The sequence below is a fragment of the Leiobunum rupestre genome, chromosome 1, assembly GCF_980474605.1.
Source record: "Leiobunum rupestre chromosome 1, qqLeiRupe1.1.hap1, whole genome shotgun sequence".
Lineage (NCBI taxonomy): Eukaryota > Metazoa > Arthropoda > Arachnida > Opiliones > Sclerosomatidae > Leiobunum > Leiobunum rupestre.
In genome coordinates, this window is record NC_143384.1 from 20,363,602 (window position 1) to 20,507,780 (window position 144,179).

The 144,179-nt window shown below is 34.5% G+C and overlaps 10 protein-coding genes and 2 non-coding genes across 15 annotated transcripts in view; 7 read left to right on the plus strand and 5 right to left on the minus strand.

The window, feature by feature from the left end:
• Positions 1-8,920: 8,920 nt before the first annotated feature.
• LOC149961287 (tetratricopeptide repeat protein 27) lies at positions 8,921-11,799 on the minus strand. Its single transcript, XM_090155625.1, has 4 exons — positions 11,775-11,799; positions 11,566-11,710; positions 11,466-11,498; positions 8,921-11,270 (listed from the first exon to the last, which is right to left on the minus strand). Exons 1-4 carry the CDS (start codon positions 11,797-11,799, stop codon positions 8,951-8,953), a joined length of 2,523 nt encoding a protein of 840 aa, XP_090011751.1. The 3' UTR covers positions 8,921-8,950.
• On the plus strand, positions 11,747-14,902 carry LOC149961288 (DNA-(apurinic or apyrimidinic site) endonuclease 2-like). 3 transcript variants are annotated; one of them, XM_090176629.1, is made up of 7 exons: positions 11,747-11,959; positions 12,268-12,390; positions 12,620-12,770; positions 12,824-12,967; positions 13,599-13,638; positions 13,699-13,747; positions 13,868-14,902. In XM_090176629.1, the coding sequence occupies exons 1-7, from the start codon at positions 11,845-11,847 to the stop codon at positions 14,587-14,589; spliced, it is 1,344 nt and encodes a 447-aa protein (XP_090032755.1). In that variant the 5' UTR covers positions 11,747-11,844; the 3' UTR covers positions 14,590-14,902. The 3 variants fall into 3 exon arrangements, with proteins under 3 accessions (XP_090032755.1, XP_090032749.1, XP_090032747.1); XM_090176623.1 differs by having other exon boundaries at positions 11,748-11,959; positions 13,566-13,638; positions 13,874-14,902; XM_090176621.1 differs by having other exon boundaries at positions 11,750-11,959; positions 13,566-13,638; positions 13,868-14,901.
• Positions 14,903-15,252: 350 nt separating this feature from the next.
• On the minus strand, positions 15,253-17,454 carry LOC149961289 (phosphate carrier protein, mitochondrial-like). 2 transcript variants are annotated; one of them, XM_090176647.1, is made up of 7 exons: positions 17,311-17,454; positions 17,051-17,221; positions 16,845-16,963; positions 16,425-16,786; positions 16,139-16,311; positions 15,963-16,073; positions 15,253-15,712 (listed from the first exon to the last, which is right to left on the minus strand). In XM_090176647.1, the coding sequence occupies exons 2-7, from the start codon at positions 17,196-17,198 to the stop codon at positions 15,549-15,551; spliced, it is 1,077 nt and encodes a 358-aa protein (XP_090032773.1). In that variant the 5' UTR covers positions 17,199-17,221; positions 17,311-17,454; the 3' UTR covers positions 15,253-15,548. The 2 variants fall into 2 exon arrangements, with proteins under 2 accessions (XP_090032773.1, XP_090032768.1); XM_090176642.1 differs by lacking the exon at positions 17,311-17,454 and having other exon boundaries at positions 17,051-17,276.
• Positions 17,455-17,483: 29 nt separating this feature from the next.
• Pdhb (Pyruvate dehydrogenase E1 beta subunit) lies at positions 17,484-19,774 on the plus strand. The gene is made up of 8 exons (XM_090176635.1): positions 17,484-17,706; positions 17,784-17,840; positions 17,901-18,008; positions 18,070-18,168; positions 18,226-18,511; positions 18,573-18,775; positions 18,838-18,979; positions 19,567-19,774. The coding sequence occupies exons 1-8, from the start codon at positions 17,653-17,655 to the stop codon at positions 19,713-19,715; spliced, it is 1,098 nt and encodes a 365-aa protein (XP_090032761.1). The 5' UTR covers positions 17,484-17,652; the 3' UTR covers positions 19,716-19,774.
• A 234-nt stretch (positions 19,775-20,008) lies between these two features.
• Positions 20,009-82,746, minus strand: osp (myosin phosphatase Rho interacting protein outspread). Its single transcript, XM_090160500.1, has 19 exons — positions 82,085-82,746; positions 69,211-69,291; positions 45,932-45,997; positions 45,132-45,283; positions 33,044-33,200; positions 30,796-31,758; positions 30,657-30,731; positions 26,405-30,093; positions 26,180-26,312; positions 25,889-26,113; positions 25,647-25,815; positions 25,413-25,505; positions 25,205-25,260; positions 22,636-22,845; positions 22,433-22,576; positions 22,272-22,366; positions 21,970-22,052; positions 20,356-20,582; positions 20,009-20,279 (listed from the first exon to the last, which is right to left on the minus strand). Exons 1-19 carry the CDS (start codon positions 82,277-82,279, stop codon positions 20,145-20,147), a joined length of 6,948 nt encoding a protein of 2,315 aa, XP_090016626.1. The 5' UTR covers positions 82,280-82,746; the 3' UTR covers positions 20,009-20,144.
• LOC149961292 (uncharacterized) lies at positions 23,117-24,682 on the plus strand. The gene is made up of 6 exons (XM_090176655.1): positions 23,117-23,284; positions 23,350-23,448; positions 23,505-23,651; positions 23,899-24,074; positions 24,245-24,326; positions 24,541-24,682. The coding sequence occupies exons 1-6, from the start codon at positions 23,183-23,185 to the stop codon at positions 24,601-24,603; spliced, it is 669 nt and encodes a 222-aa protein (XP_090032781.1). The 5' UTR covers positions 23,117-23,182; the 3' UTR covers positions 24,604-24,682.
• Positions 82,747-96,666: 13,920 nt separating the features above from the next.
• LOC149961293 (uncharacterized) lies at positions 96,667-100,427 on the plus strand. Its single transcript, XM_090160588.1, has 2 exons — positions 96,667-96,906; positions 100,258-100,427. Exons 1-2 carry the CDS (start codon positions 96,699-96,701, stop codon positions 100,425-100,427), a joined length of 378 nt encoding a protein of 125 aa, XP_090016714.1. The 5' UTR covers positions 96,667-96,698.
• Positions 100,428-114,743: 14,316 nt separating this feature from the next.
• On the plus strand, positions 114,744-115,701 carry LOC149961294 (uncharacterized). Its single transcript, XM_090170441.1, has 2 exons — positions 114,744-114,822; positions 115,185-115,701. Exon 2 carries the CDS (start codon positions 115,295-115,297, stop codon positions 115,619-115,621), a length of 327 nt encoding a protein of 108 aa, XP_090026567.1. The 5' UTR covers positions 114,744-114,822; positions 115,185-115,294; the 3' UTR covers positions 115,622-115,701.
• A 9,484-nt stretch (positions 115,702-125,185) lies between these two features.
• TRNAG-UCC (transfer RNA glycine (anticodon UCC)) lies at positions 125,186-125,257 on the plus strand. The gene has a single exon. It is a non-coding gene; the product is annotated as a tRNA-Gly (tRNA).
• Positions 125,258-126,411: 1,154 nt separating this feature from the next.
• Positions 126,412-126,483, plus strand: TRNAG-UCC (transfer RNA glycine (anticodon UCC)). The gene has a single exon. It is a non-coding gene; the product is annotated as a tRNA-Gly (tRNA).
• Positions 126,484-129,143: 2,660 nt separating this feature from the next.
• Positions 129,144-129,794, minus strand: LOC149961297 (baculoviral IAP repeat-containing protein 3-like). The gene is made up of 2 exons (XM_090160690.1): positions 129,373-129,794; positions 129,144-129,302 (listed from the first exon to the last, which is right to left on the minus strand). The coding sequence occupies exons 1-2, from the start codon at positions 129,685-129,687 to the stop codon at positions 129,144-129,146; spliced, it is 474 nt and encodes a 157-aa protein (XP_090016816.1). The 5' UTR covers positions 129,688-129,794.
• Positions 129,795-137,046: 7,252 nt separating this feature from the next.
• Positions 137,047-144,179, minus strand: part of LOC149961298 (uncharacterized) — a 14,676-nt gene continuing 7,543 nt past the window's right edge. Inside the window, exons 3-8 of the mRNA XM_090160790.1 lie at positions 141,559-141,747; positions 140,691-141,492; positions 139,104-140,645; positions 138,671-139,042; positions 138,048-138,602; positions 137,047-137,957 (exon numbers count right to left, since the gene is read on the minus strand). Coding sequence (XP_090016916.1) covers positions 137,240-137,957; positions 138,048-138,602; positions 138,671-139,042; positions 139,104-140,645; positions 140,691-141,492; positions 141,559-141,747 — 4,178 coding nt within the window. The 3' untranslated portion in view covers positions 137,047-137,239. The remainder of the gene's footprint in view (positions 137,958-138,047; positions 138,603-138,670; positions 139,043-139,103; positions 140,646-140,690; positions 141,493-141,558; positions 141,748-144,179) is intronic.

The window sequence follows — 144,179 nt, forward strand, 5'->3', positions numbered from 1 at the left end:
ATTAGCATTAAAACAGTAATCGTCTTACTTGTGGGTATTATGTTATTTATGGTAAAAGGCAGAGTAAAATTCATATTAAACGAATTTTATACGCCTGCCAACAAGTGTAACATTAGCTGACGGAATCAGCGCTAATTATGTAAGCAGACGAAAGGGTTTGGTATATTTTTTAAAATTCAATGTGTTGAAATTCGCGACCGAAACAAGTCTAGATGGCGCTGCGGCGTTACGTTCTACCGAGGTAGTACCTACGATCAAAGACAATATATACCTCGTACCCTAGATTCTAATTTAGGAGGTCACTTGAGTAATTCCTTCGTTGCAAAACCGTTAATCTGAAAGCTCTCGTATCTTTGCTACAATCTAGCGTCTGCTCTTGATAAATTTCGCGTTTTAATTGCTCTGTGTGACTATGGAGGAAATTAGGAAATGTAAATTTAAAGCTTCTATTTCATCCACCCTAACTTTCTAATAGCGCCTGCTCAGTCTGCTGATACGCTCAGTGATGCCAGATCGCGGAAAAGAAAATTTGCCTTTCGCGGCGTTAAAATATATCATTTCTGTCCAATAATTCCCTAGTTTTCCAAAACCAGAGAAACATTTTATATTTATCTAAATAATTACAGAAGTAACCCTGGGAATAGTGGATTTCATTGTTTCCAAAATAATTATCCCTGTAGGCCCCTAGTATAGAAAATAAAGCGCCATCTATATTCACAATATTGAACAATATACCCATAATTCATCTCTAATATTGTTATAACACGCTACCCAAGAACTTTTCCACGGCAACCAAAAGAGGGCGTAGCGATAGTTTTCGGTCGCGAATAGAGTCGTAAAGACAGTGGAGCTCCTATTAACTTCAGTTTGTACAAATGCACGCCGACATGTTGTGAGATTTGTTATGGGCGTTTACTATATTATATGAGGGGAAGGGATGTAAAGCTTAGTTTCCACTTGCACGTGCAATGTATTTATTAAAGCGCATCAAAACCCGGTACGTGCCAAAGTTGAGAAACGTGACGTTGAACGCCCTTGCGAAAACCAATTATTAGTAAGGCGTTCAAACACTGACGTAGACCATACATCGGCGGCTCCGGCCTCCAGTCTGGATGGAGACTGGAGACCGGAGGCCTAGAACCGCTATGGAGATTGGAGACCTGGAGGCCGGAGTCCTATAGTCACAATCATAAATCGGCGGCTCCGGTCTCCAGCCTTCGAGACCAGAGACTTACGATTTCTATGGAGACTGGAGGCCTCTAGTCGGTATGGTAACTGGAGACCTGGAGATCGGATGCCTCTAGTCGCGATGGAGACTGGAGGACCGGGGACCGGAGGCCCAACATTCCAGTGGATATTGGAGACCTGGAGACCGGAGGCCTCTAGTCACGAATAAATTGGCGGCTCCGGCCTCCAGCCTTCGAGACCGGAGACCTGCAATTTCCATGGAGACTGGAGGCCCATCCTTCCAGTGGATATTGGAGACCTGGAGACCGGAGGCCTCTAGTCACGAATAAATTGGCGGCTCCGGCCTCCAGCCTTCGAGACCGGAGACCTGCAATTTCCATGGAGACTGGAGGACCGGAGGCCCAACATTCCAGTGGATATTGGAGACCTGGAGACCGGAGGCCTCTAGTCACGAATAAATCAGCGGCTCCGGCCTCCAGCCTTCGAGACCGGTGACCTACAACTTCTATGGAGACTGGAGGCCCATCCTTCCAGTGGATATTGGAAACCTGGAGACCTCTGGTCACGAATAAATCGGCGGCTCCGGCCTCCAGCCTTCGAGACCGGAGACCTACAACTTATATGGAGACTGGAGGCCCATACTTCCAGTGGATATTGGAGACCTGGAGACCGGAGGCCTCTAGTCACGAATAAATCAGCGGCTCCGGCCTCCAGCCTTCGAGACCGGAGACCTACAACTTCTATGGAGAGTGGAGGCCCATCCTTCCAGTGGATATTGGAGACCTGGAGACCAGAGGCCTCAAGTCACGAATAAATCGGTGGCTCCGGCCTCCAGCCTTCGAGACCGGAGACCTGCAATTTCCATGGAGACTGGAGGACCGGAGGCCCAACATTCCAGTGGATATTGGAGACCTGGAGGCCGGAGTCCTATAGTCACAATCATAAATCGGCGGCTCCGGTCTCCAGCCTTCGAGACCAGAGACTTACGATTTCTATGGAGACTGGAGGCCTCTAGTCGGTATGGTAACTGGAGACCTGGAGATCGGATGCCTCTAGTCGCGATGGAGACTGGAGGACCGGGGACCGGAGGCCCAACATTCCAGTGGATATTGGAGACCTGGAGACCGGAGGCCTCTAGTCACGAATAAATCGGCGGCTCCGGCCTCCAGCCTTCGAGACCGGAGACCTACAACTTCTATGGAGACTGGAGGCCCATACTTCCAGTGGATATTGGAGACCTGGAGACCGGAGGCCTCTAGTCACGAATAAATCAGCGGCTCCGGCCTCCAGCCTTCGAGACCGGTGACCTACAACTTCTATGGAGACTGGAGGCCCATCTTTCCAGTGGATATTGGAGACCTGGAGACCTCTGGTCACGAATAAATCGGCGGCTCCGGCCTCCAGCCTTCGAGACCGGAGACCTACAACTTCTATGGAGACTGGAGGCCCATCCTTCCAGTGGATATTGGAGACCTGGATGCCTCTAGTCACGAAAAAATTGACGGCTCCGGCCTCTAGCCCCCGGACTTCGAGACCGGATACCCAACCTTCCCGTGGAAACTGGAGGACCGGAGACTAGAGACCAAAAGGGTTGCCGACCTATGACGTAGACTGGATCTTTCCTGCTAAAATATCTTGTTAGTTATGAGTTAGTATCTGAGAAAACCTTCATAGCAATTTTAATATGTTAAAATCAAAATTTACAGCTAAATATATATCATCATAGTAACTCTTTAAAAATTTGTGTAAGGGTTTTGGTTTTCACTAGCGCAAAACCGTCGTGACGGCGGGCGTGAACGCAAAAATTTTCTATTAGGCCTAACGAGGATTTCAAAAGTTAGCGCCCGCCGTCACGGCGGTTTTGCCTTAGTGTAAACCAGCCTTTAGTATAATTTAGAAAACCTTCATTGCAATTTTAATATAATTTTATTCCTAAATAGGGACTTGGCAGTGCTACGTCACAGTTTTTTCCCAATAGTTTTTATCGTGGGGAGAAAAATATGACCACAATGGCGGCCACTGCCAAAGCTACGGAGTGCCAAGTCTATATTGAAAGCTAAAAATATTATTTCAGTTACCCTTTAAGAATTTTGAATGTTACGGATGAGCTTGGATTCAAGGTATGAGTATCAAAAGTAAACCACATAAAAACCTTAAGTAATACAATTACGCGAATCAAATGGCGTACTTGAGCCAAAATAAAGGAACCTAAATTTCCTAACCATAAACGTGTGGCAACTTAATTTCTCCGATATTAGGCCTAACCACCCGAAAAGACTTTTATCTTCTTGGAACAACGCTAAGCCTCGGCTATAAGACTAAATTATTATCCCGAAAGAAACGGCGTGCCGCTAACTTTGTTAGCTGGTTAACGGAACCGGAAACGGAAACGCGAAAAAAAGTCGTTACAGAATCTCAAAATCGAGCTTCGCTGATTCGATAGTTTATGGCAAATTTGGGGCGCTTAGACGCGCGAGGAAGGGGGGAAACGAACGGCGAATGCGCAGACAAATTCGTTCAGTAACTGCAAGCGTTCTTGGGTCTTTCTAGAGAAAATAGTGGCTTACCCAAGAACTGATTGAAGGAAGGGGGTTGGAGATGGGTGGGAAGAAACTCGCTAGAGAATGAGATAATGAAAGTCGTATGTTTGCCCTTTTTCTTAACATCACTTAATTGTTTCTGTGGTTTACTACGGTTCATCATAGTGTTGTTAATTTTCCGGAAAAATAAAATACGGAAAATTTTCCGCAAATCGGAAAATTAAAAAATTGAAACATAAATTACTTTTTAAGGGTTTTTATTTTTTTTAACTTATAAAATGTCTAATAACAGCAAAAGTAGCATAATTACATTGTTAATCAGTTTAAATATAGTCTAGAAGTTTGGGTTTTACTTTTAGATTCGAAAAAAAAATGAGACGAAAATACCGCTTTATTTAAATTTGTAAACAATATATTAGACTAATCATGGAATGAAAACTTTTTCTTAATTTTTTTCGGGAAAATATGGAAACTTTTCCGGAAAAAAGCCTCGTCATTTTCCGGAACTTACAACACTTGTTCATCATGAATTGTTTTACGCGCGCACTTAAATGCTGGTGATTTTGCAGGAATAAATTTCGCCATTTTATTCGTCATCAACCAATTATTTTTTTAACTAAATTTCAAAATTATTTCGTGATTTATTATACCACGGCCAACTTGGATCACGCGCTATAGCGGCCAACCCATTCGTCAAAATTCCTTGAGCAAGGATTTTCCCGCTATTTCGAGCGTGGCGCTGAACCCATAGAGTTTTTTATATTGGCTTCAAGGTAAAACGGGTGTTATTAACGCGTCTTATACGCTTAATTTAGAATATCACATATATATCGGCAACTTTTGCAATTAAATGGTAATAATACTTGTTACTTAATTAATATTTACAAGTTTTGTCCAGGGTAATTTTTAATTTGAAAGGTTTTACCTGCCATGGCATTAGAATTTAAAATAAAATAAAAAGACTGGATACTTCATTGCTAAAATTTATATATTTATTTACATAAATAAATATATAAATTTTAGCCATGAAGTATCCAGTGACATGTAAATAAATATATAAATTTTAGCCATGAAGTATCCAGTCTTTTTATTTTATTTTAAATTTTTGTCCAAGGTAATTGTGTAAAAATGACAATAATACAATTTTAATATGAATAAGTTTGAATTCCAACGCATTTGGTCTGTATAAAGAAAACTATTCTAAACAAAATATTCCGCTAGGGGCGCTCAACTCATACAGACATCTTTCGCTCGTAGGTTAACATAGAAACTTCAACGAATGGGTTGGCCGCTATAGCGCGTGATCAAAGTTGGCCGTGATTATTCCAAGTCAAATTAAATTTTTGAAGGAATATATTTATTACTATTTGAGACGATTTTTAGTGTTGGTCCCAATCCACCTCATTCACCTTCCACCAAAAATATCAAATCTCATTGGTTCCCTAAAAGTGACGTCTTCCTACGCGATTGAAGTGCACGCCGGTAACGTGTTTCCTTCCCCCATCTATAAACAAATAAATTTTTGGGAACAGTGGAACAGAAAATTGAAACAAAATATATTCAAAACGTTTGAGAAACACGAAAAAATAGGGTTATGCCAGAAAAATTATTATAATAATAATTATATTTTTCGAATATTATTAAAAATAACTATTAGGATGGATTAATCTTGTAGAATAAATGGTTTAAAAGTCATGGTATAATTAAAATATTTCATATATAAAGAAACAAGATACTACATGGCGGAAATTTATTTAAAATTGTTTACAACGGCGAGGTTTCAGACCCCACTACCCCAGTCACTTTTCAAGCCACGATTCAAATTTGATTTTATGACAAAATTTAAAGTAAAAAATTCATGTTAGTGACCCTTTAAGAATTTTGAATTTTACGTATGAGTTAGTATAAAAAGTAAACTACCTAAAAACCTGTGCCGATTGCCGAAGTACCACGTTTTCTCAAATTAAAACGGTCTAACTTAACCCGTGTCCATTCAATGTAGGTTTGCATTTCTTAAGTTTCACCTAAGCAACTAATAATAGCCACCAAGAACATAAGCGTAGCTAAGAACTATGAATATATTAAAGCCTTCGACAAACTACTACAAAAATATTTAGTATTAGTTAAACTATGGTTTAAATTTAAGTATTAATCTTTTAATAATTCAAGCTTACCGAATTTTTAACTTACAAAAAATACACTGGCTGGCACTGCGCGTTGCCATAAATTTTGCCGCGATTTTATTAGTTAGTTTCATGATAAAAACGATAAATATTATTAGGAAATTGATTTTAACGACATATATTTAACAATTAAGAAAAATTTACTTTTCACTATAAACATAGAGAAAAATAGGAGCCAAATTTGGGGCTGCTCCGAGCACTCCCGGTGTACACCGAGAGTAATTGAGTGTCACCTTTTACATTGGACATTACCAACGGAATAATTTGAATTTATTAATATAAAAATAGATTTATTTTATTGAAAATGAAGTTAATAAATTTTATACAGTACTTGGTAATAATCAGCTAGGCTAATAATACCCAAGGCACCACCACAGGCCTAAGTCATCAAGCGATTTTTAAAGTCATTAATTCAGGTGGCCAGGTTACAATGCGGATATATCTTGAAGGGTGACCAGGAAAATTAATCGGAAAAATTATACGAAAAAAAGGAAATTTGATCGCGAATTATAAGAAAATATAGGATACAAAACAGGTAAAATAAAGAAAAATTTAGGAAACACCATATTTTAAATAAAGGAAAATATAGGAAACACCATAGGCCAAATAAAGGAAAATATAAAAAATGGGCCAAATAAAGGAAAATATAAAAAATGGGCCAAATAAAGTCAAATATAAAAAATGGGCCAAATAAAGTAAAAAATAAAAAATGGGCCAAATAAAGGAAAATATAAAAAATAGGCCAAATAAAGGAAAATATGAAAAATTGGCCAAATAAAGTAAAATATAGAATACAAGTGGGTACACGACGACGAAATGTTTTAGGGTTATACCGAAAAACCAAAGTTATTATTCTTGGTGGAAATTCAAGATAAAATTGAAACCCAAATAAATGCAACCAGCAAAATGAATGAAAATAAGGTAAAATTAAAGTAATTTATAGGAAGGCATGCAAAATATAGGAAATATAGGAAGTCTGGTCCCCCTAATCTTGTTCAATCACCCGAGAAAGATTATAAAACATTTATTTAAATCTAGCCTAAAATGGTCCCCAAAAAACCATAGCTTTTCTCATTGAGAAATTGCTCTCGCATGACGTCACGCGTAACCTTTACTAGATCCCAGAGGGAGTTGAGAGCAGTTTCGGAGCTGGCCTTATGAAACACCGTCTTTAATTTTGAATTAATCTATTTTTCAGTCAGCTTATAGGGTTACAAAATTTTGCCTAACTATAAAAATTTGGTTAAGCATTGGTTTTATCAAAAGTAAATATTTACTTTTGGTTTTATTCATAACGTTTTCCTTCTCGAACAGTCCGGACAGCTATTTGCTACAAAATGCGTCTTCTAAAGCTAACCTTCAACTACTAGCGCCCCCTTTTGAAAAAACGCCAACGCAAAATTACGTCACTTTGGGTACAGCTTACGCCACATAATGTTAGGGAATTTTTAGATTAATGAAACTGAAGTTGAAGTTTTATGTGACAATTTTGGTACACGGAAAGATAGACTAGCGGTCCTGGATAATCTTTTATTTGTCTATGGTTTTTCTAAGCAAACTTTCTGTCGCATTTTTAGGGTAAATTTTTAATAATTGAATAGCGAGGTTTCGTAATCTTTATTTAGTGTTTCTTGAATTTAAACATAAAAACCTTTCTGCCGCGATTTTGTGTAAAATTGCTACTATTCGGTGGAGAGTCTGTCATCTATAGGTAGATTTTTGAACTACAAGTGTTCCACGTAATTTAAAAACTCAATTACAGATGGCAGCAGCTTTAGCATTATCTTTACTTCGTTCTCTCAACGCGGTATTTGTTCAAGATTCAACTTTTACATCATATATTTCAATTAAAAAAAAATAAACCAGGATATTATCATAAGTAACATAATAACACTAAGTATGACCCTTCCTATTGCTTTAATGCTAAATTTCTAACCGAACCTTTTTTCGGCACTGATAATCTCTTCAAGCTGTGACTTGGACTCGCGACTTACCGTTTTGGATGACTACTTTTTGTCAAAAAGTAGTCATCCAAAACGGTAAATTTAAGTCTAATATCGGAGAGCACGTTCTGGCTAGAACCTAGGAGCAACAAACACAACACCCCACACAAGGAGAACGCAACCCGTCAAAAGTCGTGGATTTTCTTGTGTACGTTTTTCATTGGCTAGACGCTTTAGCGCCTGCTGCCGTCGGAAGGGGAAAATTCGGAAATTGTCTCCCCCCCCCCCCGCCCGTAAAACGTTCATCGTATAAAGGCTCGTGACGCTCGTCCAATGAAATTCGTACACAACCCTTCGTTAGCGTGTTTAAAGGCTAGCTGCGTTCTCCTTCGGTTTGTTGCTCCATGGGCCAAATAATGATAAATCATGATTTATCATTATTTGGCCCATGGTTGCTCCTAGCTAGAACGATTATCGTTATGGGTTCTGGAGACGCGAGGGGCTTTGGCTTTGTTTTGAAGCCCGCGTGCGAATCATGCGTGATAAAAAAAAAACATGAGCTAGTGGCGCCGAGAAAAACTTTTTTAATTTTTATCATTTTAGCCTAATATTGATATCGGAAACCAGGGGTACGTTCAACAACTCTCACCGATGAAAACATCTATGAAAATAATTTTCGTTGTAAATATCGTTAATTGTCATAATTATTGTTATTATGTTACTTATGATATTATGTATGTATAAACTAGGAATGTTTCTGAAATCCATTTTCTCATAAGCATATTTTCCAAGTGATCGTCTTCTAATCAAATCAGACCGGTAACAAATTTAATCGCCAAACATTTTCGCCTTTAAACGCCATTAAAGTTCACGCCAATGACGTTTTTTCCGTCCCCCCCCCCCCCCACTCGTGCCATGATTTTACCATGAAGTCCCAGCTCATAAAAAAACACGCATAAAGCCCCGCCCATTTCTCGAGCAGCATTGGCAGCACAGTGCAACTGCATAATTTCCTGATTAAAATAAAAGTTCACATAAACATGATTTTCACTATGCATTTATTAAATAGGTGCGTGCAAAAATACAATTTAAAAAATTAGATATTTTCTAACAATTTTACAAGATTTTCTTTCTTAATTAGTACATCATTAGCATCATCTCCGTACATATAATCATCTAACTGTTTCGAAACAACCGCAATAACGCTTTTTAACATTAATTTAGCTGACTGTTTCAACTGAGAAATTTGATTTTCATCCGGAGTTTGAGTAATTCGTTTAGAAATGGCATCTGATACAGATTCAACGTAGGAAATGGTTTCAAAAACCGACTGTGGACATTTATCCCACCCTTCTCTCAAAACTGAGTTGCGATAAGCTTTCTGGTAGTATTGTAGTACTTTATCCATAACTTCAGGGTTGATAGAGGCTTCAGTGCTGTTATCTATCAATTTTCCATAAAGAAACCAAGTTTTTGCACTATTGGTAGCAGTTGCGGTAATATGACCTAGAAGCTCCAACGCTTTTTGCCTATATGAAGAAGCTGGTCGTTCATTTATATCAATAACATCATTAATTATGGCATTGACTAGTAATTCCAGTATTTCTTCATCTATATGCTTCCCTTTGAGCTCTATAAGTCTGTGCCACGCTTTAATCGTGTCTTCAAAAGCGCCAACATCCATGGACACCAACAAATAATTCTCCCAAATTCTCCACTCTTCAAAATTGCACTTAAGCGCTTCTTGTAGGGTCTTCCATGCTCTTGGTTTCTGTTTCATCTTAATATAGGCGTTGGACAGATTATTCCAGGATTCATAGCTATCTGGGTCCAAATTTATTAGCCAACGATAGCATTTTGTGGCAAGCTCATAGTCTTCAATTTGAGTAGCTGCGTGACCATATGAGAACCAAACTTTCTGATCCAAACTGCTGATTTCCACCGCTTTCGCAAAATAAGGAATGCATTCAGAGTATTTTTTCTGGTCAAAGTAGTAATATCCCAAGCTACGTTGTGATCGTGCGCTGCGATGTTTTGATAATTCCCAGGCTTTCTCGTAGCATACTGGATCATTCTTAACATCACCTAATAAGCACCATAATAAAGGAGTTTCTTTAATCGCCATCTGATCTTCGATAATTTTCAAAGCTTTTTCATTCTGTTGTAAACGCTTGTAACAAAATACCACATCTTCCCATAACTCTAAACGTAAAAATATCTCCAGGGCGCTTTTGATTGAGCCTAAAGACATAAAAAGTTCGGCGAGCTCTTTTTCCAAAGCCCAAAATGGAGGGATCATAGTGCAGTAGAAAAGCTGAAGTCTCGGCATCGAGTCTTCAGATTCTTCATTAACCAAATCGACCAAGGCTTGAACTTGCATCATGGCTCGTTCCACTTTCTTCATCCGATTTTTCTCGAGCAAACTTCTTAACAGTAGAGCGTTGAAATGAAATGACCACATGTTAGGTCGCGATAAAATGCATTCTATAAAGGCAATCAGTTCTTCCTTCAGCATATCATCATGGGCAGCGCATTTTCTTTTCTGAACGCAGGTAGCCAAGACAATTGCCAGTTCTTCGGGTTGAATCCGTTCAATTTCACCATCTTCAATATTTAAAAAGGCAATGTTGTGAAGTAGTGATTCGTCTTGAAGTTTAACATCAACAGGCATTACAGACTCATCATGAATGTCAAAAAGCTCCTTAGTATTTCGTTCTTGGTTTATTTTAACTACAAGCTGTGCATAGGGAGTTTGCTGGAATCTTGTTCTTTTAGCTAAAGCTCCCGTCATGCTTATGTCAACACCCAAAATGGATGTTGCTGCATCCAGGTGTTTTTTGGACCTTGAAATATCTCTGAATTTTGTGCAATAAAGCGATGCCTCTGTTAGTAATAAAGCTTTTTCCGTATCACCAATGTGTTCAGACAAATGTGCTAGACCTTTTTCGATGAGATCAATTGTGCTGTAATAAAGCGAAGAAATTCTTTCAGGCAGAAGGTACTGGAATATACGACTGTAACGGAATTGCCACCATATTTTAGTTGGACAATACTTTTCATCCACCAACGCAAGTAATGTTTTTGAAAACAGTAAGAGTTCTGGTCTTCTGGTTAAATTATATATCTGACCATTTGAAGATAGTGTCTCAATGACACTTGATGCATTTTCTTTGGCATAAAATGGGAGTTGAAAGGTTGTTGAGGTTACTGGTCCTGTCCAATTGTTCTGTACATAAAGTTGTAAAGCTGCTGCCCCATATAACAAAATGGTTGCGTGTCGTATTTCTAAATCATCTTCTATGGCATTGTTCAAGTACTTCGTCACCGATACAGTTAATTCTTTCTCCCATGACTCGACAGTTCCACTAGAAGCCTTGTTAAATATTCCCGATTCAGTATCAGCGATATTTGGGTGGCTAAACAAAACGTGAAAACTACCATCTAAGAACATTTGAGCCAGATTTGACAACTCATTTAGTGCAAGGCTTATATTATTTTCATCTTCCGGCGTTATCGGTTCTAGAATTACTTTACTGGATAGCAGTGTGGCTATTTCTATGGCTTTTGTGTTAGCGTTCATATTTGCGTTAATTTTAAATTACTTAAATTACCATTTAATTTTGAGAAAATCGATGTGATAGTTTCTATGCAGAAGCCGCAAACACGTGTTAGGCGTTTAAATTGAAAAATATGTCAAGGTCATGCGCTTACGCTGGAACGCAAGCGCCGGGGTCAGCACTAAAATCGCCAAATATCTTGTCCGTTAACTTGATAAATTTAAAAATTGATAAAGTGACTTCTATACAGTAATAGGGTTTGCAAAGCCTAATGCATTTAAAAATTTTATATTTCATGCCTAATTTTAAGATAAATCAATACGATCAATTAAACCCAAAAATCCTTTTACATTGGTCCCTTACTTTGAAGACTACCCCATGGGGGCATGTCATGTAATGTGATTATGTGAGAACTGAGAACACACGATTAAAAATGAAAATTACAACGTGGAATATTAACGGTCTAAAAGCACTTCCTAAACCATTAAGAGATGTTCTTACCGAGTTAAACAGCGATGTTATAGCGTTTCAGGAAATTAAATTGTCTCGTAAGTTGAAAATATCTTTCGTCTTTTGAGAGTTTGTTCCAAGGCTTAATACTTTCGTTCGAAATGAAAACGCGACTTTCCAATGATATTGCGACTTGCAAATTGGCGGTAAATTTGAATGATAAAATTGGCAAATAAGTAGATTAGTCCATTAAAAAAAGGGATAATAAAGCTAAACCCCAAACAAATTTGAAGAAATTTAATAAACTTACTAATAGCTAATTTGAATGATTTGCAATGTGGCCATAATCTTAGTATTACAATTCTTTGGTATTTAATTATGTAAATTCATTTTCAATTAATTGAAGGGGCAACTTTAATTCAAGCCAATCCGATAGTTGCTGGTTTCAATTCTTACTTCTTTTTAACGAAAAGAAGAGAAAATAAAGAAGGTGGCTATTCTGGCGTTGGTACATTTTGCACTAATAAAGGTAAATTTAATGGTAACTGATTTAACATTTTCCTTGTTCAATTTTTTAGTTTATCCAAAATGTTTTATTTATGCTTAAAAAGTTATTGTTTAATACTAAATATTTTGTATTTTTAAATGGAAATTTAGATAATTTTAAAGCTGATTTTTGGTAGACTGTTTTTAAGTAGTAAAAAAACAACTTTTACCAAATATAATACTATATTTCATTACTTTGAATTTACTTATAGCTACACCATACTATGCTGAAGAGGGTCTATCAGGGCAATTAAATGGTAATAGTGAAATTGGATGTTTAGTTAAGGATGACGACTTTTTGGCTTCTCAAATAATGGATCTGGAAAAAGAGGGACGTTCTGTGATAACATGCCACAATATTTGGTATAACTTTTAAACTTCATTTATTTGGGATTAATACATTAAAATCATTACAGTTTAGATGAAATTTCTAAAAAGTTAGTTGTAATTAACGTTTACTGCCCAAGAGTTGATTGTGAGAAACCAGATAGAGAGGATTATCAGATGATGTTTTATAAATTACTTGAAAAGAGAGCATCAAGCCTGGTTTTAAATGATTAGTGAGTAAACCAAAATTTCCTATCATTTTATTTGCCAATAGCTCCTAGCGAACGAATAATTCCTAAATTTTCCTATACTTCTGTTTTTTATACTATATATTTAGCAACTGATAAAACTTTAAGAATTACACCCTTGCAGACCGGAAAAGATTTTGAAATTTCTTTTCAGATCCGTCTTTAGTTGTAATTCGTGACCAAAACGAGTCTAGGTGGCGTAACGGCTCTAGCTAGCTTCTCTGAGGTAGCACCTATGATCTAGCGTCCGCTTCAGACAAATTAAATAGTCATAAGAACGTTTTTTCTTAAATAAAGCAAACAATGTAAAAATTATATTAAAATGCAAGAACCATTATATATTAGAGTCAAATTTATGGATAACGAGCAGGAAAAACTAATAGTGTCTGCTTAAGCATGGCATAATTCGCTACCTATCTAGGTTTCAATGGCGAACCAAAGGGGGCGTAGCGATAGTTTTTGGTCATGAATAACTTCTTTAAATTGGTAATTTAGTTAAATAATTATTCTATAATTTTGAAATTTCCTACATATTTTTGAATACTATTGCCTGGTTGCCCTGTAAATATTACTTTTCTTATAGCCACGTGATAATTCTTGGAGATTTCAATTGTAGTCACCAAAGAATCGATCATTGTGATCCAGATACAATTTTTGTAAGTTATAATTACTCTTAAATTGAAGTTAATTTTAAATTAAGAAAATTATTCGTACAGGATTTCGAATTAAGACGTAGCAGAGTATGGTTGACTGATTTTCTAGCAAGTAAAAATATATAGTTCAATTAAGTTCCTCGTAAAGGGAAAGCACCTGTGAAAGTTTCATTAGCAGATGGTTTCCGCTTTATGAATGGCGCAATTTAAATTCTAACGCTGTTTTCTCTAGAAACAGAAGGTGGCCCAAATTTTACCGATACATTTCGGTTTTTCTATCCAAATGAGAAAAATGCTTTCACTTGTTGGAATACAAAAATCCACGCCAGAGTCAATAATTATGGAACACGATTGGATTACATAGTGGTTGATGATAAATTACTCCCTTTTATCGAAGATTGTGAAATACTACGTGATGTAATGGGTTCCGATCACTGCCCAGTTCGACTTACGCTAAAAAATTGCAACCCTATACCCGCTTCAAAATGCCCCTCAATTTGCACTAAATATTGGCCAGAACTGGCTGGTACTCAAAAAAGCATATCCCAGTATTTAAACAAAGAAACTTCCGTTATTCCTACTAATACAGGCAAAAGAAAAATTGCTAAAGAGACTAAGATAACAAATTTCTTTCAAGCACCCAAAAAGTCTACGCCAAATTTAGAAATTGAAATTTTGGAATCAGAAAGTTCTCAATCTGAATCTAATTTTACCCAGAGTCAGCCTGAACAACAAAAGAAAACGAGCGAAAAGGCACAAGAACAGACTAAACGATGGAAAAACATTCTACCGGGGCCCCAAAAAGCTCCAAAATGTACTGTACACCAAAAACCATGTAAAAAACAACAATGCAAAAATGGAAAGAATAATCATGGTCGATATTTCTGGTCTTGTTCCCTACCAGCGGGAAAAGACAGTAAAACATCGCAGTGTAATTTTTTCTCATGGATGTAAAAAATATCAAAGTAATTAATATTATAGCCAAAATATTTTTCTACTGCAGTTTATATTAAACAGTTTTCTATGAAAATTTTATTAGAAAATGCATTTTGAAGTAACTAAGAATAGGCAGATGCAACTGTCAAGATTATCTGCCTACATTATACTCTAGCTTAAATTCCAGTTTGTCAATTTGAATGCCAGTTTTGACCAATGAAATTGAAAACCAGTTTTAAGAGTGTAAATGCAGCTTTAGCTACTGAATTAGTTGGAATCAATTTAATTCAGGGGTTGCAACAAAATCTTTACATATTCTGCGACTTTTTAAGGACAAAATTTTCATTTTATATTTTACTTTTATCAGAAATTAATAAATTTAAATGCACTTATATTTCAGTAAAAAGGTTATTGCAATGTTGAAAAAATTAGCCAAACTTTCAAGGAAATAAATGATAATCATAGAATTTGTCATAGGTCTAGAGTAAAATTACCTTCAAAAAGTATCCAGATAAAATTGAATTCCCCGACTTTTTACAAATTCTAAGTGATATTTTATGCCCATTTATAAATACCTTGAACCTCCCTGACATTTTAGGCCAATTTTTAAATTCCATAACGTGTGGCAACCCTGTAATTTTATCACATTCATAACGAAGGAAAAAATTAAACTTCAATGACTTATGGAGGAACAATATTTCTTTAATTGGATTTAACTTTATAAATCACATACAACAAAACCATTTTTTTTTAAATAAGTCTTGGAGATAGTTTGCATTATTTAATTTATACTCTAATATTATAGTCCACAGTCTGTATATTATAATTTCAATATATTTAAATAAACGCGATGAAGGATGAAGAAAATTGTGTCGAAGGGGAAAGTGCACTAAAAAATGATAGTTCCTCTTTACCTGCAATTATGTACAGCAACTATTACAAGGATTCTTTTCATAACACTACTCAACCAATTGCGGTTATTGCTGCTTCTCCGCCAACTTGCGTTTCAAGCTCTCTGGCATTTCTGGTGGGGGTGGACGTGGGAGTCGCAGCCAGACTTTCACAGCGTCGTAAATGAACCATTGAAGGGCAGTTAAAGTACCAATCATAATGATACGGGGAGTTAAACCCTTCCATAAACCTTTAAAGAGAAAACCAACAAGTTACACCCAGCTCTAGATGTAATTTAAATATTTTGTCCCCGTTTAGTTTGACTTTATATTACAATAAAGCACTAATAAACCAAACTGGAGGTATAATTATCTAGCACAGTATGACTCACTGAATACCATAATTGCTATTATGAAAATAACACGACCAAGGCTTAAAATAAACCAGTCTTCTGGATTCAGCTTAAAGAAAGTGCTTTAAGGAGTGAATAAAAAGCATACCAGCAAATCCTAATTTCTTAGCAATGTCCACGGCAGTGCTGCCTTTGTCTTGATTTAATTTAGAGACAATCGTGTCAGCAGGATGAGAAACAATAGCGCAGAAAACACCAGCTAAAGTTATGAGAAACCTAGTTTAATTATCATGGTTCTTGGGATAATTTGTAAGGTATATGTACCAATGTATCCAGCTGCAAATGTAACGACAAGTTGTTCGCTTTTATCACATTGCTCCCTTGGTTTTGGTACAACATGTTTGTATAATAATTCTACGGTTCTTTCAAAGCAAGCAAACTTCATCATTGTGTAAGGAATTTGTCTTCCCCAAAGCGGGGTGATGCCTTTGTATAAACTGGAATATTTAAAATTTTGGATTAAAAGAAATAACACCTAAATTGTACTTGAGCCTTGGTTAAATAAATCAAAAGTATTATGTCAGTAATGTTTTAAATGAATCCAACTCACCCACCATATCCTTCACTTTTAATAATCATAGGTAGAGTCCCCCTAAGAGTGGGCGGACAGCTGGGTTGGGTTTGAATTCTGACCTTGCAGGCTTCCATGGGACATAGAGCAATATCTGCGAAAAACTCTGCAGAAGCGCTAGCAGCTAAGTATAGAGACGTTCTCCACTGGTATGTTAATTCTTCGCCCAAAATTCCACTGTACACAGTTTTGAAGATTTCGTAGCAGCCAAATTTGCCTAATCCTTGTAAGGAATAGCCAATGCAAGTTGGTGCCCATCCTTTACCCAAACCCCTAATTCCTTCTTCTTTTAGAGTTACAGAAAAACCATTGAATACACCCTTATATTTAGTGGGGTTTGTCTAAATAAAGGATTACTATAAATATCAAAAAACATCATCATTGCGAATGCAGTATTACTTGTATCCGGCATTTCACTAAATCCAAAGGAGTTACTGCTGTATGGGTAATACCGCAACTGAGAATACCACCAAAGCCACAGAGGGCATAGTATTTCATTGTACCAAATTCAACTTCATCTAGATATATAAGAGTTCATAAATTTATTCATAATATATTGGTAAAACCTTAAATAGGTGTATTTGCAAAGGGTTAAGCACTATTACCCTTGACGGCAGAAGCTGCGGCAATTTCTCTACCGGGAACCGGCGAAAGGTCACCGGCTGTTTCGATGGAATTTGAGGCTTCGCATTTTGCACTAAAAGGGCTCGCGAAGGGGCTATTTTTGGCCTTTTCTATTAAGGTTGAAAACATTTTGGAAAATTAACCTCCAATTCCTGGATAATGAGGAAATAAAAGTTAAAATTGGTCAAAAATGATTACACTTTCACGAGTAACAGGGAGGAAAATGAACACGCGTACTCACCAAGATGGCGACCGTCGAGGAGAAAGAGGTCATAGATCACGTGATCAAGTATGGGATTCGAAAAATAAATAATTATCAATATCTTAAAAAATGATGTAACTATCACTAAAATAGATAGGTTACAAGGAGAAAAAATAAGAAGCTATATTCAAAATTTTACACATTCATTAGGAACTTGAGAAAATAACTTTTATCTAAATGACCTTGACTGACAGCGCCTCTAGGTGGGAAAAAGTGAACTACATTTTTTCGACCCCTTGGACACATCTCGCTTCCCTTGAAACGAAATTATTAAAATTATTTACACGTTATTTATTAAATTCAACCGATTAAATTAAAAATATGGATGTTATACGTAGAATCTGTTCTCAAACTCTCCATAAAAATATATTAAAGGTACGGAAAAATTTTAATTGGACTTTGTATAAAGTAAAGATATGGGAAAAATAATGATTTTCGTTAAAATATTTTAGAATATTTCAAATAATTCAAAACAACGTCTATCTACTGCCACACCTCTATGTGCCCAAGTAATTAAATCATAAAAATGGTTAATTTTTAAACCACTATGTCATGATTTGTTATCTTAGTTAACTGTTAGAGATGCTCTTAATTCAGCAATTGACGAAGAAATGGAAAGGGATGATAGGGTGTTTTTGATGGGAGAAGAAGTTGCGATGTATGATGGCGCCTATAAGGTATATAAAATTTATTGATATTAAAATGGTTAATAAATTTCTAAACCTGCTAAATATACAGATAAGTCGAGGACTATGGAAAAAATACGGTGACAAGAGAGTGATAGATACCCCTATCACAGAAATTGGCTTTGCGGGCATCAGTACCGGAGCTGGAATGGTAAATTAATAAACAAATATTTCAAATAATAATTCAACTTAATGTTTCCCTTTATAGGCTGGTCTACGACCAATTTGTGAATTCATGACATTCAATTTCTCTATGCAAGCAATAGACCACATAATCAATAGCGCGTCAAAAACCTTTTACATGTCAGCGGGACAGATTAGTTGTCCAATTGTGTTTAGAGGGCCCAACGGAGCAGCAATGGGTGTCGGGGCTCAACATTCTCAATGTTTCGGTGCTTGGTACGCTCACTGCCCTGGTTTAAAGGTTATTTCTCCATATTCTTCCGAAGATTGCAGAGGTTTATTGAAGGCTGCCATAAGGGATAATGATCCGGGTAATTTGGGATGAACTGCGCCAATATTAATTAATAATATTAATATTTTATTTTTGTTTAGTGGTATTTCTTGAAAATGAACTTTTGTATGGTGTGCCGTTTGAAACCCCGGATGAAGCTCTGAGCAAAGATTTCCTCATTCCAATTGGGAAAGCTAAGATTGAAAGGACTGGTAATCGCGTGACATTAGTTTCTCATTCCAAAAGCGTCGGTACGTGCTTGGATGCAGCTAAAGAATTGAGTAAGAGTGGCATTGATTGTGAAGTAAGTTCCGCTCAAGATGATATGAACTTTGAGCTTTTAAAAGTAAAATTTTTTAACTTTAGGTAATAAATCTACGATCATTGCGACCTTTAGATGATGAGGCGATAATCCAATCAGTTGTTAAAACTAATCATTTGGTCACAGTTGAAGGTGGCTGGCCTCAGCATGGTATAGGTGCTGAAATTTGTGCCAAAATCATTGAGAGTAAGCATCCAATCTAATTTATAGAAACTAAAATACTAATCGTTTGGCATCAGTGATGCCAGGTTGCGAAAATGGAATTTCCCTCTCCGAGCCTTGAAATTTCCCTTTTGCACTAAAATTTCCCTAGTTTTCTAAAACAGTATAAACAATGATATTCGCGTAAAAAAATTACAGGGGACATTGTAAAACAAAAGTCCTGAAGAAAATAATACTTTTATTTTATTTTCTTCTCGCAATGAATAAAAACTAGGAACAATTTTACCAGTGTACAGTTTGTGCTAGCTTGTGGGCCAGTTATTTAGCAGATGACTTTCCAAATTACAAAAAAAAATGCAGGGTGCCAGCTAAAGTGATTGTATTAATTGACTCTTTCATAAGTTAATTTAATGAAGGTGTGCCATTTTTTATGTTAGCTTTGAATATAAAATAATTTTTCCCCTTCAATTTCCCTAGATTTGGCTAATATTTGGTTGAATTTCCCTAGAAGTGGTAAAGTTTCATCAATCTGGCAACACTGGTTGGCATAGCCATAGTAATTAAACCCTAAGGCTCTGATCAAAGATAATCCCAAAATTTCCTATTTTCAGGTCCAGCTTTTGATTACTTAGACGCACCGGTTATTCGTGTAACTGGGGCTGACGTACCAATGCCATACACTCAATCACTAGAAGCTGTTGCTTTGCCACGCCCAGAAGATGTAATTATGGCAGTTAAGAAAGTACTGAATGTGCAATAATAGTTTCAGGTTAAAGAAATTTATCAGCTATAAATTAAAATAAATGTTGTGGTCGTCTATTCCTTGAACATTAATCAAATTGGGATTGTTTTCATTAAAACACGTGATAAATCAGAAATAAAGAGGCTCTTTAAAAGTAGAATTGCTAAATGGTACGCTAATTTTCAGAGAATGCTATTCATGACAAACTGTAAAGAATACTCAAATTGCAGAAGAATTGTAGTGAGAAAAATGATTAAAATGTTTTGTTTTCTAAATTATTAGCCTCTTTATGTTTGAAATTATCAACTTCGTAAAACGACAATCAATTTTAATGTAAATGTGGCAGATCTTTGAAACCAGTTCACAAAAATAGATAAAAATATATCAATGTTCCAAATTTAAAACATTAAAATTAAAGGAACTTTAACCAATCCCGTCGCATACTCCTTAATCCGATTCTTCTACTTCTTCCTCCTCATGTTCCGTTGGCATCGTAACCTCATCAGGATGTTCTATTTCGTCTTGCTCAATTTGCTTCAATTGAGTTGGCCAATCTTGAGGTTTCATTCCATTACCATAAACCTAAAATGAAATAAATCTTAGAACTCTAAGATCCCATCTTAAGCCTTGGTTAGCGAACGGGAGTAAAATAACTAACTTTGCAAACAAAATTGAGTATATCCCTCTTCTTTGTTTCCATATGCGCTCTTATTCCCCAACGAAACTCGTACACTTTAGCTTCTGCGGATTCATTAGCCACGCAATTATAGTCCAGATATAACTGTTTGACAAATTCTTGAACCAATAGCTTCTTAACATCTCCAAAAGTGTCATCGGGATATTCCACTTCAATTCCAAATTTTTTTAAGCCAGAAAATAAGACCTCTGTCAAATGCAAATTAACGTTAAGTAAAACATAAGTATAGTGGGAAGGAGGTTCTTGAAATGTATACATATAAAAGAGGGCGTTGCACAACATAAGGGGTCGGAATCTTCACATTGCCCGCCAATTTGTTTTACAGGGTTGCCACTATAATTTCAGATTCAAATTCCCTAATTAGCAAAACTTTAGAGGAGCTAAATAATAATCGTAGAATTTGTCAGATAACTAAAGTAAAATTAACTTCTAAAAGTGTCAAGAAAATTGAATTCCCTGATTTCTTAAAAAATATAAATTTCCCTGACTTTTTAGATCCATTTTTAAATTCCCAGACTTTTCCCTGACGTGTGGCAACCATGTTTTATTTATATTTATATCTGTTTTTAATGATACTCTTTCATGTATTTGTAAATTTGTTTTTGCTGTGCTCTTTGTGAGCCGCCCTGTTACAAAAGGGTGTCGAAGACGGCAACAATAAAACCTTAAGGTTTTCGACACCCTACTGTTACAAAAGGGTGTTGAAGACCACAACAATAAAACCTTAAAACCTTAGGTGGTTTTTTTTCGCCTGTTCTTGGTTTTTTGAGCAGGTTAATAAGTGTAGCCATATGACGTCATTTTACTTCAATAGAGAAGTGTTGACGAAAAAAACGAGTCGGAGTAAGAAGGGAGTAGTTAAAGGTTATTTATAAAAAGCTTGCCCACCCTTACCAAAAAATAAGTTGGATTTCAGTTTGTATTTAGTTTGTATACACATAATTAGTTGGTATTAAGTAAGCTCAAGTTGTCAGCATATTTCAAGTTACTAGTTGAAGGGGTAATAAGTTGTTATTCAGTTGGTAGGAAAATACTTCTTTTGCTAAGTTTGTAATTAGTTGGTTTTTAGTAGTCAGGAAGTTACATATTATTTTTAAGTTGGTTTTAAGTAGTTAAATGTAAATGTTGATTCTGGTTTAGTTGGAAATAAGTTGATTAATAAAGATGATTTAAGTTATTTTTTAGTAGGCATTTGTCTCAAATACAAACTGAAAACCAAGTTGAAATACAAGTTGTCGTAAGTGGTTTTTAGCCAACTTATTTTTTGGTAAGGGCATCATTTCCTGAAACAAAATTTAAGCAGACAACAAAGCTAGATTACTCCATCTACACCTCCTTTCGAGGAAGAGTAAAAAGTGTAACCTTAGAACTCTGGAACAAGCGAACAAAATTCGGGACAGGGTAAATCTTACCCCGAGAACAGGCGAATAAAACGTCTTAGGGTAAAAAGTTTATACTTTTTGTCCCAGGACAAGCGAAAAAAACCACCTATTTACACACTCTGATTTAGTCCCCTAATGTTGTGCAACGCCCCCTTTTATCTAGAAACATTTCAAGAACCTCAGTATATATTACTTTCTTCGATTGCATCCTCATTCATGAAAATAATTGAAAGAATTACAGTTAGGAGACCTTGCTTTGCTGCATCTAGTTTTGGCCTATAAAATAAGCAAATAATTAGTATTAATTACCAAAAGACAAAACACAAAATAGTAAAAGAATTGATAATTTCAAATTTAGTTTTGAATGCAACACTGCCACTACATTACGAGGTTCAGCAGGCTTTTTAACATGACAATGTATATTAACAAGCAAAAATAATTTTGAGATTGATCAATTCATTAATTTTAGGCGTTAAATATGAAATAGTTAATTACCAAATGGGTATTTCTTTCGAGTCTTTCAAGATGTATTTATTGATTAAAATATACCCTTTGGAATCTTCCAATTTTTTAAGTTTAATGCCATACACCTATTAAAGATTATTACAACTTAAAATTGTTTCACATGCATTATTAAAATGAAACCTTAAACGTACATTCAATAAAACTGTTTCAGCTTCTTCTATGATAACTGGAAATGCCTTTGGCTTATCTTTCATAACAGCTTTAATAAGATCTGCCTTTTTAATCGGAAGTTTTTTCTGATCAGCGATTAGAAGACAATATACCATATCATTTGTCTGTGGGGAAAAAAATATTTAAAATGGCATTTCTATTCCACAAAGCTCTGAGGCTGTACCAGCTTCTTCAGCAGTTCCGCTGGTAAATCTAGCAATGTAAAACGACTAGTTCTGTCAAGGAGTGATCTCTGGCTAGCCTGGGTTCTTCTTTGAGAATATTGGGATTGTGATTGACTCTGAGAAGGACCTGCTTGTTCGTCATCTTCGAAGGCTTCGGTCTGTCGGGCCCTTCGGGTTCTTTGACTTCGTTGACTCATTGGTCTGTTCCTTCATTCAATTGTTAACTAAATCAAATATTAACATTTTTTATAACATTAAATTAGAGAAATACCGAAAATTAACAGTAGAGATAATGGAGTTAAATTAATAACCTAAGTAAGGCTTCTTTGGCAGTGGACCATGCGGACTGACGCCGCGGTAAATTTCTGAAAAATCTGGCGCGTAAACCATAAAGATAGAAAACTGTATCTATGGATAGCGCCATCTCTGGAGTTTCAAAAATTGCACCGTCATCTATTGGCAATAGAAATAACTAACGACAACTGAGAAAGGAGTTGAAAACTTTAAATTGTGCGCTGTCATTAGGAACTCTGTATAGTTAAAAAGATGTCAGAGGTAGAATTTTCACGTTTAGCTTATGAAGGGAAATATGAAGATCTGAAGAATTTAACAGAAAATGACCGAAAGTTAATTTTAACGAGGGATAAAGTAAGTACTTTGCTGAAAATTACAATATATCTTAAGTATTTCCTAAATTTCCTTAAACTCTGCAGTCAGCACGGTATCCAATTCACTGGGCTTGCGTTGGAGCTCACACAGATGTTGTCAATTTCTTACTTCAACAAGGGTCTCCTATAGATGAACCGGACGATGTAATAATTTTGCTAATAATAATATAAACTGATACTTACAATTTCTTAATTTTAAGAGTCACTGGACACCACTAATGATTGCGTCATCTGTTGGAAAAGATGATATTGTATCAACTTTAATAGCCCGAAAAGCTGATGTTAAAATTGTCAATCAAACAGGACAAACCTCGCTGCATTACGCTGCTTCCAAAGAACATGTTCAAGTATTACTATTAAAGTACTACGTAGAAACATGAGCCTTCTATCTACTGAGACGAGATACTTTTATTCTCCTTAAGTAAAAAACCTTAGATTTTAAATGTCCACCGCATCTGCTCTAACCTATGAGAAAATCAGGGGGTACAATTTAAGGGCGATGTAAATTCATTAACCACTATCCACTTTCTTATCCTGGTAGTTAGATCGTTCATGGTTAAAAAACGTTCAAGTAATGTCATGGATTACTTTCAGGTTGCCAAAGTTTTATTGGAGCATCATGCTGATATAAATGCAGCTGACAATATAGGTTCTACACCCCTTCATCGTGCCGCATCCAAAGGAAACCTAAAAATCATAAATCTCTTCCTAAATTCGTATAAAAATAAACTAGATCTAGACGCCCAAGATTCAGTTGGAAATACTGCTTTGTAAGTATAGGGAACTAACACTCTGTAGCTTTGGCCGCCATGTTGGGTAGAATTTTTTTTCAATAGGAAAAAGCATGGGTGACGTCGTGAGACGTAGAACTGTTAGCTCCCTATTGGAATTTGCTTGCAAAATTATGAAAACTATGCTTAATTTCCTAATTTTTCTTTAGGCATTTAGCTTGCGAGGAAGACAGAGGAGAAGTTGCAAGGGTTTTGGTACAAAATGGTGCTAGGATAGACATTCTAAACAAAGTATTTAACTACTTAAGTATAGTAGTCCGTTTATTGTTCTAAATGGCATCAGGTGTTCACGCCAATCTATTTCAAATATTTGTCGCTAGATGGCGTAATTTTGCATGTGACGTAATGAGTTTGTTTTCAAAATTCCGTCTGCTTCAAGGAATAGAACGCGTCCATCTCGATTCTCCAAATACATTTTGCTAAAATTACCATTTTATTATTTTAGGAAGAAAAAACTGCTTTGGATCTTGCTGCAATGGGTCTCAAACGAACTTTACAACCACGATAATTAACAGAAACACACAAAAATGCGCGAAATTTTGTTTATTGCACATTTACATTATCTGTCCATTAAAGAATTTTTCATAAAAAAAGTGTTAATTTTATTTTAATTACGGAAATTGTTTATTTTCCTTCGTCAAAAATATCTATATAAAAGTTACACTAAAAACAAAGCTTAAAAATTTAAACCATTTATATAAATTCATTTTCTTAGCGACAAAAAGCTGGTAGAACGCGAAAAGAGGGATTGTACTAAATTAATATTTTCTGTACAACATATAACATAACTATACAATCCCTGGACGGGGAAAAATACCTTGCCTTCCTATTCCAACAATTTTTTTTATTTAATTTTAACTTTTTTATTCAAAACATATATTCTGTATAAAGTATTCATTTAAAAATATAATGTTCTCAAAACTTTCAACTCTTACGGGACAAAAACGACCCTTTTATCATTATTTTAATTTGGTGAAAATTATATATATTGTTTTTCTTTAATATTTATTGGGTGGGAAGACTTGACTTTTTTGTTCGGTTATTTTTTTGGTTTTTTGCTTCAAGAGGGAGGTTATATTTTCTTAGTGTTGGTTTTTGAATTAATTTTAAGTTAAACTACTGGACGGAGTAGCCAAACCAGGACAGCTTGGTGAGCGCAAAAGCTCTGTATGATTAAAGAAAAGGAATGTTAAATTAGATAGTTTTTTAATGTTTGTGCAGGAATCCATAATGCTATGGAACATAAGACACTCAAAGGTCATGGGAAGTAACGTTATGGATTCCTCATTCTGGTTGTAATGGAAACCAGTTACTTACCTCTTGGAACTAGTGAGGTAAAACTTGTGGTCCTTCTGGGTTTAAGTCTCATGCGGTCTTCCATAGGGCTAGATGTTAAGTATCCTTTGTATCCTGTTGAAGATTTAGGGTATGAATACTAAGGATCATATAAGAAGTCCCTAACCATTAACTACCCAGAACCCAAGATTGTGATACTCAAGGTTGAAAAGAATTACAACACGACAGCAGTATAAACAAAGATTATAAACTAACCTAAAAGGTGAGATTTGTAATCCTCAGCATCAATATTACTGCTACTAGCTGCCGTTGCGATGGCCTCTAGTCGATTCTTCAGAGCACCAGCTTGTCCCAACCACAACCTTCTCTGCATTCGCAAGCCTTGGTCAAGCTGACGGCAACGAATGTCTTGTTGTGTCAGCTCCTATGTTACAAATTGAAAAGAGGCAAACATTAGCTTCATGTGAATGGCCAGCAATGACTTATGTCCTCCTTACATTTCTGGCTTGGATTAGCTGCTGATTCACTCTGGCTTTCTCCTCCCTCTCGGCGACTAACTCTGTTTCCCTCAGAACTAGCAACTTCTTCAGCTGTTCCATTTTTTTGGACGCGTCCAGTTCTCCAGTTTCAGATGAAATCATTTGAAATTGATCCCTTTTTTCAACCAAATCAGAAGACAAGTGAGCTTGCAGCTGACGGTTGCGAGCTAATAAGTCAAGCATCTATCGATGAAAAAAAAAGTTATTAAGAAGGTGATAATTGGTTCAGTTAACTAAAAAACAACGTACTTGATGATTGGTCTGTTGCATTTGTTGACTTAGAATATTCAATTTCTCTTCTAAGGCGGAGTGCTCTAGGCATTTTCGAGAGTACTTCTCCGATAACTGCAGAATTTCTCGCTTGATTTCTTCCAAATTTGAACTAGAATTTTTCGATTTAAATTTGTTGTTACAACATAAAGCTTTCAGTGGCCTATAAAACTTAGGGTAATGGTTAGCATTAAAAGTACTCACTCTTTGGGTGTGCCCACATGCAGCAAAAGCTCTTCCCTCAACTTGTTCAGTTCTCTTTCCATCTCTTCTCTATGACTTCTTTTCAGCGCCGCAACAGCAGTCGCGGTGGCTTGCGACTCCTCGGCCAAAGCCCGTTCTTTCTCAGCTTTTAACTGTTCGATTTCTTTCCGCTGTTTTTGCGTCAAATCCGTCAGCTCTTTACGGTGACATTGATCCACGGCTAGCAGACCTTTCTCGCACAATCCCTTCAAGTCTTCCATCTCGGATTGGTACTTTTGCAGAACGGCTTCTCCAATGAATTCCACGCTTTTCTCGCTTCGATTAATCTTATCTTCGTAGACCTCTCGCAAACTGCGCAATTGTTCGTCGAATTGGTCCTTAAGTACCTGAGCCTGATTCTGAACAGTCTTCAGTTCCTGCTTTAACTTGGCCACTTCTTCGCGATCGGCGTTTTTCTCCATTTCCCTGATGACAGTCAGCTCCGCGATTCTGTTCCGTAGTTCTTCCCGATGTTCTTCGCGTTCCCGTTCGAGTGACGAAGATAGTTCCATCTGGTGGCGTTCGGACAAGATTTCCATTCTTCGATGCAGTTCTCTGCATCTCTCACACGGAACCCCGCCTTGACCCATGCGTCTTTGGCAAGCCCTCAAGTCCGTTTGTAACCTGCAAACTTGTTTTTGCAAATCCCGACAAGTGACGCACGGTTCCATCTTTCTTTGTTCGTCCTCTTCCTCTAAACATTGAATTTTGCGTTTCAATTGAGAAATTTCCTTGGATTTCTTCTTCAGATCTGTTGAAACGCAGACCAAACTCTTCGCTAACAACTGCAAAGACCATCGAGCGACCAAAGCCTCGATTAGAGTTAGCAAGGCATTGTTTAGAACGCATTCTTCTTCGCTTTCTTTGGGCTCCACGACGTTTTGCAAGACAAAACTAGCGAGACGATCCAGAACCCCGACTAAGGCCACGTTTTCAATATCTTCTTTGACGTCTTCGGAATCCAACTCCCCGATTTTCTTATCTAAGTCTTTTTTGAGCAAATTCAGTTCTGAATCTATCAGAACCAGTATCTTCTCTTTGGATTTGTTATTGGATTCCGCACCATCGCCATTGTTGAAAAAAAACCCGTTTAATATAGCTTCGGCGTTACTTCGTAGCCTGTCGATAGGAATGTCCGTGGCTAGTTTATTCGAATCCTCTTGCTGGCCGCTGAAATCTGAATCTTTAACTGGGACGTCGCAGTACGTTTTGGGTAGCAGCACTTCTTCGATCTTCCATTGCTTGAAGTTCTTCAAATTCTCGATGACGTTTTCGGAATACTCGAAGTAATTATCCGCATTGAGGTCATCACCCTTAACGAGAATCATTTCTTCCAGAAGATGGACTGAGTTTTCAAAGTCCGAGTCCAGTTTGAGATTCTGTTCGATGGCCTTCGAAAGCTTCTTCAACCTGATCTGAGCGAGTTCGTTGTTCTTAAGGCCTTGGTTGGAATTCAAAGTGCGCGTTTGAACAACGGAGTTAATCATGGTTACCGCTTTGCGCAAGAGGGTGAGGTACGACACGGAGTTGATCGTAGATTCGTCTCCTCCGAGTTGCGTCGCTAAGTATTCCTCCAGTATCTTCGCGACTTTCAAATGGTCGTCTGGAAGGTTGTTTACCAGAATGGAATCCTCCGTTGTTAAGTTTTGTACTGAACTTTGCAACCAGCTCAGTAAGATGTCCAATTTCTGAGACAATACGTTGAGGCATTCCTCCAAATTTCCCGGAGGTTCTTCGTCAGGCTCTATCGTATGTAAATCGGACATACTGGTCGTTACGGACAGACTACTCCAGTTTTCGATGGCGTCTTCGCCATTTCCGGCACCGGAACCGGATTCATCCAAGCCTCCACCTTTAACTTGAAGACATATTTTGGGCTTTTCCAAAGGTAACTGCGCCGGTGGTAGCGTCGGAGGTGGCGAAGCCGCTAAGTCTCCGGCCAGTTCATTCGGTGGACTACTGGTCGCGCTGGACAACTCCGAAGCCGTGACGGAAGCGACGCTGACTTTAGTATGCAAAGAATGCAACCTAAGTAGCATACCCGTCGCGGACGTATCGATTGTGGAAGAACTTTGAGTTTCCGTGTCTTTAATCTTATCCTGAGAGGCGTCGCAGACATCGGACTGATTTGATCGTAAAGACGTCTCGATGGAGCCAATCTTCTGTTCAAGCTCGCTGAGTTTACCTTCAAACTCCTTCGACAAACTGACGGCTTCTTTACCTTTCAAGGAACTGCGTCTTCGTTCCTGTCTGGCTTCCAACTTGGCGACTCTCTGCTTCGCTAATCGTAAAGACCTCTCTGACGCCGTTAGTTTGGAGGTTAGGTCGTCAACCCGAGCCGTCATCAGAGACATGTGACTTTTATGGAGGTCATCGGCGTTGTTCATGTCCTGTTTAAGCTTGTAACAATGCAATTCCAAATCGTCGAAGCTATCTTGAGAAGCCTTCAAGTCTTTCTTTAACCTCTTGATCTCGTCCCTGGCTTTGTCCACCATGACCGATAAGTCCGGATTGTCCGATTTGGTTGCTCCACTACCATCGTCCATACCGGATAGTTTGCACAATATGGAATCCAATTTGGTACAAACGGCCTTGATTTCCTTCCACTGAAGACTTAATTCCATGATGGGCAACCGTAATTCGCCTTCGTTCTTGGACCTCAACGTTTCTCGCAACCGAGACAGAAACGACTTACAATCCTTCATCAACTTGAAGATGTTTTCGACCAAGGCGTCATTCGCGTAGGCCATAGTTTTCTCGTCGACTTTATCAGAGTCACCGGGCCTTTGAAAGTCCAGTTCTTTCCTGAGAATGTTATATTTATCCAACAAATTTCGGTAATTTCCAGTCGGTTTGTCCCCCGATTTGCTATCATCGTTAATTTGAGCCACTAGCAAATTTGGACCGGAGGTTTTGACGATTGGTTTTTCTTTGGTTTCGTATTTCGCGTCACAATCTTCTTGTACAATCGTGGTGTCGGCTTCGTTGGAGTCGGCGCCAAGGTCGAAACTAGAAGTACTGCCCAGATCCGAAGAAGAGCGCAATTTCCTTTTGCTTCTGGACCGCGAAGAAGACCTGGAACGGGCTTTCTGTTTGACTCTGGAGATGGCCGTTCGGTTGACCGGAGGCGAAGGTGGCAACGCCGACCGCTCGGCCAAGTCATCTTCGTCCACGACGGAGAAATACTCCGAGTGGTCATCGCTCGACGTGGAAGAGGCGCAATCGGGAGCGGGGTCTTCTTTGCGGCTCAGATTGTCGACTTCCAATTGAGAAGAGAGCTTCAGATTCAGTTTCTCTATGTCTTGGATAATAGAGTCACGATCTTCGTCTCTAAAGAGCGACTTAGCCCTGAGGTTGGCGGCCGCCGCGATTGCCCGCACCCAATCGGAGCGGACCGACGACTTGGAAGCCGCCAGTATGTGCTTCTTGTCGTCCCACGTCGTGATGGTAAAAGCGTGGTTCGTATCGGAAGCCAGTTCTTGGGCGTCTTTGACTAAACCCAAGTCGAGTACACCGTCCATGATACCCGATACTTCGGCCGAAGGATCCCGGAAGTAGCACAGCATGGATTTTCTCAAAACAAACCAATGCTTGAACCATTCTTTGTGCATCCCGTACCTGAATAACCAACCATTTTTTTCCGATGACCCCTAGAAAACCAAACAAACAGAATTGCTTTAAAGGCGTCCTATAACTTAGGCCCGGAATTCATACCTCGAACTTGGAACGGTTAGCCGGCCGTATTCCCTATGGTAAGATCTCGGATAAAAAAATCGCCCCCTCGCAACCTCCCGTTTTTACAACTGTAGTTTTTGTCGTTCGACTCCCCGGCCATTTCGAAATTTATGGTTAGGTTTGTCCAGACGACTATACTAGATAACGGGGGGGGGGGGGGGGGGTCCAGGATATTTTTGGTAGGAGATTTTTAAGCCAATGAAAATCGTAAGAGAAAACACGTATGCTCCGACGTCAAAATGATGAAAAAAAAAACGGTCCCCTAGGTAGAGATAACCATCCCAAGTTCGATGTATGAATTCCTGCTTAGGCTTACAAAGAGAGAGACCCACTAAATATAAAACCGTACACCCGTTGATAATGTTAAATCAGTGAAAGCTACAAGTTTTTACACTGATTACAGGGAGTGATCAGACACAGACCCATGGCTTACAATAAACCCAAAACAATCCTTTTAAAAGCCTTAGTGGATACTTACATCCTTAATTTCCAGCTGTTCTTCCGGATTGGGTAACGAAGAACTAGGAAGACACCCATCGGGATCCCCTCGTACCTGGAATAAAAGAAACAATCTTAGCAGGTAATCTCTCGATAAGAAGAATGAAAAAGGCAAGTACCTGCGACAATAAATCCTTCTCCTTCCTCAAGCTGTTATTTCGCGACAAAGAGCCGCTTCTTTTGGGCGTACTCTCCACCACACCTTGAAAACTAACTTCGCCATCTTCGTCGTACGTCTTCACCTTCCGGTTGAAGGAATGTCTGCGGATGAGCAACGGCGAACCCTTGGAATGGTCCCCGAGCAGTAAATCCCTGGCCGACGGTACTTTCCTCGGTTCGCTCTTGGATTCCCTGACCAGTTCCTGCCCCGAACTGGCGTGTCGCCTGCGATGACCCGTCAGAGGAGATCCGTCCAGTTTGTCCTTCCCGATGATGTCCATACGCGAGAGATTGGGTCCGTCCGAGGACAGCAGATACAGGGGGTTCTGGACGCAGTTGGAAGACCAATCGTCGTCCACTATGTTCGGTTCCGGATGAATGTTGCGGGTCGTTCTGGACGTCACCGAAGTACCGGACACGCTCGTGGAAGATGGTATCATTTTGGCCACGCCGTCCGATCGGCTTCTTTGACTCCTTAAGCCTCGGCTTTCCCGCTTGACGTATCGTCTGCTACGGGATTTCGATTGGTCCGCGTCAAGTTTCTCTGGTTTGGATAAATTGTTGTTCTCTTTGGGGACGACGTTCTCTCGTTCCTGAGTCGTGTCCGGCGACATTTTCTTGGCCGGTAAACTGGTCAGCGTACTTATGATCAGGTTGTTTAGATTTTCCAGATCTTCGGGCTTAATACTGTTGTCGGGCGCCATCTGCTGCAGCTTATTCGAAGTATTGCCGGAAGTATTTCCGTGATAGGAATTTCCCAGGCTGTTATTAAGTACTTCCTCGCGTTCGTTGGAGCTGGTTTCCGGTCCGATGGAACGCCATTCCAGTTCCACGCCCACGGACAAATGCTTGTTGTTGATGTTATTGTTATTGTTGCTCACGGTTTCGTTGAAGTTGTTGGTTAATTGTTCCACCGTTTGTTTCTGAAATTGTACAGTCGCTTTTAACGCGCGTATAATGATATCGATAAATAATAATTAAGCATCGTTAAATGAAGGTTAGAGATTTCTATTTGCAAAGCGTGGGATATGGGCGTGTTTTGCTATATATTACAACTCAAGGTTGCGGTTCTACTATAGCTAGAAGTAGATAAGTTTATTTCTTACGAGATAAGTTTACTGTTAATGTTTTACCCTTGGCAGCACCTTAGGCCAAAGTCACTGAGCTATTTTAATGTCATTAATTCAGGGTCATCGAGCGATTTCAATGTCATTAATTCAGGTGGCCGGGTTACAACGCGTAGGAGGGTGGTGACCAACTCTTTGTACCACGGGAGCCAATATCTCCCTACACTCGCTATTACCTTTGAGTTTTTATCGAACCAGTGAGAAGATATCTTGCAAACTCAACGCGAAAGCAATAGCTCAGAATCCGTCATATATAGAGTTGTCTAACGCTAATTATATCGAAAAACTATTTCAGGACCCCCACTCACATCTTCAATTTTCTTATGGGGAAAAATAGGATTATTTTTCTAAAAATATAGGACTTTATAGGACTATTTTTACAAAATTACAGGATTTTATAGGACTATATATGCTATTTAGTGTACTAACTTTGTGCATTTAAAAACAACGATCTATATTTAGATAAATAAATCTTTGATTTTCACTTAAAAATAGAAACTAACCATTTTAGCACAAAAATATACTAGTAGCTAACCATGGTAACAATAACAAAAGTATAGACTAGAATGACTTGGTATAGAAATTTATCCTAAAGCTAAATCTGAGTGGCTGGATTTGAAACGGGCAAAATATCTAAATTATAGGACTTTTGGGGGATTTTTGCTAAAAATATAGGATGTTATAGGACATTTTGGAAAATATAGGATTTTATAGGAATTATAGGACATTTTTGAAGATATAGGATTTTATAGGAATTATAGGACATTTTTGAAAATATAGGATTTTATAGGAATTATAGGACATCTGGGGGCCCTGCAATTAATAAATTAAGTACCAATCCCTGTGTAAATTTTCAGGTAATAAACGCTGTAAATTTTGCGCGTTAACATATCGGGAAATTAGAACCTTCGAAGAAATGTATTTAATTTTAATAGTCTAGATGGATACTTATCTCGCAAGCGATATAATTGACTTATGGTAGAGACTCCGAGCCGTAGGTATACAATTTAAGTGAATTTAATTACGAGCTGACACTGGAAATGATACCAACATCACAAATGTAAAAAATACAGACACTAACCTCTGGTAAATCATTTATGGTATTGTTGATATTATTATTATTTGTGGTCGCGTTCGAAGTGGAGTTGGTAGTGGTAATTCCACCTGGAAAGGTCGTATTTCTCTTAAGCCGGCCACGAACGGTGCCATGAGAGTAATGGGACAGTAAATCGCACCACCTAGTAACAAAATAAAAAACAATTAATGAAGTACGAAAACGAACAATAGAACCACACAAAACTCGTTATTAAAAGGATAATTGTTAAATTTTAATTTATACCTTAAAAGAAGCTGAAATTAAAATAAGTCAAAGTTCTAGTCCGCCCACCCAACACACTCGCGCAATAACTTTCGTACCCCATCTTAGTCGCCAAAGTAAAAAATAAATAAAATGAAACATTAATATCCTTACAACGAAATTTCCGCGAGTGATAAGCGCCAAAACAAACAAATACATTCAAGGTTTCGCGCAAATCTCAGGTTTTAAATTACGTTCGGGAAAGGAAAAGGATAAAATATTTTTCATAAAAATATTTCTTTTTCTGAGTTATTTCATTAAAATTTGACCTAGTCCCACATAAAAATAAAATGTACGTAAACGTTTGAGCTGGGAAAAAATTAAGAGGACTATGAGGGTATATCGACGTAACAACCATACCAGTTCCTAATAACAATAATGATTTGAAGAGAATATAAAAAAAAACAGGCTCTAAATTATGCCACGCATATTTAAATTAAACAATGCGATTAGAGACACGGCGCCCACAGATAAAAATCAAAGCCGGCACATTTCGCAGAAATAAAAATAAAAATTATGTCAGTCTTAAGAAAAAATATTTCTACATATTTATTGAGCAAAATAGAACTACGTGAAAGAAAGTTTTATGTAAATTTTCATCGAATAAAAGATTTCTTTCATTGGGAATGCTCCCAATCATTTTGGTTTTACGACTTGCCGCTTTTAGTGTAGACAGTAGTTCACAAAATATTACAATAAGGCTGAAAAATATATAGGAATTATTGGATAAAATTTCAAAACTATTGGATAATTACATGATTTTTTTCTAAATTATAGGATAATTATATGATTTTTTTCTAAATTATAGGATAATTATATGATAAAAATGTCAAAATTATAGGATACACATTTATAAATTATAGGATAATTATTTGATAAAAATTTCATAATTTTAGGATAATTATATGATACAAATTTCAAAATTATAGGATAATTATTTGATAAACATTTTAAAATTTTAGGATATTAATATGATAAAAATTTAGAAATTATAGGATAATTATTTGATAAAAATTTAAAAATTATAGGATAATTATATGATAAACATTTAAAATTTTTAGGATAATTATATGACAAGAATTTCAAAATTAAATACAAAAATATTTCTTAGTTTGTTTTTTATCGAATATGCCGAAACAATATAGGAAATACAGAATAAAATATAGGATATTATCTTTTACGAAAGAAGTATCCAGCTAAGCCTTTTAAACGACACTACGTATGGATATGTATTTCGAGAAGTCCGTACACTCTAGTCTCTAGAGAAAAATTAATTTTAAAAATAATGAAAAAACAATTTGAAAATCCCGAAATATGGGCGAAACTCTGTTGAAAAACCTCGAAATCAGTCTAAAAAACCAGAAACAAACGCGAAAATCTTACTCTGGAGTTTCAAAATTACTCTATGATTTCTGAAATAACTTTGAAATTCAAAAAGCCGTGGTACACTTCTTTAAAAAGATACATTTTATATACTTCTGATGTAGGTCGTAAGTCGTAATAGAAGTTATGAATGGTTAAAGGGAAACATTCCAGAAAGGAAACTCAAAAAAGAAAATATTATTTATAGGTGGGATAGTCTGGAAGCGCACCCTGGCGATAATCTCGTAAAATAAAAGCGCAGCAAATGAGGCATGTACCCCAGTTTCCTCGTAAAGGTGAAACGTACGATTTTTTCTTTTTCGCTAGTTGTACGATTTTACTAGAGGGCTCCGCAATATCTTGAAAGAGATTCGCGAATCCCCGAGGCCAACTTCCTTCATTTATAATGTTCTCCGAATTACACACTGTCGATTATATAAAAAAGAAATCGGGAAATGGTTATACACGTTTGAAGTTCAGCTTGAGCGTGGCTGGGAGGGTTTCAATCATTTCCCGCAGTTTCATATATTTTGTTGCCAAAAAGGGGAGATTGAGCCGAGGTGGGCCTTATTAAACTGTACAAGGTGATGTAGTACTTCGCTTGGAGATGTAAAAATTAAAATTACACTGCTTAGGGATATTTATCTATTGAATAAACCATATTTATCTATTGAATAAACCATATTTAACTATTGAATAAACCATATTTATCTATTGAATAAACCATATTTATCTATTGATAAACCATATTTAACTACTGCTAAACCATATTTAACTATTGAATAAACAATATTTAACTATTGAATAAACAATATTTATATATTGAATAAACAATATTTATATATTGAATAAACCATATTTAACTACTGATAAACCATATTTATCTATTGAATAAACCATATTTATCTATTGAATAAACCATATTTATCTATTGAATAAACCATATTTAACTATTGAATAAACCATATTTATCTCTTGATAAACCATATTTATCTCTTGATAAACCATATTTATCTCTTGATAAACCATATTTATCTCTTGATAAACCATATTTATCTCTTGATAAACCATATTTATCTCTTGATAAACCATATTTATCTCTTGATAAACCATATTTATCTCTTGATAAACCATATTTATCTCTTGATAAACCATATTTATCTCTTGATAAACCATATTTATCTCTTGATAAACCATATTTATCTCTTGATAAACCATATTTATCTCTTGATAAACCATATTTATCTCTTGATAAACCATATTTATCTCTTGATAAACCATATTTATCTCTTGATAAACCATATTTATCTCTTGATAAACCATATTTATCTCTTGATAAACCATATTTATCTCTTGATAAACCATATTTATCTCTTGATAAACCATATTTATCTCTTGATAAACCATATTTATCTCTTGATAAACCATATTTATCTCTTGATAAACCATATTTATCTATTGATAAACCATATTTATCTATTGATAAACCATATTTATCTACTGATAAACCATATTTATCTACTGATAAACCATATTTAACTACTGATAAACCATATTTACCAAACGTTTAATAACGCTTTTGTTGCGCGCGCTTGTTTAACATTTGACTGGATATCTTTCCAATATTGGCCACAGAAGCGCTTTTTTATTTTAAGGCCAAAATAATACCATTTTTATCTTTTACTCTTATTTATTTATATTTTATTATAAAGTTGACTCAAAGTTATTTATTAAGTAAAAATAATTATTTCAACGTTTTTCAAAAACCTTACTTTTTTTTAGAAAATAATACTTCCATTACAAATTCTGTAAATTAGTTTACGTTTTTACAGATTCTTAAAATTCCCCGTGCAATGCAAGGTAGAAGTTTCTCAACCAGCAAAAATAAAAAAGAAAAAAAATGTTGTCAGATTCCGATTATTTTGTCTGAACTGTCAAACTTTCATATTCCCGCTAAATGCGGAGGTTGAAATTTGAATATTTAGCGGCGTAGTATTGACTAGGACTCTCGCCCAAATCACCAAATATACAAAATCAACCCACTGCTTAGGAAGTCAAAAGAAATATAAATAAACACCCCAAAATAAAACAGAAATATATATTTATTCCGACATTTTGTGAAATTTCTGTTTATGTCTTAATAAATTACTTCATAATAATAAGGTTCTTTTGAATAAAATATGCATTTTTAGCGTTCATACAACTATTGGCAAGCCAATTTTCCAAATTTCCTCATTGATATTTCCCCGATTTTTCCAGGTTTCCCCACTGATATTTCCGTTATATTTTAAAGTTTCCCCACTGATATTTCCCCGATTTTTCCAGGTTTCCCCACTGATATTTCCCTTATTTTTTTAAAGTTTCTCCACTGATATTTCCCCAATTTTTCCAGGTTTCCCCACTGATATTTCCCCGATTTTTCCAGGTTTCCCCACTGATATAAACTTATTAATGTATATTTATACTCTTTAGCGCAAACTTTCTAAACCCTCATACAAATTAACCGATTTTTCTAATAAAAATAATTTCCCCGATTTTCATTAAAAATTTAATAAATTTCCCTGATTTTCATCAATTTTTTTAATACATTTCCCAAATTTTTACTTTTTTAATAAATTTCGCACATATTAACTATTTTTCTTAATTCCTCCGACTTTCACCGAGAAACGTAATAAATTTCCCCGATTTTCACCAAATTTATTAGAAATCTCCCACATTTTTACTAAAATTTTCGATTAATTCCCCCAATTTACACCGAGAAACGTAAGAAATTTCCCACATTTTTACTAAAAAATTTCGATTAATTCTCCCAATTTTCACCGAGAAACGTAAGAAATTTCCCCAATTTTTACACCATTTTATTTTAATAAACATCCCCGATTTTTTTTTACCAAAAAAGGGGTACATTTCCCTGACTTTTGTCAATATAATTCCCGGATATTTCTAGATTTTCCAACTCGGTATAGCTTTATTTACTACGGAATTTTTTTTTTTTATATAATCACCAAAAAAAAACCAGGAAACCAAATAATAGAGACTTGGCACTCTGTAGCTTTGGCCATGGCCGCTATTGTGGTAATATTTTTCTCCCCGCGATAAAAACTATTGAAAAAAAACTATGACTAGAGGTCGGCGTTTGAATAAGAAATTATACGATTGTTTATATTTATCCATAACCGAGAATTATTCAGAAATATTCGAAAAAAATTATTAATTTTGCACGATAAATCGTTGTTTAATCGTATAATTTATTCGTATAAAACAAATAATACTAATTTTCATGATTAATTGAAATTTTTGCGGTTAATTTATTTGTTCCGCCGACCTCTAACTGTGACGTCGCACTGCCAAGTCCCTATGGTTAAAGTAGAAACTTAACACCCTGTCAAAGTCTCTCCCTCAAAGATATCTTTCATTACATTAAACGGATTAAATCTTGGTCCCCCCCAGCCGTACCTAATATTATTTCCCAACACGTCCAAGGGGCAAAAAGGATTTTTACCAATAAAATAACTCTCTTCCTCGTCGTAGTCTCATCCTCAAAACTACAGCCCCCAAAACATCAACATCAACTCCAGCTATTCGAAATTTCGAGTTTAACTGGAAATACACCGAGGGCTCCCGAGGAGTAGATCTGGCCCAGGGGGGAGGGAGAACTGCCAAAATTATTACGATGCCCGCGCTAAGGGGGCGACTTAAGAGGTAGATAGGGAAAATAGTCAAAATGTTTCAACTCTACTCGGTGAACTAAAGAAAAACCAACCTTAGCCGCTAGTACGTTCAATACGGAATTGGGATGACGCTAGGACCAACGTCGAAGTGTCAGGTAACAAGAAGGGGACGGATTTAGTGGGTAGAATAATTTTGTCGGGGGGGGGGATAGGGGGAAATATGGGGGTTATACGGAGATGGTGGAAAAAGGAGAGAAAAAACAGGTTTTTTAAGAAATGATGAAGAAAGCGTACTAAGAACTGTCATTAGGAGGTGCTCTTAGCCCCCCCCCCCTCGAATAATCCCTCGCCTGGTTCCTCTCTTAAGAATTCGGTAACCCGCGACAGAAAAACAAGTTGGTCGAGTAAGACAGTTACAGTTTCACTGGGTATTTCAACGGTTAATTTAACCATATTTAAAAAGTAAGTTGGGGTAAAAACATTTTCCCAAAATGGCTGCCCGTGGCCTTTTTAGCGGATAAATTCTGGCAGACGACAAAACCCGATATACTCCTTTACACAAGGAGTAAAAAGAGTAGCCCTAATACTCCGGAACAAGCGAATAGTTTATGGGCCGGAGTAGCTCTCATCCGCGTAACAGGCGAATAAAACGTTTTAGGGTAAAAAGAGTACACTTCGGCTGTCCCATGGCAAAACCTTTTAACCAACACGATCGTAATTTTGAGATATTTGACTTTTTCAAAACCTAAGTTATAAGATTTTAACGTGGTTTTTAATGCGAAAATTATAAAATCCAAAACCATTTTTTAAGTCATAAATAGTTAAATATTTTTGACTTTTACCTGAAACTTTTACAGTACTTTTGTACATGCCTTAGTAATACTGATGCGTAAAAATCTAATTTTTCAAAAATTTGTTGGTTATAAGGTTTTGCCATGGGGCAGCCGACTTTTAGTCCGTGAACCGGCGAAAAGAAACCACCTAGTAAGGCACAAAATACAGCAATAATAATATCATAAGACTTAATTATTAAAGTCCACTAAGTTGGAATTGGGCATAAGGGTCCATGTAGCCAGCACTATGACAGGCGCGGGAGAAATAAAAATTAGCATCGACTCTACCTGGTGGAGAAACAGAGCGAATCCTACCAATCTCTGCCCCCTTTAATACCTCTTGCCTTCTACGAAGCAGTTTCCGGTAGCATGCAATGGGGGATTTTTATTTCCCTGGTTGTTCCAAATTTCCACACTGATATTTCCACGATTTTCCAAATTTACAAACTGATTCCACGATTTTTCAACTTTCACCACTGATATTTCCGCGATTTTCCAAATTTCCCTACTGATATTTCCAAGATTTTTTTAAATTTCCCATTTATATTTTCCCTATTTTTCCAGGTTCCCCCACCGATATTTCCCTGATTTTTTTCAGGTTTCCTCACCGATATTTCGACGATTTTCCCTACTGATATTTCCAAGATTTTTTTAAATTTCCCATTTATATTTTCCCTATTTTTCCAGGTTCCCCCACCGATATTTTCCTGATTTTTTTCAGGTTTCCTCACCGATATTTCGACGATTTTCCAAATTTCCCTACTGATATTTCCAAGATTTTTTTAAATTTCCCATTTATATTTTCCCTATTTTTCCAGGTTTCCCCACCGATATTTCCACGATTTTCCAAATTTCCCCACCGATATCTTCCCGGTTGTTGCACGTTTCTCACCACCAGGTGGATTTGTGTAGCCTAACGTTAAAGGGATCCATCACTCACAACAGGGGGAGGCAGAGGGGTCACATCAAATCCAGACTTGCAGCATGGGCCAAATACTGATAAATCCAGGACATGACTGGTACCTTCACGCGTACTAAATCGGCCGTACACTAAAAGACACAGGCGGCCATATTAGTAGGGGAGAAAAGGAGGAAAAATAATAAAAAATTGGGGGCAAAATCAAGCAAGTTTCCGGTTTCCCGAACGCCATCTAGTGATGACTGAGTCGGAATTCGGAAATAAGTGGCGGTTGTAATTCGAAAATCCTGCCATATTTCGCCCCTCATTTTTTGATAAATTTTAACGATTCTAGGAAAGTATATGTTTAATATTATATAATTATACATATTATACTAATTATGAACTTAGTACGTATAAAAATAAGTACTTACTTTAATAACCACACTATATATGATAACTGTGAATAAATATTCCAGGATATTTACTACGACGACCACGTGTATTATTTTTGAAAACTGTCCCTAAAACATTTGCCCCCAAAATGACGTAGGTCCGCGATCGCACGTTTTTCCCAATAGGGGGCAATAGTGATCGGGTGTTAGCGCTGTTGGACGGGTTTTTCGCATAGAGTCATGTCCTGGATTTATCATTATTTGGCCCATGCTTGCAGTGTGCTTCAAAACCAGTTTTTTGTGACAAATATTGATTTAAGTATGACGACAGATACAATTTGTCGAATACTACTGGTTACTACCTACTTATTTTCATCACTGTTTGAAACGGTTTGAAACAGTAGTTGTAGTATATCAGAAAGCAAAAATTTAGCAGTTTGTGTTTTACATTTTAAACGGTCACCAACAAAACGCCCAAATTAATTTCAGCCAAATCTGAGCGGTAAAATCAGCGCTCCTCTCATTTACGCTCTTTTTTTGAGCGGTAAAGTCAGCGCTCCTCTCATTTTCATTTCGCACTCTTTTAAAAAACATTTGGCCGCTCAATTTAACTCATATGTAAAAATCCTCTGTTAATTATAACATTTAACTTTGTTTAATCTCATAGTCATACTTCCTACATTCTGTTTATCGCAATATGATTAAACTAATATTATTCCTGTGTTAACCGGGCTTAAACGTCTATTGTAGACTTAGCCCTGCACATAATAATTGTAAATCGAAACAAGAAATAAAATTTATTATTATAACAAAAGCGCTCACAATGAGACGAGCGGTGCCCATCACTGGTTAACTGTTACTTAATAAAAAACCGTAACAACTACAAAAACAACCGTCCAAAATCAATAACATACCACAAACCGAAATAAAAGGCGCAGGCTAAAAAAACGTCACACAAAATTGCAGATACAACCACTTACTAAAAATCTCTCGAAAAGGACGAGGCACGAAAAAAATCAACTATATATACTAACCCCCCCTCGTTTCCAGAAAACCACAAAATACCCCCCTTAAGTTTCCCCAAACACATTGGAATAATGAAAACCTCCCGGGTCTCCCGAAATATGACCGACAGCGAATTCCATTAGACGAACGTATGTCCCCAAACGTCTCTTCTCAATGTCACCCAAAAGTTTAGAAAAAGAGCGTTACCTCGCCTTCACTCGCCAGATTGAAGAGTTCCAAGTTAAAAGTTCCACATTGAAATTACTAGCTTAAAGGGTTTCGCCGCGGGCCCTATCTAAAGAACGCCACTTTTTTTTTATCAATTTATTAAAATTGAAGAAAAGTTTTACCTTCGTCGTCAACTCTAAACGGCTTATTTAATTTTCTTTGAAGGGGTTTTTTTTTTGGTTCTACGATGTAAACATTAATTAATTTTTTTTACTACTTGAGGATTTTTAAATTGAAATGGGAGGCGATAATGTGAGGTTTCTGGATCATGTTTACTACCGGGTTGTGTCTGTGTGAAATTGTTCATTATATGTTAGGGGCATGGCGATACGGTAAAAGATTATGTCGATTTCAACTAAGAGTGTCAGAATTTTACGTACGTTATTTAACATCGCAATTTACAGATTTATTGTAATTTTTTAATTTTTAACAATTAAATTTAAATTACGAATTATATAATATACATAAATATTAAAAAACATGGAATATAAATAATAAAAATTTGATTACCAATTATTAAAATAACAATTCCCCTACTTCTAATTCTAGAAATTACCCGACTTTTTTCAAACTAGTAGTAGAAATTCGCCGACTTTTTAAAAATAATTATTAAAATTCACCGACTTTTTAAAAGCTAATTCTAGAAATTCCCTCACTTTTTCAATTTTAGAAATTACGACTTTTTAAAATAAATTCTAGAAATTCAGACTTTTTGAAACTAATTCTTAAAATTTCCCGACTTTACAGGTACAGTGGAAACCCTGCTACATAGCCAAATAGGGAGGCTTAGCTCGGGCTAGAAAACGGGTGGTTGAAACGTGTAGGGAAAACAAGTCTTCACGTTTTATGGTGGTTTCTTTTCGCTTGTTCCGGCAGGGGCGTAGGAACCGGGAGGGGCAGGGGGGGGGCAATGCCCCTCCCTAGAATTTTGCTGGGAGGGGCATCTAATGTTATTGCCCCCTCCAACCTTTGGTCAGTTGAAATCTTCAAAAAGGCTCAAATTATCATTTTAAATGCATTTACAGTTTATAGAACCTCAACTCTGTTCAAATTTCAGTCTTTTCCTGCCAATTTACATAGTAGACTTAACAAGTACACATGCATTCGGAGAAGCTACACGCCATTAAAAATTAAAAACCATTCTTCAGACCCCTTTTCGTTTATCTTTGCCCCCTCCAACTTCTAGTACGTTCCTACGCCCCTGTATTCCGGGATTTTGGAGTAGGGTAAGAAGAGTAAGGCTATGACGTCATTTTACTCAGATTCTGTGGCGGCGATTAGTTCGAGTCGGAGTAAAAACCTTTTTCCAAAATGGCCTTTTTAGCAGATAAATTCTGGCTAGCAGACGACAAAATCCGATTTACTCCTTTACACCTCGTTTCCAGAAGGAGTAAAAAGAGTAGTCTAATACTCCGGAACAAGAGAATAGTTTATGGGCCGGAGTAATTCTCATCCCCGGAACTGGCGAATAAAACGTTTTAGGGTAAAAACAGTACACTTTTAGTCCGAGAACAGGCGAAAAGAGTACACTTTTAGTCAGAGAACAGGCGAAAAGAGTACACTTTTAGTCAGAGAACAGGCGAAAAGAGTACACTTTTAGTCAGAGAACAGGCGAAAAGAGTACACTTTTAGTCAGAGAACAGGCGAAAAGAGTACACTTTTAGTCAGAGAACAGGCGAAAAGAGTACACTTTTAGTCAGAGAACAGGCGAAAAGAGTACACTTTTAGTCAGAGAACAGGCGAAAAGAGTACACTTTTAGTCAGAGAACAGGCGAAAAGAGTACACTTTTAGTCAGAGAACAGGCGAAAAGAGTACACTTTTATTCAGAGAACAGGCGAAAAGAGTACACTTTTAGTCAGAGAACAGGCGAAAAGAGTACACTTTTAGTCAGAGAACAGGCGAAAAGAGTACACTTTTAGTCAGAGAACAGGCGAAAAGAGTACACTTTTAGTCAGAGAACAGGCGAAAAGAGTACACTTTTAGTCAGAGAACAGGCGAAAAGAGTACACTTTTATTCAGAGAACAGGCGAAAAGAGTACACTTTTAGTCAGAGAACAGGCGAAAAGAGTACACTTTTAGTCAGAGAACAGGCGAAAAGAGTACACTTTTAGTCAGAGAACAGGCGAAAAGAGTACACCACCTATAATTTAATTTAATAAATATTTTGCTTACACCAAGTATGTATTTATTTCTAAGCAATGATAATGACAATGTTGAGACGATAATGAAATTGGGGAGTAAAAAAAGACGCCAGTTGTAGGGAACCAATGAGAAGGCGGATCTCGTTTTGATTGTCTGCTAAGGGGAGGTGCAAACCGAAAGACCGTGAAGTGGATTGGGCTAACAATCGTTTCAACATTATCCCTAAGTATAAATAAGTTCTGTTAAAAAAACCGAGCGAAAAAAACAATTATTAAGAGTTGTTATTTTTCCCGGAAAAATTTCGGGAAAATTTCCGTAAAATCAGAAAAATAAAAAATTGAAACATCTAGAGGTTTAGTTTTACTTTTGGATTCGACAAAATGAGCCGAAAATGCCGCCAATTTAACAGGGTTCATACAATATTTCAGAAACCATTTTCCCTGATATTTCCAGGTTTTTCAGAGTAGTTTTGAATATTTTCCAGGTGTACATTCTAAAACAATATAGTCAAGATTGAACGTATGAATTCAATACTAAGTAATAATTTCAGTAATACTAAAACAAATTTCACATAATTTGGAGTTCTCATAATTATTTTCCCTGATTTTTCAGGAAAATTTTCATTTTCCCGGATATTTCCCTGACTTTTTGCTTAAAATAAATTTCACTGATATTTCTAGGTTTTCACTGATTTCCATGTTTGTATGAACCCTGTTTAAAATTGCCGAACAATAACAATATTAGGCTAATCTTGGGATGAAAACCTTTTTCTATTTATTTCGGGAAAACACGGAAATGTTTCCGGAAAAAAGGCCTCGGTAATTTTCCGACTTAAAACTCTAAACCAATATTAAATAAATTAACTTTCGTATTTAGTACTTAAACCATTATCATAATTTTTTAGTGCATATAGAAAACCTAACGTAAACCAAATGTTGTCATGAATGATTGCGAACAATATTAGGCTGATCTTGGAATGAAAACATTTTTTTTATTTTTTCGGGAAAATACGGAAATTTTTCCGGAAAAAAAGGCCTTGGTAAATTTCCACGGATAATTTTCCGACTTAAAACTCTATAGCAAACAATACTGGGAAGAGAAAAAAAGTGCTTTTCGATCATTTATTACAACACTTAATGGAGTTTGAAGATCATTTATCGAGAAGGTGAAGAAACCTGGCAACAGTCAGTTTAAAAAGCTCGTTTACTCGGCGCGGTGGAACCATTAAATCTCAATTAAACGGAGGCCATCAAGCAGAAGGAGAAGTCTGATCTCACCATTTCGTTTCGTCTCTGGAGGTGCCCTTGACAAAGTGAACCCGATCGAGGGCTCGGATGGCCAAAGAATATTGATTGCCCGTCAGATGTTCCGCGTCGGTGACTTCCAATACTTTGTTCATGTCAATCAGGGCTTGAGGGATTGTGTTGGGCTGCAAATATAACGGAACCACACCGTTATTACGACAAAAGAGACGACACGCAAACTCACGCCAACAACGAAGCGTTTTTGCAGTCACGCCCAATGAGATCTTATTTAAACACGTTTCCAAAAGGGAGTTATACAATCAGAACGGGAAAATCGTCCACTAACTAAAACGGGGTTGCCACATATTTTTCACTTTCAAATTCCCCGACTTTTCCAGGTTTTTCCTGACCATCTCCGCAAAATTTCCCCGACTTATTTTGGGCCAAATTTTATTTTTTAACCTATATTTTAATTTTAGTAAGGATTTCCTATTTGCAACCGAAATTATTTTTTTTTAAATTTACTGACATTTCCCTGATTTTTAGAGACTTTAAATTTCCTGACATTTCCCTGATTTTTAGACAATTTCTTAAATTTCCCGTTCATTTTCCTGATTTTTGGACAATTTCTTAAAACTTCCTGTCATTTTCCTGATTTTTAGACAATTTTTTAAATTTCCTGACATCCCCGATTTTTAGACTAATTTTAAAAATTTCCTGGCTTTTAGACCATATTCAAATTCCCTGACTTTTCCAAGAATTCCAGGTTTCCTAGTTTATTAGGAGAATTAAAAGACTTCAATATAATGAAATGGTTAACTACGGTGACTTACATGTTCGTCAACGGAATAGGTCAACTCCCCGTCGTCGTACAACACGAACCAACGTCTCTGCCATCTCTGCAACACACAAACAGAAAATAAATATTTTGACTTTTGGTTATTAGGATGCCCTGTAACCCCGTTAAAGAGGCAAACGTAATCTCACCTTGTAATCATTTTTTATTTAGAAATATTGAAAATTAAATTACGTCACTATGTCATTACAAATATTATCAACAAGTTTAATTTAAAAATGTTGCGCTTAATTTATATCAATTTGTGGAAAGATAATTTCTTAAACTACTAAATAAAAATTGTCATTTATTCAAAAGTGTAAGAATTTCGGACTACACACCCCATTAGTACAAATAACAATGAATATGGTACACAAATAGAAATTACCTTGAAAAATAAATAGGCCCACCCCTTTGGTATAAATAGCAATTACCGTTATAATCAAATACACAAAAGCCCTTTGGTGTAAATAGTAATTTGAATAAGACTTAAGTACAAATAGCAGACTCCCCTTGATAAAATTGCTAGTTCCGTAGTTTAGTATTTCCAGTAAATAACAATAGCTAATATATGTTATTTTATTGTAAATTACTATATAAAATATTTTTTATAATCCAATATAATATAAATTATACGAACTACAAGTTTATTAGTTCATTTCCATTAAATAATAAAAGTTGGAATTATTATATATAATTATTTATATTTTATTATATTATATATATTATACACAATTATTTATATTATATTATATATATTATACACAATTATTTATATTATATTATATATATTATACACAATTATTTATATTATATTATATATATTATACACAATTATTTATATTATATTATATATTATGCACAATTTTGTATATTATATACACAAATATATATATTATACACAAATATATATATTATATTATATATATATTATACACAAATATATATATTATATTATATATATATTATACACAAATATATATATTATATTATATATATATTATACACAAATATATATATTATATTATATATATATTATACATATATTATACACAAATATATATATTATATTATACATATATTATACACAAATATATATATTATATTATATATATATTATACACAAATATATATATTATATTATATATATATTATACACAAATATATATATTATATTATATATATATTATACACAAATATATATATTATATTATATATATATTATACACAAATATATATATTATATTATATATATATATTATACACAAATATATATATTATATTATATATATATATTATACACAAATATATATATTATATATATATTATACACAAATATATATATTATATATATATTATACACAAATATATATATTATATATATATTATACACAAATATTTATATTATATTATATATATATTATACACAAATATTTATATTATATTATATATATATTATACACAAATATTTAATTATATTATATATATATTATACACAAATATTTAATTATATTATATATATATTATACACAAATATTTAATTATATTATATATATATTATACACAAATATTTAATTATATTATACATATATTATACACAAATATTTAATTATATTATACATATTATACACATTTATATTATACATAAAATACACAATTATTTATATTATACATAAAATACACAATTATTTATATTATACATAAAATACACAATTATTTATATTATACATAAAATACACAATTATTTATATTATACATAAAATACACAATTATTTATATTATATTATATATATTATACACTATTATTAAATATTTATATTATTTTTACTTTTATTACAATAAATTACTATATTATATATATTTGATAACATAATATCAATAATGTGTTTATTTATAAAAATATAAATAAATACATTCTTTACAATAATAATAATATAAATTATGACATAACATATTTTCGTAAAAGAATTAATTTCCTACTTAGGAATCAAAACCGAATATCTGAAGCCCAAAATAGCAGCAAAATCCTGGCTACGCGTGGCGACTGTCAACAGCTATATTAGATAGCCGATAATATTAAAATAGCCCAATTTGTAATTGCTCGTATAAGTCCGGAGTCGAGAAGGAAAAACAAAAAGGCCCATCTTCTATTTGCGCAAATTACAGGCGAGCGACGACCCGTGCCCGAAACAATGGGGTTCGAGAAAGAAGGTAATTTCAAATATTACACGTGCCACGCGCGTCTATTGTTCGTTGAAATAACGCCGATAAGAAGTGAATTCAATTTGATATTTCGCCCAAAATACTTCCTGATAAAGTCTAACACCGAAAATGGAATTGAAGATGTTTTTAAAAAATAAACACTAGCCCTTTTTTTAGTCCCACATCTAAACCCACGACCAGATCTTTTTGGGTTTCAAATAATTTTGCAAACGTTATGATTCAAGATTAGTTTTAGGTCGCTAATTTAACTTTAAGGAATATTTAAATTTAATCAGAAATTTATAATCAATGAGGGATATCTAGTTTTAGTCAATTAAATTAATTGTGAATTTAGTCAATTAAATTAATTGTGAATTTAGTCAATTAAATTAATTGTGAATTTAGTCAATTAAATTAATTGTGAATTTAGTCAATTAAATTAATTGTGAATTTAGTCAATTAAATTAATTGTGAATTTAGTCAATTAAATTAATTGTGAATTTAGTCAATTAAATTAATTGTGAATTTAGTCAATTAAATTATTTGTGAATTTAGTCAATTAAATTATTTGTGAATTTAGTCAATTAAATTATTTGTGAATTTAGTCAATTAAATTATTTGTGAATTTAGTCAATTAAATTATTTGTGAATTTAGTCAATTAAATTATTTGTGAATTTAGTCAATTAAATTATTTGTGAATTTAGTCAATTAAATTATTTGTGAATTTAGTCAATTAAATTATTTGTGAATTTAGTCAATTAAATTATTTGTGAATTTAGTCAATTAAATTATTTGTGAATTTAGTCAATTAAATTATTTGTGAATTTAGTCAATTAAATTAATTGTCAACTTAGTCAATTAAATTCACACTAAATAAATTATCAATTAAATATCTATATATTAAATAATTAAATATAATTAATTAAAGGGTTTCACGATGCAATTTTTTCCGTTGAATAAAATTAATATTAATTTTATAATTAGAAACAGTACGCACACTAAATGTTCTTTAATAAAAAGTGAATTTCGAGGCCCCTGAGATAGTTTTAGATAAGAAATTTGTGGCTCCGTCTAATGAGGTTGTTCATCTCTGCTCTAGAGGCCGATGTGACGTTGCCTCAAAACTTTATACATCTGCATAATTTATACAGAAAGGTTTGAAACGTTTCGACGAATATAAACAGTTTCCACAGATTTTTCAAATTTCCCGACTTTTCCACTCTACTGGTTGTAAGCCAAAATTTGACGAGTTTTAATCTATATTTTTTAGTAAACGTTTTCCATTTGCAGCCTTAATTCAATTCCCTGACTTATTTACTAGTTCTTAAAAATCCCCGAATTTTCCCTGAATTTGAGACACATATTAAAATTCCCTGAATTTGAGATCCATGTTAAAATTCCCTGAATTTGAGATCCATATTAAAATTCCCTGAATTTGAGATCCATATTAAAATTCCCTGAATTTGAGATCCCTTTTTCAAATTCCCTGACTTTACACGGAATTAGAGCTCCCTTTTTCAAATTCCCTGAATTAGAGCTCCCCTTTTCAAATTCCCTGAATTAGAGCTCCCCTTTTCAAATTCCCTGAATTTGATATCCATTTTAAAAATACCCGATTTTTAACGGAATTTTAGATCCTATCTCAAATTTCCTGACTTTCCCCTGAAAGTTACGACCCCATTTTCAAATTCCCTATCTTTCCCCTGTATTAATTTAAGAATTTAGATCCCATTTCAAATTCCCTGACTTTTCCACGTTCTCCGGGTATTGTGGCAACCCCGAATAAAAACACCTGGTATTCTTCGCCGAACCAAAAGGTAAAATATATACTGTAATATGTCCCTTTATACGAAAATAAAATTATGCCCAGACTGGAGTAAAATTATTGGAAAAACTATGAACCGAGGAAAGAAAATATCAAAATCGAAATTTATCGGGAAACGTTTTACATTATATATATAAAAGAAATCAAAACTTTTCCTCAAATAAAAGTTTGAAGCTTATGTGGAATATACGGCACAATTTTTCTGGTACAAATATTAATTATTCATTAATAGCTCGACCTCATTAGCATAAATTCCCAATTAACTAAGTCGCCCTTCTAGAACATGGTCTAAATAATTAGGGGTTCGTTTTCGAATACCGCTTTTATCATCTACATCTCATACACCTACAATTTATTTTTTCAAATAAGAGGTTAAGCAACGCCCTCCCCCTCCTGAACACCGCGTACGTGTACGTACGGAAAGCTCTTTTCACGACAAATATAATTTAATGCATTTTCCACATTGGCTTAAAACAGAGTCTCAATTTTATAAAATTAAAATGATAAATCAGTGTTTAAAAAAACACACATTTTAAATTATTAATATTAATACGCTGACAATTTGAGAAATAACGGAAATTAAAATTATTTGACGAAAATTATTAAAACCGTAGGAAAAGTTAACTGGTAACTTTAAACTTTAGGCTTGGTTTACATTAACAGAAATGTCGATTAAAATTTAAACTTAAAATTAATTTATTATTTACCATTCTATACCACAACTGCAATAAATGCCGGAATATTGAAATAAACGCCGTAATATTGAAATAAACGCCGTAATCGTATAAGTTAAAACGTTTAATTACCATGGTTTAAAATATTAATTTAATAATTGGTTAAAGCATGACTGATACTTCATGGTATTTTTGTTTTTAATTAAAAAAATACCATGAAGTATCAGTCATGCTTTAACCAATTATTAAATTAAACGCCGTAATATTGAAATAAACGCCGTAATATTGAAATAAACGCCGTAATATTGGAATTAAACGCCGTAATATTGGAATTGAACGCCGTAATATTGGAATTAAACGCCGTAATATTGGAATTAAACGCCGTAATATGGAATTAAACGCCGTAATATGGAATTAAACGCCGTAATATGGAATTAAACGCCGTAATATGGAATTAAACGCCGTAATATGGAATTAAACGCCGTAATATGGAATTAAACGCCGTAATATGGAATTAAACGCCGTAATATTGAATTAAACGCCGTAATATTAAATTAAACGCCGTAATATTAAATTAAACGCAGTAATATTAAATTAAACGCAGTAATATTGAATTAAACGCAGTAATATTGAATTAAACGCAGTAATATTGAATTAAACGCAGTAATATTGAATTAAACGCAGTAATATTGAATTAAACGCAGTAATATTGAATTAAACGCAGTAATATTGAATTAAACGCAGTAATATTGAATTAAACGCAGTAATATTGAATTAAACGCAGTAATATTGAATTAAACGCAGTAATATTGAATTAAACGCAGTAATATTGAATTAAACGCAGTAATATTGAATTAAACGCAGTAATATTGAATTAAACGCAGTAATATTGAATTAAACGCAGTAATATTGAATTAAACGCAGTAATATTGAATTAAACGCAGTAATATTGAATTAAACGCAGTAATATTGAATTAAACGCAGTAATATTGAATTAAACGCAGTAATATTGAATTAAACGCAGTAATATTGAATTAAACGCAGTAATATTGAATTAAACGCAGTAATATTGAATTAAACGCAGTAATATTGAATTAAACGCAGTAATATTGAATTAAACGCAGTAATATTGAATTAAACGCAGTAATATTGAATTAAACGCAGTAATATTGAATTAAACGCAGTAATATTGAATTAAACGCAGTAATATTGAATTAAACGCAGTAATATTGAATTAAACGCAGTAATATTAAATTAAACGCAGTAATATTAAATTAAACGCAGTAATATTAAATTAAACGCAGTAATATTGAATTAAACGCAGTAATATTGAATTAAACGCAGTAATATTGAATTAAACGCAGTAATATTGAATTAAACGCAGTAATATTAAACTAAACGCAGTAATATTAAATTAAACGCAGTAATATTAAATTAAACGCAGTAATATTAAATTAAACGCAGTAATATTAAATTAAACGCAGTAATATTGAATTAAACGCAGTAATATTGAATTAAACGCAGTAATATTGAATTAAACGCAGTAATATTGAATTAAACGCAGCTAAAAACGGTTTACTCGAACGTGAACGTCTAAAGATTTCTTCCACGTTCAGAATTAGTTTCTAAGCTTCTTTTTTCAATTTTGGTTCGGATATCATTATAGGGATTGCGATGTCGGCTAGAGGGTTTAAAATTAAAAGTAACGCTTAAACCGTGTGATTAAAGACGAATTTAGGTTGCGCTAGATGTCTTCGCGAAAGCGAGCTACCGAGAAAGGACTCCATTTTCTCCCAAGAAGTATTTAATTAACTCCCTCAATTGCCAGATTTCGAAAACCGTGTCGCTCATACATTTCCCGTAAATAAAACGATGATTATAAGAAACTAGATTTTTCCCGCTCTAACATCAGCTAAGTGAAAATACTAAATTAAAACAATTAAAATTATAAATTGGTGTTTTTATTTCGTACTCGGTATTTTAAAGTTTAGTTTATAATTGGGTTATTACGTAATTTAATTTATTTAATAAAATGAACTTCTACTTAATAGTTTCAACAGAAAAATTATCTTGGCTGAACGTCAAAAATTTAAATCTATTATAATTTTCATTAAAAATTCTTAATTTAATAATTATAATTAAGATAATCTAGTAAAGGAAAGGAAAAACTCAAGCTTCGTACGTATTTTTAATAGAAAATTATTTTTTTGGCTGTACGTCAAAAATTAAAATGCAAAATTTTCCATAAAATTCTTGATAATATCATCATTATAATATAATTACAATGAAGGTGATTAGTAATTCATTTAATACAAAAACGGAAAAATCTTAAGTTTCGTATTTTTTACCAGAAAATATATTTTACCAACTAGATCAAAATTAAGAATGTCCTAATTTCCCCTTAAAATTCCTAATATAACAATTATAATTTAATAACAGTTAAGGTGTTTGATTTAAATCGTCATTTAAAAAAAATGATTTAAATTAAACTTTTAATTAGTAACTAAATATAATTATTATTAGTTTATTTTTTAGTTCACATTCCCGCTTTAATCATATAATTAAACAATGTAAACCTTAAAATTCAATAAAACCAAAAAAAAAATATTAATATAAATTAAAATCCGATTTAAAATCAACAGCCTTAGTATGTTAAAACTTAATATCAATTATAATTGAGGGGATTCTGTAATTTATTAAATAAATTCCTAATTGATTATCGTACAACTAATTTAACTTGCAAACCAGAATACCATATTGATAGTTAGGAAATAGAATTTAAAAAATAAAGGAGACAGGTTAATCAAACTCAAGTAGAAATTTTAATAGAATTTTGAAAATACTTTTAACACGATTGACATAGTTGCCAACTTATTTCGATTTCATTCATACCGTCAGATCCGCTGTCCAAAGGCAAAACTTAGTAAGCGCCAATATTTTTAAAAATTTCGAGTTAGAAGTAAATTGGACACATTTACTGAAAAATTTCAATAAATTCTGGATAAGATATAACAGTAAATACTACTTCTATTAACCACGCGAAATAATATTAATAAAAAATAAAGAAACTTTAAATATCTCAAATTTAATTACAAAAAATGGCATTTACTAGATTTTGACACAGAACTTATACACTAGATGCCCTTGGAACGGTTAAAAAAAAGTATGATAAGATAAAAATCATGGAAAAATGTGGGAAAATATTCACTCAAATTGAGAGGGACTTAAAAAGGCCAAAATTTCGCGGCAATAAATAAGATGCTTTATATTTAAGTATGAATGGCCATGCCTTTTCTTTCAAATTAAAGTTTATGATGGCGTAATTTTTGGTAAACACTATAAACTAAGTCGCCGTGAATATTATTTTTATTTTACACTCTTTAGATTTAGTTCATTTTTTTATTCAGGTGAAAATTTAAAAGAGTGATTATCCTCGGTGGCCAAAATGGTGCCGGTATTTTGAAAAGCATGTTTTTATAAGTTAATTTGAAATTCCAAATAAAATTTTAATGGCAATGAATTAACTACTTTAGGGCATTTTAAAGCATTGATAATTTAGATTCTTGGATTTCAATATTCATAGACGAAAATGGTCCGTATTAAAAATTGTATAATTTTAAAATTTACCAAAATAAAAATGGTTTTATTTCTTAAATTTATACACCTAGTATACTATATTTAAATATAACCCACAAATTAGATCATTTAATATATTGGAAAAGCAGAGCTGACGCATCCATCCGTTTATTCCCATTCGACCGAAAGAATTTTAAAATGTAGCCCAATTGGCTGGGTGATTTGGTATTTTATTTATAAGGTTTGTACTATCGAAGATCTATGTTTAGGTTAGGTTAGGTTAGGTTAGGTTAGAGTTGGTTAAGTTTACTATTTCAGTTTTGGTTCAGTTACTTTTCTTGACTAGGTGAAGATAAAAATATAATTAATGCTCATTCCATTTTATTTTCAAATAAATGCATAGTACAAAGATATTAAAATGGCATAGCTAAATTCATAGCTACTGCATCTAGTAGGGAGAGTGCTACTTCATTTTGAGATTTCAAAGGATTCTCGCGGTCTTTGTAGCGTTCGGTCGAATGGGACACATAAAAGCGTTCGGTCGAATGGGACACATAAAAACCGCACGTTTCGGCGGAATTTGGTCGAATGGGACACCTCAAAAACCTTTTCATTCGAATGGGACTAAAGCCATCCATCAGGGTTGGCACTTTTCTGATATTTTTAGTTAATATCAAATCAATCGATTTTTTAAATCGGATTTATTTGATTTATTGAATTAATTGATTTACTCTTTTCTGGTCTAATTAACGGATATTTTTCTTTATCAGTTAGCTAATATTGAATTAAATTAAATATTAATTGAATTTAACTATTATTTAATATTTTAGTATCCTCAGATTTTCTACGTATTTGAATTTTTTAAGAACTTATTTTGCCATTTGTTATTCCTCCATTGAATTACATTGTGTGATTTAAATCAAAGATTTTAAAAAAAATCACTTGATTTAAATTATGATTTATCAGTCAACGGCCCAGCCCTGGTATCAATTCGTATAGAAAGCAATTCTGAGCAAACTAAAATAATAATAGTAATTAAATAATTTTATATAGAAAAAGTATCCATAATTCCATCAACTGATTGGATGGTTTTCAATAACAATGTCAACCATGTTATAATTAAAGAGTATCAGCAAATTCAGACTTGGCCTCAATTCAGTTACAATCAACACCCCATGCAAATAAGAAAATAAATAACCCTAAAACAGACGACAAATACAACAACATATAAAAAGCGAAAGGCCTTGGAGCTATTTAGGCAATTGATTTGCACGTGGAAGGAGGGGGGGGGGGGGGGGTAAGCATAAGCGTGCGCCTGGGCCCCTTACACAAATTCCAATTGCCGACTCTTAAAAAGGTCGTTGAATGTCCCGATGTGCGCAGTCTCGAATATTACTGAATCTTTCGGAACACAGCCACCTAAGACGTACTTAACAAGCTGCCCAACAACCACAACTTATAGTGCGGTGCTTAAAGGGAGTATAAACCCTCTTTGTTTGGTAGGGTGCGCTTAGACTACACCGACTAGCTTCTACAAGCCTTCCTAGTAATATATCAATATTAACTTCTTTAATTTATTTATTGCTTCATTTTAATGTCAATTTCATATTTTAAATTTAAGCATTAAATTTATGGTAAATTAAATTAAAACATTGCATTAATTTTAATTAAATTAAAACATTGCATTAATTTTAATTAAATTAAAACATTGCATTAATTTTAATTAAATTAAAACATTGCATTAATTTTAATTAAATTAAAACATTGCATTAATTTTAATTAAATTAAAACATTGCATTAATTTTAATTAAATTAAAACATTGCATTAATTTTAATTAAATTAAAACATTGCATTAATTTTAATTAAATTAAAACATTGCATTAATTTTAATTAAATTAAAACATTGCATTAATTTTAATTAAATTAAAACATTGCATTAATTTTAATTAAATTAAAACATTGCATTAATTTTAATTAAATTAAAACATTTTATTAATTTTAATTAAATTAAAACATTGCATTAATTTTAATTAAATTAAAACATTTTATTAATTTTAATTAAATTAAAACATTGCATTAATTTTAATTAAAACATTGCATTAATTTTAATTAAAACATTGCATTAATTTTAATTAAAACAGTGCCTTAATTTTAATTAAAACAGTGCATTAATTTTAATTAAAACAGTGCATTAATTTTAATTAAATTAAAACATAGCATTAATTTTAATTAAAATAAAACATTGCATTAATTTCATTTTAATTTAACATTAATTTAATGCTTCATTTTAATTTAACATTAATTTAATGCTTAATTTTAATTTCATTATTTAATGTTTCATTTTAATTTCATTATTTAATGTTTCATTTTAATTTCATAATTTAATTCTTCATTTTAATTTCATAAAGATCTTTAGCTATTGTTAGACCTGGTGGAAGAATGTCTAACTCCCTGAACCACCATAAATATGTCAATTTAAGGCCGCTTTGTACAACGATGTCAATTGTCAATTACATCAAAACTCATGAAATTAGTCTCTTTAATCCAGGGTTGGCTGATTTAAATCAACTTGATTTTAATCACGATTTAAATCAATGATTTTTTCAAATAAAAATTATTGATTTAAATAAATTTTTATTTAGTATTTTTGAAAAAGAAAAAACCTCGCCAATTGCTAAAATTTAGGTTTCAATATTATCTTTCTTGTACTTCGCCCTAATGTTGCATTGGTTTCTACCTGTGGCTGGGGATTCCGCCGAATTTATTTTGTAAAGTACCAAGATAGGCTTTAAAAAATAAACTTCGATATGATTATTAGCTTAAATTAAATAAATTCATTATACATATTAGTCTTCAAAAATTAAAACATATTTGTTTTAGGTAAAATTATGATACTAAATTATATAAATCTTTGAAATTTTAATTAAAATCTAATAAATCAAAAAAAAAACAATAAAAATCCGATTTAAATAAAAAAAATCGATTCATTTGATTTAAATTAAAAAAATCGATTTATTTGATTTTTTTTTTAAAAAATCAAAAAATTGCCAACCCTGCTTTAATCGTAGTATAATTCCGACGTAGTCTACGATGACGCCGTACTAAAACTAAAGCTAGACTCAATGAATTTTGTTTATGCGAGCCCTTCTCGTACATAACCGAGTCGTCCAGGGTTGTTTTTTTCTTCATCTGGCAGCAGCTGCCAACCAAGAAAGTCCGCTTCATTATATAAATAGGAGATTTCTTCCCGGGCAGTGTGGGTGGCCGACCATATACAATTACAGCTTACGCGGTTGGGATTTGGCTTTTAATGGATTTCTAGAGCCCGTGAAATACATTTACTCGCTGGATTACTGAAGAGACTAACCTTCTTTTAATTTTCACAGTTTGTTTCATGATGGGCACTGTTGTTAAAGAACCGCTCAGCTCACGCTCGTCAAATTTTTATCGGTTAAATTTTGGCTCCTCTCATTTCGCTCTTTCTTGAGCAGTAAAATTCTTGCACCTCTCTTTTAGCTCTTTGAGCGGAAAAATTCTTGCTAATCTTTTAGATCTTTTTGAGTGGAAAAATTCTTGCTAATCTTTTAGATCTTTTTGAGTGGAAAAATTCTTGCTCAGCTTTTAGATCTTTTTGAGCGGAAAAATTCTTGCTCCTCTTTTAGATCTTTGAGCGGAAAAATTCTTGCTCATCTTAGATCTTTTTGAGCGGAAAATTTCTTGCTCCTCTCCGAGATCTTTGAGCGGAAATTTCTTGCTCCTCTTAGATCTTTTTGAGCGGAAAAATTCTTGCTCCTCTTAGATCTTTTTGAGCGGAAAATTTCTTGCTCCTCTCCGAGATCTTTGAGCGGAAAAATTCTTGCTCCTCTTAGATCTTTTTGAGCGGAAAAATTCTTGCTCCTCTTAGATCTTTTTGAGCGGAAAATTTCTTGCTCCTCTCCGAGATCTTTGAGCGGAAAAATTCTTGCCCCTCTCAGATCTTTGAGCGGAAAAATTCTTGCTGCTCTTAGATCTTTTTGAGCGGAAAAATTCTTGCTCCTCTTTTAGATCTTTTTGAGCGGAAAAATGCTTGCTCATCTTTTAGATCTTTTTGAGCGGAAAAATTCTTGCTTATCTTTTAGATCTTTTTGAGCGGAAAAATTCGTGCTCCTATTTTAGATCTTTGAGCGGAAAAATTCGTGCTCATCTTTTAGATCTTTGAGCGGAAAAATTCTTGCTCATCTTTTAGATCTTTGAGCGGAAAAATTCTTGCTCATCTTTTAGATCTTTGAGCGAAAATTCTTGCTCATCTTTTAGATCTTTTTGAGCGGAAAAATTCGTGCTCCTATTTTAGATCTTTGAGCGGAAAAATTCTTGCTCATCTTTTAGATCTTTGAGCGGAAAAATTCTTGCTCCTCTCCGAGATCTTTGAGCGGAAAAATTCTTGCTCCTCTCCGAGATCTTTGAGCGGAAAAATTCTTGCTCCTCTCAGATCTTCGAGCGGAAAAATTCTTGCTCCTCTTAGATCTTTGAGCGGAAAAATTCTTGCTCCTCTTTTAGATCTTTTTCGAGCGGTTAGATTTTTACTCCTCTGATTTCGCTATTTTTTGAGCGGAAACATTTTTGCTCCTCTTTTAGATCTTTTCAGACTGGCCAACTTTTCACTGCTCTCTTTTTGAGCAGTAAAATTTTTGCTTATCTCATCTCCATTTGACGCTCTTCTAAGAAGATATTTTACCGCTCAATTTCGCTCAAAATTACCAAGAGGGATAATTTATGTCTGAAACGTCCAGCATCAAGTAAAAGATTATTTTCATCATTATAGCTATGGCAACGCCAAAGCGATAAATTAAATTGTGGAATTCTAAGAACGAAAAGGAGTTTTATTGGTTGAACAATATAGAATATTCTTTAAGCGCGTTCTTGTTATGATTACGATATTACACATAATTGTGGCAATTTAGGTTTTCAACTTAATAGAATATTTCTATAACATAAATTATAAATAAACATACGTTTATAATGAAATTTAATTATGTCACATTATTTCCGTGTGTTCAAATTTCACCCAGAGCCGTTTCTAGAACGATCAAATTTTTTTCAGGGGACTTCAAAGTGGCGTGCCGAGGCATGTGAATTTGTTTTTCAAAGTTGAGTGTGTTTTTCCTCTTTTCTTTCTCGGTGTGACGTCGGTAATTATCTCGACTAGCTGGCACACTTATAGAAGCGAATTATGGACTTACGATATTACGGTTAAGTAAAATATTTTTTAATTTTAAGAATAAATGTTGGTTTAGTTTAATAAATATTTAACACGGCGAAGCTAAAAAATATTTTCACACTAAACCATGTGTTCTTACTAAAAAAATAACCAATTCTTTGTAATTATAATTTAAAGGCATGTAAAATTATTTTTTTAATTAAAATATAAGTATCACAAGATAGGCAGTAATTTTAAATTTCTAATAGGAAAAATAATTATTTTTGTCAATATGGGATTAAAATTTCATTAAATATAGGTATTTATACGATAATTTTCAGGTTAAAAAATGGTGCTTCAAAAACAAATTAAGAAATTAAAATTTGATATACAGATACACCTATTTTCGACACCAAAACAAGTATAGGTGGCTCTAAGGGCGTAGCGTTAGTTTTCCATCACGAATTATGTCGCTAAATAAGAATTTCGGAAACTCCTAGGATATTTCAAGAAATTAAAAGAGAATTTATGATAGGTTTAAAAGAAGGTGAAACTCTACTTATGTCGTCGGCCGTCTTGTTTTCCCTCTCCTAATCGTTTTAAGTTAAGAGCATGGAACACTGATTAGGGTTGGCTAATTTTCTTTTTAATTGTTACGCGTAATTTAAAATTTTGGGTGTTTTTTTATCAAACGACGGGGATCTTAAATTTTCTCTGTTAATGGCTTTTAAGGAAAATCTTCCGTCGTAGCGGTACTTTAGCAAAATTTATAATTTGGTTTTTCTCTTCAACCAACAAAACGCGGCTTTAGATTTCTATCTCATAAAGGAAAATAAAAATGATGTTAGCTTCTTGATGTGTAAATTAAACATTGTCGGTTTTTATTTATCGTAGGAAAATATCTACGGGGTTTTGGACAATAGAAAACAGAATTTATGTAATTTTTATATATAATTATTTAAAGAAATTTTATGTAATTTTACTATTTACTCATTTTTTATTTTTTTTTATTTAAAACACAAGGAAAATGTGTCCATTTCAAAACAGGGAAAAAAAGCATTATGGAAGTATCATATTTACTAATTTCTGGCTTTTTTTATACATAAACACAAAGACAATTTATCAATTTCAAAACACGAAATTAAAAGAATTATACAATTTTCATATTTAATTCTTTGTTACTTTTTAGGAGCTGTACACAAAATTTTGTCAGGCTAAATTTTAAAATATTTGACATTTTTCTCAGCGCCCTAAGCTATGAATGTATATTAATTTCAAACCACAAAATTTAATAATAATTTTTATCGGTTTCAAAACGCTCAATTTTAAAGAAATCTAATCTTTCCTTAGGTTACTTTTTTATAACTAGAACCTATGAAAATATATCCATTTAAAAACAACTAAATTTAAAAATAAAATGTAATTTCCATATTTACTTCTTTTTACTTATTTACGAGCTATAATTTTTTATCGGTTTCAAAACACTCGATTTTAAAGAAATCTAATCTTTCCTTGGGTTACTTTTTTATAACTAGAACATATGAAAATATATCCATTTAAAAACGACTAAATTTAAAAAGAAAATGTAATTTCCATATTTCTTATATTGGAGCTACGACACTAAAATTGTTTATGGATATCAAAACTCGAAATTTAAAAAAAAAAAAAAAACCTGCTAGCAGGTAACTCTTACTCAAACATCACTACAACCACAGGTATATATTAATGTATTTATTCACTCCTGGGCGATTCTAGTCATGGACTTCTGGTACAAAGTAACCCCTAAACGGGTCATCCCCAGTGGCTAACAGAGCGAATCAGGCTTAGCAACTTTTGAATGTTTACTTTGGCAGCTTCCGAATCGCCTAAAGCCCAAACTTTTAAATATTAAAATTGATTTGGGGAGTCAAATGGGCTAGGAGAGGAAAATCAGCATATGCTCTTTCGGCAATTAAAAGAAAAAAGGAACAGGCATAAAGTTCGATATAATCATTAATAATTCGATTAAATCCCTCTAATTAAGTTTTTTTCTCAAGTCATTAGTAGTCGGGGAGCATTCGTTCACAATAGGGAACAGTCAACCGTATAAATTCAACTTATTAGAAAAAGCTGATTCTCATTTCGTATTTCTTATTTCGGGCCATATGTAGATTTCGCGTGACGTCACATACTCTATAAGGGAAAGCTGGTATTATCTTCATTCCCGCCCATCACGCCCCGCTTTTGTACCGTGGCCGACATCTTAACCAAATTTATCGTGAAACGCCAAACAAGTAACGTATATTTGTTCCCATTTTGACTGCAGACTCTTAAAAGGAAAAATATTATTTCTTATATTATGTTATATACGCTAGATTATATGCTTTTTACACACAACTCGGGATTGTGTACAGTGTAGCCGATGCCGCCGCCGCCGTATTCGACATAACTCTCCAGAAATTAGGCTTAGCAGGGCCAGCGATATCTTAATCGAAAGGAAATATCATGCCATCGGTAGCCCGTTATGAATTTTGGAAATCAGGGGCCCACAATTTTGTCATTTGCCCATTTTAGTGATTTTTGACCAAATTCGACTCTAAATCTACGTACTTATTTTTCGAATTACGACCGACTTCGTTGAAAATTATATTTTTAGTTAGTACTAATCATTTCTGAACTACGTTTTCGGTTGCCTTAAGAAATGTTTATGTTAAGTGAGATTTCTGGCCAATTCGCGGGACCTCATAACCAGCGTACGCACTATTGTCATATTTGAATTTCGTACCAATTGATCAGGGTTGGCAAGTTTTAAACAAAAGGTTTAAAACAAGTGTTTAAAACACGTTTAAAACAATTATTTTAAACAAACACCAATTTGTTTTAAACGTTTTAAACTATCTGTTTTAAACATGTTTTTTATAAGGTAAATTTTCATTGTTTTTTGTAAGATTTTCGTTATTCAATATGAGGGAAAAGGTAGAAAAAACCATTCCAAGGCTCTAAGAAATGTAAATTGTATTTATAACGGGTAGTTTGATTTAAAGATTCTCTGAAAAGAGCGACTGAAAAGGCTCGATATGATTTCATAAATTTCCTACCAGTGCAAAAATCCTACGAGCGCATTGAATTTTGTCTTTTTGTTTAAATAGAATTTATATAGCTGCCAATATACATCTATTTGGGACACTACCTATGCACGAGATAAAAGTAGGGTTGCTGTTTAGTCGGATTGTGCCGGGTTTTAAGTAACAAGAAGCACGGCCGGTCTGGACAGATCGGGCTAAAACCGACTAGGCGGCACTCCAAGATAAAAATCAAGGGATTTCGGTCCCCTTTCTCGATTTTTTAGAAATTTTATGACGTGATGGAAGTTTTAAGATTATAGAGGTACCTAAAATCTTATTTTATGTAACATTGTTTATTTGTGATGATTTATGACTGCAGACGTGCACATTTCAATAAACCAAAACTAAAAACAATGGGTGGATATTTTCCCTTTTCTTAGTTCTATGCGACCAAAAATTCCAGGATGATAGCTATATTAAAAACCCTACTACGGGTTAGGTAGTATTTGCATGGGGCATCGAAAACCCTAAGGCCGTCAATGGTTGGTCAACAACGCTTAGCGAAATTCTTGGCTCGTTTAAATAAGCGTGTACTCATTGGTTCTTCTCCCTGTGAGTTTATTTATAATACCATAAGTGGCATAATTACCCTAAGTGTGCCAATAGGAGCCTTTCCCACAGAAAATCTTCAATTTGAGCTTGTTCTAAACAGACCAAAGAACCGTAGGACTCGCGAATTCCGTTCAAGTACTCTATATGGTATTTTTAATGCTCGCGCCGCAGACGCCGCTTCGCAAACACATTACGTAAATTTCGTCACTGGAAAAATGACGTCATTTACGTCAATTTCGTTAAACAAGGTATCATGGAAAAATTCATCTTATTGACACACTTAGGGTAATTATGCCACTTATGATAATACGTTTAATGATACGTAATATTACTTTAAATGAGTTTACTCGTGATTCATAAGTATAATGATTAGTTTAAAACGTGTTTTAAACATAGTTTTTTATTGTTTATTATGTGTTTTTTATTGTTCGCTTTAAAAACAGTTTAAAACAATGAATCTTGTTTAAAACAATAAAAAACATTGTTTTTGTTCTTTTTAAAAAAAACAAGGATTTTGCCAACCCTGCAATTGATACAGGCGCCATCTAACAACAAAAAACAAGGCTACCTTATTTCCAAAACCAGGTAACTCGAAAAGTAAGCGTTTGTCTAAATATTTATTTAAATTAAGGTGTTCGCTTTACGCTACTTTATTTTCAAAACGAGGTAACTCAAGAAATTCAATTTCGATAAGATTCCTCTGGGGTTTATTAAGTTAAGGTAATGATGATTGAAAATTTGTTCAAATTTAATTTAATATTTAAAATATATTTAATACATTGTGTGTACTTAAATGTCCATGACATCTTGTTTTAATATAAATTTACATAAAATTTAAATCGCGTAAAACTAGAACTATTTAAAACACGGTATGACAAGTTTTTAGTGACCCCCGTTTTAACTGCATTTGTGTCATTTTATTTAGATATATTTTTCTTGCGGAGTAATTTAATTTGAATATTCTGTCGCTTACTACAAATTAACAAATATACAATTACTTCATTAAACAGAGATAATTTTGACAATCATTATATAAATCAAAATGAATGTGAAATATAACTCCCAGCTTAAAAAACAAAATATTTCTTCAATCTGGATTGTTGCTTTTCGTTAAAAATACACGAATAGTTTATTAAAATCGAATTTGTATTTATTTTTAAAACATTTTGTCTTTTTTTCCTGAAATTATTAATTTATAAGGTGCTGCAGTGATATGACCTAAAATTTAAATTAACCTTTATTATTTTTAATTACTTTTTGCAATTTAGTTTGTTATGAATTGACATTGCAAGATAACCTACTTTTGTACATTTTCTTAAATGCATTGAAGTATATTATTTAAAAAAATAACTTTATTTAAATCAAATGAATTGAAATCCGTTAAATTCCTATTACAGAAATTAAATTCGGAATATTTAATTCTTATGTGTCCAAAAATATACATCGTTTACAAGCAAAATCGTTAAAACGCCCATCGAAAATTTACGAAAACGTAAATTTCTTCCAAAAAATGTAAATATATATTTCCTTAAATTTATAAAAACGTTTCCGGCTCCAAAAATTTCCTCTTTCATAATCCATCGTTTCAATATTAAATAAAACGTTTTTAGATCAAATTATAAGCAAAAAATAATAAAATTTATAAGGAAAGCCAATATCAGACGTAAAGTTAAAATCCAATTTTAGCAGTAAGAGTAATCGAACAAACTACCGTAGACATGTTTTGCCCCAAAACACTTATCCATCAGCCTAAGTTATAATTTTTCCTTTAAACTTGATTTTCTAGATTTGCACGGGTGAAAATGGCCACCCCTAACTTGATACCGTTCTTCGTTTAATATCACAACTGGCGCCTTTAATATTCGCTATCAAGTAAAACTAGAAACTGTAATTCGGAGGGGGGCAGACTGGCGCAAATATTACACGCGCTGTACTTGGTAAAAATTAAAGTTATCCGCTGAGGCCGCACACGCGAATGTCAATGAACCTAGGTAGTGAAGCCGATCACACCTGAGTTACCTATAAAACTCGAACTAAGTCGAATAATAACTACGGTGCGCGCGCGAGATTTCGTCATGTTTTTCCTCGACTCCTAAAGAGTGTCTCTCTATTTGTTTGGCCGATTTAACTTCCGGTTTTGGGTTTATATTATTTTCGCAGTTTTTTCCTTTCTCTTTTCTATCTGCGGTTTTGCCAGACGCGCGATAATTATCGTACGCGTCGATTACTAACGGTAGACAGGGTTGCCACAATGTTTTTTTTAAATTCACCGACTTTTTCCCCTCGACATTTCTGGTCTTTTTTTAAAGACTAAAATTTAAACTATTGATAACTTCATATTTTACTTTTTTTCATAAGTTCAGAAATTTACTTTATTTTAGTGTAAAGGTGAATCTTCAGTTTTGAATTAACTAAAAACAAATTTATTGCAAGGTTTGCGAACCTTAGTTTTGTCGACAATATTTTACTTTTAAATCTATTTTCGAATTCCCTGACAATTCAGTGAACTTTAAATCTATTTTCAAATCCCCCGACCTTTAAAATCAATTTTTAAATTCCCTGACAATTCAGTGAACTTTTAAATCTATTTTCAAATCCCCCGACCTTTTAAATAAATTTTCAAATTCCCTGACAATTCAGTGAACTTTTAAATCTATTTTCGAATTTCCTGACAATTCACTGAACTTTCAAATCTATTTTCAAATCCCTCGAACGTTTAAATCAATTTTCAAATTCCCTGACAATTCAGTGAACTTTTAAATCTATTTTCGAATTCCCTGACAATTCAGTGAACTTTTAAATCTATTTTCAAATCCCCCGACCTTTTATATCTATTTTCAAATCCCCCGACCTTTTAAATCAATTTTCAAATTCCCTGACAATTCAGTGAACTTTTAAATCTATTTTCGAATTTCCTGACAATTCACTGAACTTTCAAATCTATTTTCAAATCTCCCGACCTTTTAAATCAATTTTCAAATTCCCTGACACGCGGCAACCCTGGTAGAAAACGCCGGCGCCCAGTTAAGAATAGATTTTCGTCGGCACAAATCCAGATATATAATATTTGGTTTGAAATACACCATAAAAATGGCCGATTTCCGATTTCCCTCTAAACGTGCAGGTAGGAATAAATATTTAGCGACCACAGTCTAGACTAGGACTAAATCTTTAGAGCGTACCATAACGAAGGATAATTAGCCCAAAAAGCGGAAAACCGATTAAAAATGTCACTTATTATTTTACAGTTTTCCAGATTCAAATCCCTGATTATTCCTGGTTTTCCTCGGCCATTTCCGGAGATTTTACCAAACATTAAGAATTTTGAATCATTTTTAAATATAATTATTATTAAGAATTTTGAATCATTTTTAAATATAATTATTATTAAGAATTTTGAATCATTTTTAAATATAATTATTATTAAGAATTTTGAATCATTTTTAAATATAATTATTATTAAGAATTTTGAATCATTTGAAATATAATTATTATTAAGAATTTTGAATCATTTGAAATATAATTATTATTAAGAATTTTCAATCATTTTTAAATATAATTATTATTAAGAATTTTGAATCATTTTTAAATATAATTATTTAGAATTTTCAATCATTTTGAAATATAATTAAGAATTTTTAATAATTTCGAAATGTTACCATTTTGAATAATTTCGAAATATTACCATTTTGAATAATTTCGAAATATTACCATTTAGAATCATTTCGAAATATTACCATTTAGAAACATTTCGAAATATTACCAATTAGAATTTGAATCATTTCGAAATATTACCATTTAGAATCATTTTGAAATATTACCATTCAGAAACATTTCGAAATATTACCAATTAGAATTTGAATCATTTTGAAATATTACTATTTAGAAACATTTCGAAATATTACCAATTAGAATTTGAATCATTTTGAAATATTACCATGAAGGATTATGAGCAGTTTCGAAATATTACCATGAAGGATTTTGAACAATTTCGAAATAATACAATGAAGGATTTTGAACAATTTCGAAATAATACAATGAAGGATTTTGAACAATTTCGAAATATTACCATATTAATACAGTCAACCGTGCTCTGTACCCGGAAATAAACGTCGTCAAACATGGTACAACATAAATCAACCCAAATGTGCACTAGAAAAATTGAAAATATTATCAAATATTATAAAAGTTAAGGAAAGCATTGAAAATTTATATATTATATATACAGAGGCATAAAATAAGGTAAATATTATAAAATAAACGAGATATAACGAAATAGTCGAATGAACCTGTTTCCCGGGCGAAGTACGCCAATGGAATACCATTCGGAGAGAGAGCGGATGACGAATTATTTCGCTCAAGTTGAACGTTCTGTTACTGACCATTCGGCAATAAATTTCGCGCAATGAAGATTCCCAACGGCCATTGTACCGATAATATCGACGTAAAAAACAACGAAATTTATAGAAAAAAAATAAAAATTATCCTCCCTCCCTCTCAGAGTTCGATGCGTTTCAACAAAACAACGAAAATTGTTTTATATAAAATAATTGGCCCCCACTAGAAAACGGTTGATTTAACTTTTGGCCCATTTGATATTTTTTTCTTAGATCGAGGAATTTCCATTTCGAATTATCCATTTTGTTACCGGTTCTTGTTCAACCCCCAGTTTTGGTTTTTTTGGGGGTCCGGCGCTTCATAGATCTATGACGCCGGAATTATATTCTGATAAAGAGATAAATTTAATAAACTTCAGTCTTTGAAACTAATATTTAATAAAAATAAAAAATGAAACTAATATTTAATTAAAATAAAGATTGAAACTAATATTTAATTAAAATAAAGATTGAAACTAATATTTAATTAAAATAAAAAATGAAACTAATATTTAATAAAAATAAAAAATGAAACTAATATTTAATAAAAATAAAAAATGAAACTAATATTTAATTAAAATAAAAAATGAAACTAATATTTAATTAAAATAAAGATTGAAACTAATATTTAATAAAAATAAAAATGAAACTAATATTTAATTAAAATAAAAATGAAACTAATATTTAATAAAAATAAAGAATGAAATTAATATTTAATTAAAATAAAGAATGAAATTAATATTTAATTAAAATAAAGAATGAAATTAATATTTAATTAAAATAAAGAATGAAATTAATATTTAATTAAAATAAAGAATGAAATTAATATTTAATTAAAATAAAGAATGAAATTAATATTTAATTAAAATAAAGAATGAAATTAATATTTAATTAAAATAAAGAATGAAATTAATATTTAATTAAAATAAAGAATGAAATTAATATTTAATTAAAATAAAGAATGAAATTAATATTTAATTAAAATAAAGAATGAAATTAATATTTAATTAAAATAAAGAATGAAATTAATATTTAATTAAAATAAAGAATGAAATTAATATTTAATTAAAATAAAGAATGAAATTAATATTTAATTAAAATAAAGAATGAAATTAATATTTAATTAAAATAAAGAATGAAATTAATATTTAATTAATTTTAAATTCAATTAAAGTACAGGATATTATTAATTTGAAATTCAATTAAAATACAGGATATTATTAATTTAAAATTCAATTAAAATACAGGATATTATTAATTTAAAATTCAATTAAAATACAGGATATTATTAATTTTGAATTCAATTAAAATGAAGGATATTATTAATTTTAAATTCAATTAAAATGAAGGATATTATTGATTTGAAATTCAAATCAATAATAAGTATGCTATGAAAATATAGAATGTTATTGATATTAAAAGAAAGTATGCTATTAAAAATAGAATGTTATTGATATTAAAAGAAAGTATGCTATTAAAAATAGAATGTTATTGATACTCAATTAAAATAAAGAATTAAATTAATATGAAGAATTAAATTAATATGAAGAATTAAATTAATATGAAGAATTAAATTAAATGAACATTAAAATATGATTACTGGTCTTTTCTCTCGCCCATGTCCGGGTTCACGAACTTAAACGCCGGACTATATTTCACTTTTGAGGCCTCCTTGTTTTATTACAAACAGCGTGTTACGAGCCGCCACGATGATTTTCGTGAACAGTGTGACAGCGTGAATGTTTACGCGTAATTTGTCGCGGCTATTAATAGAAGGAAAGGTGACGTACTTTGGTTCGATTGATGGAGATGGAGAAATCCCAATCCGGGGCTACGAAGAGGTATCCGCACTTGGCGATCTTCCGAGTTGCCTGCAATCAAACAACAAAACATTTACGTTTGCAATAGTCAGAGGTAAAATAACATAGAAAAATGTTAAATGCTTGCTGGTGGAGAAAACGCTGTTTTTGGAACCCGGGTTGCCACTTTTTGATTTTTTTTAAATAAAAATCAAATCGATTTTTTTTCATTTTATTGATTTTAATACAATTTATCGGGGTTGCCACAATAATTTCAGATTCAAATTCCCTGACTACTTTCCTGTTTTCCCTGACTACTTTCCTGTTTTCCCTGACTACTTTCCTGTTTTCCCTGACTACTTTCCTGTTTTCCCTGACTACTTTCCTGTTTTCCCTGACTACTTTCCTGTTTTCCCTGACTACTTTCCTGTTTTCCCTGACTACTTTCCTGTTTTCCCTGACTACTTTCCTGTTTTCCCTGACTACTTTCCTGTTTTCCCTGACTACTTTCCTGTTTTCCCTGACTACTTTCCTGTTTTCCCTGACTACTTTCCTGTTTTCCCTGACTACTTTCCTGTTTTCCCTGACTACTTTCCTGTTTTCCCTGACTACTTTCCTGTTTTCCCTGACTACTTTCCTGTTTTCCCTGACTACTTTCCTGTTTTCCCTGACTACTTTCCTGTTTTCCCTGACTACTTTCCTGTTTTCCCTGACTACTTTCCTGTTTTCCCTGACTACTTTCCTGTTTTCCCTGACTACTTTCCTGTTTTCCCTGACTACTTTCCTGTTTTCCCTGACTACTTTCCTGTTTTCCCTGACTACTTTCCTGTTTTCCCTGACTACTTTCCTGTTTTCCCTGACTACTTTCCTGTTTTCCCTGACTACTTTCCTGTTTTCCCTGACTACTTTCCTGTTTTCCCTGACTACTTTCCTGTTTTCCCTGACTACTTTCCTGTTTTCCCTGACTACTTTCCTGTTTTCCCTGACTACTTTCCTGTTTTCCCTGACTACTTTCCTGTTTTCCCTGACTACTTTCCTGTTTTCCCTGACTACTTTCCTGTTTTCCCTGACTACTTTCCTGTTTTCCCTGACTACTTTCCTGTTTTCCCTGACTACTTTCCTGTTTTCCCTGACTACTTTCCTGTTTTCCCTGACTACTTTCCTGTTTTCCCTGACTACTTTCCTGTTTTCCCTGACTACTTTCCTGTTTTCCCTGACTACTTTCCTGTTTTCCCTGACTACTTTCCTGTTTTCCCTGACTACTTTCCTGTTTTCCCTGACTACTTTCCTGTTTTCCCTGACTACTTTCCTGTTTTCCCTGACTACTTTCCTGTTTTCCCTGACTACTTTCCTGTTTTCCCTGACTACTTTCCTGTTTTCCCTGACTACTTTCCTGTTTTCCCTGACTACTTTCCTGTTTTCCCTGACTACTTTCCTGTTTTCCCTGACTACTTTCCTGTTTTCCCTGACTACTTTCCTGTTTTCCCTGACTACTTTCCTGTTTTCCCTGACTACTTTCCTGTTTTCCCTGACTACTTTCCTGTTTTCCCTGACTACTTTCCTGTTTTCCCTGACTACTTTCCTGTTTTCCCTGACTACTTTCCTGTTTTCCCTGACTACTTTCCTGTTTTCCCTGACTACTTTCCTGTTTTCCCTGACTACTTTCCTGTTTTCCCTGACTACTTTCCTGTTTTCCCTGACTACTTTCCTGTTTTCCCTGACTACTTTCCTGTTTTCCCTGACTACTTTCCTGTTTTCCCTGACTACTTTCCTGTTTTCCCTGACTACTTTCCTGTTTTCCCTGACTACTTTCCTGTTTTCCCTGACTACTTTTCTGTTTTCCCTGACTACTTTTCTGTTTTCCCTGACTACTTTTCTGTTTTCCCTGACTACTTTTCTGTTTTCCCTGACTACTTTTCTGTTTTCCCTGACTACTTTTCTGTTTTCCCTGACTACTTTTCTGTTTTCCCTGACTACTTTTCTGTTTTCCCTGACTACTTTTCTGTTTTCCCTGACTACTTTTCTGTTTTCCCTGACTACTTTTCTGTTTTCCCTGACTACTTTTCTGTTTTCCCTGACTACTTTTCTGTTTTCCCTGACTACTTCCTGTTTTCCCTGACTATTTCCTGTTTTCCCTGACTATTTCCTGTTTTCCCTGACTACTTTTCTGTTTTCCCTGACTATTTCCTGTTTTCCCTGACTATTTCCTGTTTTCCCTGACTGTTTCCTGTTTTCCCTGACTGTTTCCTGTTTTCCCTGACTATTTCCTGTTTTCCCTGACTGTTTCCTGTTTTCCCTAACCATTTCCTGTTTTCCCTAACCATTTTAAGAGATTTTCCCTGACTTTATTAAAACAAAATTAGACTTTTATCAGAAGTTTATAAATTGAAATCCACCTACATTTCAGTACAAAAGTATTATTGCAAACGATAAAAAAATATAAAACTTTAAAGGAAATAAATAATAATCATAGAATTTGTCAGATAACTAGAGTAAAATCACCTTCAACAAGTGCCAAGATAAAATTGTATTCCCTGCCTTTTTACAAATTTTTAATATTCCCCGACTTATTCGGCCAATTTTAAATTCCCTGATTTTTCCCTGACGCGTGGCAACCCTGTTAATGGCCCTTTTCCTGTATAATTAACGGATATTTTATTTTTAACAGTTAGCGAATCTTGAATTAAATTAAAACCCAATTAAATTGAATTACTATTTAATATTTTAGTTTGCTTAGATTTTCTATGTATTTTGATTTTTTAAGAATCTATTTTTTTGCTAATCCATTAAAATACATTGTGTGATTTAAAATATCGATTTTTTAACAAAATAGGTTGATTTAAATCTTGACAAGATTTAATTGAAATTGATTTAAATCAGTTAACCCGGTTTGGAAAAATTTTAATAATTTTATTTTCAACAATTAAACTAAATGACAAAAATTGGTTAATTATACGTAAAAATGCCGCTAAACATATAAGTCGTAAATTGAGATGATTTTTAGCGTACCTTCCAATTCCCTCTCAGATTCTAACACTAAGCAACTTCCCCCTAAAACATAGTCATTCTCAACAAATATAAATATATTTTTGATGCCGCTGAAAGTTTTAATATTTTTGAAAAAATTTTTATTAAACATTTCAAAGATAATTTTGGGCTTTAAAATTGTCCCATCTCAATTAAACAAAGTTACCGTTGTATCATTACTTTAAATTAATTGATGATACGTGATAAATAATTCTAGGGTTCTGTTGCAAATATAATTGAGAGGGTAATTGTTACATAATTTAGAGGGTAAGTGTTTCAAACTAACTTTTAGTTAGCGATGCACCGATATATTGGCCTAATTTTCTAATACCGGTATCGGCCAATATCAGCTTCGCTTAAGCCGATATTGGCCGATACCAAAATTAAATATTGAGATAAAGTCTAATACAATCGCCTCGACATCTTATTTGAGGGGTAAGAAATTCTTGGCTTTGGTGATGCCTTCCCCCTCGCCAGTGGCGTAGCTGATGGTCCGCAGGGCCCGCGGTGCGGGAGGGCCTCGAGCTTCAGGGGGGGCCTCGAGCTTCGGGTGGGGCCCCCGCTAATCATAAAAAAATTGAAAAGGTGGGCCTCATAGAGATTTTTGCGGGGGGGGGGGGGGGCTCTGAGTTCTCAGCTACGCCACTGCCCCTCGCCACTTTTCAGGAACATTAAGTGTATCGATGTACTCCGCCGCGGCAAAAATAGTTCGCTTTAAAATACGCGGATATTAAACTTTCGCTTGCGATAATTTGATAATTTATTTTCCAAAATAAAGTTTATAAAGTAGATATATGATTGAACCTAAAATACGACATTTTAAAAACAATAATACGACTTTTTAAAATAGATACACATGTAACTTAAATCGGTGCTTTTAGTAAGCCTAATATGACGTGATATCGCGCTAGCCACAAATTTATGTCATTTGGAGTATATTACAAGAAAACGAATATTTAAACGGATATAAAACTTAAAAAGGTAAGAATTTTATATGACATTAAAATTAGACTTTTTTTCGTGGTTTTTAATTAGTTGACATTCAATTCTATAGCCAGAAAAGGAACATATTAATTGGTTTCATAAAAAATGACTAGCCAAGGGTTAAGTATTGAAGCATTGTTGAAGAATAAAACTATTTGCGAGTCTTTAGCAAATACTAGATAAACTATGCTTAAAATACAACAGAGGATGGAAACATAACACTTAAAATTTCGGTTGGGTTTGTTTACTGACTGAAGCCTTTGCTCTCATTTCAAATGCATCCCTAAATAAAAATTACACAGTATAGATTGAACTTTCGGCGGCAAAGGTTGCTTACGTGGCATTTTTTTATTCACTGTATTAAACTAATCACTTAATTAAAATCTTTAAACTAGGTCCAAAACAAAATGAGAAGCGGACGATTCGAGACATCGAAAGCGAGGACCGAAACAATGTATCCCAAAATTCCCCGGAATGCACTACTTTTCGCGGGATAATATGTGGAATTAAGTACTTTTCTCTATTGGTGGAAAAACAACACGTGATCGATAGCTCTTTAAAAAGTATGTCAAGCATGGTGGAAGGTCAAATCTGAAGGCACTATTAGAGCATCTCAATAATTACTTTTGCCGATACCGGTATTAGAAAAATATTTTCAGGAAAAACATTTAAAAATAAGAAAATTATCGATGAACAAACTCATGATAATATTTTATTTGATATGTACGTACGCCATATTTCAGAAGCTAGATCATACGTTAACAAATAAAAAACCACGATATTTGATTTGTGATAGAAAATATGTCTCAAGTAAAATGAAAACAAAACATATTCGGATATGCTCTTGCAAACGTTTTTTAATGAAAAATTATAATAAAATGACATGACAGTGCACTGAACCGTCTTTTACAATGATTTGATCACATACACTACTGTTATGATAGATAACTTTGTTAATATCGGCCACGAATAGCCGACCCACATCGGTGCATCCTACAGTTGATTTCAAGGTTTTTTATGTTTATTTTTGAGATGTCAATTCAGAGCAAACTCAATCAGATTTAATTTTTAATTAATATTTAATATGAAGATTAATTTACATTTTAATTTACATTCCACTGCACTGAAGTTATAAATGAATTTGTCAAGATACACATGCAAAAATCAAAAAATTAATTAAGTTCTGATTTAAATCAAATAAATCAACTTGTTTCAATTTAAAACCTGAAAAATCACCAACCCAGTTTTTGATGTTACGTTTTTTGTGAACAGCCCCTTAGCAGTAACATTAGGAAATCCAAAAACCGTATCCTTCTACCCATCAAATATGAATCAGAAAATGCTGATAAACTCCACACAAGGAGCATTTAGATCTAAAATTTAAGATACACTTCTAGAGTCGAAGTGAACAATCATAATCAATAGACCATCCTAGCTGAACCGGCCAAGCCCTTGAAAGCTATTGCTGTAGAATGGTCTATTAGACCAGAAAAAAATATTCAATTTTGAATTATAATATATTAAAAATACTACACCCGAGTATCTTACTTTATGCATTTTAATAAGTATTAAAAACTGGATTAAACATAAAAATTCATTAAAAATTAAAATAAAGCAATAAATAGTAAAATATCAATTTAATTGATTTAAATTGCGATTTTTATTGATTTTAATAGTTTCTATTTTATTTTTTTTTAAGTTCTAAAGCCTTTATTTTAAGGAAATTTATTAATAATTAAGTGCAGCGGTTATGTAAACTAAAGTTTAAATTCGATTTCATTAAACTTAATTATTAATACAAAAATAAATTTTATTGAGTTTGCTTAGAATTGAAATTGCTTCAGAACCTTGTTTTGTAAATTTTCATAAATGCAAGTATTATTAGGTGATTTAAAATCGCCATTAAACTTAATTATTAATACAAAAAACAAATTTAATCGAATTAATCAAATTCCCTGACTTTTCCAGATTTTCCCGGACTTATTTTGTGCGCAAGATTGTTTTTTTAACCTATATTTTAGAAACTGTTTCCTATTTGCAACCGAAATTAAATTCCCTGACATTTCCCCGATTTTTATACCCATATTCAAATTCCCTGATTTTTATACCATTTTTAAAATTCCCCAAATTTCCCTGAATTTTATACAATTTTTAAAATTCCCCGACTTTTCCCTGAATTTTAAACAATTTTTAAAATTCCCCGACTTTTCCCTGAATTTTAAACAATTTTTAAAATTCCCCGACTTTTCCCTGAATTTTAAACAATTTTTAAAATTCCCCGACGTTTCCCTGAATTTTAAACAATTTTTAAAATTCCCCGACTTTTCCCTGAATTTTAAACAATTTTTAAAATTCCCCGACTTTTCCCTGAATTTTAAACAATTTTTAAAATTCCCCGACTTTTCCCTGAATTTTAAACAATTTTTAAAATTCCCCGACTTTTCCCTGAATTTTAAACAATTTTTAAAATTCCCCGACTTTTCCCTGAATTTTAAACAATTTTTAAAATTCCCCAACTTTTCCCTGAATTTTAAACAATTTTTAAAATTCTCCAACTTTTCCCCGAATTTTAAACAATTTTTAAAATTCTCCAACTTTTCCCTGAATTTTAAACAATTTTTAAAATTCCCCGACTTTTCCCTGAATTTTAAACAATTTTTAAAATTCCCCGACTTTTCCCTGAATTTTAAACAATTTTTAAAATTCCCCGACTTTTCCCTGAATTTTAAACAATTTTTAAAATTCCCCGACTTTTCCCTGATTTTTATACCCATATTCAGATTCCCAGACTTTTCCAGGAATTCCCGGTACCGTAGCAACCCTGTAAATCTAAACTTGAAATAAAATCCCAAAAGTAAAATGGATCATACAATCAAATGGCACAGTGACTAACTGAATGAGGCAGTCTTCAATAGTCCCGAAACAAAAATAGCAGACCTACGCCTTAAATATAAAGCATCAAATAGAACACCTTTTAAGCGAGGCGCGTCGCAATGGAAATCAACGTGACTAATTCATAATTAAAGGCGCGCGGGGGGGGGGCGGACTTCTTTTCATTTTCCGTTCTTTGAAATATCAGATTCCTAAAAAGGGGCGGCCGTCTTTTTAAATTAGACGCTTTGCTTGTTAAATGAATCGTAGTAAACACCTCCGTTTTGTCCCCCCCTTGCGTTCCGTCACCCCTTCCCCAACCACCAAAATTAGCATAATGTACGGGTAGTACCTTTTAGCTACGCTACCTCCCCTGGTCGGGTAACCCGTGGAATTCGGCAAAGTATTATGTATTTACATATTTAGCGAACTGTTACGAGTGTTTATTGAAATGATTATTTCAGAGTTACGAGTAAGGAGAAAAAAAGGGTACACGTTGACTTTTGACGGGTTTTTAGTTGGTCGTTTTGCGGTTATGTACGACGGCCCGAGGGGGTTATTGAGTGGTTGGGTTTAAACGCTTTTTTCAGTATCTTTTGAGAATTTGGGGTATGATCAATTTGGAAATTATCGGTAAAATTTAATAGCGAATTATCGGTAAATTATTGTGAAATTTAATGGCAAATTATTGTGAAATTTAATGGCAAATTATTGTGAAATTTAATGGCAAATTATTGTGAAATTTAATGGCAAATTATTGTGAAATTTAATGGCAAATTATTGTGAAATTAAATGGCAAATTATTGTGAAATTTAATGGCAAATTATTGTGAAATTTAATGGCAAATTATTGTGAAATTTAATGGCAAATTATTGTGAAATTTAATGGCAAATTATTGTCAAATTTAATGGCAATTTATTGTCAAATTTAATGGAAAATTATTGTGAAATTTAATGGCAAATTATTGTGAAATGTAATGGCAAATTATTGTGAAATGTAATGGCAAATTATTGTGAAATGTAATGGCATATTATGGTTAAATTTAATGGCATATTATGGTTAAATTTAATGGCATATTATGGTTAAATTTAATGGCATATTATGGTTAAATTTAATGGCATATTATGGTTAAATTTAATGGCATATTATGGTTTAATTTAATGGCATATTATGGTTTAATTTAATGGCATATTATGGTTTAATTTAATGGCATATTATTGTTAAATTTAATGGCAAATTATTTGTAAATTATCGGAAAAATTTAATGGCAAATTATCGGTAACATTTAATAGCAAGTTATAGGCAAATTATCGGTAAAATTAGATTTTTAAACTCGCTTTTAAATTAAATTTAAAGATTTTTAAATTTATTTCCTGAAATGAACATTTCTACGACAAAGATAAAATTAATTTATTTATTATTTTATCGTAAATATAATCGCAGATTAATTAAAACTAACACTAAAACTCAAAACCACCCAAATAGAAAACCAAACAGCTCTTCCAAAACCCACATAAAAAAGGTACCAGACCAAATAAAATCTGCAAATTAAAAAAGAAATATAAAAAAACACGATACTGCAAAATCCCACGCGTAAAAAAGCCTTCTTAATGAGCAAAAGTACACCCGTGGCACAGCGCGCCACTGGAGGCTTAACAAAAACCATCACTAGGAATGGCACCTGCTTACAATATTTTCCTTGACTTCATAAAACGCAGCGAGCGGCGAACTACACTGAGAAACGATTCATAAAATCCTCATGACCCAATTTTGGGTTGTTGACCATTGCATGAAAACAGAGCTCATCCAAAAACAAATTTCTACCTCCCTTCAAAGCTAGCCGCTGTATTGATAAAAAAATAAGAAGTTTATCAAGTCTAACAGTAATATACCTAAGGACCTAAACGACAGACAAGTTTGAAGTTTCGCGGTTTTCCTTAAAGATTTTTTAAGAGCTACTTTCTCGTAAGAATGCCTTCGGGTTGTACGTGTGCCCACCCACCTTTAGCGGAGAACGAACCAAAAAATAGGAAAAAATCCTATTTTTTTTAGTAGGAAAATTTCATTCACTAACCAAGACAAAAAACAATTCCACCAAAGTTGTAATTGTAATCTTGTAAGAATACTAAAAAATAAATAGGGTTCAAATTATTATATAGAATATTACGTGGGTTTACCTTTGACAACTACCGTTTGTTACAGTTACACAATCCTAAAAGATTTGGGTGTATTAGTTTCACCATAAGTGTATAATATTAAAACATAAGTGTGACACTTCCTTATCTTCACCTGTAAAAGTTTTACTGAGAGCTATTCACGAGACAGACTGCATTACGGGCTTCGTCGCCGTTTGGGGTCGGCTTGCTAACGCGTCACACGTTGTCTTTGACAGCGCCTCGCTAGGGGGAGATTTTCTTCTTGTGATGACGTCACTCCGTTAACAGCTCTCAGTAAAATATTCCTCAAAGTAACAAACTTATGTGTCACAACCTTATTTACAAAACTAGAGAACACGAAATAAAATTGCTCTTGCGTTTATTAAGTTAATGTATATGATGATTGAAAATTTGTTCAAATTTAAATTTAATATTTAAAATATAGTTAATACATCGGGGGGATTGTATGTCCTTAAATGTTCGTGACATCTTGTTTATTTCGGTTTTCAAGATATATGTTTCTACTTCGCAATATGTTGTGACATTGTTGGGTAACATTTAAATTTTTTGGCGATCGGAAAATTGGTAGTTATAAAAAGTGGGTTTTTTTCGATGTTTTTATAAGTTTGCGTAACTTGAAATGGATAAAAAATGTTAATGATTACCGGAAAATTGACTTTTTTTTCGTTATAAAATAGAGTTAAATATAAACCAAATTTTTGGAAAATAGGATCTCAATTGTTTGGGAAATAGGATCTAACTTTTTTGGGGAAAACAGGATCTCAATTTTTTGGGGAAAATAGTATCAATTTTATTTGGGGAAAATAGGATATAATTTTTTCGGGGAAAATAGGATATAATTTTTTCGGGGAAAATAGGATATAATTTTTTCGGGGAAAATAGGATATAATTTTTTCGGGGAAAATAGGATATAATTTTTTCGGGGAAAATAGGATATAATTTTTTCGGGGAAAATAGGATATACATTTTTCGGGGAAAATAGGATATACATTTTTCGGGGAAAATAGGATATACATTTTTTCGGGGAAAATAGGATATACATTTTTTGGGGAAAATAGGATATACATTTTTTGGGGAAAATAGGTTATAAATTTTTCGGGGAAAATAGGATATAAATTTTAGGGGGGAAATAGGATATACATTTTTGGGGGGAAATATGATCAAATTTTGGGGGGGAATATGATCAAATTTGGGGGGGGAATAGGATCAAATTTTTGGGGGGAAATAGGATCAAATTTTTGGGGGGAAATAGGATCAAAATTTGGGTTGGGGGAATAGTATCAAATTTTTGGGGGAAAATCTTTTTGCGGGGAAATAGGATCAAAATTTGGGTTGGGGGAATAGTATCAAATTTTTGGGGGAAAATCTTTTTGCGGGGAAATAGGATCAAAATTTTTGGAAAAATGGGATTAATTTTATTTTAAAAAAGTATCTATTTTTTGGGGGGAAATAGGAACCAAATGTTGGAAAAATAGGATTTATTTTATTTTTAGAAAAATAGTATCTAATCTAATTTGGGAAAAATAGTATCTAATTTTATTTGGGAAATATAGTATCTAATTTTATTTGGCAATATGGGATCTCAATTTTTATTTCGAAAAAATATTCCAAAATAGTAATCAATGTTAAACAAAGTAAAACCTTTATTTGCACTGAATTATCCAAAAAGATTATTCATATTTTTAAATTTCGAATCTGAGGGGTCTCTGTCATTTGGCCAAATCCCACACAAAATTTGGAAATAAGTACACAAATCCAAGAATTTCGCTCCCATAGACTTTGTATGACAAATCCACAATAAAAAAAACCTAGATTTAAAAAAAATCCCGTACACAAAAGAGGCAAATTATTTTTTTCGCCCAAAAGTAACTTGCGTTAATGTGTTATAAGAATTGCGGATTTTACTACTTGGTAAACTGCTCTTAAACACTAGTAGAAAAATATTTCACGTCAATGGTGCTTATAAAAATATGGTATTTTAATAACCAAATCTAAATTTTAAGGTAGATCAGTAACCTTGACTTTTGGGGTCTTTTAGGTTCTATGTTAATTAGTTAGTAGCACTCATGGGTGACGTCCTGTGACGTGACAATACCATTACTCTATAGATTATTATTAAATAAAAATTAAAATATTTGACTATAATTTAAGACAAATTTAAAAACAATAGAGTAGTATCACTCTGTAGCTTTAAGCTATGGCCGCCATTTTGAGGGCAGTATTTTACGTATAGGAAAAAGCATGGGTGACGTCGACATACGTCACGCCGATATTACTCTATAACAAAGTTTCAATAATCGTGATTAAAAATAATTTTCACAAAAAAATATAAAATAAATGAAATATAAATAAATAAAATAAAATACTTTTACATTATTAAATAAAATATATAAAAATAATTACTTTTACATTATTGAAACAAGACTTATTGTAAAAATAAATTACGCAATATATTCTTTGAAAAATAATAGATATTAAAAATTGGCAAAAATTTAAACAAAGGTTTTCCCCTAACCCTTTAAACACAGCTGCCTTGGAAGACATAAACGCCATTTTAAATAAATTAAGAAAACAATACACCTACATTAGCGTAAACAAAGGGAAAGCAATAGAACTACCCATACATTACGATCCGACCCATAAATTCATTACTTTCAAATTACACGGCGAATAATATATGTAAAATACCATACACTAGATATCGTGGCCAAGAAATGTAGGTGGAATTTACACAAAAATATGCGAGGCCAAAGAGAGCTCGCAAAAATAATAATACCGAAAGAAATCGTGAATTGTGTTTTCTACATTCTACTTTTACAATATAACGCGCTGGAGAAAGCATATTTTCGTTGATTTCTATCTCTCCTTTTTTTTACAAAGCGCGTAAGGTAGGACAGGTGGGGAGATTAAAGCTGACAAGAATGGTACGCCGGGGTCATGGTCTTGAGAAACATACCTCAGACACTTTAAGAGAAAAATGGATATTTTTATCACAGGCATAAAAAGTCAAATATTTCTTTTTTTGTTTGTTTGGCGAAAATTCTTTCTAAGGATTTCAGGAAAAAAAGTGATATGGCAGACTACACAGGGTCAGAGATTGAAGTATTTTGGGGACATCAATTTCACAGCCTCCCCATTTTTTTTTGAAGGTGTATTGTGGACTTTTTTTTATTCATTCATAAAAATGTGTCCTCATACCAACAAAGATTTAATATAAAATTTATGGCTTCAGTCCAAATCACATTTCATGGCTTAGCACAATGAACAGGATTAGGATAGGAGCCAATTGTATAAACTAGGAATTTGGGTTGAATAATGTTGTTGTTGATGGTAGTTTTCAATGTTTAGTATTTGCTACCGGGTTTAGAAAATACCTTTACTAAATTTTTTCACATTTATTTTCGTAGTTTTTGCTTGTTAGTTTTATATGAACTCCACATGTACCCAGTATACTAACTTACTCAACTATCATTATCAAATTTATTATCAGAAGTTATCGGAAATATTATGAAATAAGTGTGTTATCGTTGATAATGGTTTTAGAATTTATCTAACCCGTTGGAAAGATAAGTACTTGTAAACTGAAAATTTTTGGTTATATCATAAAGTATAAAATTTCATGGAAAACGTTGCTTAAAATTATGAAGTGGAGCTATTTATAAATAATAGATCTATTAGGGAGAGAGTTAACAAATTACCAAAAAAGGTTTCCAAAAGTACTCTTAAATGGATTAAGACAAGATTACTGGTTTAAATAGAGCATTTACCCCACTTAATCTTATCTATAGGTTATGTAACACACTTACTCGATTGCATTCTAAGGCTTCGGCCGAATGAGCATCTTTCGTTTTGAAACAATTCTGACATTTGCTCTTGTTGAAGATGTTGGGCGCAAATTTACGGCAGTCAGACTTCATGAGGACATTCATGCTTGACTTCCCGTTGTTGGAAATACCAGTATCATAGCTGGTCGCTTTTATCAGTTCAAGTTTCACACTCATACCCGTAATACTTTACATGGCATACTTTCTAAAAATGTCACGCTTAATAATTTTATCTAATCGTAATATTTCCTATTTACATAATGAAAAAATGCTGACCAAAAGACTTCAAAGTTCGTGTTAGTTGTATAATTATCTCCTACGTACTTCGGAAAACCAACACATGACTATCGAAGTGCGCCCCGTGCGTGCTTTCTGGATTTTGCGTGGCTTCCTTCGTTAAGCCTCGGTTTTAAACTTTAAACTCAAAAACCACGTATATTTTGAAATAGTAGAGCCACAAAACACCAAAATAAGACACAACAACAACGCGAAACGTACTCGTATAGAGTATAATTCGTACGTTACTCAATTAAACCGTGTTTATTCCTTGTTTGACACGAAATATTTGGCGACCGAAATACACTCGCCTAGCACAAGCTGCACGTACCGACACTTTACCGTAAAAAAAAAGTATGCGGGAAATCAACGCAAAAATAAAGAATGAACTCCGCCATTGGCCTTTCCTTCGGCGGGAATTTTTCGCTCCCCCCAAATGGAAAACTTTAGAGGAGATATCGCCATCTGGTGACACAATATCAAAATATATAACGCTGTCAAAAATATATTTACGTTAAGGAGGTCTCGCCATCTAACGACGATTATATCAACTTCAAATGTAAAATAATTTATAAAAAATAAAAAAATTCAAACATTTAACTTTCAAAAAGGCTACGAAAAATATAATTTATTACTAATGATGGTTACATTAAAATACTAAAAGTTCGATAGATGTCACTACAAAATACCAAAATATGAACTAAATATTGTTGCGCGAAATTTATCATTTTTAATTTCTCCGGTTTACAGAGCGGCTTCGTTCTGTTGACGTTGAGATCATCTGGTTATTTATCATTTCTTCCCCATCCTCAATTGACTCCGAACTAGTTGACCCAAAACGGTTATCATTCTGATTGGTGGTGTTAATTTGCACCGTCATATTGGTTTGACTAAAAGAAGGCGCTGCATTCGTATCTTCAACATCCGATGGTCCATTTCGACTAGGTACGTAAACAGTCCCACCAGACCGATTCCCATAGCGATTATTTCCATTATACTGAGTCACCGGAACGGCTGCGTACCTTTTTTCGGACACGGTACCACGGTACATGGAACCGCAAACCACAAACACCATAATCAACTTCATACCAGGACCTAGCTAGTTAAGGAAAATTACTAACGTAAGCCTACATCATCCTTGGATTTATTAACGACAAGGATAAAATCAGGTACCTAAGAATATGGGATTGCAGAAATAAGGATTTTATTTAAACTGGACCTGTGGCCAGTAGAGCCTAGGTAGTTTAATTAAAAAACTGGCCAAAATTTTTAACCTTCAAACCTTTCATAATTTATGGTCAAATTATCTATTCTTGGCAATATGTGCTATAGACCCGACTCGAACAAGCCTACTGAGAGAGAGACTGTTTATATTTCTTTATGGTAACTGCTAAATTCGTTTCTTCTATACTGTGTGTAGAGTGTAGAGTAGACAAACTCACGACACCCAGTCACCCACCCATACACTCAATTGACACAAGGTCAAGCACACAGCATAGAAGCGAAGACCAAACAATTTTAGGGATTCATATAGTATTTTTTAAATGAACTAAAATTATGAAGGGAAAAAACTTATAATTAATTAAGTGGTCACCAGGGCCACTAACACCCCAAGCATTTAATTTTTAAACTGGCCCAGCTAATTTTTAAACTGTCGATTGGCCTGTGATAGTGCCTTATTTCTCACACTGAGCTCAACACTCTTTCATCGCTTCTCATAGCGTTTTCCATTGGGCTGCTCCGAGCGCTCTCGGATCGCCCCTAACAACGAAACGTCAGAGATCCTGGCAGTTATAGAGATGCGAAACTCCCTATACCCTAAGCAAACCAGTTTTTTTTCAAATTTTTGCCGATCGCAGCGACGCCTGTACGTGGGGAGTAATCGCAGAGATCCTAGGATTGTTACCGTTGTTTACAATTTTTGCGTCTCTCGGCTTGAAACGGGCGCTTCCTTCCGGCCGAAGGGCGGCGCTGATGCTTGCATTTTTTTGTCAGGTTTTCGACGGAGTTTCGCATCTCTATAACTGCCAGGATCTCTGGAAACGTATTCCATGGAGGTAAAAAGAGCTTGACACTCTTTCACACAGCCATATATGTTTAGGTTTTGTTATTAAAAAGCAGACGAACTTTCCCAGGTTTCTCTACGAAGTATACTAGGGTGATACCAAAGATTATTAACGGCGCTAGCTTCTCCGAGGTAGCGCCTATGATCTAGGGTTTGCTACAGACAAATTGAAACGTCATAAGAACGTTTTTTCTTGAATAATCTGATCAAAATATAAGCAAACGAAGCAAAAATGATATTAAAATTCCAGTATCATTATTTATAAAGTCCAATTTACGAATAACGACGAGGAAAAACTAATAGCGTTTGCTTTAGCCGCTACCTATCAAGGTTTCAATGGCGAACCAAAGGGGGCGTAGCGATAGTTTTCAATCGCAAATTGACCCTGTATTCTTAAGTACCTGAATGCATTCTTGCGCGAGTGTAACGAAATCTTACTTGAAAACCCATATCGGCGACTTGAAATTTGAAACGAAATTTCAAAACTACCCGATTTTACATTATATAGCTTCCAAAAGCTGCTATTATCCTTAATTGGACTATTGAATGCTGAAATAAACGCTAAATTAGAGCAATTTATAATAAAAAAAAGCGCCAAACTACTTGTTTCACAACTGTAATAACAATAGACATAAACAGTCTGCTCAAATATTGATCAAAGGCTTAAGCTTAGCTAGCCCACTCCGTAGAAACCAACAAAAGAACTTTGCCATTTCAATTCATTTATTAACATGAAAAATATCATTCTTGAAAGCGTTTACACAAATAATTTAACAAAATGGCTTATTATAATACAAATTGGACAATATTAATACTCAAAATTTAGGTTAGACTTAAGCCTTGGCTGTGGTAGATGACGCACCTCCGGTTGTACTACTACCGGTTGTGGATTCTGCAGCTCCGCTACTACTGGCGCCTCCTGTGGTGGATTCTGCGCCACCAGTGGTGCTTCCAGGTTTGAGAGATCCCATTATCTTATTAGCCGCCGCTGAGAAACCAGCAGCAATTGGGTTGGCAGTGGAAGATGCTCCACCAGTGGAAGATGCTCCCCCAGTGGAAGATGCTCCGCCAGTGGTAGACGATCCACCGGCAGTTGATGAGGTACTAGCAGCAGTTGAGGATTCCTCAGCTGGTCTTGCATGTGCAAGAACCAACAAGCAAAGTACGGCTAAAGTTGCGACGGCAAATTTACACATGATGAATTTTTAGTTACTGAGAAGTTTTAGATAATGTAATAAGTTTAAAAGTTGAAGCGAATTGTGAAGTCCTATGGAGACCCGATCGGTATTTATACAATTTTTAATAATAAGCGGAAGGTCGTGCAACCCAATAACTAGCTCCGTTTCCGAAAAGTAAGAGCTGTGACAATATTATATTATATTGTTTTAGGTAAATGGAAAAATACCGTTATTTACATGGTTAAAGTTACACTTCGAAGTGAGTGCGCGAATAAAACTTTAGTTAGTTTCACGATAATAAAGCGAAGTAATTTAAATGTAAATAACTTGAATTCCGTTTGAGGCGGGGCTTGTAGATGACGTCAAAACGTAACCGGCTGTTTAGCGCGAGCGTCGACTGGCGCCTTATTGGTTTAAGGGGGGAAAACCACGCCTATTTGGGAGACTACCGTCGCAAAGAGCTATAACGGAGGGTTTTACCGTTTATCCATTCCACGTTCAGTTTAAATATATTTAGCCTGGATAAATATATATATATATATATATTGAGAAATTATGCCATTGAAACATTAGCGACTCTGATAAATGTGAAACTAATGTTAAGATATAATTCTTGTTTAATTTGAAACAGATGTGACAGAACTTTGAAAAATATTATCGGCCCGATTGTTTTCAACGAATGGTTTTTGTCAAAAATATTTGATCAGGATCTAGAATTTAAGGCTAAAACTCCGCGTTAGAATACCACGAAAATATTAAAATATGCCCTTTTGAATAATTTATAGTTTTGTTTTAGTAATACGTAGGAAATTATTTGCAATGTCATTAACCCTAATATGTCCATCAACCTCTATTCTAATTTTAACCACTTGTATATCAAGAGCACGGAAGTTTTGTCAAGTTATCGTTTGTAAAGCTACGTTCACACGAAAGCGGTATAAAACGGATTGAATCGGTTTAAGACGATTTAGCCTTGTTCGCACAACTCCTTCGAAAGGTTTTGAATCCATTTCAATCGATATGAAGGTCAAAGTGTGTAGTTTAAGGACCCCAAGGGTAGCAAATATTTTAAATATAAAAAATAAATGGGCTTCAAGTGTGCAAGAATAAACATTTATTTTAAATTATACATTATTAAATATATTATATCAGGAATCCATATATTTACTTGGAGTGCTTATCGCGGCCGATTTTCGTCTCGATGTGGCTGACGGTTTTTTTTACGTCACTATGTTGACTTAACAAACAACAACGTGAGAGGGGAACGCACGCAGAGGGGATATTTTTGTCTCGTAGGCGGGGCCAAAGCCGTCAGAGTAATCTTACCATAAGCGATACGGCAGGATAAGCATTCCAAGTAGAGGTATTTATTTCTGATTATCTACATAATAAAACTCTAAGACCCTTTCGTCGCATTTTTTTCTGACTTTCATTCGCGACTAGTATTAAATACGTAGTGTCTATTTTGGCGCAAATTTTAGTAGTTGCCGCGCTATTTTGGCCTATATAACTGATTGATCCGGTTAAAATAGTATGCGATATACTGGAAACTATTTTGGCCTCTTTTTCGAAACTTTTATTCAACCAGAACAAAATAGCGGCGGCCGCACTATTTTGGTTAGTCGCGTACATGTAGACGAACTTGCAACTTTTATTTTATTTATTAAAATAATATATTTAATAATATTTGATTTAATATAATATATTTTATAATATTTTATTTAATGAAATATATTTAATAACATTTTATTTAATAATATTTTATTTAATGAAATATATTTAATAACATTTTATTTAATAATATTTTATTTAATGAAATATATTTAATAACATTTTATTTAATGAAATATATTTAATAACATTTTATTTAATGAAATATATTTAATAACATTTTATTTAATAATATTTTATTTAATGAAATATATTTAATAACATTTTATTTAATGAAATATATTTCATAACATTTTATTTAATGAAATATATTTAATAACATTTTATTTTAAAAAATATTTTTAAAATATTTTAATTAATATAATATATTTAATAATATTTTAATTAATATAATATATTTAATAATATTTTAATTAATATAATATATTTAATAATATTTTATTTAATAACATTTTATTTAATAATATTTTATTTAATAACATTTTATTTAATAATATTTTATTTAATAACATTTTATTTAATAATATTTTATTTAATGAAATATATTTAATAACATTACATTTTTTTAAATATTTTAATTAATATAATATATTTAATAATATTTTATTTAATAAAATATATTTAATATTATTTTACTTTATTTAATAAAATATTTTGAAGAATATTTTATTTAACATAATATATTTAATATTATTTTACTTTTATTTAATAAAATATTTTGAAGAATATTTTATTTAACATAATATATTTAATATTATTTTACTTTTATTTAATAAAATATTTTGAAGAATATTTTATTTAACATAATATATTTAATATTATTTTACTTTTATTTAATAAAATATTTTGAATAATATTTTATCAGGAATACATTAATCATGTATTATTTAATATAATATATTTAATAATATTTTATTTAATAAAATATATTTAATAATATTTTATTTAATAAAATATATTTAATATTATTTTAGTTTATTTAATAAAATATGTTTAATATAATTTTACTTTATTTAATAAAATATATTTAATATTATTTTACTTTACTTAATAAAATATATTTAATATTATTTTATTTTATTTAATAAAATATATTTAATATTATTTTACTTTATTTAATAAAATATATTTAATATTATTTTACTTTATTTAATAAAATATATTTAATATTATTTTACTTTATTTAATAAAATATATTTAATATTATTTTACTTTATTTAATAAAATATATTTAATATTATTTTACTTTATTTAATAAAATATATTTAATATTATTTTACTTTATTTAATAAAATATATTTAATATTATTTTACTTTATTTAATAAAATATATTTAATATTATTTTACTTTATTTAATAAAATATATTTAATATTATTTTACTTTATTTAATAAAATATATTTAATATTATTTTACTTTATTTAATAAAATATATTTAATATTATTTTACTTTATTAAATTAAAAAAGTTAATTATCAGTTTAGTACGCTTTCTAAATTTAGTAAAATTCCTAGTTTCATCATTTTTTCTTTTCGGCATCCTTTTCAAAAGCTTTGTGCAACCAGCTGAACCTTTCTTTAAATTCTACAAGATACAACTTATTTTACTGATAAATTTTCTATAAAAATATTCAATTTATTTCCCCAAGCCGACATAAAATTAGCCTCATCCCCACACTTTTAAATGTATAAGTTTAAGTTTAGAGTGGGTGGTGGGGCCATAAAGCTAAAAGGTCTTTTACAATTGATAGAATTTCAAAATCTTAATGATTGAAACCAAATATTCAAATTAAATATTAATTAATTAATTATGGTTTCAAATTGCCGTATATTACACAATTTACAAAGCCATATCTCAAAGCGCAACCAAGTACCACGAAAAAAAACACTAAGTCTCTGCTGCACAGCAAATTGCCTTGTAGAATACCAGTAAAATGGTTTACCTATCAATACCTCAATTGACAAAGCCATATTTCAAAGCGCAATCAATTACAGCGTAAATCGTTTCGGAACCTAAAGCATCGCATTTTGATTTGAGGGACTGAAACCTCTCTTTGATTATTAGAAAAGGAGTGGCACTGACTGACTGACACGATTTTCGTCTCGATGTGGCTGACGGTTTTTTGACGTCACTATAGCCAGGTTCAAATTGCTTCGTTTTAGATAACTATTTTTGAAAACCAGCCTGAGAAATCGCTTCGTGTTGGTTCGGGAAGCAACTCGTCCAAGTCGGTTCGCTTAGAATCGCTTTCAAAACGACCAGGCGGGGAAGTAAAATTGCTCGTATTTTCCAAAATAATGGGAATACAATTCTAAATAATGTCAAATAATATTATTGTATGTATAGTAGACACGATTAACTATGTTTTGGGATACATTTTAGTATTTTCAAAATTCTGGTCATAATTTGAAATGATGTTAAGCCTTAGCTATAACCGACCTAAACTGGGTTTTAAGCTCTAGTGTAACCGTGGCTTATGTTAACTTAACAAACAACAACGTGAGAGGAGATTTTTTTCTCTCGTAGGCGGGGCCAAAGCCGTCAGAGTGATCTTACCATACGCGATAAGCCAGGATCAAGGTTCGTAAAAGAAAAGCCAGGATAAGCATTCCAAGTAGAGCTATAGATTCCTGCTAGACGGGATGAAGCTAAAACTATGAACACTTCCTAAACATGTCATTCCATTTAAATCTAGCTTGTCCTTTGATACAGCATTCTTAGTTCGAAACGTCCTCGAAGCGTCAGGCCAACTGCTAATTGTTGACTTACTTGTTAGCGCCTTTTAGGAGGGGTAGTTTGACTGCACAATTTCAAGAACAAGTTGGGTAGTCGTAGCGAATTTATGGAAAGACCTCTTAAGCGCCCTCTCGCCAAGGTCTCACAGACAATCCGAAAAAGGTATTCTCAAAAGTCAAAACCCTCCCGGCCGTTTTATTCTCTCTAGTTCACGTTCGTCGGCTTCATTCCGCGATTTTACAGTTGCTATAGTGATTTGTTTTGAAACAAATTGAATGAGCAGACGATAAACTAGCGGTTTGTGACATTTTTATCGTTGTGGGGCGCTAGTGTTACCACAAATTTAAACTACGCACAAATTAACAAGTTGGCAAGCCAAAATATACCTCTCCTCGGAAGAATGGTCCCTAGTGGTATTAATTTCTCGACACGACCCCCAAAGATATATCCGCAATTCAGAGTTATTTACGAAAAACGTATTCTCGGTTCAAACCCTGCCCGGTATAAAATTTTAATTTTAATTTAAATAATTGAGACGAAACAATCGAGTTTAATTTATTCAGAATATTATAAATTAAGTAGTTACAACAGCGAGTTAGACTTAGTAAAACAATGCACAATTGAATTTAACCCTTTTTACAGTACATGTTTATCAGTTGAATATAATACTAAGCAAATTTTAATGAAAGAAATATCTACAGATGGTATTTGTATTTTTCTCGCTTACGAAATACTTGCCGCATCTTTAACGCTTATTTTATTTCAACGCTCGTAGACTTCCAGTTGACGTTGTGACACATACCGCATGAAAAAGACCAATGCCGTCCAATTTCCAATATCATATAATGACTCGCACACCCAGGAAATCCTTGACTGCGTTAGAAATCGTAGATATCCAAATATCCACACCAAATATATTTACAAGAAGCAAAAACCTTACCATCAACAAAGCACAGAGAGCCCCTTGACTAACCGCCAGCTCTTAAAGCAATTAACGTTAAATTATCTCCTTTGAATTAACACAACTATATATAGGTCGTTAAGAATACCCGTAAATAAATAACAAAAAAACTAACAAAGTGGACCACCCACAGGGTCTACCCTTTAACCCTCTAATCTCGGCTGACTGCGCTAAAACAAGATTTAACCTTTAAAATTTCATTCGTAAAAAAAACAGATTAGGCCTTCATAAATTCATTAATAAAAAAAGACTTTATTACCTATTATGCTTACGATGCGTGTCTTAATTTCAGTGGCGCATTTGTTTTTAATCAATAGAGAAACGCTAAATTAGAATTTCTTCGATGCAATAATTTCAATTTCAATTCTATTTCAATTAAACCAAAATTTCGTACTCTATTAAATACGCTTCCGATAAAGCTGAAGGTCTAATTTTCAATGAAGCGTAACAAGTGTCGGTGGTTCTGTGGTAGAACGTCCGCCTGTCAAGCAGGAGGTCCCGGGTTCAAATCCCGCCCGATGCGATCGCAAATTGATACTAAGACGAATACCGTGTACAACTGGTGGAAACCCTGCCATTGGACGTTGAGAGGTAGCATTACACTCGGTCCGTCCCAAAGTCATTATGAAGAAGTTGGAGAGAAAACGCCCATTTAAACACAATAGACTCAACATGCACAACCATCAGAACACAAACACAACAAATTCAACACTCACAACCTACGCATAAACATTACAACAACGTAATACACCAAACCGTCACGACGGTGAGCGAAAAAACACCATCCAAACCAAACCGCAAATGCATCCGTTAACGCTCACCGTCACACGGTGGTTTTGCCAACCCTTTGAGAAACTGCGTACGCAGTGATTACACTTTGCACCGAAAATGCGAACGCGTTCGCAGGCCTGACAGACAGACCCACAGACAGACACGGTGGTTGTATTCGATTTGTGATAGAAAATATGAATCACGTAAAATCAAAAGTGACATAATTACCAAAAGTGTGTCAATCGGACCTATTTCTGAATGAATGTTACGAGCGAAATTCAAGTTGGGAGGGGAGAAGGGAAAGTATTCCTTGGGGAGGGAAGAAAGTTAAAACCAACAAATAACGCCTCGTAGTGAGGAACTTAGGAACTAAGTAGCACTAGTCCCTTGTTATTTTTCGTCGTTCTGTGGAGATGCTATAATACCATAGACTAAAAAAAGATCCAGAAAGGCGACAATAAATAGTTTTTTACGTGGTCGATCTCGAGTCGAGCATTCATTAAACCTTTAGCATACGAAAGTACAGGGATTGTCACACTTTTGGGAATTATGTCACTTTTGGTAAAATGAAAATAAACATATTCGTATATGCTCTTGAAAACGTTTTTTAATGAAAAATTATAATAAAATGGTATGACAGTGTACTGAACCGTCTTTTACAATGATTTTATCATATACAATACGGTTATTATAGATAACTTTGTTAATATCGGCCGATATATCGTGCGAATTTACCGCCGAACAAATTTAAATCAAGTGATTTTGTTTAATAAATCATTGATTTAAATCAGATACTCGAGCTCGAATAAGAAAATTTTAAATACTCGACGAATTTAAAGATCTTGTTAATGACTTTATTTTAACATTTGCTTAACTTTGTATTTTATTGTTATTATTATTCAAATGTTTGTATTTTAAAACTTAATGTACACTGGACCCAACTGGAAATCAGTATACTCATACTGAGTTGGATATCCATAATAAAGCCTTATTATTATTATTATTATTATTATTATTATCGAGTATCATAAATTTAACTCCATCGGGTACTCGAATACTCGAATAAGACACCTGTAAAACTCGCCGAATTGTTTTTCCCATCGACAATATTCGGGTAATCGACCACTGGTCGGGAACTCGACAATAATCTCTTTGTCATAGCCAGTTGCCCGGGTAGAAAAACGGACATCCCATTGGCTGGCTGGCTGGATTCGTATATAAGTTTTGATCGTTATTTTTATCTTTTTTTAACTTGTTAGTGGCTACTAGCTAACATCCATTTAGGTAGTAACTAGTAGGCTATTTTTTTTCTTAATTACTCGACTACACGAACAGAACTCGTCGATTAATCAAGTACATGAACGATTTTTCAAACTTCTCGAGTACTCGACTACCCGAACAAGGAAAATTTTGAAATAATCGAATCCTCGAAAACCCGACTCGATCAAAATATTATCCGACTAGACCAGCGGTTCCAAGAATTCGCAGCGCGGCCATCTTCATTTGTGTCAAGAGTCTTTTAAGATCAGTAAAAAAAATGAGCTGGGGTTCCGCCAGAATTAGGTGGATCATTTAAGGTTCCATAGCAAAAATAAATTGGGAACCACTGGGCTAGACTACCCGATGAAAAATTAATTAATACTCGAAACCCGACTCGATTGCATAAAACCACTACTCGCACAGCCCTGATTTCAATGGAAGAATATAAAATGGTAAAAAATGGGTTCTTAAAAAATATTATCGGCCACGAATAGCCTATATATCGGCTGTACCCATATCGGTGCATCCCTACTAATTATCGGGTCTAAATCGCATTTAGTTCGATAATCAGCTCCCGGCTAATTTAACCTGATTATCGGGCCTGAATAGCATTCCAAAAACGGGTGGCGGAGTGGTTAGCACTTTCACCTCGCAGCAAGAGGAGCCGGGTTCGATCCCAGCTTGTGGCACTGGGTAAAAACTCGGAACAACTCCTTCTGCGTTGAGTTTGCATGTTCTCTCCCCGCTGGTTTAAGGGGTTTCCCCCGAGCTCTTGGGTTTCCCCTTCCATAAAAACTTGTCTAGGTTAACGGTAATAGTTAGTGTAGGGAGCTGTTCGCTCGATCTCGTGGCATGCAGGGCTTGCCACCACCCTCCTACGCATTGTAACCCGGCCACCTGAATTAAGGGCTTCAAAAGTCGCATGATGACTTAGGCCTAAGGTGGTGCCTTGGGTATTAGCCTAGCTGATTATTTTTATTATTATTAAATAGCACTCCACAAACGGGTGGCTATTTTGGACCGATAATCAGGCTAACATAGCTCCTGGCTAATTTAACCTGATTATCGGTCCTAAATAGCACTCCACAAACGGGAGGCTATTTTGGACCGATAATCAGGCTAACATAGCTCCTGGCTAATTTAACCTGATTATCGGTCCTAAATAGCACTCCACAAACGGGAGGCTATTTTGGACCGATAATCAGGCTAACATAGCTCCTGGCTAATTTAACCTGATTATCGGTCCTAAATAGCACTCCACAAACGGGTGGCTATTTTGGACCGATAATCAGGCTAACATAGCTCCTTTCTAATTTAACCTGATTATCGGTCCTAAATAGCACTCCAAAAACGGGTGGCTATTTTGGACCGATAATTAGTCGAACATAGCTCCTGGCTTAATTGTCCCAATTTCCGAACGTTTTTTTGGGTTGATGCGTTCGTAACTGGAGGGAAACCATAATTAGGTTTACTTCCTACCGTATCATACAAAGTGGGCTATTTTTGCGAGCACACTGCGATATTTTGATTAAGGATTACATTCGTTACACGGTTTAGAATGACTGAGCATTCTTCACTTTTATCAATAGATTTATTTTCTGACTCCTTGTTTTTATTTTCAGGATCTGGATTTGCGTCTACGAAAGATCAGTTCAGATAAAAATTCAGCATAAAAAGGAACACGAAAATATGAATATTTTCCCCATCTACTAAATATTTTCCCCGTTTACTAAATATTTTCCCCGTTTACTAAATATTTTCCCCATTTACTAAATATTTTCCCCATTTACTAAATATTTTCCCCATTTACTAAATATTTTTCCCATTTACTGGATATCTCTAATTTAATAAATATTTCCCCATTTACTAAATATTTTCCCCATTTACTAAATATTTTTCCCATTTACTGGATATCTCCCAATTTAATAAATATTTCCCCATTTACTAAATATTTTCCCCATTTACTAAATATTTTCCATATTTACTAAATATTTTCCATATTTACTAAATATTTTCCCCATTTACTAAATATTTTCCCCATTTAATGGATATTTTAAAATTTCTGCGTTTCAGCACCATCTGGTAATACTCTTTACAGACGAGGCTTATAAACCCGGGTTTAGGTAGCCGTTTTTGAAACCAGAGCTTATTTAGCTATACTGAAATGTGCTATAAAAATTTAACTTTGGTTTACTGAACCCAGTTTTATTAGCCTCGTCTGAATAGGGTATTAGGCGTCGAGTATTTAAAAGTAGACCTCTAATGGAGTTATCCCTGTTAAAAAGACCTTCTCACTTTAGCAAATTATAGTTTTTACTTTAATTTGAATATCATTTTATATTTTCCAAAGACTTCAATATTCTAAGGTCAAAATTATGAAAACTTTATTTTACAATTTAGGATATTATTATTCTCGAAAACGTTTTGAAAAAACTGGGAATTTATGGTTTGACGATTTTAAATTTAAATTCGCTATAAAAAATAATATATAAAATACCCACGTTAAAATGTTATATTTATATCAGTTATATAATCGCCATGTATACTTAAACTTTGATTTACATTTAAATTTACATTTACGTTTACATTTACATTTACATTTACGTTTACATTTAAATTTACATTTAAATTTACAGTTAGGTAAATTTACATTTAAATATAATTTTTTACAGTTAGGTAAATTACACGAAATAAAAATTAAAGAACACCGACCTTCGATGACAATTATACCTTGTAAAACGTGCAGGTTGAGCACGTGCAAACAATAAACCAAGATTTAAAAAAAAACACGACAATTAACTGTACAAAATGATTCCGTTCGATTTTCCCTCATCGCCGATTAGCTAGTATATAAACATTTGTAGGGATTCAAAGATAATTTAGGACTTTAAAATTGACTTAAGCGCACGCCTGTGACGTATGCTTACGCCTTTCGTGTACAGGGGAAAATAGTCATTCTCTCTATGTAGACATAAAAACAATTCTTGATATAACCCATAACCAAGAATGTATTTATTTATACTCAGGGAGAATGAATATGTCGAGATTATTTTTGGCGTTTCTCCAATTCCACCCGTTGGGGGCCCCGGTATGCTCCTCCGCTTTAATAAAATCAAATAATACTGCAATCTCATTGGTTCTTAAAAATTACGTTTTTCGACGCGATTAACGCTGCTGCGAGGACGCAAAAAATTAGACCCCCTCCTTCCCCCCCCCCCTTAGCGTGACTGGGTTATGGCCTCAACGTGTCCGTCGCTACTCTCGACATATTCATTCTCCCTGAGTATAAATAAATACATTCTTGCCATAACTAAAGGTTTTTATCGAAATTATAGTCAGTGAGACCCACAGTTATTATTATTACGCAGCGTATTAATGGGGAAAGTCACGAACGCCTTCTCATTGAAAGACTATAAGCTATTATTACACTCAAACAAAAGCGTTTTAAGGGGTGGTAACAGAATCTACATAAAAAACTAGATTATTTAATCAAGACGTCCAGAGAAAATAGCATTATATAAAACGCGACCTCGAGAACAACACACTACACAAAGCAAAAAAAATATTCCTCATTTTGGGGGAATTTTAATCCTAAAACTAACGAGATTCAGTTTAGTTTATTTTCAGTTTTGAACGGCGTCGGATCACAGACCATCGAAGAAGTAAAACCTGCTCAACATGAAGGGCATAGTGTGGCTATGCTTGATCTTTCTGATCTTCCTGATCATCACCACTTTGGTGGACAGCGCTGAAGAGGAGGGTGGCGGAGATGGTGGTGGTCCCCCCGCGGAGGGGGACGGAGGAGGCTCGCAGGGTGGAAAGAAGGAAGGTGAGGGCGGAAAGAAGGAAGGTGAGGGCGGCGGTGGAAAAAAGGGAAAAAAAGGAGGTGAGAATTGTACCTTTTAAATTAACATACGCGTTTCTTTTCAACCAAGGTGTACTTTTGCGCGTGATTCCATACCAGAGTGACTGAGGTTAAGGGGGAAGAATACAGTAAAAGCCTCTTTTTCGTTCAAGCTGAACGTTTCTGTTTTAACAATTACATAATTGAATTATATTTTTCTTATTAGGCTGAACTTTTCTCAAGTGCTTAAAATAATTCTGATAATTCTAATATTAATAGTTAACAAGATATAAGGTCCTAACTAAAGGGTAGTTTGGGCGCTTGCCCAACTTGTTTAGCTCCGGGGGTCCGAATTAAAACGTAATAACTTAATTACTTTTAAATTTAAAATTGTAAAAAATATTTTAGGCACTAAACAAGAGGCTGTTCTACACTTAAATATTAATTTTATAAGATAAAATACCAATTTAAAAGAGTTCAGCTTGAAATAGCGCGAAAGTAGACAATGACCACTGTAGTCTTCCCCCTTAACGGTAATAGTGAGTGTAGGGAGCTCTTGGCTCGCGTGGCATGAAGGGCTTGCCACCACCCTCCTACGCATTGTAATCCGGCCACCTGAATTAAATGGCATTATAAATCGCTAGATGACTTAGGCCTAAGGTGGTGCCTTGAATATTAGCCTAGCTGATTATTATTATTATTATTATTATTATACATAGTGTTTCAAAAGGTTATGCAAAACTTTTAAGGAGTTGTAGGGGGTGAGTTGAGAAGTATGCCTGTTTTTTCCCATTTTCCTACGATAAGTTTAGAGCGCCAGAGAGCTTTAAAGTGTGGCCTACTAGCCCCTGGAAGTAGGCTGCAACGAGCGCAAAACCAAGCAGCAGGGACTTTAAATACTGTTTAAGTTTACTTTTTTACCCTTGTCACCTCGATTTGTTTACAAAGTCCTTTTGTACCTATCACACGAGCCCAAACCCTAATGTTCGCGTTTCCCTGCTGCTTGGTTTTGCGCTTGTTGCAGCCTACTTCCAGGGGCTAGTAGGCCACACTTGGAAGCTCTCTGGCGCTCTTTTAACTCTTCGTAGGAAATTGGGGAAAAAACAGGTATACTTCTCAACTCACCCCCTACAACTCCTTCAAAGTTTTGAAACACCCTTTATAGGGCTGGTTAAAATAATGGAAAATTTTCACCTTTACGGCAGCAACAAGCGTTCCCTTTTAACCAGGTAGTTTTTTTTTGACGTATTAAGGCTTGGCAAAAAAACGACGTTCTGTAACTTCTGTTTACAGGTGAAAAGTTTCCATTTTTTCCACAAGCACTATATAAACAACACCTTGTGGGTCCTGGCTCTCGGAAATATTACTTCTTGGCGATTTCCTTGGAGGATGATTTGTTTAAGCGCCTTTGAACTTACAACCTTTGGGTAGTACAATGGTAGTGGCATTGGGACGGTAACCCGAGGTGATAATATTTTTCTCAGTCACTCTGGTATGGAATCATGCTCAGAAGTATTCCTTGGTTTAAAAGAAATTTCTATAATTGTATTAATCCTGCGCAATTAAAATGTAAACATGTATAAATAATAATAATAATAATAATCCGCTAGGCTAATCACCCATAGTGCTCGGAATTGTTTATTCATTTTCCACAAAATTTCCGATTTATTTAACAAAAGTTGGTAAAAAGAATAAAATTTTAACTTGTTTAATTATGTTTTTTTACGCAACCAAGCATTTATTTGAATTAAAATGGTATTTATTTAAATAATTGTTTGTCTTGTTTAAATAATAGGCTTTTCCAGTTTCAATTATTTAAACATTTTACAATTATTATTTAAATATTGGTTATTTAAATAAATATTATTTAAATATCGCCGAACTTATTTTATCCATGGATAAAAGTTAATCGAACGCCGACCTCTAATCACCCAAGGCACCACCTTAGGCCTAAGTCATCAAGCGACTTTTAAAGCCATGAATTCAGGTGGCCGGGTTACAACGCGTAGGAGGGTGGTGGCAAGCCTTTCATGCCACGCGAGCCAACAGCTCCCTACACTCACTATTGCCGTTAACCTCAACAAGATTTATCGTCTCATTAATAAACGTTTCATTCAACGAATAAATTCAGGTGATAATTCTGTTTAGAACAGTTGTATCATAAGTATATAATCTCTTTCTTACGAGAATTGTGTACATCTAGAATTAAACGTGTAGTTTTCAAATTAACCCCTAAATTTTTCAACTTCAAAATAATGTATAAAATGTAAATAAACAGACTAAGGCACCTATTTTGAAAAATCGAAATATTTCATAAGTTCATGTTTAAAGCGACTTACATTTGCAATATATGGAAATAAATACTTATTTCTAGGATATATGCGATCTACTTCTGGTTCTAGTCAATATTGATTATGATTCGCCGAATAAACTTGTAGAGGTTAACGGTAATAGTTTTTGTAGGGAGCGGTTGGCTCGCGTGGCATGAAGGGCTGGCCACCACCCTCCTACGCATTGTAACCCGGCCACCTGAAATAATGGCTTTAAAAGTCGTTTGTGCTAGGGTATTAGCCTAGCTGATTATTATTATTATTACCTTTGATATATTTAATTCAATTCGACGAATAAATAAACAAAGTATTCAAAAGCTTAAAGGGAGTAGAACCCCTCTTGTTTGGTAGGGTGCGCTTAGCCTATACCGAGTAGTTTCCACAAACCTTCCTAGCGAGGGGCGGCAAGCCCCCAATTCCGAAAAAGGTTATGCACCCTAACTAAACTAACTCCTTTCCACCCCTCGTTAGGAAGGCTTGTGGAAGCTACTCGGTATACTCTAAGCGCACCCTACCTAACAAGAGGGGTTATACTCCCTTTAAGTTCCTGGCACTGAGAAAAATCATTTCATATTTCTAATATTTTTATTGTTTTATTTTATGGAAACACCTATTGTTTGAAAAAATTAATAAAATAAAAAATAATATAAAATAAAGTACAATAAAATACAATAAAATACAATAAAATACAATAAAATACAATAAAATATAATATAATATAATATAATATAATAAAATACAATAAAATACAATAAAATAAAATATAATATAATGTAATATAATATAATAAAATACAATAAAATACAATAAAATAAAATATAATATAATGTAATATAATATAATAAAATACAATAAAATACAATAAAGTATAATAAAATACAATAACAGACAATAAAATTCAATAAAATAAAATAAAATAAAATAAAATAAAATAAAACCAAATAAAATAAAATAAAACCAAATAAAATAAAATAAAACCAAATAAAATAAAATAAAACCAAATAAAAATAAATGAGACTTTTATTAATTATAAATAAGCTTGTAATGATGGAATAATTTTCAGGCGGCAAGAAAAAGAAGGGTAAGAAGAAGGGAGGTGGCAAGAAAGGTGGCAAGAAAGGCGGCGGTAAGAAGAAAGAAGGCGGAGGCGATGGTGGCGGCGAGAAGAAAGAAGAAGGTGGCGGAGGTGGCGGCGAGAAGAAAGAAGAGGGAGGTGGAGGTGGAGCCGAATAGACGCATTTAGCGTTCATTGGCACCGGACGAATGAATAAATTAACTTGTTTCAAGTAACTTAGGAAAATAAATGATAATTTATTCTAATTTATTTTGTGTGACTTAATCAAGATATGATAATAAATATTAGTACGAGTTTCCATCTCTGTCTACGTTTCGTAGGATAACAAAATTCAAAATATTGGTCTTTTCTGTCACTTTTCCTTTAAGAATTTCTTTCACTATTGCTTTAAGAATTTCCTTCACCACTCCTTTAAGAATTTCTTTCACTATTCAATTAAGAATTTCCTTCACCACTCCTTTAAGAATTTCTTTCACTATTCAATTAAGAATTTCCTTCACCACTCCTTTAAGAATTTCTTTCACTATTATTTTAAGAATTTCTTTCACTATTCCTTTAAGAATTTCTTTCACTATTATTTTAAGAATTTCTTTCACTATTCAATTAAGAATTTCCTTCACCACTCCTTTAAGAATTTCTTTCACTATTATTTTAAGAATTTCTTTCACTATTCCTTTAAGAATTTCTTTCACTATTCAATTAAGAATTTCCTTCACCACTCCTTTAAGAATTTCTTTCACTATTCAATTAAGAATTTCCTTCACCACTCCTTTAAGAATTTATTTCACTATTTCTTTAAAAATTTCCTTCACCACTCCTTTAAGAATTTCTTTCACTATTATTTTAAGAATTTCTTTCACTATTGCTTTAAGAATTTCCTTCACCACTCCTTTAAGAATTTCTTTCACTATTCAATTAAGAAATTCCTTCACCACTCCTTTAAGAATTTCTTTCACTATTATTTTAAGAATTTCTTTCACTATTGCTTTAAGAATTTCCTTCACCACTCCTTTAAGAATTTCTTTCACTATTCAATTAAGAAATTCCTTCACCACTCCTTTAAGAATTTCTTTCACTATTATTTTAAGAATTTCTTTCACTATTGCTTTAAGAATTTCCTTCACCACTCCTTTAAGAATTTCTTTCACTATTCAATTAAGAAATTCCTTCACCACTCCTTTAAGAATTTCTTTCACTATTATTTTAAGAATTTCTTTCACTATTCAATTAAGAATTTCCTTCACCACTCCTTTAAGAATTTCTTTCACTATTCAATTAAGAATTTCCTTCACCACTCCTTTAAGAATTTCTTTCACTATTATTTTAAGAATTTCTTTCACTATTCCTTTAAGAATTTCTTTCACTATTATTTTAAGAATTTCTTTCACTATTCAATTAAGAATTTCCTTCACCACTCCTTTAAGAATTTCTTTCACTATTATTTTAAGAATTTCTTTCACTATTCCTTTAAGAATTTCTTTCACTATTCAATTAAGAATTTCCTTCACCACTCCTTTAAGAATTTCTTTCACTATTCAATTAAGAATTTCCTTCACCACTCCTTTAAGAATTTATTTCACTATTTCTTTAAAAATTTCCTTCACCACTCCTTTAAGAATTTCTTTCACTATTATTTTAAGAATTTCTTTCACTATTCAATTAAGAAATTCCTTCACCACTATTTAAGAATTTCTTTCACTATTATTTTAAGAATTTCTTTCACTATTCAATTAAGAATTTCCTTCACCACTCCTTTAAGAATTTCTTTCACTATTATTTTAAGAATTTCTTTCACTATTCAATTAAGAAATTCCTTCACCACTCCTTTAAGAATTTCTTTCACTATTATTTTAAGAATTTCTTTCACTATTCAATTAAGAATTTCCTTCACCACTCCTTTAAGAATTTCTTTCACTATTCAATTAAGAATTTCCTTCACCACTCCTTTAAGAATTTCTTTCACTATTATTTTAAGAATTTCTTTCACTATTCCTTTAAGAATTTCTTTCACTATTATTTTAAGAATTTCTTTCACTATTCAATTAAGAATTTCCTTCACCACTCCTTTAAGAATTTCTTTCACTATTATTTTAAGAATTTCTTTCACTATTCCTTTAAGAATTTCTTTCACTATTCAATTAAGAATTTCCTTCACCACTCCTTTAAGAATTTCTTTCACTATTCAATTAAGAATTTCCTTCACCACTCCTTTAAGAATTTATTTCACTATTTCTTTAAAAATTTCCTTCACCACTCCTTTAAGAATTTCTTTCACTATTATTTTAAGAATTTCTTTCACTATTGCTTTAAGAATTTCCTTCACCACTCCTTTAAGAATTTCTTTCACTATTCAATTAAGAAATTCCTTCACCACTCCTTTAAGAATTTCTTTCACTATTATTTTAAGAATTTCTTTCACTATTGCTTTAAGAATTTCCTTCACCACTCCTTTAAGAATTTCTTTCACTATTCAATTAAGAAATTCCTTCACCACTCCTTTAAGAATTTCTTTCACTATTATTTTAAGAATTTCTTTCACTATTGCTTTAAGAATTTCCTTCACCACTCCTTTAAGAATTTCTTTCACTATTCAATTAAGAAATTCCTTCACCACTCCTTTAAGAATTTCTTTCACTATTATTTTAAGAATTTCTTTCACTATTGCTTTAAGAATTTCCTTCACCACTCCTTTAAGAATTTCTTTCACTATTCAATTAAGAAATTCCTTCACCACTCCTTTAAGAATTTCTTTCACTATTATTTTAAGAATTTCTTTCACTATTGCTTTAAGAATTTCCTTCACCACTCCTTTAAGAATTTCTTTCACTATTCAATTAAGAAATTCCTTCACCACTCCTTTAAGAATTTCTTACACTATTATTTTAAGAATTTCTTTCACTATTCCTTTAAGAATTTATTTCACTATTTCTTTAAAAATTTCCTTCACCACTCCTTTAAGAATTTCTTTCACTATTATTTTAAGAATTTCTTTCACTATTGCTTTAAGAATTTCCTTCACCACTCCTTTAAGAATTTCTTTCACTATTCAATTAAGAAATTCCTTCACCACTCCTTTAAGAATTTCTTTCACTATTCCTTTAAGAATTTATTTCACTATTTCTTTAAAAATTTCCTTCACCACTCCTTTAAGAATTTCTTACACTATTATTTTAAGAATTTCTTTCACTATTCCTTTAAGAATTTATTTCACTATTTCTTTAAAAATTTCCTTCACCACTCCTTTAAGAATTTCTTTCACTATTATTTTAAGAATTTCTTTCACTATTGCTTTAAGAATTTCCTTCACCACTCCTTTAAGAATTTCTTTCACTATTCAATTAAGAAATTCCTTCACCACTCCTTTAAGAATTTCTTTCACTATTATTTTAAGAATTTCTTTCACTATTGCTTTAAGAATTTCCTTCACCACTCCTTTAAGAATTTCTTTCACTATTCAATTAAGAAATTCCTTCACCACTCCTTTAAGAATTTCTTTCACTATTATTTTAAGAATTTCTTTCACTATTGCTTTAAGAATTTCCTTCACCACTCCTTTAAGAATTTCTTTCACTATTCAATTAAGAAATTCCTTCACCACTCCTTTAAGAATTTCTTTCACTATTATTTTAAGAATTTCTTTCACTATTGCTTTAAGAATTTCCTTCACCACTCCTTTAAGAATTTCTTTCACTATTCAATTAAGAAATTCCTTCACCACTCCTTTAAGAATTTCTTTCACTATTATTTTAAGAATTTCTTTCACTATTGCTTTAAGAATTTCCTTCACCACTCCTTTAAGAATTTCTTTCACTATTCAATTAAGAAATTCCTTCACCACTCCTTTAAGAATTTCTTACACTATTATTTTAAGAATTTCTTTCACTATTCCTTTAAGAATTTATTTCACTATTCAATTAAGAATTTCCTTCACCACTCCTTTAAGAATTTCTTTCACTATTCAATTAAGAAATTCCTTCACCACTCCTTTAAGAATTTCTTTCACTATTATTTTAAGAATTTCTTTCACTATTGCTTTAAGAATTTCCTTCACCACTCCTTTAAGAATTTCTTTCACTATTCAATTAAGAAATTCCTTCACCACTCCTTTAAGAATTTCTTACACTATTATTTTAAGAATTTCTTTCACTATTCCTTTAAGAATTTCTTTCACTATTCAATTAAGAATTTCCTTCACCACTCCTTTAAGAATTTCTTTCACTATTCAATTAAGAAATTCCTTCACCACTCCTTTAAGAATTTCTTTCACTATTATTTTAAGAATTTCTTTCACTATTGCTTTAAGAATTTCCTTCACCACTCCTTTAAGAATTTCTTTCACTATTCAATTAAGAAATTCCTTCACCACTCCTTTAAGAATTTCTTTCACTATTATTTTAAGAATTTCTTTCACTATTGCTTTAAGAATTTCCTTCACCACTCCTTTAAGAATTTCTTTCACTATTCAATTAAGAAATTCCTTCACCACTCCTTTAAGAATTTCTTACACTATTATTTTAAGAATTTCTTTCACTATTATTTTAAGAATTTCTTTCACTATTGCTTTAAGAATTTCCTTCACCACTCCTTTAAGAATTTCTTTCACTATTCAATTAAGAAATTCCTTCACCACTCCTTTAAGAATTTCTTACACTATTATTTTAAGAATTTCTTTCACTATTCCTTTAAGAATTTCTTTCACTATTCAATTAAGAATTTCCTTCACCACTCCTTTAAGAATTTCTTTCACTATTCAATTAAGAAATTCCTTCACCACTCCTTTAAGAATTTCTTTCACTATTATTTTAAGAATTTCTTTCACTATTGCTTTAAGAATTTCCTTCACCACTCCTTTAAGAATTTCTTTCACTATTCAATTAAGAAATTCCTTCACCACTCCTTTAAGAATTTCTTTCACTATTATTTTAAGAATTTCTTTCACTATTCCTTTAAGAATTTATTTCACTATTTCTTTAAAAATTTCCTTCACCACTCCTTTAAGAATTTCTTTCACTATTATTTTAAGAATTTCTTTCACTATTGCTTTAAGAATTTCCTTCACCACTCCTTTAAGAATTTCTTTCACTATTCAATTAAGAAATTCCTTCACCACTCCTTTAAGAATTTCTTTCACTATTATTTTAAGAATTTCTTTCACTATTGCTTTAAGAATTTCCTTCACCACTCCTTTAAGAATTTCTTTCACTATTCAATTAAGAAATTCCTTCACCACTCCTTTAAGAATTTCTTTCACTATTATTTTAAGAATTTCTTTCACTATTGCTTTAAGAATTTCCTTCACCACTCCTTTAAGAATTTCTTTCACTATTCAATTAAGAAATTCCTTCACCACTCCTTTAAGAATTTCTTTCACTATTATTTTAAGAATTTCTTTCACTATTGCTTTAAGAATTTCCTTCACCACTCCTTTAAGAATTTCTTTCACTATTCAATTAAGAAATTCCTTCACCACTCCTTTAAGAATTTCTTTCACTATTATTTTAAGAATTTCTTTCACTATTGCTTTAAGAATTTCCTTCACCACTCCTTTAAGAATTTCTTTCACTATTCAATTAAGAAATTCCTTCACCACTCCTTTAAGAATTTCTTACACTATTATTTTAAGAATTTCTTTCACTATTCCTTTAAGAATTTATTTCACTATTTCTTTAAAAATTTCCTTCACCACTCCTTTAAGAATTTAAAAAAAAAGAAATTTTAAATAAAATCCCAAAATACCTTATTAAATTCATTTAAATAAACCAAATTTAAAATAAAAACGCATGGAGAATCCCTTAAAAAAATTGGAATTTAAAATAAAACCCCAAAATCCGCGTGAAAAATCCTTAAAATAACCTGAAATTTAATACTGACTAGTGGCGTTCGATTACATATAATTAAATCACATAAGGGGAGGGGGGGTTAAAAAGGTCCTGACCCCTCACCTTTTCTTCTGAATGTGTTATAAATGTTAATTTGGTCTACAAGCCCCTTTAAAGGTGTTCCAACCACATCGCCCAAAGTCTCAAAGATGTGCCAACACTAATCTGGGGCAAAGAGCTAAACGCGGTAAACTTTACCGTTTTCGAAACTCCAATAAACGCGTAGTCTTGTACAATTAGCTTTACCTCGCGCAGACTGTTTATTCTACTCGTTCCAGCTTCACGTTTTCTATCCTCTCTAGTCTCTTTTAAAATATTTCCACAACAGCCTATTTACCATCAACAATAAAATAAAATGAAAACCTCAATTAAACGGTTGATGATTTTGACGGAAAAGTTCACTTAATAAATTCGCGCTTCAAAGGGGTCGACTTTCCCTTTTCAATGAAAATTTTAAATTTCCCCCAAAAAAAGTTACAAGTTTCCTTAACAAAGGTAACGGTCACCTATTGTCAAAATAATCGCTTAAAAATGAACAAGAATAAATGCATTATCTACTTAGAGAGCATGATCCAAATCCCCCGTCATGCCCGAAAAGTAAGCGCCTCCCCCTTTAAGCCAATCAAATCAGCTCGGTACCTCATTGGTTCCCCGCAACTGACGTCTTCCAACGCGACTGAAGCGCAAGCGGGTGACGTGTTTCCTTCCCCACCTCTCGTGCAGGGGAAAATTCGACCATGTTGTCCAAGGATCGCTTTAAAGGCCTATCATTTCTTCTGCCTCTTTTCCTTTAAGTTTACTTCCCGTCGCGCAAATATCCTGGTGGTAGGTCAACGTGTTCCGCGGCGGGAAGAAAACTTAAAGGAAAACAGGCAGAAGTAATCCTAGACCTTTAAACGTAGTAATTCTCTCTTAATATAAATACATAAATTCTTGGAATAACTATTGATCAAAATATAATAAAATCAAAGTAACAAAACCCTTTTAAAACACTTCCGACTACCTTGAGTTTAATTTTCGCTAGCGAGAAAACGTTAAACGCTTTCAAATTATCGTATCAATGGATGTATTTAAATAACGAATAATTTCTGAAATATTTCAGAAAGTGAAAGTACAATTTCAATTTTTTTATTATTAAAAAAGGGGGTCGTGTTCAAACCCATTTGATTTTTAACAAAAGCATCGCTACAATAGCAAACCGTTAACCTACAATTATCAAAAATAAAGCTTTAATAATGAAACCAAGAGGGGTATATAAACGAAATTAATATAATATAAGTCCTTATTTGACGGGTAGCCATGAAATCCGCGTGTATCGTGCTGTATTTGGTCAGTTTCACCACCCTGCTAGGGCCCAGCTGGGCCCAAATGGCACCCGGAGGTCAGCCCATGCCAGACATCAAGACCAAATTTGCCCAATTTACTCAAAAAATAACGGCTGGTTTGAATCAGTTTAAAGCGCAAATAATGGGTACTTTGAACGGGCTAATGGCCAAGAAGGGTTTACCGCCCATGGGCGGCGCCCCACCAGGAGCGGGTGGGCAGCCTGCCCCACCACCCGCCGCTGGTCCACTCGTCTTCGGTCAGCCCCGGCCCAACGTGTTGCAGCCTCAACGACAGAATCCGAGAAGGATGATCGGCAGTTCGGTGGCCAGAGTGAATAACCCCAGTCGAAATCGCCAGATGGAGTCGCAATCGCCAGACCGAAGGAACCCTGTCGACAGTGGCGCCACTACGTCCGCAGTGTCCGCTAATGCTAACGTCCAAAATGCGCCTCTAACGGCCAAAGAGGATGACGTCACGGCTGGCAGTGTTAAGGAACAAGTTAGTAAAATGATGGACAATATTGAAAGAGAACTAACCACGAAAGTTCAATAAGTTTTGTTAAGCCTTGGTTATTTAACGCATGCGTAATGTACTATATGAATATATTATATATTGTATAAATGTTCTTTTTGGAACTGTGCACCCGGCTAGATACCAAAATCGCGGTTAGAATATTTATCCTGTGTACGTTAGTGTTATTCGCCTTTTCTAGTCACCATCTACTAGTTAACACCACTACCATAGATTGAAGAGTACGTTAAGCTTTTAGTTCTAGGTAATATCATAAAATTATGGTTATTGACTTGTAGTATACGCTTTTAGAGTATGGTTGCCACAAATATTAGTATAGTATAGTATTGTAATAAATATACGAATTAGAAATAAAAATATATTTTTTTAATTTCGCGTAGTTTTATATTTATCCTAATAAGAAAGTTAAAAAAAAATTATTTCAGCTCAAAATAAATTTCAATATTTGAACCTTTCTAGTTAACGTTACGTTTGAAAGATGGCGACACCAGTAAGCTTCTTGGACTTAGCAAAGACATTTCCCAACAGCATCCGCTAGAGCTACAAAGACTGTCTAATAAACTACGATCTTTGTCCCTCCGAAATCACGAAAATAAATAAATAACCCATTTCGAGATTCAAAATAAACTATTTATTTCATATTTTGCTATACATCAGTTATCTGACAATCGGTTTTTGAATCTAGAGTTCAGAAAACTCATGAACCAATCTTGCGTTGGTTACTGCCTCCTTTCTTGGATTTCTTACTAGCAGCTTTGGTCGTGGACGACGATGACCCGGTGGTCGTTTCCTGCTGACCTCCAGACATTCCAAATAAGGGTTTACCAGTAGTGGTGGTCTCCTCTTGTCCGGCTACTTCATTGACCACCAAGTTGGCCAAGATCACCAACGTTAACACGAATAAAAGCGAAGTTTTCATATTTTATTTGGCGTTTTTGCGACTTGCTTTTACCAGTTCCGCTTGCTAGTTAGAGTATGTTCAGTTTGGTGGATTTGCTGGGGGTTTTATACGTCTCTATATGGGCTTATCAGTTTGGTTACGTAATTGCTAAATGGAATCCGGTTGTATAATTAATTGTTGATAGCCCGGTAATAGTAGTTATTACAGATAATACCCCAATCAGTTGCGTAACAAAAGTACCGCTATAGTAATTTGAAGTCTTATCTTAAAACGTGAAATTTATATTTATCGTAATATAAACAATAGTTATAATAATTGGTAGTTACGTAAGTTACGTAACCACCGAATTATTAAACCAATTTCTACGGTATTCGTGAATTGCTTTGATATCATGAATAATTTCAATTAATAAAACTTTTATGATTCGAAACTACATTATTGGAAATACTATTTTGACCGTAACAATTGTATTTTAAAGAGAAAATTAAATTTTATATGGTTCCACACTGTACATGAAATAAGTTCGATCCAATACTATTCAATGTAATGTAAATGCACTTTTTAAATAGATAGTAATTTACAGCAAATAAATCAAGTAATGTAGTTCAGCGGTCTTAAAGGGAATATAGCGTGTTATATTCCACTTAAGAATCTGCATGTTATATTCCACTTAAGAATCTATATTTTAGTTTCCCCCCTTAAGAATCTACATGTTATTTCCTCCTTAAGAATCTACTTGTTATATTCCCCTTAAGAATCTATATTTTAGTTTCAACCTTAAGAATCTACATTTTATATTCCCCTTAAGAATCTACTTGTTATATTCCCCTTAAGAATCTATATTTTAGTTTCAACCTTAAGAATCTACATTTTATATTCCCCTTAAGAATCTACTTGTTATATTCCCCTTAAGAATCTATATTTTAGTTTCCCCCTTAAGAATCTACATTTTATATTCCCCTTAAGAATATACATGTAATATTCCCGTTAATAATCTACAATATATAATCCCATTAAGAGTCTATATGATATTTTCCCCTTAAGAATCTTCTGTTTATTTTACCTTAAGAATGTACATGTTTTTCGCCTTATGAATCTACAAGTTATAATCCCCTTAAGAATCTTCAGTTTATTTTACCTTAAGAATCTACAAGTTATAATCCCCTTAAGAATCTACAAGTTATAATCCCCTTAAGAATCTACAAGTTATAATCCCCTTATGAATATACAGTTCATATTCCCTTTAAGAATTGTATTAAAGTAAAAGAATTTACAAAATTTAGGAAACAGATTTAATCTTAAAAGAAAAGCAAACTGAAAAGCTGATCCTAATGATTCCCCGCCAAATCAAACAACAGACTTCGAAATAAACAATGGAACATTTCTCAATTTAACGATACCCAAAATTTAAACTTATTAGATTACTAGCATCATAATCATTAAAGAAATTCCGTAGAAACAGAGTACTGCGAATTTCATTAAATTCTAAACATTAACTTTAACGTCGATTTCGATGATGCTGGGTTTGCTAGTGCACCTGGCTCTAAATTACACGATCCTTTACGTCGTGAACAACGACTTATAATGGTGGCTCAAAGCGCAGAGTCGAATTTTCAAAAGAAACGATTATCCCATAGAAATGGAGTTAAATATTTGGATAGGCGTTGTATAATCTAATTGTATCCAATGCATGTACGTATCCTTCAATACTACGAATGTAAGCTGAATAAATTTTTCCACTTGGGCCTTCAATTTAACGCGTGTACGTTTGTTGGCCAATTCGCGACCGAAAACTATCGCTACGCCCCCTTTGGTTCGCCATTGAAACCTAGATAGGTAGCCAAAGTAGCGGATAAAGCAGACGCTATTATTTTTCGCTCTTCGTTATTCGTATATTTGACTTTATAAATAATGATACTAGCATTTTAATATAATTTCTGCATCGTTTGCTTATATTTTGATAAGTTTATTTAAGAAAACACGTTCTTATGAATTTTCAATTTGTCTGTAGCAGATGCTAGATCATAGGCGCTACATTCGGAGAAGCTAGCGCCGTTACGCCACCTACACTCGTTTCGGTCTGTTCAGAAAAGTCTTAGACAATTTACACACATCCAAAACCGAAGTTGGTCTTCGAGACCAGAAATAGGCTAGTGGATACTTTTTGCTGGTTTCAGGATTTCGCGACTAGGGTAAGAAGAGTAACCCTATGACGTCATTTTACTCCGATTCTGTGGTGGCGAATAGTTTGAGTTGGGGTAAAAATGTTTTCACAAAATGGATATCTGTGGTCATTTTAGTAAATACATTCTGGATAAGTAGACGATTTTATCTCTTCAGGAGGAGTAAAAAGTGTAGTCACAATACTCTGATGTTGACGAATAGTTCAAGGTGTAAAGTATTTATCTCCACCAGAACAAGCGAATAGTTTAATTTGGTGTTAAAGGTGTACTCCTTTAGTTCCAGAACAACCGAAAAGTATCCACCAGTTCCACCTAATATTATATGTAACATAATTACTCATAAGTATGCTACTAGCTCTATTTCTTCACTAACAGTTTGTTTCACAGATATTGCGTCATCCGTACCCTACGTAATATACGCATTCACATATTGCGTACAGGGTAATATGCAAAAAGGGGCGAAATCCACCCGAGGTACCTTTCTATATAATAATGTTTGAGGTAGATGGCGACACTATAAAGTTTATGAAAAATACACTTTTTTAAAAAGTTATTTATTAATTACTAAATTATAGTAATTTAAATTCTTATTAAAAATATAGAATTTTTGTAATTTAAATTAACAATTAATTTTAACAGTAGTTAACACTCTCCGCCATAGATATAATAATACGATTTTAAACTATCCAATCAGGGAAGATAATTTTGTATTTTATATCTCGACAAAACCGTTCTCCACTAAAAACTGAAAACTTTCAACCAATAGTTGAAAATCAAAATTATGACGTCATGCTGCTATCAGAGCGCCATCTACTAACATATAACGCCATCACCACGTTACCTCGGATGAATTTGACCCCTTTAAAGTCGTCTTTGCCCGTAAAAAATGTAAATCGATCTATTTTTGTCATCGAATCTCAAATACCGATTATGCCGTCGCACAATTAGCTCTACGTCTGATTAACCGACGGTCATTATTTTAGTAAACAAACCGTTTTAAACAACCAAGGCTTAGGAGCTAAAATGAACTACAATATAGTGTAATTAATTTGCAAATTAATGAAGTTCTCGGAAACTCACGTTCTAAAATAAATTTGCATTTTCAAATAAAAGAAGCAGGTTTATTGGAAAAAATAGTTGAAATTCAGGTTGAGCTTTTCTGGCGCATCTACAAGGTGCTGATTCTTTTGAGCCTAGGCCTAACTCTTCTAGGCTTAATATGGGTTTTAATAACACTGGTGGAATATCCCACTTCGACGAATTGTTCCATTTTCGGAAAGCGATCACTTACTCGTCATTTTCCCCCAACCTTTTCTTTTTCTAAATTTCTCATAATTTAACTTAATCCGCACAAACCGAGCGAGTTTATAAATTTCAATAAAGCTACATTGGGCTGACAAAAATTCCGACACAAAAATTCCTTCTCAATTTAGAGGTTTTCCATTGGCTTAAATACATATGTTAGTAGCCAATAGTGTGACTCCCAAAATTACTAGGATGAATAAAAAGGTTAAAATCTAACGTAGTCCACCTTTTTACTGGTTCGTGGTGAAACAAACCGTTAGTAAAGATTTTTAAATGAAATAAAGGTACAGTGGCATACTTATGAGTAATTATGTTACATATGCTAATAGGTTATCTATAAAGTAAAATTGGCGTTCTTGTTTGGATGTTTGTGATGACGCTTTAAAGCCCTGGACATAAGAGTAAATTCGACGAGGCAACCTGTCTTTAAGCATAAACTGAACTGAACGACGTATTTCGGGACGAATGAGCTACTTAAACACAAGTTCAGCAAGCGTTGCTTATTTTATAGAAATTATTATTGATTAGTTTACGGAATTAAATTGAATGTATGAAAGCTGTCTGCTCGATGAAAATTTCTCTATACCACCATTGAATGTTTAAATTCAAAAGCCGCATCTGCTAATTCTTCGCACATTTAGTTGATCGGTATTAAAACAGATGGCGCTATTTTTTCAAAGCTGCGATTAGTCATCAATCGACGGTGATATTGATTGGAAGACAATTCACTCCTATGAATCGTTGTACGTTACGAGTAACTTAAAGGGGAATTGTCACCACCCTAAAATTGGTTAAAAACCATTTTAATGGATAGAGGACGTCCGAAAATGGTTATACAAAATGTTTAATGTGCATATTTCTAGTATTTGATTTATTATTAGCAACCAAATTTAGTGTTTTATTCCCCCCCCCCCCCCGACTCGAGAATCTCAGTACCTCTTGGTTGAACCTACTTGCAGTGCCATCTCGTGAACTAAAAATTATTTTCCCCGGTTTTACCGTTTTTCGGTCGGAACTGCCGTCTGTTACGACATTCTCCTTGGCTTTTCAACCGAGTTATATTCGTAGATTATGGTTTATCGTGTTTTTAAAATGCCTTACACGCCACCCTTTCTCAAATGTTTGCCGCTTCATTCTTTTAGCGCTGCACGTAGGTTCAACCGCGATTTCTGAAATTTTTGGAGCCGTTTGATGTAGGTTGCGGAAAAAGTAGCGTAACTTTTTAAATACTTTTCCGATAACTATAAAATTTCAGGGACATAATTTATTTAATAATTTATTTAATAATAAATTTTGGTTTTGGTGGCAATTCCCCTTTAAGTAGGACTCGGCTTAAAATCCAGCCTCATTATGACTAGGATGAAATTATACCTAAAGATAGAAATATTCAACTGCCATTTCGTCAACCTTCCAATTGTAGACTTATTTTCATATCTTTATTTTCAAACGCTGACAACGTTCAAAGGTGAATAACCCTATCTTGAAGCACTACTAGAAGAATGAATAAAATAATGCAATAATTAAGTACGGGTTCTCGCAATAATTAAGTATAGGCATAAGTACCATAATAACAATAAGTATGACACTTCCTATTGCTTTAATGCTAATTTTCTAACCGAACCTTTTTCGGCACTGATACTCTCTTCAAGCTGTGACTTGGACTCGCGACTTACAGGGGGGGGGGGGGCAAGGGGGGCAATGCCCCTCTCTAGAAGTTTGCTGGGAGGGGCAACTAATGTTATTGCCCCCTCCAACTTTTTGGTCTGTTGAAATCTTCAAAAGGCTCAAATGCTCATTTTAAACTCATATTAAGCTCATAGAACCACACTGTGTTTAAATTTCAGTCTTTTCCCACCAATTTACATAGTAGTAAAAAGTACACATGCACTCGGAGAAGCTACACTCCATTAAAAAATCAAAAACCTTCTTTAGACCCCTTTTCGTTTCTCTTTGCCCCCACCAACTTCTAGAACGCTCCTACGCCCCTGGACCTACCGTTTTGGATGACTACGTTTTGATAAAAATTTAAGCCTAATATCGGAGAGCACGTTCTGGAGTCGCGAGGGGCTTTGGCTTTGCGCTGAAAACCCCTATTTGTGTAAAACCAGTTTTAAGTTCGAAATCTAGCATAATAACAATGATAATCTAATAATGAAAATTGATCAAAATAGAGTGAAAATATAGATTCAAAATTTTGTACTGGGGCACCTTAATTTAAAAACACTCAAGGATTCTTATTTTTAATTTCTTTCAATAGTCACGTATCTCGACTTACTTGACTTTTGCTCTCAGGTAGCGATTGTTTCGAAGCCCGCGTGCGAATCACGCGTGTTAAATAAAACATGAGCTCGTGGCGCCGAGAATTTTTTTTAAATTGTTTTCATTTTAGCCTAATTTTCCGCCTATCTATCGGAAACCAGATATAATGGTATGGGCCATTTCAATTGATTTTTTACGTAACAAATGTCCCCTTTAATTATTTAGTCTTCCACTTGTATATTGTTTTTTTTTTCTTCTACCCACTGCCCCTTTAGCCGTGCCATTTACTTGTCATATTCTCCTAAAATTTGATCTCTTATTGTCACTGAATCTGAAAATACGTGTTTCTTTTTCTGCCTAATTTCTTCTCATTGTTTCGAAGCTCCAAGAGAAGCCCACTCTGTGGCTTTTGGAGCCTTTGTATATTTAAATAAATAAATAAATAAACGATATATTCAACCCCAAAAACGTCATCAGCTGAGTAAACACGGATTATCAACCAACCATCGTCAAAAATTTCATTTTTCCTAGAAATTTACATTCGTCATTCGAACGGTTTTCGGAAACGACGCTGTACGTAAGCCTTGGCTTTCAAATATCGCACCAATAAAAAACACAACTTCAATTTGACTAAATGGCGAATGATGTCGCGTTCTAGCTCCACAACTTCCGGTGTACTAAAATACGTCATGTTAATACGCGTTCGGAAAACAGAGTTTAGTTTGTTGACGCTGTTCGCTGCGGTCAGCGTCTGCTTCTACATGACGTGTTTGCGCGACTATGACGTCATACCACTTCCACCAATAGTCGAAGTGGACAACTTTGAAAGCGATGACGTGGTGTACTACAGCATGGAAGAAGATGACGATGACGAGTTGAGCAACAGCTTCCCGACCGAAATCATGGAATATTCGCAAGGTAACGTCGAACAGTCTGTACTCGTTCAGGTCATCTTGGAGTCCATTTGAAACACGTTTTCAAACAATTTGTACTTGAATACGGAGCTTTGAGCCATTAAAACCAGTCAAGCTGCCTTCAAACGAGACATTGTACGCTAGAAAATTTCTTAAAATTAAAATAATGTGTACATGTATGAGAAATAAAATGTTATCAAAGAATTGAGCTTTATAAATAATTCTTTACAGCAGTTTAAACATTGTCAGATAGATCCTATCATAGGGTCCCCATAAGTAAAGGTCTACCATAGGGGCCCATGGTAACAGCGCTGTCCTGGAGATAAGAATATGAACGTACGACGATAGGGCAGTAGCGACATATTCTTTTTCAAAATTTCTACATCTAAAATATTCTCTTACTTGGTAGAGCTGAGCAGCCACGCTCGGTTTGATAAATTCCACACAAAACGCGTCTAAATCTCAAATTTGAAAAATAAATACCTTCAGAAACAAGTTATCTTATTTCTAATAACCAGTTTTAGGTTCTGATCAATCATTTTGCAAAGATAAGTGTTAATTTTGAGTTTTAAAGCGATAAAATTGTGAATAAGCCTTGGCTACTGTGCTAAGGGCTCGCGGCGGAGATTAAAAATGTTCGCGAACGGCTTGTGCGCATACATCATGCATTTCGCAAAATTTATTTCAGAAATGCATAGTTGAGGACGTAGCCACTAGGAGGTGCAGATTTTGAATACCTACCTCTTAATAATGGGTACGTGATCTTCAAAAATTTGGCCAAGACCTTTGCTTATGGGGACCTTATGGATAGACCAATATTATTACACATTTTTTGACTTTTGGGCATCGGTATTAGTATCAGTGGCATTGGTACAATCACCTTCAGTCCCTTCACCGTCGGAATGATGGGAGTGGTGGACGTGGTCCACACTACAACCGTCTTATCCTTAACCACCGTAGCTACCACCATCACCTGATTCACCTTAGTGGGATGGGATACACCATTATTACAGAGTTGGAGGAAACAGACTGCCCGATACCAGAGTCTCCATAGTGCATATGAATCTCGCGGTGGTTCTTCTGAACCTGCTCCGACTTTGACTTGTATTTGTCCACCATTTCCGATAGTTTTTATTTCTTAATTACTTGTTTCATTTGGTGTTTTTCTTCCTTAAATTTAAGTTTATTTTCTTCCAACTTGGTTTTCTACCTGCCTTCAGTTTCAGAAAGTGTCTTCTTGTAGTCCATCTCAAGTTTTTCCAGCTTCTCCATCCGTTCGACGATGACCTTGGCTTGATCATTTTCACCTTGAACTACGATAGCGATAGTGATAGTCAACGTGACTACGGAAGAAGATCGTGGTTTTCATATTGAATATTTGTCAAATTGTCTGACAAACTGTGGTGTCTTCAACTAACAAACTGCGTAATAAGACCCTTTTCAAAATGTATTCAAATAAATTCTCTAAAAACCTAAAAAAATTAATTCAGAATGAATATATTTTCCAAACTTTTGTGATAACTCTCACTCCACCTCATTCCCGTTTCTAAAATTTTAAACTCAAATTCACCTCCTCTAACCACCGTAAACTAACTTTTTATCTCATCTCTCCTCTCATCGAATTTCGCTAATTAATCTAACCTCGCGCACACTCCCACTAGTTTTGTTGAAAAATCTGATCTCAGCTCTTTTCTGTTTATGGAAGGCATAAAATATCTCCTTTCACTCTCCTCTCTGAAATGCGTACTTTGTGAAACTCCTCTCAGGCTCCTCTCCTTTTGAAGTTTCGCGCAGCTCACCTCCTCTCAGATTCTCACACTGTTCTCACAGGGGTAGAACAACGACCATCACTGGCCGGTGGCCACGTTAGATTTACTGTCTTTAACTTCTTTATAGCCTTCTAACGTCAGCATATTATGTTATTGTACGTTTGGGCTTTGTTATTGGGCAAAGTTACGTAATTATTTCCAAGAAGGTTATATTTTTATATTTCCTTTGTTTTTATTTTCTTACATCTAAACTCAAACTCACCTCCTCTCACCACCGCAAATTAACTTTTTATCTGATCTCCTCTCATCGCATTTCACTAATTAAATTACTCTCGCTCACACTCCAAATAAATTCTTTGAAAAATCTTATTTCCTCCCACTCTCCTCTCACTTAAATTCATAGAAACTCATCTCACGCTCCTCTCCATTGGAAGCTTAGAGCATCTCAGCTCTACTCAATTACTCTCACTGATCTCACGGTGAGAGGAGAGTGCCCATCACTGCGGGAGAATGACTATGTTGAAAAATGATAAACAACTAAAAAACGTTTTTTTGCGAAAAATTTAAAATTTCTATGGAACATTCCTCGTGCATGGGGACATTTACTAGTGTAAAATCGAATGACCTTGAACCATGTCGTCAAGGTCATTAAAAAACTTATCTCGAGAACTGTTGGGTTTACTGATTTGGTTACAATAGGCCTTTCTATAAAACGACATTGGCCTTCTTGTTTAGATGTATCGGGTGCGTCTTTCGTGACGTAGAAGTGACGTTTCACTATGATAGCCAATTGACGTTAGCATAAACTCTATTTATGACTTATTCAACTTGTTAAAAAGTTCCACGCGCGTCTTGATATTTTAGCGTAAATGGGTTCGAGCGATTTCGCGCGTGCTCCAATAAATAAAAAAATGCGCGAGCCTTTGACGCTAATATAAGAGAATAAATAAAAAAATTATTAAATATTGCGTTAAAATTAAGGAAAAACCTCTGGAGTATATCCAAATCTTGTAGCACAGATGTCACAAAACATACAATTCAAGCTCAAAAACTGACACGATAAATTTCGTAACTTCGCAAAGCAAATATTCCTGATAAAATGAAATGTTTAACATCGACCCATTCTAGCCTACTATACTTTCCTGCGGGCCTAAAGACGTGGCGAAATGAAGTTCGCCTGGATTACAGTGCTCGCGTTACTGTACTTCGTTGACGTCACATCCTGTACGGAAGGGCACGAAAAGTACACGATACCGCAAGAAGACTTCAACAAAAAGATTCAACAGGAAGTGGGTACGTTAAAAACGGAAGTCCAACAGTTGAAAAACGTCCAAAACCAACTGGCAAACAAAGTGAAGGATCTCGAAAAGAGTTCCAACGATTTGAAGAAATGTTGCGAAGATGTCAACTCAACCGGAAGCACAACAGTTCAAAGTTTCATGGCCGTTTTGGTCGCTATGGAAACGAAAATAGCGGAAGTCAGCTCCAACCAGCCCAAAACGCTACCGGAAACGAAACCAAATTGTAATCAAGACTTTAAAAAGGGGCAGGAATTACTTAGAACGGAAGTGGAGCGCGAGAAACGCGAACAGGATGAGAAATACCGGAAGTACGGAGAAGTATTTCGACAGGAAGTGGAACGCTTGAAACGAGAACAGGAAGAACACCTGAGAAAGGTGCGCGAACACTTCCAATTGGAGACGGAACGCTCGCAACATGAAGGAGAAGCGAACAGGAGGAATTTGGAAACGTTGAGAACAGAGTTGGAACGGAAGCAGCAACAAATGAACGAGAATGCCAATCGACAGCGTGAAAGGTTTAAGCAAGAAATTGAACGATTCATTCAGGAACGGGAACAGAACACCCGCAAGTCCATGGAACGTTTCGTACAAGAACAGGACCACTGGTATCAGAAATCTGGACAAGAAATGCAAAATTACCAACGGAAGTTACTGGAGGGTGTAAATAATTTTAAGGGTTGAACGACTGATATTTTAGCGCAATAAAATGTTTCGATTATCTGTAGTTTTGTGTTAAATATTCAAGGACATGGACTAATTCGCTGGTCATTTATCTGCAGCCTATTCTTATTCACTTATCGTTCAAATTTCACTGCTGACTTTTCAAATATGAGCCCTAAATTGATTGCTAAGCATTCAAGACATTGAACAACACTATAAACATTTAAGACCTTGAACAACACTATAAACATTTAACACCTTGAACAACACCTTAATCATTCAAGACATTAAAAACACTATAAGCATTCAAGACATTGAACAAAACTATATGCATACAAGACATTGAACAACACTATAAGCATTTAAGACCTTGAACAACACTATAAACATTTAAGACCTTGAACAACACCTTAAGCATTCAAGACCTTGAACAACACTATGGGCATTTAAGACCTTGAACAACACCTTAATCGCTCAAGACATTGAACCTAAGGGTCTTGACTTGATGGGTCTCTGACCTTTTAAACAACACTATATGCATATAAGACATTGAACAACACTATAATGCATACAAGACATTGAACAACACTATAAGCATTTAAGACCTTGGAAAAAACTATAAGCATTTAAGACCTTGGAAAAAAACTATAAGCATTTAAGACCTTGGAAAAAAACTATAAGCATTTAAGACCTTGGAAAAAAACTATAAGCATTTAAGACCTTGGAAAAAAACTATAAGCATTTAAGACCTTGGAAAAAAACTATAAGCATTTAAGACCTTGGAAAAAAACTATAAACATTCAAGACATTGTAAAAACTAGAAGCATTCAAGACCTTGAACTACTTTATAAACATTCAAAACATTGAATGCTAAAACATTCAATTTAGACTTATATTTTATTATCACTATCTCAGTTTCCGTTGATCTGCCGAAATCGGCAGATCGATTTTGGGCGATCTCGGAGCACCCGAGAGCAGCAAATGGAACACGCTAATATGTATAGGAAGGCGATTCGTGCTCGCAAATGGTACATAAAACGTTGATCAGAGCGATCTAAAGCGCTCGAGAGCAGTCAAATGGAAAACGCTATTAGATAAAGGGTAGAGAGATCTCGTAGAAATTTCTTAAAATTTTATTTTTCGAAATAATGAAGTAATCGCCCAAAAATGTGTGTTAATTAAACGTACATGTAGCAACAGCAAACGTGGTGCCCTCCATAGGTTGATTGAGGAACTATTAAAGAATCATTTGACCCCTAGAGAGGTATCACTACAAAATTTCGTCTGCTATAACAAGAATTAGGTTGAATGTCTTAGATATTGTTTTGAAATTAAACAGTACTGAGATCGACTTATTAGCTGTTCTAAGATGTTTATTGTACAGCACTTAAAGGGCCCCTGAAAAAGAGGTTTGTGCTACATAATCGCTGGCTTTCGGAAGCTCGAAAATATGCCCGAGTCAAGTGGCGGAAGGGGAGGAGCTACCAGAAATTCGCCTCGAATATTTCAAATAATTCAGTGAAAAATTTCGTGATTTTATGAAACAAAATTTTAATCCAACATCATAAATTAAATTTACAAGAAGTACTAGAGATTTCGCCTTTAAAACAGTCCTACAGACATAGAAAATCTTCTTACACTAATTCAGATTATTCTTTATCTTCTTTCTTGTCCTTTTTGTCTTCTTTCTTGGTCAACCTTTCAGCCTTGTCACCACCCTCAACAGCGGCATCGGTGCCTTGGGTGTCTCCGCTACCGCTATTGCCCTTGTTGCAGGCTGCCTTGGTCAGTTGACCGTCGTTACCACCGGCCAGATCAACATCATCTCTGATCTTGGGAGCGCATTCGACGAGACTGACCACCAAGAGGACAAGTACCGAGAAAATCAACAAAGAACGTACGGACCACATTTCTTCGGTTGAGAATGTTTTCCAAAAAAGGATAGTATAATATATCGAAATATTTTTCTATTGTGTGGAATTCGGATTGAGATGAAGACCTATTTATACAGTTCTGATAAAGCTATTATTGCGCGTGTGTTTCATTTGAATTCAACCGGTGATTAAATAACTAAGTAAGCATTGACGATTGTATGCTCATATGGCAGTTCCGTAACCTAATTCGAACTATGGAATGATCGCGTTTACTATTGTTTTAAGGTATTATAACGTAAGAAATTTTTATACGCGTGATTCGGGGTTGTTAATTTAATTTTTTTGGTCAGATTTTTAGGATGAAATGCGTCAAGTTAATCAATTGTTTAGCTGTTAACCCATTGTTACCGAGGGGTCAAACAAACAAAAATTTCTTAGAATCCCAAGGTGGTTTTAGAAATTCAAAACGGATTTTGAGATTTTGAAGTTTGATTTTCGCGCTGATTCCCGGAGGTTTAGGTTGAATTTGAGATTTTCAAAACTAATTTTCGCACAGATTTAGGGATTTTCATGTTAATTTTTACAATATTTTTTTGCTCCAGAGTTGTATTTTGATGAATGTGTGACCCCTCGATTGGTGCATCTTTAGCTTATTGTGACATTTTAACCTTATTTGACTAAAAGGCCAAAGTGGGTTGGCGGAATGGTTAGCACTTTCACCGTGCAGCGAGGTGTTCGATCCGAGATTGGGGCACTGGGTGAAAACTCGGAACCACTCCATCCGTTTTGAGTTTGAAAGTTTTCTCCTCTCTGGTTAATGGGGTACTCCCTCGATTTCTCCAGTTTCCCCTTTCCATAAAAACAGTTTAAGGTTTACAGTAATAATGAGTGTAGGGAGCGGTTGGCTCGCGTGGCATGACGGACTTGTCACCATCATCCTACGCACTGTAACCCGGCCACCTGAATTAATGGCTTTAAAAGTCGCTTGATGACTTAGGCCTAAGATGGCGCCTTGGGTATTAGCCTAGCTTATTATTTTTTTTAGCCCAGCTGATAATTTATTTATAACATTAATAGCAATAAAAAAAATACTATTTTTAGAATTGAACAAGCCATTTTTATTACACGTTCATAATTTAAAATTTGAGCAATATTTGAAACGGTCCATCAACAAAATAACTTCTTACTCTCGCTATTCCTCTTTTTCGGCATCCTTCTTGCCACCTTTGTTCTTTTTCAACTTCTCGGCTTTGCCCGCAACGCCTTCGGTGTCTCCGTCATCACTTTGGCCCTTGTTGCAGGCGGCCTTAGTCAGTTTACCATCGTTACCACCGGCCAGATCAACGCCATCTTCGCTGATTGGAGCGCTGTCGACGAGACAGACCACCAAGAGGACAAGTACGGAGCAGACCAGCAAAGAACGTAAGGACAACATAACTTCGGTGGATTGTTTTGAAAAGAGGGGTATTTAAACAATGTTTTAGTGGAAATGAGAACGATGTAGGGTAACGATTCCATATTTATAGCATTTATTAATTGGCTGTTTTAATGATAAATCGTCGGAGATTGGTACCGATGGATGGTTCTACGTCCTTGACTAACTTTTTATAATAGTAGTTTTATACAACTATTACAACATTTACAAATGGGTTTAATCTACTTGTCATTTGGTTTCGTTAAACGTGATATTTGCCGTGTAGGAAAGAGACTGGCACGATAAATTGTAACTTTGCTTCAAAACGTCCTTTTTCATGTAATTGGGAAATTGTAGCGTAAAGCTAGAAGTAAATAATAAATATCTTAGACATAATTACTCCCCATACGGCTAATTGAAACATTTACAATCGCAAGCTACTGCTGATTATTCAAAAAACATTTTGGAATAAACAAGTTCGCCAAGAAGGTGATCATATTATTTCGTGCCCGTATTTTATTTAAGCAGGTAGCATAAAATCATTAATTAGTAATAAACCTTCAATTTGAGTGAAATATTACTTCTGGCCATACACGGCTGCGATAACTAAGTGCCACACTAATTTATTACTTCTGTACATACAGGGCTGCGATAAGTAAATGCCACACTCATTTATTACTTCTGGTCATACACGACTGCGATAACTAAGTGCCACACTCATTTATTGCTTCTGGCCATACACGGCTGCGATAACTAAGTGCCACACTCATTTATTGCTTCTGGCCATACGCGGCTGCGATAACTAAGTGCCACACTCATTTATTGCTTCTGGTCATACACGGCTGCGATAACTAACAAGGAGACTACCCGAGGTGGTTATCTCCGATTTGGTTCAAACTCGGGTGGTAAGTAGACCTTCATGTAACTTGAAAATCCCTAAAAGGGTGGACAAGAATGGGCTTTCGTTTTGCCATGGCAACCAAAAATGTTTTTCACAACTTAAAAACTGATTACCACATGTCCATACACGGCTTCGATAAGTAAATGCCACACTCATTTGTTACTTCTGACCATACACGGCTTCTATAAGTAAATGCCGCACTCATTTTTTTACTTCTGGCCATACACGGTTGCGATAAGTAAATGCCACACTTGGTATTTAAAAAAATATCTGGTTCTGGGGATATTGGTTCCATTTCTATAGAAATAAATACGGCATTTGAGATTAGAGTAGAGGTTCTGGGAAATTTGATTGTTATTAACAATTTTGTAGAATTGTTTAATTTTTTGCCTGTCTTAATTCGTGTGTATTTTGTGTCGTTATTCCGGATAAAGCATTGAAAAGCAAATGGAAAAAGTTGATTTGAAAATCGTTTCACCAATTCTTTACATTCGCTAGATTGTCAATTTTTGTACATTTCTATTGGAAAATCAACTCGGTGTGAAAAATGTAGCCGTTTAAGGAGAATTTTTAGCAAGCCGGTTAAAAAGGCAGAAGATAAATAACGCATCATGACTAATCAACAAAAAATATATACTTCTGAGAGAAACAAGTTAAAAAGGAAAATTCGAGGTTTGAAGAGGAATCTTGACAAACAGCTAGGTATAGTAAAGGCAAACCTGTCTGTAAAAGAAAAGCGGATTTTGTGAAATTATTGAAGTAAAAGAAACTTTCAACTAATAATGAGGAGACAGCAAATGGATGTAATTACTTCTAGAATTAAAAGACCCAGGAATTGGAATCCAGCTACCTTCGAAGCAAATCACCCTCTACGTATGATGCATTAAGAGAAGTATTTGTTCTTCCGGCTCCTGGAACTTTATACCCTTATCTCACAACCTTTTCGGGAAAAAGTGGATTTTCACTTGAAGCAACTAAGGAAATGAGAGGAAAGATTGCTTTAAAGAATTTAGATGAAGATGAGAAATAGTACTGTTACATTTGCAAAAACAGTCGTAAAGATTCGGTTGTAAATTAAAATAAGTGGGGTAAGAAGAGTAAGGCTAGGACGCCATTTTACTCCGATTCTGTGCTGGCGAATAGTTCGAGTCTGAGTACAAACGTTTTTCCAAAATGGCCTTTTTAGCGGATAAATTCTGGCTAGCAGACGACAAAATCCGAATTACTCTCTTTACACCTCCTTTTTAGAAGTAGTAAAAAGAGTAGCTATAATATTTTTTTTTGCCCTCTTTTTATTATGGAATTTTCTACTTTTTAACTTAATTTAACTTAAGGTCAAGATATACATGGAATTTTCAAAATACTGTATTTTGAAGTTAATATTCTGAATAGAAAATATTACACTTAAGTGTCGCTATTTATGGAACGTTGATTTTTTAAATTTAATATTAAGTTTCGTCACAATAATTAAATTAACGAAGTACCAATTTAGTCACTAATTCACGTTTAAAAACTTAACGGTAAATTAAATTTTATTGAAAATTTCACGAATGGTGCAGTTTGTGATACTAGAGTGAAGTAATTTTTAAAATTTTTAAACATATAAACACATATAACACGATAGGGAAATGATGTGTGTAGGGTACATTGAACTCGAGCTCTTCTATCAAATAAAAGTTATGATAATTTGAAATATAAGGCGATGGTGGTATAGAGGTTAGCATAGCTGCCTTCCAAGCAGTTGACCCGGGTTCGATTCCCGGCCATCGCAGTGACATTATTTTTGTTAATAACTTATTAAAATTTGTCGAAAAATTAAGTGGGTTGTTAATAAGGCAGATATTATATAAACTGTTACATTTGCAAAAACCGTCGTAAAGATTCGGTTGTAAATTAAAATAAGTTTATAATTTTCTAATAATATGTAATTTTATTATATTTATATTTACAAATTACAACACTAATATATTTTTAACGTAATTTTCAAAATACGGTACTTTCAAGTTAATATTTTGAATAGAAAATATTACACTTAAGTGTCGCTATTTTGCACACTTAAAGTTTCAAATGGTCACTACTAAATGGAAGGTTGATTTTTTAAATTGAATATTAAGTTTCGTCACAATAATTAAATTAACGAAGTACCAAATTCGTCACTAATTCACGTTTAAATTCACGGTAAATTAAATTTTATTGAAAATTTCACGAATGGTGCAGTTTGTGATACTAGAGTTAAGTATTTTTTAAATTTTTAAAATGATTAACTTTCATGTATTTCAATTTTATTAATTTTCGCACTTTTTATTTTAGAACATTTTGTTTGATAGCAATCGTAAATCCGAAAAAAAGCGAAATTACTTCCCTTCAGTTTTTTAAAATCTATTTTTTGATACCATTTTTATAGTTTTTGAATAATTCGTTCTCGAGTTATTCATGAATTACGTTATAATTCATTATATATTCAATGGTCCATTGTATTCAAAGTTCACGTATGCCCGTGAAGATGGAGTTCGAACCTAAAGGGGGGGGGGGGATTTACTGACGAGCCCTTTGACATACCTCACTGAGGCTCACTCATTGTTGAAACCCTTGCCCAAAAACTATAGAACTGTTCGACACTCAACATTTAAGTTTTAATAAATTTTCACGCGAAGCTTATAAAACTCAAGTTTAGACTCTCAAAGTTCTTAATTAATTTAAGTTCAATTGATGAATATTTCTGCTAAAATAAGAAACGGCGTGCGTGGCCGACTCTTTCGGGATGTTCAGTCAATAATAATATCCAGTCAATCTGGTTTACGTGGGACTCTGACGTCAGGCTGACGTAGCCACTGCTCCATAACACGATAGGGAAATGGCGTGTGTAGGGTACATTGAACTTGAGCTCTTCTATCAAATAGTAACTATGTTGAATTTCAGTACAAGGCGATGGTGGTATAGAGGTTAGCATAGCTGCCTTCCAAGCAGTTGACCCGGGTTCGATTCCCGGCCATCGCAGAAGTACCATTTTTGCTAATATCGTATTAAAATTCGTCGAGAAATTAAGATGCAGCCAGTATAATAATATTATATAAACTGTTAAATTTGCAAAAACAGTCATAAAAATTCAGTTAAAAATATGTTTATAATTTTCTAATAATATTTAATTTTATTATATTTATTTTACAAATTACATGACTAATATATTTCAAATTATTTTTAATATTAGCGCGTGGGTATACTAAATAATATATATATTTAACATATAATATTAAATTTAGCATTTTAAAACCCGCGAAAGTCTAATTTAAATTGTGGTTATTTAAAAGCTGAAATTTTGTATAGCTATATTTTCTAAAATATTTTATGTAAACTTTCAGCTTGGCGTCATCTAGTGTAGAATTACGAAATTTAAATTTAAATTTTAGTGTTTAAAATGTCAAAAAAGCGATTGAATATTCTAATAAAGTTTACAGTTTCAGATGCTTCATCTCCTACTAGTTCTTCAATTGCCGAAACCACAGTTGCACTCATAACTTGAGTGGCTAATTTTACCCTCATAGTGTAAAAAGGTCCCAAAGATACGTGGTTGTTGGTTAATTTTGAGCAAAGTCGCAACTGTGTTTGGCAATCTTTATTGCACATGTTCCCACTGAATCAGCTTGCCCTTTTTTCTAAACAACCGAGCGTTCTTATGTGCACTGTTTGCAAAACAATTGCGGACTGTTTTGATTAAGTGTGGAGGATCCAAAATAAAAAAATGTTGGCCTAGGGTCATTCATTGGTGCGTACAAATTATTAATCTTGTTGTGGACCCCATTCTCTACATGATTTATCGCTGATGACAACCAAAACTTTGATAAGATTGTTCTCGAGTATTTCAATAGCTTCTTCTATTATAGAGTAATTCCTAGTTTAAACAGTCAATCAGTTCGAAACAAAATCTAGAATAATTGTCATCGTGAATCAGTACCATTAGAACTTTTTGTAATGTTGTATACCATTGACCGGCTTAAGTCCTGTCAAAATTGTAAGATTTAATATATGTAAATATCAATATTGAAATATTTATAGAAATTAAAGGTGGCTATTGTAGAAAATAGAATACATCTTATTTAAAATATTTCTTAATTTCTTTATTGACTTAAAATATTTACAATATTTGACAAATTTTTAACGTTTTCATTTGTCTATGAGTTAGTGCACAGTTCGTCGGCGGATAAAATATTCTGACTATAACCATTTGGAGATAAAGAAAACTTACATATATTAAAAGTATATAGTTGAAGTTTGAAACTAGTTGCTCTATATAATGTGACGTTGGTTTCTTTTGTTGCAGCCTCTTTACTAAAATGAACATACTAAATTTTTTTTTTACGATTTATTTATTGGGATTTTCATTTCGCATTTTAATTTGTAATCGGAAGATATCACTTTTGGAATCGATAATTATTTATCGTAGAGATCAAATCCGTACTTAGACGCAATACCTTAGATTTCATTTGAGTTTCATATCGGTATTTGTTGTTTGCTATCGAATAAATATGAAGAAAAGATTAAAGAAAATAATTTGGGGAAGTTTTCTTTACATCGGGAAATTGCCAATTTTATTTAATTACAAATACTGTTTTGAGGTACAAACAATTATAGTAACCATATGCCTACAAAATTCAAAAATGTCGAATTATTGTAAACTTCAGTAATTGATTCGATAGTAAAATTACTGATAGCACTTGAAAAGTAACAAGGCTAATACTGGGGAGTTCGTAGGGTTTGTCATTATAATGAAGCGGGTGATAAACTGAAACAAGCTGAAAATAGAAACTGCATGGTAGAGACTCCATGGACCCTCCTTTAGCATCACATGTTATGACAATAAGGGCAAGCTGATTCAGTGGGAACATGTGCAATAAAGATTGCCAAACACAGTTGCGACTTTGCTCAAAATTAACCAACAACCACGTATCTTTGGGACCTTTTTACGCTATGAGGGTAAAATTAGCCACTCAAGTTATGAGTGCAACTGTGGTTTCGGCAATTGAAGAACTAGTAGGAGATGAAAGAGATAAGTGAGTGCGTATGCCGATAAGGGGCACCTGCGGGCGGGTGAAACGGGCCCCTATAGGGGCCCCCTTTTGCGGCAATATTCGGCGGGGTCAAAAGGTTAGCTGATTTACGATGTTACCCTCATAAAACCTGGGTCAATAGGTTATCTGCCCCTATGGACACGATGCAAACAGCCGTTAAATAGGTGTGAAACGGACCCCCTATAGGGGCCCCATTTTGCGTACATTTTCGGCAGGTCAATAGGTTAGGTCAATAGGTTAGATGATTTACGATAGGTTATCTGCCCCTATTCCGCAGGTGGTGTGGACTGACACGATGTTATGCAAACAGCCGGCCAGTCATAGTTAATAGCTGGAGGCACCCCATTTTAGGTCAAAAGGTTAGCTGATTTACGATGTTATAGCCCATAAAACCCAGGTGCTAACCCATTATAGGTCAATAGGCTATCTATGGCGGTGACACGATGTTATGCAAACAGCCTACCCGTCATAGTGAATGTCGAGTTGGTTGGTTTTCGCCGACAAACACTTTCGGGCCCCTAAGGGTAGCGTAAAATAGCGGGCGGTCATCGGTAAAAGTGTTTTGGAAAAAAAGAGAAGAGTGTATACAAATTATAAGGTTTTATTAAGATATTTTTCGAGTACAGGCTGTATAATACGATTTACATTGAAAATACGTCTTTGGAAATGTATTTTATTTATATCATGGTAATTACGTCGATCTTCGTAGGGTATATACCAAAGTTCACTCAAAGGGTTGAAACGAACCATCTGAAATTAGCGTTTTTACGAGCATTTTCATTAAATGTTCTACCTCGAGGCGTTTGATGGTAAGAGTTACGTTGTCGCCGGGTCCCTCGGGGGTGGTTGTAGGTCCGCCGGAGATGTATTTTTCGGATGGCGGGATATCTTGGCCCTCCAAAGCGGCGGGTGACGGACAGTTGGGATAAAATTTGTCGTGTTCCGTTTGGGGTACGTCGCCGGTTTCCCAACTGCCTAACTGTCCGTGGCAGAGGTAGCATTCGACTATGCCGTCCGAGTCTACGGCGAAAAGTCCGGCGTGGGCCAAGTCTTCCTTGTTCACGTGTACGTTGTCCCATTGCTTGAACGTTTCTAGCCGACCGGTTACGGTGGTGAGATCCTCGTGACTAGCCATCCCGATTCTCTTTGAGCTACGGAATAATATTTCTGGGTCTAAACCCCAAAATGACGTAATCTATAAAAATGACGTAATCTATAAAAATGACTCACTAAAGATGACGTAATCTACACCATGAAACGTAAAGATTACGTAGATGCGTTGTGGTTTTCATAAGCCAGCCGCTATGGGAAAGAGGAAGATGTCTCCGCTTAGGCTACCAAAGAAATGCGGGATATGCTCGGAAATATACCGGTCCGTGAGAGGTTTCAAACAACATTTAATGACACATTTATCGTGTAATACAATGAAAGAAGATTCGGATATGGCGTGTGATTGTGATGAGAGTGAATCGCTCCATTACACGGAGGCCGAGGAAATGTCAGATGATAAAATTATCGATTATCTTAACGAACTTATTGGGACATGTAAAAAGCGCGGTGCCCCAATGGAATCAACCGAACCAACTACATCTAACCTGCCAGCCGAATTAAAAATGCCGACTGAAAAGGAAATGGCTGCTCTGATTTATTTTCAAGAATATTGTAAAACTAATCAAATTCATAATATTAAAACCGCTGTAAAGAAAATGTGAATAAACGTTTTTATATTGAATACATTGTTATTTTTAAAGGTGACCGTATAAAATAATTTTTACATTGATAAATTGACACTTAATATTTTTAAAATACGTTTATAATATTTTTCTACCATGGACGAATGAATGGACACAATGAACTATTAATTACGTAATCTAAAAAAAATGACGCGAGCAATGAGAAATAACGAGTCTGATTTATAAGATAATAAAAAATATTTATTTTATAAGATGATATATTACAAAAATTATTTTTCTTTTACGAGTCAAAAAAATATTATAGTGTGATACAAAAAAAAATTAAAATGGACATCGTAATTGACTGTCTATTTCAGCGCGGTTCTGGGTAATCCATTCGGCGAAAAGTAGACTTCGTTCCAAAGAACACGGTTGTCGGGTGTTTAGAGTTTGATGTCGGAATAGACATTTTACTGGCGGGGGCGTATCAAAAGTCGCAGCTCGGGGACAGTCAAAAGTTTCCAAATCGTATATGGCGGTCTCAGTATAATCGGCTAAAAATTTACACTTTACGTCTCCTTTTGTAAAAATCATATCCGCACTCGATACCGCTGATATAAGGCAGGCGGGTAGTTTATAATAGGGGAGATACCCCGCGGTCCAGCAAATACCGTGAAGGTTCCTAGACACCCAGCCGTTTTGTCTTTTAATGGCGTTCGGAAGTTGTTGTACTGGATAGGGTTGTTCGAAAGTCCAAGCTTGAACGGCGGGAGGGGTCGATACTGTTGATATAGCTAGTTCCTTCACGACAATGTCGGGGGGCTCTCCGCCGGAGCGCGAGGCGGATTTTCCTAGTAGAAAGTCAAATTCGACAACGGCCATTCTCGCCATGCCACCGACACGATACTGAGGTTTTAGTTAGGAATAAAAACGGGGTATAGTCGCGCGACGGGAATTTATACTCCGTTTATGATGACGTAACAGGTTGTTAAATTTTCTAGTGGCCATTATATCATTGTTGACGTCTCTTCGTGAAAAACCCTTAAAGAAGCTTTGGTGACTTCTACGTTTTGATCGGTGACGTATATAAATCACGCAATAATGTCCGCAAATGACGCTCGTTGTCGATTGAAGTCGCCGCTTGGTGGGCGTGATTTTTCTCGAATTTTGTTTTAAAAAAAGTTTAATGGCTGGCAAAATGGGCCGTAGCGCCAAAGAGTCAAAATACCAAGCCCGTTTTAATTTATCAAGGTAAATCGCGACCCAATGGCTGCCGGGTTCATCGTGGGGGTCCAGATTTACAACCAGTGACGCTGGAAAACTATTAATCTTATCGGGTAGACAATCCGAAGCGAATACGCCCATAAAATTGCGCGTACGTCTCAAAATGTTTAAAATCTCGGATCCGCGCATAATTACACGTTTTCAATAGAAACGTTACGATCTTTGTCTACGCTAAAGCTGGCTTGAAATTCGGCGAAAACTACGCAGCTTAACGTTTGCGGGACTGGTTTAGCGAACGAAAGCTCCAAACGCATCTGTCCCTGTCTGGAGGGGTTCCAATAATGACTCTCACCCGCGCTATGGTCGTTTGAAATGTCGAAGACGTAAAAAGCGTAGCCCCCGGCATAATCTCCCCGGGAAATATCGATCCCGGTGTTTCTATAATGAATTCCGCTACCCGTGAATAAAGTATGATAGGCTTGAATATATTGTCCCGCGTCGTAGTTTGGCGTAATAGGTTTCGAATCCACACCGTCAGAATCCACGTAAAGAGCTAAACTCGATAAATCTTGATGTTCGAAAGCGTACGGGTTTTTTGCCAGGGTTCCATTGTAGGCTTCGTGATCCACCAGCGCGACAATCAAGCGAACCGGGAGGGTACCCAAATATACGTTGGGAATAACTGTGTTTCGGATATTCGAGTTGATGGTGAATATTTTTGTTTCGGTGCGTGTAAAAGCGTACTTTGCTGCTGCTCGTGACAAGGCGTTTTCGTGAGCGATAAGTATTTTGGGTGCAATTTGTATTCGACGTACCAACAAGCTCGCGTCCGTAATGATAATTTTATAGTCAACCCCGGGCTTCGGCGTACCCATTAACGCAAAACTCGCTTTACTTCGCGATAGTTTAATACGTAAATCTACGCCATTAATTAAATATTTTTCGACATTGAGCGCGTCAAGAAACAGCGGACCAATTAAATCTATTTCTTTCGACTGATCCGTGAATCCTTTCCGCTGTTTAAAACCCTCGTTGGCAGTGACCGAATTCATTTCGCCGGGGGTATCCTTGTACCACAGCGCGCCTGTTAAATGGGACGCTTTGGCACCCTTGTCAAAATTTAACAAAGTTTCAATGTACGCCCGATAAGCGTACGAACAAGCTGACGGAGACAGTAAGGTTCCGTTAAGGTAAACTTCCGCGTGATTAAATAGCGTGTGCAAAAAATTGTTACACCCCCCTACAACATCCGACGGTAATAAACTTTTGCCCGCGTCATCGGCGACGATTTTAGCTTTAACAAGTAGGTACGTAAGCGGTAAATCAATATACTCGTGCCCGCTTCCAGGAATATTAAACTCGACGGTATCGCCTCGCAGCGACGAGATGGGTTTGAAGGTGGTCCATTTTCCTCCCTCAATTGACGTTTGGATAGGCGCGGATTGAAAAATATCAAGTTCACTTTTTAACGCTTCGCAATGACCCATAATTTTAGGAGAAAATATCAACGACCTTTCTAGCTCGTTTCCTGCCTACTAATGATTTTTTTCCACCGCGTTTTGGTCTTTTCTTAATTGTTTTAGTTTTGCGTTTACGTTTCCCAGTCCCGTATTGTTGTTTGAGATCATCGTACTTTTCTGTGAGGCGCCGTTTGGTAGCTTCACGTATGGATGACCCCGTCGAGACATCAGCCAAAACTTGTTTTCCCGTGGAGAGGGCTTGGCCCCCCAAAAATTTCGCCCCCCGTAAAAGAAACGGTTTCGCTAGCTTGTACAAGCCGGAGAAGAAACTCCCAAACCCGCTTCCGAATTGCCCGTGCCCCCGCTGATACGGCGATCCCACGTATACGTCGGGAATAGCGCCACCCGCCTGAGTGGCATAATATTGAGCGTACGGGCACGCTACGCAGCGTCTTTTTTCAAGAACGTGTCTTAAGGGCATCTTGGACGCAAATGAAGTTTTACTGTTAGATTGCCAAACTCAAAAGGAGCTGGTTTCCCATAAACATCGCGTAGATCTATTTGAATAGTATCAAAGTATTTCTTCTCAATGGGCACGTAATGCGGTGAAATGTATGTTTTCTCGATATGAGTACCAAATCGGGCTGATTCGTCAACCGCTATTATTCTTAACAATTTGACGAGCGACGAGCCCACCACTTGATCAGCGACGATATCGGAATAAACGAAGATTTGGGGCGGAATGTGGAAATTTAAGCGAGCCGGGTTCTCGCTTCTGCCCGCGATAGTTTTAGTTCTTTCAAATCCTAGCGTGTTGCTCAGTCCGTCACTCATAAATACGCCATAGGGGGTAATATTTTTTCCAACCAGCGCCACGTGTCCGTTCAGCGGATCGTGGGTAAGACACACATTAGCGGCGGTGCATAGCGCGGTGTCGTTTACTACTTTAAGTAAATGGTCTATACTCAAGTAATGCCCCGGAGGGATTTCTCGCATCGTCCCGACCATTTTAGGGTCAGACTGTCCCCCATGTTGGGCGGGATTAACGCGGAAATAGACGTAATTGTCATAGGGCAACACGTTGTAAAACGAAAAGGGATACAATATTTCCACCAACGCAACTTCCCACCCCCCCTTTAATTCGATAGGTTCGGGTAATTTTATCGTGAAACAGGCTACCGTATTATTCGGAAATATCTCGAGATTTGAATTACTGGGTATCGTTAGGTAAAAGGCTTCGGACATCTTTAGCAGAAACCCAAGAATTGAATGTAGCCGGATACCCTAACCAAGAAACGAAATATTCGACTTTACCCTTTGAGCGTCGCTTCTTTAATACTTTGTCAATTGTATATTCTTCCGGTTTTATAACTCGTTGAATTTCTTTGAAATAAAAATATCCCGTGATGGGTTCGTCAGCCAAATCAACGAGCTTAAATTGAAGAGGTCTTTTAGTATTCTTGAAAATAACTTTAAATATTTCGGCGCTCCAATTTTGATCGCTGTATCCTTTTAAAAACGGTCTGGCAGTTCGGGTAATCCTTACGTAATCGCCGACTTTGATACGGCATTTTCGGGGCTTGAGGGCGGCTGGCTGGGACTGCCCTGGTTTGTAAATATTTCTATAAACTTGAAGAATATTTTTGTCGTTTACATCGAAGGGAGCCATTTTAATTGCAGTATGATAACTGGCGTTATACGAATGAATTAAATTGGGCAGCTCGTCGAGATAGCGTCGCGTGTTTTTATGAGTAAAAAAACGATACATGCGCTGTTTCAGGGTCCTATTAAAACGCTCTACCATCGCGGCTTTAACGTCGCTATTTTCGGAATGGTAATGTCTAATGCCCTCCTCTTTTAGGAGTTTTAAAACAGTCGAATTAACGTACTCCAACCCACGGTCGAACTGTATAGCGCGGGGCTTGCCCCGCTCTTTAAAAATTATTTTCAGGGCGCGGGCAACCTCAGCGCCGGTCTTACGTTTTAGGGGGACGGCAAATGCCACTCTCGAAAAGCAATCTATACAAGTAAGAATAAATGTGTATCCGGAATTGTCGCTCGCTAAAGACCGCATATCTGCCAAATCAGTCTGATAGAGGTCTAGTCTGTTTCCTACACGAATCTTTCGTCTTTGGAATTTTCGAATAACTGGTCTATGTAACGTATAGGCGTCGTGAGTTTGCAAAAACGTTTCAACATTCTCCCGAGATATTCCGAGCTCTTTGACAGAATCGTATAATTTTTCAACACCCCCGTAGCTAGCTGGATTACGAGAATCGAAATATATTTTTTCAAGTCTAGTCGTTACGTTTATCGGTAACTCTCCCATTTCAAAATTTTGGCACTCGGCGTTTTTTTTTTACGTAAACGGTTCTTAATAGTAGGCGACCAAAGTTTCGGTGACTGTCGAGGTGTCGCGAAAGAATTAGGCCCGACCGCTGACGGCAAAGTTTTCTTTCGTTTGGAGGAGGCGAGCGAAAGATGGGGGCCCGGGGGGGCGGAAGCTGTTAGGAACGAAGTAGACGGTAATGGGGTGGTGGTGGGGAAGGCTTGAGGGGTGATTTTCCGTAGTTTACCCACCAGGTTATTAAATTTTGACCAACTCTGGGGTCTCGGCGCGTGGGGACTTATTAGATAATATACTAAATCAACAATATCAGAATCCGTTTGTATTTCACCGTCTAATAAAATCTGCCCCTGGCTGTCCCACCGCAGTCGACCGCTGTCCGAAATCAAATGATTAAATATCTCTCGGGCGCTCGCTCTGTATCCTAGCGGGAACAGATTGACTAATGTTTCGTAACTGGGCGTATCGTTATTTTCAATCGGTTTATTTCGAGCGTGCTTTTTTAGTAGCATCTCTTCGTATATCTTCCACTTGGTCCTGTCATCGAGCGCTTCGCTTTTTAAAATATCCGCCATTTCCGTGTCAATATCCGGTTTGAGTTGTTGATGGGGTGGCGTAATCGGCGCTAAAGTCATTTTTTTCGAGTACCTTAACATTTTTTATGTTCAACCTGTTAGGGCTCCCACGAGCGACGACACAATAGGCAGAAGAAACGAGAAAAATCCGGCACCTTTTTGATTTAATAATATTCGTTTTTTAGTTTGCCAGCCCAATTTTTTCTGCGCAATTTTGCGTAACGTTTTACGGTGTATTTTTAATCGTAGTTTTTGCCGCGTGGTTAGACGTATATTCCCGATAAGAGTATTATACACGCAATCAGATATTGCTTCGATCAACTCTTTATTGGCGTTAATTAAAATATTACGTCTCTTAACGCCCTTTAATTTGCCGATCGATTCGAGCAGATGTTTTTGCGACCTGACTCGTCGAGACATTGTACATCGAATGAATTCGACTCGCTGGGGGGGTGTGTGGTAACTAACCACCCCTCGGAAAAGTATTATTTCGGAATGTATACCGAGACTTGCTCGCCGGGGAAAATATTAGTTCTGATCCGATGTGAATCGGGGCAATCTTTCTGAAGGTCGATCAATACGTAAGAGTTTGGTTCCTTAGTCGCGTCAGAAATCGCTTCGATAACAAAGTTGGAATTATCAGGGGCCATTTGGCGCGCCAAGCAATTAATCTGTGTTTTGTCCCGTACATTTTTCGTTAAAAGTATGTAGTGCGCATTGAGGGAAATTTCGCGACACCCGCGACCCTGATGAAATAAATTTTGACTTATGTAGATAAAGCTAACATTACGATGATGCGAGACTTTGGTGAACAATTGGGCAACTTCTCCCTTTTGGCCCGCCCCCATTAAATCGTCTAAAACCGCCAGTATCCGTTTCGAGCCGTCAAATAAGTCAGGATCGGGTAAACCCTTATGAAATATAACGTTATATTTTTTAAGTTTATCGTATCCTGGCTGATCCTCGCCGTAAAACCAGTGGATTTCTTCAATTTGAGGTTCAAACATTTGTTTTAAATGTTTAATCAGTTTTTCTACGAAATATGTCTTACCACTTTGGCTAGGCCCGCAAAGTATGATGTTACAACTGTGATAAAAAGGGTACATTATCACCGCGTAGCTGAAACCAGAATGAAATAAAATGGACATTTTGTTTTTATATATAATATTTTTTATTTTTGACAATAACACAACACGTTTTCCCGTGACACACCCCCTTGCCACGTGGAAAGCAGCCGGCGCGCTAGAGACACACCCCCCTCGTGACCCCGACGCGCGCGGATAGCGGATCGAGAGAGAGAGAACGCGCGCGCCTCTCTCTCTCTCTCTCTCTCGAACGCCGAGACGGCGACTCGCGGAGACCGGCGCCTCTCGACCCGCGGCTCGCCCGCATAAGAGCGAAGGTTTTTTTAAGCGCGTATTTTATATCCGAATGGAACTGTTCGGTAATTCGATAAAACCCGAACTTTATCCATTACGGGCCGATACGCTTTTTCCAAGTCGACGCTAACGAGCGTATGATCCGGAAGTCGACGTATTTGTTTGGGCAGAGGCACGGCAAACGCCGCCGGTATTTCAGTTTCTTCGTCAGTCACTCCTAGCATAGTTTTTAAATTTTCGCCGTTAATGATATGCTGATTACCGACATTAATTCGAAATCCTTTCACTTTCGTAACGTTAAATTTTTCGCCCGTATCCGGATTTTTCACCCAAAACGAGTAATTTTTTGGCCCGCCATACGCGGCTTCGTAAATAAACGAATTCTTTCCATAACCGGATAACTCGCTGACCATATCGCCCAAATAATGGCCCGTAGTTATAAGGGGTTGTTTCGAGACGTACTGGAGGGCGTCAGTGTCCAAATATAACGCGTTCTCTCCGACTATTTCAAGATATTTTAATAAAACTAATCTCGCTTGACAGGTTGTATAAGCGGCTATTACGCAATTTGTATGTTTTAGAGGGATTTCCGCTTCCTTGATGGGGGCTGATTTCACTAGAAGAGTCGTATCGTTGACTGTCAAAACCGATTTTACGTTGATTTCCGGATTTGATAGCAGTTCAAAGAACACTTTGGGTTCGCGAACGATTTCAGTTTTGGTCACAATGGATCGCTGACCGAGTTTTCTGGAAAAAAAAGTTTTAATATCTATCACGCTACCTAATATGATTTATAACCCCAATGGGGGGGGGGGGGGTAATAAAATCCATACAGACCCCCACATGGAATTCAGCATTAATTTCGAGATGGCTCGAAGACCTTCGTTTTTGGAGACTTTGGTAGGGTCCAATTTGACCCCTTCATGACGTTCGAAAGCCGCAATGTATTCAGCCTGGGCTTCGGGGGTCTGACAATCTGACGGCCAGCCGCTCGCCTCCACCTTGGTTTTTAGGAAACAGTCAACGTAATCTCGAAAAATCCCACCGCTGTCCGTTGTAGGATCGTATTGCGTCACCGTGTATGACCAGGCCTCAATTTTTTTTGTAATTTTGTATCCGCGATTTACCGCCCATCTTAATTCGTCGATTACCCAAACGCCTTTAAGCATTCTTTCGTCGTCAGAATGCTCGCAGTCACCCTGATACCGTAAATCGGCACACGTCCGGCATAGGGTAAACGTTAACTTTTTGTTAACGGTCCGATACGGAAGAATAGGATGGAATAAATTGGTTGGCGGGAGCACGTTACATAACAATAATCCCTCAAAATCGTCAATGGCTGGAATATCGCTACCGAGCAGAATTGTCGGATGACCAACGGGGACTTTGCCACTATAAAAAGGAAAACACACTTAAATATTTGTTTTCGTTATATATATATATATTTTTCGATATAATACCGTTTGTTTATAAAAGGGTACAGGCTGCAAATGTCCACGTAGAATATTTTATCGTCGGTCCCTTCAACGTTACAGTACGTTCGTAAGGCTGATACTCTGCCCCCGAAAAAAGCGGCTCGCGGGTCTAAACGTTCAGTTAAAGTTTCCGAAAAATTAGAATTTTTTAAAAATTCATTTATGGCTGGATTTTGTTGTTTTTCCAAAATCCAATCGCAACCCCATTGTTGAATGACGGTATAACCCATTTCTTTAAGTTTATTGGTTGTCCGCATCGTGTTGGAAAATCGTGTATTAAGGGTATCGCTCGCGTTAGCGTATAATGGCTGGTTCCTATTTACAGAGTCCCCGAAGCAAGTCCTACAACCGTGATACCTTTAATGAAAAAAAACCTGTTTATATTTTGTCTCTTCGAACTTTTTAAAATAATACTTACCAACAGCCCTGATATTGTAGAGCGTTTTTCTCACCGATTAGACCATCAATTTTAATTTTTCCAGCACGCGGTTCTCGACCATTCAGCGTTGATACGATGGTAACATTCCGGACATGCGCTTCCCAAGCCAGCCATTCTAAAGCCTCGGTGGATTGAGGCTCGGATAACCGATACAAATTAGCCGGTATTATGCCAATCGTTTCTGGCTCCAAAAATTTTTTCCTTAGCACGTAACTACACACTGACGCGATAGTCACACCAACGCTAAACGGATTAACTTCGCACAAGTCTTGAAATAGTTTCATAAACTTTAAACAACCCTTAGCTAATATGTGGGTATCTCTAGAACAATAGAGTTTTAACGTTTCGAGGTAATTAAATCCCGAACTCTTTTCGGATTCGAGAGCGTACCATTTGTTAAAACTTTCGCGGTCTTTCGCCGTGAAATATTGGGCCCCGTAAGCTTCCAAGGGGGGCAGCGAGTTCTCCGAGACGTAGTTTGTTTGTTCGGGTTTGTAAATGTCAAAATTATTATCAACTACGTTGAATAGAAAATGAGGGAAAAAATCTTTCGTATATTCGCGACCCAGCTCGAACGTATCCGCGAATTTCGACAGAGGAATGGGTATATAATTATACGAATCCGATAGAGTTAAATTGTGTAGTTTCAGTTGCAAGATGCGAGTTCCATTTATTATCGGATCGGGCTCAAACGAGTCGGCACTCTCCATTATAACTTGTAATAGGAGTTGCGTATCATAATTACTCGCATTATGTCCCAGCGCGGTCACTCTTCTTATCCGAGCCAGTGTTCTTAAATATTCGAAAAAGTTTCGCGCGGAATCTGAACCCAGAAATTGTCGTTGGCGAACGCCGCAAAATCTGCATGCTACGTCGGGGGTATCAACACACGCGACACAATAAGTTTCCGACACGCATAAAATGGGTTGATGAATATAACAGTTTTTCTTATCGGGGTGCCGTTTGGTTTGGACCGTTTCAAAATCGTAAAATATCCACATTTGAGTGGGCTGACCGTTGGAATCGAAACGGGGTAACGGGCGTCGCGGTTCTTTTATTACTTGGATGTAACATTGATGTCCCGAGGGGGAAAACTTACGACAAACGGTACAATACTGTTCGGTACAAGAATGCAGCTGGCCGTCGCGTTTAGTCAAATCGATTAGAATCGAACATTCCGTGCAATGAAATAAATTTTGACATAATGATAATTTATCGCCTGTTAATTTTATTTTATGATGAGCGTAGCAATCGACACCCGTAAACTTACGTAAACAGTCGGTACATTTTATTATATCTCCGGTACATTTTATGGCCCTGCAGCACGCGAAACAATAGTCTGAACACGCGTGGGTGCTATCTTGTCTGTACCCCTCGAGACACTTTGAACAAAACTTTTCTTTCCCGAATAAGGGAGCCAGCTTTTTAACTAGATTGAAATGCGCCCCCTCGTTTAAAAGTACAATACGTTTTCTGTCCATACCTCCCCTTACTCTAGAATCGTACACCAAGGTCGGCCAGCTGTTTTTAATTTGATAGATTAAAATATCGTATTCTTTGAGATACGTTCTAAATTTTCTAATCGACTCGGGCGACGCGCATTCTTTATTAGGTCGGACACCCGATTTGGAGCATAGGAGGAGCGCCTCGGCTCGCTGAGCCACATTGTTTTCTTTGGTATGCGACAAAGTTTCATAGACCGTTTTTAGTCTTTTGTTTTCGGGTTCATTCTGATATTTACACAGCGCCACACCGACGCAAAGAGCTCTAGCGAGACAGATTGAGTCGCTGTTCGCAATACGGACAATTGATTGTCTATTTCTAGAAAACAGGGCAAAGGTCTCTAGTCGTTTCCGTTTTGTACGGCCACCGCCTTGGGGGAGACGGACAATGGAAAATATTAAATTAACGGGCGCCATGAAAAACGCTTCTTCCTCATCTGAATATATAGATTCTGAAATCTCGTCGAGAAGGGCCTCGATATCAATTTGGTCACGTCTCCTAAATGAAATGGTTATATCGGGATGCGCCGCACCCAGCGCCGAACTACGGATTACTAGTTGTACCATGTCAGCGGGGTTTACATCGCGTAATACCCGTTCAGTGACCCTGGCAAGCCCTTCCGCTATATTATTAGATATTTCAGCTTCCAATTCAATTCCCGTCATATTGAAGTTCGGGAACTGTTTTTCATTCTGACCCAAAATTACGCAATTAGGGTCCTCAAAATCAATATACCCCACAATTGGGAAATCTCCCTCCGCCTCCCCGTAACCGCTTTGGTTAAGTAGGTCGTTGAAATAGTCGTCCACCATTTCGGCGGATTCACGGGGTTCAGCATCATCCACCGGGACAATTTCAGGGGCGTCTATAAAAAATAAATATATATTTTAATTTCTTAGATATTTTTCGGTACGAGAGAAAAAAAACTTACTCTTCAGGTAGTCCAACACAGGTTCGTCATATTCGGCACCCAACATGGCATCCCACTCGAGTTCGAGTAATTCTTTTTCCCGCTTATTATATCTCGCTTCAATAATTTCGCCTAACCGAGGCGGTAATGCTTGATTAAATAATCGGAGTTCGGCTACCGTTTGGCACGCTTCTGGAACGTGGGTGATAGCTTGAACAGTTTCAAAAATTTCAATAACCGTCAAAATTAATTTAAAACTCAGACGGCTAAAGATTGCGGGTAACTTATTTGGTGCAAACCCCGGCTCTAAATTTAAAAATAAACATATTCCGAAATAAAATTGCAGTAGTTGCGGTACGGACCAGGGTCTATTTACCTCCAAATCGTCTAGAAACCAACATAAGCTTTCGCTATCCATTTTTTCTAGGCGATAAGAAAACGACTTCCAACTAGAGAATTCCGCTGATTAGTGAAGTTTCTTTGGCCGATAGGGCTCTATTTATACGTATCTTTTGAGGCTGTATAAAAATAATATCACGTCGTTAAGTCGAAACTCTATTATATAAAACTCGATTGTTTTCTAAAAGATGGACCCAATGTTTTTTAAGCCCATAAATTTAAGGATGGATCAAGGGCTACTTTAATGATAGACCCATAAATTTGGTGGCTGTTCATCCTTTTATCGCTGACAATAGTTGTTTTTCAAAAGAGCCGCAGAAAACTCTTTTGACTATTTTGACAAAGCTGGATGAATATACAAAAAAAAACTTTTTGACTGTGTCCTTCTTGTTCTCCGAGCGGCCCCAATTTTTTTTACGAGCCGCTGTTTTATTAGACACCAAACCCTTAGGGTGGAATCCTTTGGGGGCCACGCCGCTCGAGTCTTAATTGAACAATGTAGGCCCCTACGGTCTTTTTCTTTGAAGGGAAAATGGTTTAGGGGCTCTTTTTTTGTGTCAACCCTAACCTTTTTTACGATGCAAATTAAGACCCACGCGCGACTCCTGAATTTAACTTGACGCGTCAAATCGGGTATTGTTAAAATAGTGTGCACCGAAATGTTTATAAAAAGCGATTGTTTTCACAGCTGTTTTTAAGCGTCGAAGGATGGTCATGGTGAAAGAGTTATATGCTCAAAAACTTTTTAAAAAAAGACGTTTCAAACTGTTAGATATTTTTTGGGGACAAACGTTTTGTCGAAAAATGGTTATAAATGAATGTTGTTGCGCGTAGAATTTTATGTAGCCCCATAAACTATGTGGAATAGATCCTCTTAATTATTGTATATATTTTTTTCATTTCTCGTTTGTATTTTTCATTTGTAAATAATTCCTTTCTATATATTAGTTATTTGTCAATATTTATTTTTGTATATTTTAGTCATTTGTTTATTTTAGTTATTTGTTTATTTTAATACTTTGTATGTCATTTGGTTTTTTATAAAATATATAACGTTTAAATCCCTTTTTTGGTTTATTGATAAATTTAGTTTAACGATAACTTCCGGTATGGAAGGTTCTATCCCCGCCTCTCCCGTTAGTCGGCTTATCGCGAACAATCCTAAAAACGCATTACTAATCGCGTTGATTTTACTTTTAATGGGACTTGTAGAATTTCTATCTCTTTGGTTTACCAATATGGCCGTCGCTATACACATAACACCGCAAAATTTGACTAATCGCGTGAGTCATTGAGTCAACCCATTACATCATCCTGATTACGTCACCAAATTATTATCGCTATATAAGGGATTCATCCCCGTCATCCATCGGCAGTACACTACAAACCGTTTCTCGAGCATCATGTCTAAACGAAGCTGTGTAGATAACGTTCCTGGGCCCACTAAAATGTCTAAATTTGATCCGACTCAGCGGAAAGTTAACCCTCGGTATTCACTTTCATCCGAGCTTTTCGTTACTACGGGTTTTACGTCTGAGCTCGATATATCTGTAGCTCTATGCAATAAAATCACACACCAGGCCTTTGAAATGTCTTCGCGCGCCTGGGATGATTTATACGGCCACTGGGAACAAATAAATGATCCACAAAGGCTGCCCTTTCGATCACCGTTCCCGTTATCAGACGCGCTAGTGACCGCCGCCATGTCTGACCAAAAAGAATTAACCTTGCAAAGCACGATATCCGAAGCGTCGGTCGTAATCAAAGCGCCGGAAACTCGAGAATTGGACCGACTCAAATATTTCATTAATTCGCACATTCAACTCCTTAAAGTGAACCAAAAACTCTTTGAATTAATGGGTTACGTTATAACCGATAATTATCGTAAAATTTACGAAATATTGTATAAAGAACCATGTGCACCCAACAATTTATTTCTATCGGATGAACATGAAAGGTATGATACCGTTGTCCGCTATGCGTCCAATTACGTAACAGCATTTAAAATTATTGACGATTTTAAAGAAACAGTGGCCAACCAAAATATGTTTTGTGTATTTAACTTTTACAATTTGTTTACTATGGTATTTACCAACCATAAATATATTAAAAATAAATTGTTTTATCTTTAAGCGTTTTTCATCCGCTTAATGTACTGTAACTTTGAATGTATAAATAAAACCTTATAATTTGTATACACTCTGCTCTTTTTTTCCAAAACACTTTTACCGATGACCGCCCGC

Bases quoted from the DNA above. Each gene is read 5' to 3' on its own strand.
- LOC149961287 (XM_090155625.1), bottom strand. From the start codon at position 11,799: ATGCCCCCATGGGGTAGTCTTCAAA. The intron at 11,499-11,565 runs GTAAGCGCATGA...GCTTCTGCATAG, and splicing joins CCCGGCGCTTGCGTTCCAGC to AAACTATCACATCGATTTTC. The intron at 11,271-11,465 runs GTAATTTAAGTA...CGTTTTGTTTAG, and splicing joins GATTTTCTCAAAATTAAATG to CCACCCAAATATCGCTGATA.
- LOC149961288 (XM_090176621.1), top strand. From the start codon at position 11,845: ATGAAAATTACAACGTGGAATATTAACGGTCTAAAAGCACTTCCTAAA. The intron at 11,960-12,267 runs GTAAGTTGAAAA...AATTAATTGAAG, and splicing joins TCAGGAAATTAAATTGTCTC to GGGCAACTTTAATTCAAGCC. The intron at 13,748-13,867 runs GTAAAAATATAT...TGTTTTCTCTAG, and splicing joins GTTGACTGATTTTCTAGCAA to AAACAGAAGGTGGCCCAAAT.
- LOC149961289 (XM_090176647.1), bottom strand. From the start codon at position 17,198: ATGTTTTCAACCTTAATAGAAAAGGCCAAAAATAGCCCCTTCGCGAGC. The intron at 16,787-16,844 runs GTAATACTGCAT...TCCTTTATTTAG, and splicing joins TAGTGAAATGCCGGATACAA to ACAAACCCCACTAAATATAA. The intron at 16,312-16,424 runs GTGAGTTGGATT...TAAATATTCCAG, and splicing joins AAAAGTGAAGGATATGGTGG to TTTATACAAAGGCATCACCC.
- Pdhb (XM_090176635.1), top strand. From the start codon at position 17,653: ATGGATGTTATACGTAGAATCTGTTCTCAAACTCTCCATAAAAATATA. The intron at 18,169-18,225 runs GTAAATTAATAA...TTCCCTTTATAG, and splicing joins TCAGTACCGGAGCTGGAATG to GCTGGTCTACGACCAATTTG. The intron at 18,512-18,572 runs GTAATTTGGGAT...ATTTTTGTTTAG, and splicing joins CATAAGGGATAATGATCCGG to TGGTATTTCTTGAAAATGAA.
- LOC149961292 (XM_090176655.1), top strand. From the start codon at position 23,183: ATGTCAGAGGTAGAATTTTCACGTTTAGCTTATGAAGGGAAATATGAA. The intron at 23,652-23,898 runs GTATTACTATTA...GATTACTTTCAG, and splicing joins CTTCCAAAGAACATGTTCAA to GTTGCCAAAGTTTTATTGGA. The intron at 24,075-24,244 runs GTAAGTATAGGG...ATTTTTCTTTAG, and splicing joins TCAGTTGGAAATACTGCTTT to GCATTTAGCTTGCGAGGAAG.
- osp (XM_090160500.1), bottom strand. From the start codon at position 82,279: ATGAGTGTGAAACTTGAACTGATAAAAGCGACCAGCTATGATACTGGT. The intron at 22,846-25,204 runs TAAAATTAATTC...ACAATTGAATGA, and splicing joins CTCCGTCCAGTAGTTTAACT to AGGAACAGACCAATGAGTCA. The intron at 22,053-22,271 runs GTAATTAACTAT...CTTATTTTATAG, and splicing joins TCGAAAGAAATACCCATTTG to GCCAAAACTAGATGCAGCAA.
- LOC149961293 (XM_090160588.1), top strand. From the start codon at position 96,699: ATGAAGGGCATAGTGTGGCTATGCTTGATCTTTCTGATCTTCCTGATC. The intron at 96,907-100,257 runs GTGAGAATTGTA...AATAATTTTCAG, and splicing joins AAAAAAGGGAAAAAAAGGAG to GCGGCAAGAAAAAGAAGGGT.
- LOC149961294 (XM_090170441.1), top strand. From the start codon at position 115,295: ATGATGTCGCGTTCTAGCTCCACAACTTCCGGTGTACTAAAATACGTC.
- LOC149961297 (XM_090160690.1), bottom strand. From the start codon at position 129,687: ATGGCTAGTCACGAGGATCTCACCACCGTAACCGGTCGGCTAGAAACG. The intron at 129,303-129,372 runs GTAACTCTTACC...CGCTAATTTCAG, and splicing joins CCGAGGGACCCGGCGACAAC to ATGGTTCGTTTCAACCCTTT.